Below are 135,246 nucleotides of genomic sequence, written 5' to 3'. Positions count from 1 at the left end.
AATTAGTTTAAACAAATCATGAGGTTAAACTGGCAAAAATAATCATGAAATATGGTGAAAAGAGTATAAAAGTGAAAATAATAGGTCAACATATGCGACATTAGGTGGAAAAGCGGTGGAAAGGGTTTAAAAGTGTTGAACATGTCTTGAAGGTGGAAACAAATGTAGAGAAGGCATTGAAATATGAGAAGTGTCATAAATAGGAGTAATGTAGTAAAAATGCATTAAAAGGAGCAAAAATATGGCAAGAAAAAGTGTTGAAAATAAGTTAAAATATGGCAACTTTGGTGTAGTTGCAGAAAAATAAGCAAAAATGGGCTCAAATTGTTCAAAAACATTTTCTTAAAGGCATCTGGTGATCCTCTCCAAGTGTCTCGTGACCCGAAATGGTGTCCCAACCTCAAGGTTGAGAACCTCTGATGTAAAAGGCAGTGAGAAATAATTAGACCTATGATAAACGTATGGATGACTCATAGAACAGTGGGAAAGAAAGGTATTTATGTTGAATTAAAATAAATCAAAGTGTATGAGGAGGACTAAAGTGTTTTATTTCTTTATCTAAAAATCCTGTGTTTGATTCTTACTGGTGACCATTAATTCAAGCAAAAACTCAGTTCCTTCCCTTATTGCTCAACATTTCTAATATTAGGACTTTAATCTCTAAACATTACGACTTTAATAAAATTACGACGTTGTCCACGTGAAATTACAACTTTATTCTCAAAATATTACAACTTTAATCTAATAAAATGACTTTAATCTCTAAATATTACAACTTTAATCTAATAAAATGACTTTAATCTCTAAATATTACAACTTTAATCTAATAAAATGACTTTAATCTCTAAATATTACAACTTTAATCTAATAAAATGACTTTAATCTCTAAATATTACAACTTTAATCTAATAAAATGACTTTAATCTCTAAATATTACAACTTTAATCTAATAAAATGACTTTAATCTCTAAATATTACAATTTTAATCTAATAAAATGACTTTAATCTCTAAATATTACAACTTTAATCGAATAAAAAAAATATTACAACTTCAATCTTGAAATTTTATGACTTTAATCTAATGAGATTACAAATTTATTTTCATAAGATTACGACTTTATTCTCAAAAAATTACGACTTTAACCTCGTACAATTACAAATTTATTCACAAAAAATTACGACTCGGTTTCTTTTTACTTAAATGTGGCCCTAATAAGCTGTTGTAGTTTAAATGGGACATTTAAACTACAACAATTAAAAAAAGTCCAGAAAGCATTTGATACTATACTATGATTTATTTATTAATTTATTTTTATTTTAGTTCTCTTCCTGTTGATGCAGATATAAAACGTAGTTAAAAGTCAGGTGACATGCAAAAGATTCCTGAGATTTTAATGTTTTGATATTTTTATGCAATGTATCTTCATATCTTTTTAAAATTAGTGAGTGACTGAAATATTACATCCTTGATTTAAATGTTAAATCTAATTTAAAATTTTGAATGAAAATATGAATGTTAAATCGAAATCTTAATGTTAACTTGGCTGCCAAGTGTAAAGCTTATTGTTTAGAAAATATGGAAAGTGGGCAGGCCAATCACAAGGTGTAAATGTTAGAATTAATCTAAATGTTAAAACTAAATCTAAATATGAATGTTAAATCTAAATATGAATGTTAAATCTAAATCTAAATGTTAAATCTAAATATGAAAGGTAAAGCTAAATCTAAATGTTAAATCTAAATATGAATGTTAAAACTAAATCTAAATGTTAAATCTAAATCTAAATGTTAAATCTAAATGTTAAATCGAAATCTAAATGTTAAATCTAAATATGAATGTTAAAGCTAAATCTAAATATTAAATCTAAATATGAATGTTAACTCTAAATCTAAATGTTAAATCTAAATATGAATGTTAACTCTAAATATGAATGTTAAAATGAAATCTAAATGTTAAATCTAAATATGAATGTTAAATCTAAATCTAAATGTTAAATCTAAATCTAAATGTTAAATCTAAATCTAAATCTAAATCTAAATGTTAAATCTAAATATGAATGTGAACTCTAAATCTAAATGTTAAATATAAATATGAATGTTAAATCTAAATCTAAATGTCAAATTTAAATCTAAATATAATTATGCAAAGTGGGCAGGTCAGGGCCTGTCGATCACGAGGCCCCGCCCATGGACATGAGCATGGACAACCAATATGGCAGCATGTCTCATGTCTCTTAAGTAGGGATGTAACAATTCACTCAACTCCCGATACGATTCGATTCACGATACTGGGTTCACGATACGATTTTCTCACGATTTATTTTACAAAATGGGAATGTTGACAAATGACTGAAAAATATCCCTTTATTTTTTTGGGGAAAATACTGTATTATTTTCCTTTTATTTTTCATTGTCAAAAGAATCCCTTGATAAACTATGCAAAATGATGCAATTTAACTAAAAATAAATCTTGAATGAAATACATAAAGAAAAAATACAAATGAAAAAGGAACCTATTAATTTAAATTCTGGTTCTATAGTAAACAATTCAAAACTGCATAATAGTTCTTTTTCTTTTTAAAAGTGCAACTGAAAATGTATTTTGTGCCTTAACAATTGGACTTTAAAAAAAAAAAAAAAAAAAAAACAGTCATTTTACTGTATTTACGTCAAATATTTGTTTAGACCAGCAGAGGTAACCCAGTGGTCGGTTGGCATGCAGTTATTCAACCAGTGAAGAAGAGAAGCTATGCTAGCAGACAGAGCTAATAGAAAAACGTTACTTTTACAGATATTCACGTAATATTACAAATATTCTTTCGGTGCTAAAGGAGTAAAGAATCATTTATGAGCATGTTTAACAGTAAATGGCGGCAAGAAAGAAAATAGTAGCAGATTTCCGCCCGTCACGTCCGCTTCTGGAAGGATTATTATATAGCGCCCTCTGATGTTTAAAAAAAGTACTGCGATTCAATTTTCAGAGCATCGATGTGAACCGTGGTACCTATGAATCGATTTTTAACTGCCTTACGATTAATCGTTACATCCCTACTCTAAAGTGTTTGTCTATGTTTTATTATTTTTAAAATATTCCATAGTTCTTTGACAGGATCTTTTTGTCTTTTATCCTATTTAAACATGGCAGTCGGTTATATTTAATTTGTGGACAGTGCATATTGGATTTTAAGGTCTGCAATGGAACCACAGGCCTGATCCTGCTACTGTGAGTTCCATTCTACTGCTGCAGCTAAGATTCATGACAGTGCCATTCCCACTCAGGTCTGTAATCCTCATTACTTCATCATTACCTGTTGTGGATGCTGGTGAAAGTTCTTGCTTTTATTTGCTTATTGGCCTTATGGGATCTAACTACAAACTGTTGTCTCTGCGCACACTGGAAAGACACTGACAATCACCTCAATGTGAAAAGTGTTTTATTCAAAAGCACATGCCCTATAGCTTCTCTTTATCCAGGGCAACCACCTGTACAATTGGAAAGTGATATAAACGTGTCTCCAGCCCTGCCCAGAGACCTACCTAAACTCAAGTGTATATTTTCTTTGTATAACTATCTTACCAATCCATTAACTGGAGGGGCTTCAACATATCAAAGAACTGAAAGTAAATCTATTGCTAAGCAGAGGTTGTTGATTGCTTTGCTTCTACTTTTGTCCGGAAATGTGCAACCAAATCCTGGACCTGAGCTTCTCTGCTCCCAGACACCCGCTGATTTTAAATCATTGCCCTCAAATATGTTCATCTTAATGTACGGAGCTTACTACCAAAGATGGACATGGTCAGAATTTGGGTGAAATCAACAGGTGCAGATGTTGTTATGATCTCGGAAACTTGGCTTACTAAGTCAACTACAAATGAAGACATTAACATTGTTGGGTTCAATGTTTACCGCACCGATAGGCCCAAAAAAGGTGGGGGTGTGGCTATTTATGTTAAATCCAGATTTAATGCTTCAATTGTTCTTTCCCAGTCAATCAGTAAACAAATGGAATTTTTGGCCTTAGATTTAGAAATAGTTAAATCGCTACATATTACTGTGGTTGGGTGTTACAGACCTCCATCTGCTCCAAAGGAGGCGCTAGATTCACTAAAACTGCTTTTGAATCAGATAAATTACACTGAATTACTTATGGCAGGTGATTTCAACTGGGACTGGTTCAATGCAACTTCTGATGAGTTTAAAAGGTTTTGTGATTCTGTTAATCTCACCCAGTTAGTCAACTTTCCCACAAGGCCTAATCGCAGAAGTCCTGATAAATCTACTTTGATTGATTTATTTTTAACTAATGTGCCTCATAAGTTCTCTTCCTTGGTGTCTTCTGTAATGATTTAAGTGATCATTGTGTTGTTGCTGCTTGTAGAAACACTAGGATTCCAAAGTGCAAACCCCGTATTGTTTGTAGAAGGAATCTTAAACATTTGAATGAACAAGCCTTTCATCATGATTTGTCGATGGTGAACTGGGAATATATAAATCTAATCCCTGATGTAGAGCTAGCGTGGACTTTTTTCAAAGACACTTTCATGCAAATGATAAATAAACCTCTGAAGAAATACAGGGTGAAGGGGCGAGAAAATCATTGGTTTTCTCCAGAACTGGCCGACAGCCTTCATGAGCGTAATAAGGCCTGGGACAAGGCAAGACAAAGTATTTCTGCCACTGATTGGTTTTTTTTCAGACAGCTTCCAAATAAATGCACTTCACTTATCAAAAAGGCCAAATCAGGATACTTTTTGTCGGTCACTCAGTCCCAGTTTATGATAGAACTGAAGTCTTGAACTGCTTTAACCAGCATTTTTTATCATCTGGTTCTATTTGATTCAAAAGGAATAACGACTGGGAATTCTTGCACACAATCTTCCATGTGTTCTGGTGATCCTTTTAATTTTAATCCTTTTACTTGTCACGAAGTGCACAAAGCTCTAAAAACATTAGACCACAGAAAGCCCCCTGGACCTGACTTGATTCAGCCTTACTTTTTAAAGCTGGCAGATGATTTTATAGCAGAGCCACTTTCAATTCTTTTTAATCTTTCAATTAGAAACAAAGATATTCCATCTGTTTGGAAATCAGCTTTTGTGCTCCCTTTATTAAAAGGAGGTGACTCAGCAGTTCTTACCAATTATCGGCCAATTTCAAATTTATGTGTTTTATCAAAAATCCTGGAGTCGCTTGTTTGTGATCAGTTGAAAGAGTTTCTTTATTCTAATGAAATCCTCTCTAAATTGCAATCAGGCTTCAGAAAAAAGCACAGCACTATCACTGCTACTATGAAGGTGATAAATGACATTATTGATAAAAACAGTACTGTGCTTCACTCTTTATTGATCTCTCTAAAGCTTTTGACACTGTAGACCATGCTATTTTAAAACGCAGGCTACATCTCATTGGACTGTCAGAGCACACTGTCGCTTGGTTTTCAAATTATTTAGAAAACAGGACCCAGTGTATTAAATACGAGGGCCATTGTTCTGAATTTGTTACTGTTCACAAGGGGGTGCCGCAGGGATCTGTTTTGGGGCCCCTCTTATTTATCTTGTACATTAATAATGTCGAACAAAATGTTTCTGATGCTAATATGCATTTTTATGCCGATGATACAATTATTTATTGCTTCGGATCATCTCTTGAACAGGCTGTTAATTCCCTGCAGAAAGCCTTTGTTTCTGTCCAGCATTCGCTGATTAATCTAAAACTGGTTCTCAATGCTGAGAAGACAAAGCTAATGTTGTTCTCTAATCATAAGAAGGTGCCTCAAGCTCCCCCGGTCGTGTCCACTCTTGAAGGAAATGTCATAGAAGTGGTACATGAATATAAATACCTTGGTGTCGTAATTGATGATTCCCTCACTTTTAAACTTTTCATTGACAAACTTGTGAGGAAATTAAAACTTAAATTTCTTCTTCTGCAACAAGACATGTTTTTCTTTTGGTGTAAAGAAGCGCCTTGTCTCTGCCACATTCTTATCTGTGTTAGATTATGGTGACCTTTTTTATATGAATGCTTCTTGTACATGTCTTCTGATGGTGGACTCTGTTTATCATTCTGCTCTGAGGTTCATCACAAACTGTAGAGCCAAGACACATCACTGTGAGCTGTACTCTAGGGTGGGATGGCCATCCCTGTACACTAGGAGGCAGTGTCATTGGTTTACTTTTATCTATAAGGCTCTTCTTGGATTACTGCCCTCTTACATCTGTACATTACTTACAAAGAGAAGCACGAACACTTATGCACTGAGATCCAATGATCAGCTGTTGCTCACAGTTCCTTTTGCCCACACAGAGCTGGGAAAAAAGCCTTTGCACATGCAGCTCCTTGTGTTTGGAACACACTGCAAAGAGACTGGAAGTTGACTGAATTGTTATCCTTGAATGCTTTTAAAATGAAACTGAGAGAATTTGAGACTGCCTCAGTTGTCTGTAATTGTTTTATTTGATTCTTATGTTATCCTGTCATTTTAATGTAATGTAAATGTATTTCTGTTCAGTGTTGTAACTTTGCTGCCTCTTGGCCAGGACTCCCTTGAAAAAGAGGTTTTTAATCTCAACGGGAATTTTTTTCCCTGGTTAAATAAAGAATAAATAAATAAATAAATAAAAAAACACCACTGACTGCGCTCAGTGAGTGAGGAGAGGGGAAGAAACTGACAAACTGTAAAGAGCGGTAATGACTGGTGTATGGGCTGCACATCAGCCGAGGGAATGTGAACACACACACACACACACACACACACACACACACACACACACACACACACACACACACACACACACACACACACACACACACACACACAGTCTGTGGACTGGATTTTTACTAATTGCAGAGGTTGTAAATGAACTGATTGGTGCGCTAGCGCCCCCTCACATTGAGGTCTAAAGCTGAATAGGTTTGATTTGTGGTAAACATGACCATGGGGCCATGCACAAGCTGTTCATAAAGGTCGAACAGACACTGCACCAGGGAGAAATGTGTTACACAGACAGACAGACAGACCTTGATTTAATAGATAGATGAGATCCAGGTTTATTCACGGACTGTTCCAACCAACATCGTCATATAAAGAGGTTCAAACTCACAGTTCCACATTATTATCAAATACAACAGGTGTAGAAAGGTGTAGAAAAGAGACCAATCCTCCCCATCACACCAGTGAACCCAGCAGATTGAAGGTGGAAACCAGTGGATGAGAGTCTGATCCAGACTGGGAGACGTTAGAAGGAATGGAAGAAGAGCTCAACTTTCAGAGAGAGACAATTCCAACGCTGTCTGCAGCGCCGCCTCCTCATCTATGTTGTAGTCCTGAGAAAACAACACATTACAGTCATTTTAAAACGTTACACTCAAGATAATTTAGCACTTTGTCCAACGCAGACACGGTCAACGGGGGGCCCGGGGCCCACAGGCTGCCCGCAGTCTAAAGATGTGTGGCCCCCGATGTAAAAATACACAAGATAACTATAAATCTAGAGTAGAATATAAGAAATATACACAAAACAGAACAAAAATACACAAAAGTAATTGTAACACACAAAACAACAACAATGCACAGAATGTACAAAGAAAATATACAAAACGACAACAATAATATGCAAAATGACCCCCAAAATACACAAAACAACAACAAAAGTACACACAAATGACTCCAAAAATACACAAAATTACTCATGACACACAAAACAACAAAAGTATACAGAATGACAAAGAAATATACAAAAGGACAACAAAAATACATAAAATGACGTCAGAAACACACAAAATTAAAGAAAAGTGAAGAAAAGGACAACAAAAATAAACACAAAGGACAATCAAGATGTATTAAACAACTACAAATATCAACAAAAGAAAAGAAAAATACACAAAACAAGAACAATGATACACAAAGGGGGTGTACTATGAAGCTAGATTACCTCTTATCACACTAACTTCCTGGATTTAATCAGTGTGTGCTGGACTACGAAGCTCGCTAACGTCTTACGGAGCTAAATCACCATGGTAACGTAGGCTGAAGGATTAACCTGGTTGGGACCAGGTTTTGTTATGGCTAGGACCTTAGTGAGTGCTAAAGCCCCGCCTCCTGACTAATCAGATCTCTTAGAAAATGACCTGCCCATTGTTGGAAGATCCTGGTTGGTGCAAATCTGACAGCTGAGTTTAGAAAATAAAGATTATTAATGGATGAATTAATCCTTTAATTTACTGATGTCATCCTTTAGAAAATATATAGATTTATATCTATTAGACTGATCTATACTTAGCTGATGGAGCCTGTGTGTCCGTATGCGAGGATGGGTGAAGTCATTCATTAATTCATTCATACGCTATAGTGAGGCTGATCGCATCAGCAGGAACATACTACAGTGAAACATTGTGCTGTGATCCCAGTGCGTGTGTGATAAATAGATCTACCTGAATAGAAACGTGTGTGCTGTAATAAAGTTTAACTGATCAGAGCGCTGTCCGTTTATCATCCATTGGATTAATATCATAAATAATCTCACGCTTTTACGCATTCACAGAGTTGGCTAATCGCTGCCAGCACTGTTGCTCTCGCTGTCATCATGGTTTTGAATTCATTATATTTGTGTAAGTTTATAAGCTGTTCCATTATTAAAAAGGTCGCTCTGCCAAGTTTCTCCATTGTAATGATTGGTCAGACTCTGCAATCTCCACCCCTTTTATGGGAGTGTGCACGTAGCAGGCTGAAATCACTTGGCTTAAACTAGCGTGTTGTTATCAACCTTCGTAGGACAGCTTCTCTCTGACAGGGACAGTTTGGTTGGGTGAAGACTGTTAATGGAGATAAATCCAGGATATAATTATCTAGCTTCATAGTTCAGCCCTAAAGACTCCAATAATACAACAAACAATTAAAACAAAAAAGAGTAAAAAAACACACAAAATGACGAGAACAATAAAAATAAACAAGAACACCCAAATCAGGGTACATCTGTGTTCAACTAGTTAACTAGTAAAGTGTTTTGGTTGCTCAGCATGTAAACATGGTAAATTATAGCATACAACTGGTTAACTAGTCAAAAGCAGATGTACGCTAGTATGCTGTTTTGTCCACAACTAGTTTACTAGTGTCACACAAAGTCTTCCACTAGTTTACTACTGAGACCAAAAACACTCCTGCTAGTTTAACTAGTGGACATTGAAGCACTACTAGTTTATTTGTAAACTGTAAGCCTGGGACTTTACTAGTAAACTAGTACAGTAAAAACTGTTCTCACTAGTGTGACTAGTTAACATTTTAGCATTTAGTAGTTAAGTAGTAACTAGTAGGGTTTGAAATACTCCAACTACTGTGACTAGGTGACACAGTTTCTCTTACTAGTTGCCTAGAACACTAAAATAATTATTCACTAGTATAACTAGTTGACATTATGAGTTGAACTAGTTAACTAGTAATCATTTGTGTCTTACTAGTTAACTAGTAAGATAGGGATGTAACGATTAATTGTAAGGCGGTTAAAAATCGATTCATAGGGATCACGGTTGATATCGATTTTCTGAAAATTGAATCGCAGTACTTTTTTTAACCAGCAGAGGGCAAGTGTACAAATGTAGGCGGCGGGCGGAGTCTGCTAATACTTTCTTTCTGGCTGCCTTCTACTCTTAAATATGTTAATAAATGATTCATTGCCCCTTTAGCACCGAAAGAATATCTGTAATATTACTTGAGTATCTGTAAAAGTCACGTTTTTCTATTAGCTCTGTCTGCTAGCATAGCTTCTCTTCTTCACTGCAACAATTTCTGCATGCCAACCGACCACTGTGTTACCAGCGCCCTCTGCTGGTCCAAACAAATATGACGTAAATCAGTGTAATCACGTTTTTTTTAAAAGTCCAATTGTTAAGGCACAAAATACATTTTCAGTTGCACTTTTAAAAAGAAAAAGAACTATTATGCAGCTTTGCATTGTTTATTATAGAACCAGAATTTAAATTAATAGGCTTCATTTTCATTTGTATTATTCCTTTATTTATTTCATTCAAGATTTATTTTTAGTTAAATTGCATTGTTTTGAATAGTTTATCAAGGGATTCTTTTGACAATGTAATATAAAAGGAAAATAATACAGTATTTTCTAGTGTTTTCCCAAAAAAAAAATTGTCTACATTCCCATTTTGTAAAATAAATCGTGAGAGAATCGTATCGTGAACCCAGTATCGTGAATCGAATCGTATCGGGAGTTGAGTGAATCGTTACATCCCGATAGTAAGATGAAGACATATTAACTAGTTTACTTGTTTAATTCCTTTAAACAAACTAGTTGACTCGTGTGCAATATGTAAATGAGGTGGGTGGGGTTATAACAAAATCCTGGGTTCTGATTTGATGTAATTTTTTATTCTTATTATGAGAACCTATTGGAAACCTCAATCTACACTTATTCTCCACCTCCTCATTATCATGTTGTGCAATAAGTGTTACTAGTGACATTTTAGATCTAACTAGTTAACTAGTAAAACATTTAAGTCTCACTAGTTAACTAGTATGACTCGTAAAAACAATGCAAGTGCAACTGTGGATATATGATCTCTAACTAGTTAACTAGGGGACATTTAGAGCCTCACTAGTATGACTCATAAAGACATCTCTAGTTAACTAGTACATGTTTCAGTGTTCTACTAGTAAACAAAGACCTGACTGAGCTTTGATATCAAAGATATCTAATATATGATCAATCAGTTTTCCATAGTATTGAGTTTCCTAATATGTTTTTTTTTTATCGTGGTTAGACGTCCTATATAAGAAGCATAACAATAAAAACATAGGGTCCTACTGGTGCTAATAACTAAGTCACTAATAACTCCAAAAACACAAAAAATGACTCATAACATACAAAACCATGAAAATGAATGACAAAAACGCACAAGACGAGAGAATAAACTTTTTTTTTTGTTTAATAAAAACAAACATGTTGTGTCCTGTGTTAATGCTCTGATTGGTCATTATTCTAATGCTGACATGAATGTTGACCCTTGGATCAGATACAGTTACATGTTTGTGGCCCCGCCTACTGTGATACTATCTCTGCTCTAATAACAGACAGTACGTGACACACATACATTAGTAGTGATGACAGACTCACAACGAAGGTGTCGTAGGAGAACTTGTGTCTATGGAGGAGATGCTGCAGGAAGTTGGAGCTCTTATAGTTTGGGTCTCCCCACGGCATCGCTGAGCACACTGGACACACCTTAGAGCAAACACACACACACACACACACACACACACACACACACACACACACACACACACACACACACACACACACACACACACACACACACACACACACACACACACACACACACACACACACACACACACACACACATAACGTTTCAACACAATCCAATTTTTAATCCTATCCAGGTGTGTGTCACCCGTGGGGGATGATGGGGATGCAACGCCTGTACCTACATAAAAACAAAAATTCATTACCTCACTTTTTACAAAGGGGTACAAAACATATTGGTCCGGTTAGATTGATTGAATGGTGATCAGCCAATCACAGCCAGACTTTTGAGAAAGCCAAGAAGGTAAACAAAGAGTTAACAGAGATGAGAAAATCAGTAACAGGTGACAAAAACGGTCCAAACGTGTCAAAAAACAGTGAAAAGTGACTAAAAAGTGCCAAAAACAGTCAAAAGTTACAAAACAAAAAAAGAAGGAAACAGGTGGTTTGTAATGGCTAAAGGTAGCTTAAATGAACAAAATGTGGCAAACAGTGAAAAAGGAGAAAAATGTGGAACAAAAAGAGACAAAATGTAGGAAAAAATTGAACAAGTGTTATTTATTAAACAAATGTAGTTTATTTGGATGAAAAGTGGCAAAAAATGGTTAAAGAATTATCAAAATTAAATAAATGTGTTAAAAAGAACTTAACAAAATTAGGGGAAAAGAATATTTATTGATAAAAGGAGCTAAAATATGAAAAAAAAAAGTATGAATTGTTTTGGAAAAGTGGCAAAAATGGGACAAATTAAGTTGCAAAATGGAAAAAGGAAAAGGTAAAAATGGGTTAAAAAGTTTCCTCCTTTTAAGGTTTTTTTAAGAATTACTATTGCAACAACACATCATCAGCAGGGTAAAAATAACCTGTCTCACGACGGTCTTATGTCTTAATTAAAATTAAGACATAAGAGCCACATGTTGAGAATCACTGACTTAACAGCTTCATCATGATTTTGATAAATTAATTTAATAAACTACATTAAGAAGTGAACGGTTGCCCTGAGAACACCCTCACTATTAAAATAGCTGCTTTACCCCTAGTTACACCACATTAAAGAGCATTAACATAGAAAACAACAAAAGGCTTTTTGGAGTCATTTAGTGTATTTCAGTTTTTAGTTTGTATATTTTTCTCATATTTTATGTGCACTTGTCTTTGTTTTATGTTAATTTTGTGATTTGTTTTTCTTGTCTTTGTGCTTTGTGTGTTTTTGGAGTCACTTTGAATATTTCATGTCATTTAATGTGTGTTTGTTGTTTAGTGTGTGTTTTTGCAGACATGTTGTGCATTTTTCTAGTCATTTTGTGTGTTTTGATAATAATTTTACGTAATTATCTTGTCATATTTTGTTTTTGGGGGTCATTTTTGTTGTGGCTTTGCAAATTATTTTGTCATTTTGTGTATTTTTCTTGTCATAATGTTTATATTTGCTGCTGTTTAACATATTTTTCTGTCATTTTGTGTGTTTATTAGTGTTGATTGTTTGATCCGTCAAGTGACAGCATGGCGGGTTGCTGCAACGCCAACCAGAAGGTTTAAGAAAAATTAAAAATAAGAACAAAAATATACAAAATTAAGGAAAATATGCAAAATGAGTGCAAAAACACACACAATGACAAGTAATCACATCACAAAATTAATCGTAAAACATAAAACCACAACAAGTGCACACAAAAAGACACAAACATATACAAAATTAAAACTGAAATACACTAAATTAATGTAAATTAACAAAAACCTTTGTTCTTTCCTTTCCTCAACAAAATGTTACTAAAAAGTTGATCCTGGGTCACTTTTTACTAAAAAATAGCTGCACCATTTTTTTCCTCTCCTATATAAGGGACAGCACGTGTGAGTGAGGTCTGTATCATGGCTTTTATTCCAAAACAAATGAGTCACTAAATGCAACAATCAAGAGTGGCGCCTTTTACCAAGGTCAACAAAACAACAATTAAATGTTCTCCTTTACTGTAAATATGTGTGAGCATCTAAAGCAGACGTAGGAAACTGGAGGTCCGGGGGCCACATGTGGCCCTCCATCTGATTTTCTGCAGTCGCCCAAAGTAGATGTAATAAAATCAATTCTCTAAACACATGAAATTACAGAAAAATACACAAAAGGAGAACAAAAATGTACAAAATGACTCCAAAAAGATACAAAACAACAACAAAAACGACATTATACAAAAACTACTCCAATAACACACAAAACTACATTAGAAATGCACAACACAACTAAAAAAAAAAAAACACAAAACGGCTACAAAAACAAACAAAATGACAGTAAAACAAAATACATTAAATAACAATAATCCACTCATTCATCTTTTTTCAGGGTCACAGGGGTCTGGTGGTTTCCATCTCTCATTGGGAGTTAAAAATGACAAAAAAAGTGACTCCAAAAACACACTAAACAACAGAAAAATACTAAAATGGCTCCAATCGCACACAAAACTCCAACACAGACAAATTTACATACAAAACCACAAAATGACTTCAATAACACTCAGAATTCCTCTAAAAAAAATCACTCCAAAAACACATACATCAATAGAAAAACATTAAAATGGCTCCAAAAACTCACTAAACTACATTAATAATACACAAAATTACACTAGAAATACACAAAACAACTCCAAAAATCACAAATGGCTACAAAAACAAACAAAATGAAGGGTTGGGGGGGTCTGATGGGCTTTAAAAACAAAAATAATAAAGCACAAAATTGTTATAAAAACACAAAATGATGGAAAAATACACAAAATGAGAATAAAAATGCACATAATCGCTCAAAAAACACACAAAACAATACAAAAATACAAAAATGGCTCCAATCACACACAAAACTACAATACAAATAGACAAATTTACATACAAAACCACAAAATTACTTCAATAACACAAGGAATGACTCAAAAAAGATAGAAAAAATACACAAAATCATTCCAAAACTACACAAAATAACAATGAAAATGCACAAAATGACAATAAAAATGCACAAAAGGATTCCAAAAAAACGTATACAAAACAACAACAAAATCACACACCACCTGCGTTAATGCTCGTTATTCTAATGCTTACATGAATATTGATCATGTGACCCTGGGATCAGATATGGTCACGTTTGTGGCCCCGCCCCCTGTGATAAAGGTCACTATAGTTGTGGGTGTGATCTAAAAGTGTTCTCACCACTTTGTTGGGGTCGTTCCGATGGTTCTCCATGCAATGCTTCAGCAGCTCATGTTGGTCCAGGTTTCTGGCTCCACAAAACGGACACGCAAATGTTGAACGATTAGGAATAAAGCTGAAGTGAAGAGACAGAGCATCACAGATAGAAAACTCATGTTCATTACTACATTAAACACTAGCGGCCTGTACTAAGAAGCTAGATCTTATCGCGCTAACTTCAGGGATTTAATCAGTGTGTGCTATACCATGTAGCTGGCTAACGTCTTACGGAGCTAAATCACCATGGTAACTTAGGCTGAACGACTAACCAGGTCGGGACCAGGTTTTGTTCGGATCTAAGCGAGTACTAAAGTCCCGCCTCCTGACCAATCAGATCTCTGAGAAAAAGAGCTGTCCAATGAAAGGAGTATCATTGTGAACACGTCTCTGTGTGGATCTGACGTGACGCTGACAGGACAGAGAATATTTAGACATCGTTGTAGTCTTTTTATTTACTGATGACATCCTATAGTAAATATATAGATTTATATCTGATGGACTGATAATAAAATAATTAAAATAAGTCAGCTGATAAAGCGTGCGTGCATCGGATGCTTTCAGACCAATAAATAAATAAATAAAAAATTCATTAAATCATGTATTCTGTGGTGACGCTGAGAGCCTCAGTCCTGTAGATAATATAAATATAAATATATTTCACCTTATGATGTAAACTGATCTGTATGAACACAGCATCAGAGACACAGACAAGTTAAAAGAGAAAATGAAACTGATCAGAGTGTCTGTTTATTCTCTGTTTATAATCTCACTAATTTAATCATTAACACTCATCATTTACTGCATTAATTACTTTCTGCTTTTACTGCAGCAACAGTGTTGTTTTTGGTCTGAATTATGGATGAATGAATTCTTCATATTTGTAAAGAATTATTCCTCAATTATTGTGATGTAAATTGCTCTCCAGTTTTTCAGTGATTGCGATTGGTCTGACGCTGTAATCTCCTCCTCTGCCACTAGAGCGCGCACGTAGCCAGGCTGAAATCAACATCATCAGCTTTGATTTAGTTCATGTTTTACTGGTGCAATTTTCGCTTTTCTCTGTTGGCTGTTGATAAAAAATGTGTCTATGACAAATCCAGAGTCCAAGCTTCTTGTTCTCCTTTGTTAGGAACACTGACCTGTTTATTGTTGTGTTTAGAACACATACATTTAACTGCGTTCTCACACGATTATATAAATATCGTGAGAACTCCTCTGTCTCGTGATGTCACAGTCATTCAACCAGAGCGCACTGTGGTGCACTCAAAACGCAACCGGTGGGGATTACCGGATGTCGGACAGCGGTAAAAAACCGGATTGGTGCTGTGGCGCAGTGCAGACGTATCCAGTGGAAACCCCCAGTTAGCATGTTGTAATCTAGATTCATAGGACAGCTTCTGTCTGACAGACAATGTTTGGTTAGGTGAAGCTAACGGAGATAAATCCATGATATAATTATCTAACTTCATAGTACAGCCCCAAAACGTACAAACAGTTTGTTTTTCATCTCTTTAGTGAGTTTGGCTTGAAAAAAAAAATGCCACGGTGATATTATGATTATGTTGTGAATGTCACAGTTTTTTCCCCAGATTTTTCAAACCTTTTTGAAACCTAACAAATATTTTTGAAATAAATATAATATGCTGATATTTACTGCAAGTACATAAAACAAACATCTTTACTCTCCCTTAAACAGTGAGCTGACACGCTCTGGTGGCTGAAGTTAGCGAATAAATTACAGACTGTTGAAGACACACAAACCCTGAGGATAGAAGGACTTTAGGGTGGGAGTCATTCAACAGTCTGTGATTTACTCGCTAACTTCATCCACCAGAGTGTGTCAGCGCACTGTTTAAGGGAAAGTAAAGGTCCCTTAGGAGAGCTCTTCTTCTCTGCTTCATTGTCTACTACCAAACCGCAGAGTTTGAACTTGTTTTATCCTCTTTCTGTAAAAAAAGAGGTTTAAATTGACATCTTTACCTTTTTCTGATTATTTAGACCTTTCCACAGTCCCGTATCCCTTCACACATTTAACCTGAACTCATCTTCCCCCTACTCCTGCACACAAACATAATAATGTTACATCATATATGAACATATACGTATGTAGCTCTACAGTGAAATTTGTCTCTTAATTTGATCTATTATCCAACCTGCATTTTCAGTTAGAAAAAAAAAAAAACATCTTTTTTTTTGGTAAAATGTATCAATCAAACATTAGTTGATTGAACATATACTGTATCAGTAATACAACATATCCATCACCCTGAAAATATGAAATACAACTCACTACAACTTTAATGAGAAGATGAACAGAACTCTGCAATGTTTAAACGAATTTCATATTTGTGCTTTTCTGGTGAGATTATTTCTCTGTGTGAGGCTGCGTGAGGGGGCTCTGCTCTGCTCTGACTCCTCTCTGCTGTCCATGGCCATGCTAGTCGCTCTGCTATCCACGCGTAGCGCTGCTAGCATCTTGGTCCACCGTACACCTTGAATATTGTGTGTTGATGTCTCTGCAGGTGATGTTTTGACTGTAGCTGACTAATGGTAGCAGTACAATCAGCCTTTTCACACTCTGGAACTGCGCATGTGCCACCTGGGGGGGTGGGGTCATAGGTCAGAGGTATAAAAAAGTAAACAAGCTCGTTCACTCGATATTTCCAACCTATTAATATTTCACATATTCAGGCTTGAGGCAGGAGCATCATTTTCCGCTGATGTCACTTTTGGCCGATCTGAGCACTTTTACAAACCGATGGAAGCAGCTCAGTGGCAGTATATAAGCTAGGGCGGTCCTCTGGCTTCCACACAGGTGGCCCTTGGTGCACGAAAACACCGACTACCTGGTTCTCCAGCAGGTGGAATTCAGACTCTACCTGGGAATGATGCACATGTCTGAGCACTTTGTAAAACCAATGAGAAGCAGTATCAAAGCGACAGACCTCCTCTGTTTCCACACTCCTTCTCACAAGCGTTTAACTTGTGATTGTTATGTTTTTTTTCTGTATTTACCTTTATTATTGTTAGTTTATTTTTTGGATTTGTGTAGTTGTTTTAACAACTGCAAAGTGTCTGAGTTCTTGAAAAGCGCTTATAAAATGTATTATTATTATTGATGGGACGTGCAAACGACAGTATGAGTTCTCACTTTGAAAAGGTAAATTTACCATTCACTATTTTTATTAAAGGGAGGGTAGGTAATTTTTGAAAACTAGCATGATTTTGAATGTAGCATCCTCCAAGTGCTGCGCTTTTACCCCCCTCTCCCCTCTGGGCTCCTTCTAAAGCCACGCCCCTCACTCACATGCACAAGCGGACCTCAGCTCATTGTTTGTATTGTGTAGAAACTATGTTGTGTCATGTCTCATTCAGCAGTAAGTAAAGAATAAACTTTATCATTATATACTGTTCGCTAAAAAAACATGACTAAAAACTCAAACGTCAGCTTTCAGTGTGAGCTCGTGCACGTGAGGGGTCGAGAACGAGCAGGGAGACGTGATTGGTTAAAAAAAACAAACCGTCTTTTTTCATTGGTCGAAGTTATTACATATTTACAGCAGCTACAGTTAATGGATTTTCTTTGTTCCTTTTTCAGAGCACATATGATCTTAATTTCTGTCAGGACATAAACATAATTTCAACCAAAAACTTAAAAAAGTGTATCTGGAGAAAATTACCTACCCTAGCTTTAAGCTATTATTTTAATTCAATTTATACATTTGAAGGAAGTGGACAAGATGGACACTAAACATGTTGATAAGTGAAACCCCACTGATCAGCTGATTGGTCACTGATTGAAAAGTCAGCTTGTGTGCAGCATTAGCTTCAGCAGCATTAGCTTCAGCAGCTAACTCAGCATTTCTGCCTTGGAGACCAATACCACGTTTCCACAAAAAATCTTTGAAGGAATCAATGCTTCAATGGGAAAAATAATAATAAATCTCTGTCAGACTCACTGTGTGCACCGTCAGCCATGGAGAGTTTATCCCTCGTCACCTTTGACCTTTGACCTCATGCGTGAGAACTGAGAGAGTGAGATTTCCTAGAGTGTAAAAAGGCTTCATGGAAGGATATTTATCTTAATTTCATGTGTTAGCTGCACACGATGGATTGATTGACAGTCAGTCACAGGTTTAGATCAATCAGTGAGATTCACATACGTCTATGGTAGAGCAGAACAACTGGAGGTCTAGTCTTACATGGTCCAATGTGTTATTTGTGGCAATGCATGGAGGCTCCTGACTGCTGCTCTATTTATAGTACAGTATCTATCAGGGGTCTGCAACCTGTGGCTCTGGAGCCTCATGTGGCTTTTTGACTCTTTCGCAATGGCTCCCTATAGCTTTAAAATAATTAAAAATAATGAATAGTTATTTCTTAGAGTGGGTATTCTTGATTAATGACATTGACACCAAATAAAATTACTGTATGATAAAACAATTTGCCAGCCTAAAAATAAATCACATTGTGCAATAACTCTGCCACCTTCCAACTTCACCTCCTGCAACATCTACAGACCATCAAGTCAGACATAGAGCTTCCAGGGGCCACATCTGGCCCGCGGGCCGCTGATTGGTGTTAAATACATTAGATACTATTGCTATGATCAGAATGTACATACCAAGGGATTTTTTGGGAGGATGACAGCACAGGAAGGAATCTGGGACGGTTGGATGTTTGCTCATGGACTTTAGGGCAGGAGACGATGTGAGACCTCATCTTTAACAAAACCACCTGAGAAATTATTATAGATCTACTGTAGATTACACACATAACTCATCTGACTCTAAAGCACAAAAGTAAATACAGAAAGTGCTCAGTCAGAGGCAGAGATATTATCACATCAAGACCGCGAAAATGTGATTAAATCTAAACCGAGGGTCACATTATTAATATTCATGTCAGTATTTGGAATAATGACCAATTTCAGCATAAAATATAGGTTGTGTGCACTTGTTTGTATGTTTGTGGAGACATTGTGGATTTTTGTCATTTTATGTCTTCTTCGGTTACGTTACGTTTGTGGTTGTTTGGTGTATTTTATTTTTGTTATGATTTTGTGTTTTTCTTGTTTCTTTTGTATATTTGTAGTTGTCTTGTGGAATTTTGGAGAAAATGTGTGCATCTGTAATTTTGTATGTTTTTTGCAGTAACTGTTTTTCTTTTGTGCATTTTTGTTGTTCTTTTTTGAATTTTCTATTTCCCCAAAAGACACAAAACAACACACACAAAATAGGAGTTGTTGTTTCCTGTGTTAATTCTCAGATTGTTTTAACGTTGACATAAATGTTGAGCATGTGACCCTCTGATCATATACAATCATATTTTCTGTCATGACTGAACTACTTGATCCCTGAATGAGCCGTTTGTTGCTGTGGTGAGTGGGTGGAATCGTACGTAGTCGTACCTTCTTGCTACAGCCTCTGCACGGTGCTTTGAGGGAGGAAAGCTGCTTTTCTGTACAGGAGGAACGCTGCACTTTTTTAGGGTCAAAGGGCGTGCGACACAGCGGGCAGAGAGGTGAGGTGACCTGGAGACACGGCTGTAGACAGTCACCGCAGAACCTGGAGGAGGAGTCACACATAAGTAGATGATCAGTGATTTTCCATGATCACAGAAAACAGACGGAAAAAAACAGAATTCATGTTTTGACACGGAAAAAAATCTGTGAATCGTTCTTTGAATAATCTGTTTCAAAACCAAATAAAAGAAATAAAACAAACAAATAAATGGTGTAGTTATCTGGTTGTAATGATTTAAAACCAAAATAGAAAAACTGGAAAAAAAAAAAAAACAGATAATGTCAACAAAAACTAGGGCTTTAGTTATTCTTTAAAAGTAGGACAATATATTACAATATTAAAACGTCACAAGATCTACCATCAGTGGTACACAGTAAATTAAGCAGAGTTAAATCAACACTTAAAAACGTTAAATTTAACATTATGTCTGAGTCTTTTTGGTCCTTTTCATAGTTGTAGTTGTTACATTTACTCTTTCCACAGTGTTAACAAATCAGAGTAAAATTAACTCAAAATTGAGGGAAAATGAACACTGGCTAACACTGTGCAGTGTTAATAAAACTTAACTATGGATAATTTAAATATGACTCAGAGCAGTGTTGATCATTTACTCTACTGTGGTAATAAATCAACTCTGACTTAAACACTCTTTCACGCTGCATTGAGTTATAGAAGATTAACACTGGAGGCGGAAATAACTCTATTAAGTGTTAATTGTACACACTAATGCGTAGATGATTAAAACCAACAGAGATGAAGTCAAACCTCAAGGACACCACAAATCAAAATATAGTGTTATTTTAACACTTCTGAGTGTCAAATTGTATCTACCAACAATAGCTCATTATTGCCTTTTAAAATGCATTGTTCAATAACAAAAGTTACCACAAAAATACATAAATAATTTCACTTTTTGTTGTATAAAAGGAAATTTTTCAAGATGCATTTAACTTTTAGTTGTAGTCCAGGGTGGGTGGGGGTGTGAAGCATACCTTTCCATCCCCGCTACATCTGTCCCAAGCTAGTGTAACGTGTCTATATACGACAAAGTCAATGTCCAAAGTTACTGTCCTAAAATGTCAACATGCTAATATGTTGAAAAACATGTGCATATCTTAAATCCTGGGCTGTGTAGAATGTTCTAGTTTGATGTAAAAATCTTGAGATGTAAAGTTCATGCACAGACAGGATTTTTATAAAAAAAACTTTATAAATAAAATGAGATGACAATAATTGGTTTTAATTTTATTTATTTTTTTCTTGTCTGCACATGCTGTCAAAGGTCAACACCACAGGAAGTGCAATCATTATGAGACAGCAATGCATATTTTGTTATTGCAATAAAATACATTGATTTATTTTATTGCTTAATTGTGACCATCACCAGCCCTCCCTAAGGAAGGGTAAGAAATCTTTTATTATAGGGAGGATATAAAAAGGGAGAGCAGTGTTACACCTAAGTGGAGGGGGAGAGGGAAGGGGAGGGGAAAGGGAGCAGGGAGGAGAGACTCAAGGCAGGAAATAGAAAAGGTGGGGAAGAATAGACTGTTCTTTGTATACCAGCATATGTGCAAAAAAAAAAAAAAACGCTACTGCAAGCCCAGGAACTGCCCTGGGCCCGAAGATGCAGCCAGGCCAGCAGAAAGAGCGGAGGCCAGGGAGCCCCAGGCAACCCCCCCGCGGCCGAGCAACCCCCCAGATGCCCCCAAGATCCCAGGCCGAGAGGCAGCCACCGCCCCCCACACACACATCCGAGGAAGCCCCAAGCAGCCGAGCACCCAGCGCATCCCCCCACCGACCCCAACCCCCAACCCCAAGGCCCCCCGCCAGCATCCAGCCCCCCCACCCACCCACACCCAAGCACCCAACCCCCCGAGGGAAGGGCCCAGAGAGCCCCCCGCCCGAGACCCCAGCAGAGGAGCCAAAGCCCCCGCCCAGCAGACGGCCAGAGCCGCGCAGAACGGGCAGCCGGCGGGCGCCCGCCGGTGGGCCCCGAGCCAGCAGGGTCCGGACCCCAGGCCAGAATGACCCGGAACGGAAGCAGCACCGAGAGCAGGCCGCCCCGGACCCACACACCGCGAGGCGCGCCCCCAAGGCAACCAGGAAACGAGACAAGCGCCAAGCCCCACCCGCAGGGAAGGGGCACCCCCATGCCCCACCAGGCCGGCACCGCCCGGAGAGACCCCGCAAATAATTGGTTTTAATTTAACACTAGCATCAATTGTCAGTATTTGTACAGTGACACTTTAAATCAGAATAATTGCTCTTAATGATGTTCTTGTTTATTTTATTTTATTCCTATTGAGTTGAAAAGGTCATACTCAGAGTAAACATGTAAGAATGTCATTTTTCTAACGGCAATTTATTTTGTCCTTTTTTCCCCATGTCTAAAATATCGTATCGTTAACGTGAGCTCATTATCGTCTATGTCAGTGGATCTCAACCTTTGCAGGTCGCAACCCCCACAATAAAGGCCCCAGAAAGTGGGGACCCCCACTATAGCTGAAGGTGGTTGAACACAGACATGAACATTGAAGAACATTCATGTGGAGACAGGACCATCTATAAGGGGGAATAAAGGAGAGAGATTTTTGGGGTCCATCCATAAAGTCAGTAAAATGATGGTCCATTGTTCTATGAATCTGTGATAACCACATTTATTTATTCATCTGAATAATATCCAGTGCTCCTTCTGGGGATTCCCTCGTTCTGCTGGGGGACTTCAACGCTCACGTTGGCAGCGACAGTGAGACCTGGAGGGGCGTGATTGGGAGGAACGGCCCCCCTGATCGGAACCCGAGCGGTGTTTTGTTGTTGGACTTCTGTGCTCATCACAGATTGTCCATAACAAACACCATGTTCAAGCATAAGGGTGTCCATATGTGCACTTGGCACCAGGACACCCTAGGCCGCAGTTCGATGATCGACTTCGTAGTCGTGTCATCGGACTTGCGGCCGCATGTCTTGGACACTCGGGTAAAGAGAGGGGCGGAGATGTCAACTGATCACCACCTGGTGGTGAGTTGGCTCCGATGGTGGGGGAGGATGCCGGTTAGACCTGGCAGACCCAAACGTATAGTGACGGTCTGCTGGGAACGCCTGGCAGAGTCTCCCGTCAGAAGGAGCTTCAACTCCCACCTCCGGGAAAACTTCAACCATGTCTCGGAGGAGGCGGGGGACATTGAGTCCGAGTGGGCCATGTTTCGTGCCTCTGTTGCTGAGGCGGCTGATCGGTGCTGTGGCCGCAAGGTAGTCGGTGCCTGTCGTGGCGGCAATACCCGAACCCGTTGGTGGACACCGGGGATGAGGGATGCCGTCAAGCTGAAGAAGAAGTCCTACCGGGCCTTTTTGGCCTGTGGGACTCCGGAGGCAGCAGACAGGTACCGACGGGCCAAGCGAAGTGCAGCCACGGCGGTCGCCGAGGCAAAAGCCCGGACATGGGAGGAGTTTGGTGAGGCCATGGAGAACGACTTCCGGACGGCTTCGAAGAGATTCTAGACCACTATCCGGCGTCTCAGGAGGGAGAAGCAGTGCACCGTCAACACTATGTATGGTGTGGATGGTGCGCTGCTGACCTCGACTCGAGACGTTGTGGATCGGTGGGGGGAATATTTCGAAGACCTCCTCAATCCCACTGACACGCCTTCCAATCAGGAAGCAGGGCCCAGGGACCCGAGAGTGGGCTCTCCTATCTCTGGGGCTGAGGTTGCCGAGGTGGTTAAAAAGCTCCTCGGTGGCAGGGCGCCGGGGGTGGATGAGATCTGCCCGGAGTTCCTCAAGGCCCTGGATGTTGTGGGGCTGTCATGGCTGACACGACTCTGCAACATCGCGTGGACATCGGGGGCAGTGCCTCTGGATTGGCAGACCGGGGTGGTGGTCCCCCTTTTTAAGAAGGGGGACCGGAGGGTGTGTTCCAATTATAGAGGGATCACACTCCTCAGCCTCCCCGGTAAGGTCTATTTAGGGGTACTGGAGAGGAGGGTCAGCCGGATAGTTGAACCTCGGATTCAGGAGGAGCAATGTGGTTTTCGTCCTGGCCGTGGAACTGTGGACCAGCTCTACAACCTCAGCAGGGTGGGTTGGACTCCGCCAGGGCTGCCCTTTGTCACCGATTCTGTTCATAACTTTTATGGACAGAATTTCTAGGCGCAGTCAGGGCGTTGAGGGGGTCCGGTTCGGGGGCCTCAGTATTGCATCACTGCTTGTTGCAGATGATGTGGTCCTGTTGGCTCCAACATACCGTGACCTTCAACTCGCACTGGATCGGTTCGCAGCCGAGTGTGAAGCGGCCGGAATGAGAATCAGCACCTCCAAATCCGAGTCCATGGTTCTCGACCGGAAAAAGGTGGAGTGCCTTCTCCGGGTTGGAGATTAGGTTCTGCCCCAGGTGGAGGAGTTCAAGTATCTCGGGGTCTTGTTCACGAGTGAGGGAAGGATGGAGCGAGAGATCGACAGGCGGATTGGTGCGGCGTCTGCAGTGATGCGGAGTCTGCACCAGTCCGTCATTGTAAAAAGAGAGCTGAGCCAAAAAGCGAAGCTCTCGATTTACAGGTTGGTCTACGTTCCAACCCTCACCTATGGTCATGAACTTTGGGTCATGACCGAAAGAACAAGATCACGGGTACAAGCGGCCGAAATGAGTTTCCTCCGTAGGGTGGCTGGGCTCTCCCTTAGAGATAGGGTTAGAAGCTCAGTCATTCGGGAGGGGCTCAAAGTAGAGTCGCTGCTCCTCCGCATCGAGAAGAGCCAGATGAGGTGGCTCGGGCACCTAATTAGGATGCCCCCTGAACGCCTCCCTAGTGCCCTGAACGCCTCCCTAGTGAGGCGTTCAGGGCACGTCCCTCCGGAAGGAGGCCCCGGGGAAGACCCAGGACACGCTGGAGAGACTATGTCTCTCAGCTGGCCTGGGAACGTCTCGGGGTCCCCCCGGAAGAGCTGGAGGAAGTGACCGGGGAGAGGGAAGTCTGGGCCTCCCTACTGAGAATGCTGCCCCCGCGACCCGTAAACGGCTAAGCGGGAGAAGATAGATGGATGGATGGATGAATAATATCCACTGTTATCCAGCAACGTTTATTATTATTATAGTCATCTTAAAGATGGAAATCCTAAATAAAATGGTTCAAAGTGACCAAAAATGGTGGAAAAGGTGGTAAAATGGGATTTTAAAAAAAACACAAAAATTGGTTAAAAGTTGCAAAATTAGAGTGGATAAAAACAGACAGAAAAAGTGGGAAAAAGGATTCAAATTTTAAATATTGGAACGGTTAGTTTAAACTGGCAAATAATGGGCATAACAAACCGTCAATGTGGTTAAGTTGTCAAAAAAATAAGCATGAAATATGATGAAAAGAGGTTAAAAGTGACAATGATGGGTCAACATATGTGACATTAGGTGGAAAAGTGGTGGAAAGGGTTTATAAGATTTGAAAATGCTTTAAAAGTGGAAAAAAATGTGCAGAAAAGGCATTGAAATGTGATATAAAAGTGTCAGAAATGGGAGAAATGTAGCAAAAATACACTAAAAGGAGCAGAAATATGGTAAAAAAAAAAAGTGATGAAATTATGTTAAAATATGGAAAGTTTTGGTGTAGTTGTAGAAATAGGGTATAAATAATTAAAAATGGTCTCAAATTGTACAAAAAAAATTAAAAAAAAAAGGCATCTGGCGACCCCCTCCCAGTGTCTCGCGACCCCATATGGTGTCCTGCCCCCCAGGTTGAGAAGCCCTGGTGTATACATTGATAGAAGCAGTACTACTTTACGTGTGAGAGCAGCTGTTGATGCTGACAGGTTTGTGGTAAACCTCCAGGCAGATGGAGCAGGAGAACCGGACCTCCAGGGCCTCCTCCTCCGAGGCTGCAGCGGGAGAACCGGAGCGTGTTCCGGGCTGCAGCTGCTGAGATCCCGCGGAGACAAAGCTCCGGAACACGGCCATGGTGGAGCTGTTAGAGAGGAAGATACTTTATGTCCATTATCAAACTATCCAGGATCACTGAGACATTTCTCTGAGGCTGAATAATGATAAAGAACTGGAGGATAAAGGTCCATGTTCTGGTTCTGGTCCAGAGTCCTCGGTCACAGACATGTTGTTACCACGGGCAGCTCCAAACAAACTAACTGCGCATGCGCGAATTCTGTCTTCTTTTTGGCGTTTTTTAGTGACTAGAAACTTTAACCTTTAAGTGAACCAGCGCCACCAATATCTATATATTTAATAAAAACCTACACAACGATAAATCAAGGATGTATAAAAAAAAGAACACAACGCTATTAAACGGTGGAGAAAATGTAAATAGTACAGTAAAACATATGCTGAATCTGGTTGTTATATTGGGCAGATATAGATAAGATTTTTAAATATAATCTTATGCAGTTCTCATATTTAAAATCTGAACAAATTTGTTCAAATTTCAACCCACCACCCTCCCAAGAAACATTGAGGAAGCCAATAGCCAAAAGATTAAAAAAACAACAAAGAAATGGTAATATTAATGAATAACATATGTACAGTAAATAGATGAGATAGCGATGATACCTGACAATAACAATGATAAGATATATTAATAAATATAAATGGGCTAAAACAAAACCTAAATATATATTATTTCTCATTTAAATAAAACATTACTTTAACATACAAGATAGTAAAAAAAGAAATCTATAAACAAAAGCATAGGCTTTAATGATGCAATGCAAATCAAATGTGGTAACAATGATTTATATTAAAAAAAAAATACTCTAGCTGAGATAATTATATTTTTCTTTATACGTTTTGCATTGTATAATCTCTCATGTTATTGTATATACTAGTGCAGTGCCTGTAGGAGGTTCAGTAGCTTTTTCATGAATGGTTTACATGGGAGCTTTAAGTCTTCTTTATTTTGAAATAAAAGTTAAATCATCTTTAAACTGACCTTGTAAACACTCAATTTTTAATGCAAATTTAATTCTGAATTACACAATTTATTATTACTCACCTTAGGTACAAATATTGCTTACTGAGGACACCTGCTGGTCAATATTTACGTTTTTTTTTTTAGGATATTGGACCCACTTTAGTTGTTTCTAAAAGCCTTTTGTGCAGTGTCTATGCAGCTTTCAATTTATCCTGAGTTACCATGACTACCTGTCAACATTGAGCTTCTGAGCTACATTTAGGACAATTTTAGGAAATAATTTATGAACAGTATCATTGCAATGCTAAAAAAATCCAACGTTGCACACCTTAGAACCAAGCAGCAGCCATGTTGAAAGTCTCAGGACAATCTGATCCTGACCCGCTGAGATAATTGAGACACAGAGGTTCCTTGCTTTATATATAGATATTATGTATGAATCAACACAAAAATAAATAAAATGTGTAAAACTCAAGGCCTGGGGGCCAAATTAGGCTCTAGTGAACCCTGTAAACCACAAGTTCACTCTATGATATAAACACTTCTTTTTTGCTAGTTTAGTAAATCTAAAGATTTTCCAAATGTACTTTTACTTTTTTGACTAAAACAAAAGGATAAAGTTAAATATTATTGTCTTGTCAGATCAAGGTTGTGAGCTTTGAACTAAAGAGTTTGATGTTCCTGCTCCATAGTTGAGTTGAGTTTATTTGTCATTGCACATGTTACAGAGCAACGAAATTACATTTCAGTTTCATCCCGTCCAAGAAAACATGAAAAGACAATCATAACATGGGAGCACAGGAGTGGGAGAACTGTGGTTCACCACAAGGGCGGCGCCCCTTATTCAGATGAGAAATGGGATAACAACAATGGGGAGGAAGAAGAGATAAAAAAAAAAAGGCAAAAACCAAACTTGTCCCTTGTTGAGAGGGGCAGAGTTTGGGATCATGAAAAAAAAAATCTTCGGCAACATTGCGACAGAAACCCACAAACACAACATTCAATTCAATACACCAGCACGTTAGCACAGGGGACTGGTCTTTAGGATGGGTAGTTCACAGGTCAGCCACAGTGTGGTGCTGCCCTTATGGCACGCCTCCTACTTACCAACCGCTGGGAGGGAGGAGGGTTGGAGCCAGAAGAGACAGTGACAAATATAGGATATGTAGTGATGTAGGGTGAGTGAAAGTGTTCGTTGAGATAAGCCTGTTTACTCAGACTCTGCTGCTCCATAAGGAACAATATTATTATTAAAGCTTTTTTTTGGGTCCAAAACATTTAAAAACATGCTATTAATGAAACTTTGCTGGATAAGCCCCTCCCCTCGTTAAGCAACACAATTGACCACACAGGTTAAAAAGTGTTAAAGTAGCATTTATAGTGAAAGAATAAAACATGTCAGATATTAGACTTTTATTGAATCATTTGCTCAACAACACTTTGCTTGTAAAACTAGGACATTTTCGCACACACACAAATATTTACAAAATGACAGAAAGGAGAGCGTTTAGATGTTGTTGATGCTGGCAGCAGGCAGCGTGGACTTGTCCAAGTCATCAAAGTAGGGATGAGTCAAGGCCTCACGTGCAGAGACCCTCTTTGGAGGATTGTAGATCAACATTTTCTGAAGCACAAAGACAAACCATCATGTTGTTTACAACGAGATTAAAAATCATTACTAAAGACTCAATCAGACTCATTCATCAGCATTTAAAATATTTACAGATAAATATTATTTCTCATGGCAAAACCATTGCACCATATCTAGGACAATATGATTTCCATGTTAACGAAATCGACCAACGAAAAACCCAATCCACTGTTGAACACGGACAGTGACTCAATGTGAATAAAACGCTGTCATCGTGAGGCAAAGAACGTTTCTCTGGGGAAATGTTTCCGGGGACCGTTCATTCAGTACGTCGCCCTTATAATTGTAGCTTACACATAGTTTTAAATTACATTTTTATTTTAACAAACATGTTTGTTTCATTTTTTTTAATTACCATTTATTTTGTTTCCTCACAAGAGTTAAAAAATAAATAAATCTGAAAAAAATTATGAAATATTTCTAAAAATGGAATTTTAAAATGGCCAAAAATCTTTGAAATGTACTTATTACATCAATTTCTAACAAAACTCATTATTATGAACCATATTAATTTTATTAACTTTTAAAAATGGGACTATTTTACAGTTTTCGAGCCTGCGTTCCTCCATCTTGAAATCATTGATGATGTCACACGACCCCACTGCCTGTAAACATCCCATTGTTTTCTACTGGAGTGAAACATTCATTTAACAGCTATTTAGATTATTTAACAGCTTCTTCAGTCAAAATAACTTGTGGTGCTTTTGGTTGCTCTAAATATTCTATTCATTTACAGATGTTGATGTAAATCTCTTGTTTACAGAAAGAGGATAAAACAAGTTCCAACTCTGTGGTTTGGTGGTAGACAAATAAGCAGAGAAGAGGAGCTCTCCTCAGGGACCTTTACTCTCCCATAAACAGTGCGCTGACACGCTGTGGTGGCTGAAGTTAGAGAGTAAATCATGGACTGTTGAAGACACAAACCCTGAGGATAGAAGGACTTTTGGGTGGGAGTCCTACTCTAACTCCAGCCACCAGAGTGAGAGTACAACCTGCCGTTTCTCCCTGCCCTGTGTGTGTGTGTGTTGTGTTTGGTGCACACCTGAGATTGGTCCCAGCCTCCTTCAAGACTCCACCCACATGCAAAGCAGATGGTTTCATCTTCTGTTCTGGATTGGTCCTTCTCTTCCACTACTACACCTACTCACCAATCAGCAGCTGCCCTTCACAAACTGGTAATCTGACCAGCCTCCAACCAATCACCTTCAATCAGCCCCAGCAGTTTAAAAGGACCTCATTCACATTCACTAGACGCCACTGACTAGCAGTTTGCTGTAACATTGTGTGTGTTTGATAATTGTTAAAATAATGTTTTTGATTGTTGGAACTTTTATATAGTCCTTTGCACCTTGTGATTTCCTTAGTTGTTACTTTTGTTTGAGTCGCAAGGTGTCGTTTGTAGTTAGGTTTTTGCCACAGCATTTTGTGACTGCACTTGTTTATTTGATTTCAATTGCTCCATTTGTTAAATTATAAATAAATTGTTTGGGTTTTGAACATTTCCAAATGGTTTTGTTACACTCTTTTGCTCCTAGACATAAGAGCTCTTCTTCTCTGCTTCACCGTCTACTACCAAACCACAAAGTTGGAACTGTCCCCTCCTGCAGTCACAGATTTTTCAAGGTCACAAGTGTTTTCATCCTTTTTCTGTAAACAAAAGGTTTACATCGACATCTTTAAAGGTATAGAGGAGGATTTTCCCAAAGTTTAGAAAAGAAACACCCCCTCCACTTTTTTTAAAAAAAAAAAAAAAAAAAAAAAAAAAAAAAAAAATGCACATATGCAACACTCTACTTGCTCCCAAGAGGGAACGCCTACTTAAAGAGAGCGTGCCCAAGCCCAGTTTGTGTTGGCATTGCCCATACAAGCTTACTTACTCAGTGAGAATGGCGAGCTTCAATAAATGGCTGAAACCGTAGCTTACGAGACACATGAACACTTGTAAAGGTGCGTTCACATCAAACGCGACTGTAGCGACTGCAGTCATTTCAATCGCCTGTGATGAGTTGCTTAAACATAATGGTGCTTTTTAGTCACTTCATCGCTCCAGTGATGTGATGCCCAGGGTAAAGTGTGTGTGTGTGTCTGCCGCTCACAGGGGAGAGAGAGGGTTGATCACTTCTTCTCTGGCCGTATCATAGACGACGCCGCTTTTACGGTTTAAACGATCAACTTACGGTGTTACTAAAGGATGAGTTCACGCAGAATGAAGGCTTATTCAAGAAGTTAACCGCTTTAATTTTGCCCCGCTAAATTCAAGAGGTCCTGGCTGCAGACCTCCGCTGGAGCGGGTGGTAGGGGCTTCTGCCTGCTCTACAGACAGTGACGGCTGGGGGAGTTGTAGCTTGAAGTCGCTTAAAAAGTAAAAATTTTTCAACTTTGAGCGACGAGGTCACGCTTGACTAGTTGCTCAAATCACACAAGTCACGTTGTTTGAGGGGAGATAACTTGAGGGTGCATCATTTATATTGATTTGAATGTAATCTAGTCGCTTCAGTCACTCCAGTCGCATTCGGTGTGAACACATGTTTAGTGCAAATGCGCAGCAAGCAAAAACTAGCTGGGGAAGAGCACGTAAGACGGCCTTACGTCAGAATGATTGACAATTAGGACAACCAATAGTCTAGATGATCCAACAGGAATTGGAAGCCAAAAAATGACCTCCACAATACCGTCAACTTTTCCTGATAATTTAGAGCAACCAAAAGCAGCACAAGCCATTGACAAGTCATTTTGACTGAAATAGTTGCCAAATGATCTAAAAAGCTGTTAAATGATCTATAAATCAGGCTGAATGTTTCACTCCAATAGAAAACAATGGGATGTTTACAGGCAGTGGAGCAGTGTGACATCATCAATCACATGATTTCAAGATGGAGGAACACAGGCTCTAAAAATGTGAAGTAGTCACATTTTTAAAAAGGTGACAAAATGGATGCAAAATAATGTGTTTTGTTAGACATTAGGGATGTAACGATTCACTCAACACCCGATACGATTCGATTCACTCACAATTTATTTTACAAAATGGGACTGTACACAAATGACTGAAAATTATACGTTTATTTTTTTTTTGGGAAAATACTGTACTATTTTCCTATTATTTTTCATTGTCAAAAGAATCCATTGATAAACTATTCAAAACAATGCAATTTAACAAAAAAAAATCTTGAATCAAATAAATAAAGGAATAATACAAATGAAGAAGAAGCCTATTAATTTAAATTCTGGTTCTATAGTAAACAATGCAAAACTGCATAATACTTTTTTTTCTTATTAAAAGTGCAACTGAAAATATATTTTGTGCCTTAACAATTAGACTGTATTTACGTCAGATATTTGTTTAGACCAGCAGAGGGCGCTGGTAACCCAGTGGTCAGTTGGAATGCAGATATTCTTGCAGTGAAGAAGAGATGCTATGCTAGCAGACAGAGCTAATAGAAAAACGTGACTCTTACAGATATTCATGTATTATTACAGATATTCTTTTGGTGCTAAATGGGTAAGGAATCATTTATGAACATGTTTAAGAGTAGAAGGCGGCCAGAAAGAAAGTTGTAGCAGATGCCGCCCGCCGCCAACACTTTTCAACAAGAGAAGGATAAATATATGTTATATATATGTTTAAAAAAAGTACTTCAATTTCCAGAATATCGATGTGAACCATGATACCTATGAATTGATTTTTAACTGCCTTAATCGTTACATCCATACATAGATCTACTAATAAATAAAAAGGAAGGCTTTCGGATACATTTTTAAAAACAGTAAAAGATCCCCTTAAAGAGGAACTAAAGCCCACAACTCCTTATTTGGGCTGAAAACAAATGTATTTGGTATGAAATGGTGAATGGTGGCTTCTTCTTGCTTCTCTCGACGAGGTCAGTCGCATTCTCTGTTTCTCCCTCCCTTCCGTCTTATCTCTCTCCTAGCTGCTGCTTTGTCAGGTCTTGTGAAACTAACAAGAGCCTCTCTCTGCAACTCATCCAAAACCGGAATAATGGAACTAATTAGTTGGTCTCTCAGTGCTATCGATCAGATTTTTTCGACGCAAAGAACCAGGGGTGGTGACCCCGCATGTCCAAGCGGGACGTTTGCGGCTGGATACACACTTGACCCTTGGAACAAGTGGCGAGTTGTGTGTCTGTCCATCCTTTCCGTGGAAGACGTGGAGGACATCTACATGATTGGAATAATGATAGTAGGCATGCTGCTGATCGGAACTGGTGGCTTCCTAATCTATCGAAAAGTCCGTACTACGCTGGCGACTGTTTTGGAAAAGCTGCCAGTGATTTCTGAAGGATGTAGCAGGGCTCTGAACACTCAGACTCATGTGTTGATCGATATCAAAAGCAAGCAGGAGCTGCTTTTGGATCGTCTACGCGTTATGGATAACAACTGGGAGAAGTTCGAGACCCGGCTTGGAAGTGGAAACTAGGCCACTCATTGGATTACAGCAGAGAGACCCAGGACAGAAGGCTATTGGAAATTAACATAGCCTGTATCAAATCACATTGCTTATCTCCCTTTCGGCTCCCCAGCTGCCAAGGCTAAAGCCAAGGTTGTCTCAACTCTTATCACCAGGAAGTTTCTGCAGACGGCGGCTCTTACCCCCACTCCCTCCCCCCGCTCCTTCCCTACATTCCTCCTGGAACTGTTGATGCTGAACTTTTCCACACGTCATCTGGTTATCAGTAACGCAGCTACAGGTCTTCAACTTCAAATGCCTCGTCGGCCATCTTTCCCCACCTCCCATCCGCAGCTGCATGGAGGCGTGGTTGCAGCGCCGACTGGCAGCACGCCCATGTCCCCAAACGGCTGGACTCCTGTTGTTCTTCCCACCTGACCCCCTCCCCCAGCCAACCTCCCACCCAACCCTTCCTACATGCCTTGTCTCGAGTTGTTTGACTGTGTCATGCTTACATTTATGTTTGCAGAGGCGGTTTTTTTCCTGGTTTCACACTGCTTTCTCTGTTTAGGGAAATCAGTTTCAAACTGGCAGTTTTTTTTCCCCTCACCCCTCCTCTCCTCCTGTTATTGATCCCTTTTTTCACCTAAATATGTGGGCGCCGCAAATGGCTGCTCCGGTGTGTTGATGTGTCTCCTCTCACTGCAACTACCTAGTCAAATTCCTCGTATTGTTCTAAACTGTACCTGGTCAATAAAGCTGATTCTGATTCTGATTCTGTTGTTGCGTTTCTCACCCCAAGCAGATCCAGGCCTTTCTTATCCAGGTTCTTCACCATAGACGACAGGTTGGCACTCTTCCATTTAGGGAAAGTGTTTTTATAGTCGGGAAGACTTTCCACATCAGGCCATACGTCGTTGTTCGGGGTTCCCAAAGTCCTGCAGAAAGACAATCAACAGTTTTTACAGCCATAGGGAGACTGAGGACATGTTTAGAGCTCTTAAGACGGGGATTTTTTTTCCCATTTTGCTCTGAAAAATCTTGCACATGCTGTCACTGACCACGGTTAATTCGGAACTAGTTATTCTGCTTCGTGTTTACATGGAAATAGTCATTCCCAAACTGAGGTTTACATGGAAAACCGGTTTATTCGGCTTTAGTTATTTCTGCTTTAGGTCTGGGGGTTAAGAAGGCTCTGATTGGACAGGCGGAGAACGTGACCTATGACGTCTATCAGGAAAAACACACAACAAACCTTTCATTTTCAGCTATAACACAGAACACCACACATGAGAACTGTTTTCACTGTTATTTTGATTGTAGTTTAGAAGCAGCAGCTCAACAATAACAAACTGTTTCAGTTTGGACCGTGGAGCAGAAGAGACATAGGAACTAATCACCGGTAAAAAGCCCAGTAAACCTCTGGAAAACAATCACCAGGAATAAATAGTTGCTCCCTGGTAAAGACAGTAGCTCTAACAACTGGTAAAATGATAAACTGATGATATTACAGCCTGTAAATGCAGTACGGGGACGCATTAACTCTACCTCTGGGCCCTAGTGTGTTTTTGTGTGAAAGTCTAGATGTTTATGCCTCTGTCCATCCACTCTTTTCATTATATCCACATCTTTTAAGGCTCTTATTAAATAGTCTTGGCTGGAGTCCGGACTGCCGCCATCTTGGATTATGTCGTCACCAGTGCGCAAAACAATCCGAATGAACTTAAAGCGGAATTTAACCAAGTGTTTACAAGAAAGAGGAATGATCTAATTCAGAATTAAAACTGGAATAAACCAGCCACTTAATTCAGATTTAAGTTTAATTCAGAATTAAATTAGCATTAGGAATTAACGGTTTACCAGGTCAGGTTAAAGAGGAATTAACTTTTATTCCACTTTAAAGAGGAATTAAAGCTCCCATGTACACGTGGCCATTGACCAGGATACAAGCCTCCACTGTGGATGTAGTCACATGAGAAAAATAGAAAAACCGAGGATTTCTACTACGAGTATAACAATTCCTTCTAGCAATGACTCGATTCATTAACACGGTGATTTAACAACTTTAAGCTGTTTGTTTCCTTCTATTACAAACCGGCTACATTTTACTTTATCCTGATCTGCAGCGCTGTCTCTCTCTCTCTCTGACAACATTTCTCAGGGTCGTTGCCCTGATGAGGGTGTGTCCATCAGGATGGACAAAATTAAATGTAAACAGTTTCATTAGTCAACCTGGTCAAATGTGACAGAGCTCAATTTTTTCTTCTTCCTACTTCATTTTTAAACGTGTAAATGCTTCTTTGAAATCTCATTACTTTGCATTTTTGACTTGTTTTGGGACGTTCCTTTTATTTGATATGTATTGTTTATGTTTTCACATGTTCAAAAATAAATCAAATCAAAGAAAGGTCAAAAGCAATCATTATAATATTATATATATTATTTGACACTGTCCCAAATTTAAATCACTGCTTTTGGTTGTGCACGCATCACCCCCATACTTTAATCTAAGTGTAAAACTTTACCTCGTTCTTTGATCAAAAAAGTTTATAATGATCTAGAAATGAATCATTTGCTGTAGCTCCTCGTGAATCCCAAAGGAAATGTGAACATTATGCAGAATAAACAAGTACCTGAAAATCCTGAAGAGTTGGTCTATCTCTGAGTCTCCGTGAAACAGAGGCTTTTTAGTTGCCAGCTCAGCAAAGATGGTTCCGGTGCTCCACACGTCAACGGGGGTAGAATATCGAGGCGAACCCAGGAGAACCTCTGGAGCGCGGTACCACAGAGTGACCACCTGAAAAACCCCTCTTATTAGCAGCTGATATTCTATTGGTTTGTGGGGGCGTGGGGTAGCGTTCTCACCTCGTGAGTGTAAACTCTGACAGGAACGCCGAAGGCTCGCGCCAGCCCAAAGTCGGCCAGTTTAATCACGCCTTTGTTATCAATCAGAAGGTTCTGTGGCTTTAGGTCCCGGTGGAGGACTCGGCGACAGTGGCAGAAGTAGATGCCCTCCAATATCTGGTACAGGTAGCTCTAAAGGGTTGGAAACAACATGGTACAGATCAGACAAGGGCGACTGGAGCCCCAAGTGCAGCTATTCAAGTAAACATACAAAAAATAAAGGGAAAAAACCTACACAAAACAGCAAATATACTAAAACTAAAAAAACATATTACAGAAAACTATACAAAAAAGAACAACAAAGATACACAAAAGGACAACTGATGCATGCAAAAGACAACAATTAAACGAAAAGTCTACAAAAATTACATAGAATTTCAGAAAAATACAAAATGACAGGAAAATTAAAATCGATCAAGAAGGAAGTGAGAAAATATTTGTCTGTTTTAAAGCAATTTCCAGTTGATTATCAGAAGAAGATGTTAAGCAGAACAAGCTGCAAAAAGCAGTAACAAATCAATTGTATGAAAAAGTCTTTAATAGGTACTTTACTACATGTTAAAGAAACAGAATAAACATATTCTCCTCACAGCTCCATCTTTAATATTAAAATGCAAGGACAAAACAGAAATAACCCCTTATTCAACTCAAACAGGAATATTTGTGTAAAACTGGCTACAGAGTTCTGATATGCAACAGTTTTGGTAATTTCAAATTTAGGGTGGAATAACAACAATACTGCAAGTCCCACTTGTGTTTTTTTATTTATTTACATTTCATAAAACGGTGAAACAGAAGCCATTTGTCGACATTAAAAACCCCTAAAGCTCTTCTTAGATAATCTGCTTTACAGCCAGGCCGTCCAATTAGAAAACTAAAAAAAAAAACAAACCTATTGGTGAAATACATGGATCAGTAAATCTAAATAAACATCAGCATGGAGTCTGGCCCCCACATTAAACTGTAATTCATTTTAAACAGGTTGAAGCTGTTGTCTTTAAAAGAAGAGGAGGGAATGAAAACTGACCCCAAATCTTTTATTTTCATTATTCCAAATGAAAAACTAATAACTAATGCTGGCAACATAACAATACAAAGGAGGGTGGCATGTAAACGGTTAATCCTGAACACATTGACGCATTCTTGTCAACTTTAAAAAAACAGTGGTTTTTAGTGACAAAATAAAACTAACAGCACAAATTTGTAAAGCAAGTGCAACACATAAAGCCAAAGAAAAACTCACCCTTGGACTCTACCTAACTCACCCCCTGCAGTAAGTAGAAGAAAGTGAACATTTACACTCTGTAGATGAAATTAATAAAACAGGAAACACCACAACTATAAAAGGCTCAAATATAAATAACTTCATGTGGAGATGGAAACTCATCAAAATACTGTAATTTCCGGGCTATAAAGCTCACCTTTATATGGGTTGCATTCCAATAATTTAGCAATTTTCAAAGAAAAATCTACACAAAGACCACAGCGTAACATAGGACGCACTAATGGCTGATCAGGGTGCCCTTCAGACAACTTGGCCAATCAGAACAGGCAGGTAGGCGAGCTGCTGTATACATGTTAGATTTCAGAGATTTCCGTGTTTCAACTGATGAGTTTTCTTCTCCACATAAACTCATCTCCTCACTGTCCTGCATCAGCATATCAGTCCATTCACAGCTTTTTAGGGTCACTTTTTACTGGATCCAGAATGATACACTGCTCCCTCTGTTATTTCTGTGAACTACCGCGGAGCGATCACGCCGAGTCACTGTTTAAGCTGCAGGGTTCAAAGCGTGGGAAAAAAAGTAGCGGCTTATAGACCCGAAATTACGCTGCACAGAAATCTCCGTTAAACTGAACTATAGTAATAGTAAAAGTATAGCAGCCCGCCTACCTGCTCGTTCTAATTGGCTCAGTCGTTTGGAGAGCACCCTTATCAGCCAATGCATTACTACTACCAATAATAATGACAATAATAATTACAAAATATGACATTCTAATTGCGAACATGAGGCTTAAGGTTTGTCTCCGTCTCCATCTGATCATCAAACTGGTTGTGAATGTGTAACAGGTAAATGTGACTCTGTGTAAAACACTTCGGTATGAAAGCCTCTATGAGTGAAGTCCTTTTACCTACATGTCAATCACCAACAGCACCATATGCCTCCTCCAAATGACCACCCTCATGCACACATCACACACCAGTCGGTAGGGTTGGGTACCAAAACGCGGTACCAGTATGGCACCGGTTCTGCTGTAAACGGTAGTAACCAGACCAAATAAGAACAAACACTTCGATGCCTCATTTCTCAGTGTTCGCTGACTTTCTGTTTAATGTTAAGCTCATAACAAGTCGTGTTTGTAAACAAAATGTTGAACTTAAGCTTTAACACCACATTTAGAAGACACAGTTTTGCATTAACACAGAAATGCAACAGATTAGCTCGCTCAGGGTTTTACTGCAACCTGTGGCTCTTTGACTTTTTTTGCAATGGCTCCCTATAAGTTTTAAAAAATGTTTTAAAATAGATACATTTTTTTTTACAGACTATTAATGATTGACAAATAAATCATAACAATATTAATCTCCAGTACTATATAGTTTCATACAATATTGTTTTATGTGATATTATTTAAATGTTTTTTCTTGACATTATTTCCATATGTTTCTTGTATATATTATTTAAAGTAATATTGTGTTCAATTTGGCCCTGAACAAAGTGTATGCGGTTTCATCTAAAAATTTTTTTTTTTAAAAACTATTGGTTTAAGCACTGAAACCGTTTAAAAAATATCGAGTAGGCAACGGTATCAGATAAAACCCTACCAGCCGGTCGGTGTACCCGCGATCATGGCCATAGGTGAGAGTAGGAACGTAGATTGACCTGTGAATCGAGAGCTTCGCCTTTCGGCTCAACACCCTCTTAACCACAACGAATCACTGCAGACTCTGCACCAATTCTCCTGTCGATCTCTCGCTCCATCCTTCCCTTACTCATGAACAAGACCCCGAGTTACTTGAACTCCTCCACTTGGGGCAGGACCTCATCTCCAACTCGGAGAAGGCACTCCACCTTTTTCTGGTCGAGAACCATGGACTCAGATTTGGAAATGCTGATTTTCATCCCAGCCGCTTCACACTTACAAACCGATCCAGTGAGAGTCGAAGGTAATGGTTTGATGGAGCAAGCAGGACCACATCATCTGCAAAAAGCAGTGATGCAATTCTGAGGCCCCCAAACCGGACCCTCTCAAAGCCCTGACTGCGCCTAGGAATATTGTCCATAAAAGTTGTGAACAGAATCGATGACAAAAGGCAGCCCTAGCAGAGTCCAACCCTCACTGGAAACAAGTTCGACTTACTGCCGGCAATGCTGACCAAACTCTGACTACCTGATACCCTGTACCCCCAGTGGACCCCCCACAGGAATCCCAGATGGACACGCTCGAATGGCTTCTTTAAGTCCACAAAACACATGTGGACTGTTTGGGCAAACTCTCATGAACTGTCAAAAACCCTGCTGAGGGTGTAGAGCTGGTCCACAGTTAAACGACCAGGATGAAAACCACATTGCTCCTCCCAGATCCGAGGTTCCACTATCCGACAGACCCTCCTCTCCAGTACCCCTGGATAGCCCTTATACCAGGAAGGGATACTGGAGGAGGAGGCTGAGGAGTGTGATCCCTCTATAGTTTGAACACACCCCGATCCCCCTTCTTAAAAAGGGGAACCACCACCTTGGTCTGCCAATCCAGGGGCACTGCCCCCAATGTCCACGCAATACTGCAGAGTCATGTCAACCATGACAGCCCCACAACATCAAGGGTCTTGAGGAACTCTGGGTGGAATTTGAAATTCCATTGAATGAAATGATTAATTTGGAACCATGACAGACAGCTGCATAATATACGTCTGTGTTGGTGGAATTACCTTGACTAGCATTGGCTCCATGTATTGACCAGAGGGGATGGAGTCCAAGTACTTCTTCAGATCCATAGACAGGAACTCAAAGATGAGGTAGAGACGAGACTCTTGCATCAGGACATCCAGGAGTCTGTGACGAGACAAAAACAAGATACAGTACAGATGCATTCAAACAATAGGGTCATTTTTAGAACTGCACAGAATTAAATCATGGTGAGGCCTGGGCTGATAATCAATAAACCATTTAACCAGATGATAAATTAAAATTAACTTGATAAGTTTCCCAAATTGCCAAATGCGTGCGTATTTTGTTTTCTTCATCTTTCGCCTCCAAACAGGCTGGATAACTCATGTCAGTCATGTAATCTCTTTGTCTATGTGGTGGGAGGCGGGGCCACTGGCATACACACAGAGCAGTAAGTGAGTCTCATGAGGAGCAACACAAGGTAACGTCAGTGTCTCGGAGACATTTGGTGATTGACAAGCCAAAGGCCACAACATCGGTGTGGGAATATTTCGGTTTTAAACCAAATGACCAATGTGAGCTGATCGACACGGACAAGCCAGTATGCCAACTGTGCTCAAAAGTGGTGGCAGCAAAAAAGGGCAACACAACAAACCAGCACACCCACCTAAAGCATAACCAGTTGTCCCAGCTAGGGAAAAATACAGTACCTAGCGATGCAGAGCCTTCCTCCCAACAGGCAACGCTGACTGAGGCGTCGACAGAGTAAATATAATGGTGTGTGTTTACCGAAAGTCCTGTCTGCTACATTGCAAAAGAGATGTTGCCCTTAAATACAGTCGAAAAGACAGCATTTCAAGTAATGCGACGAACATTTGATCGACAATACAAATTGCCCATAAGAAGAAGAGGTTGTGTGTGGTTTTTTTTCTTAACAGAGACGGGTCTATTTTATTGTTTTTGTTTGTGATATTTATTAAAGTGCATTTTTTTTGCTAACAGAAACTGAGTCTATTTTATTTTAATTGTTTGTTTTATTTGTTTAAGATATTTAAGTTCTTGACATTCAGATTACAATGATAAAAACTACTAAAGAGAAAGTTGATTGTATTTGAAAGGGTGTACTTGCATTATTATGATGTTATCATTACTTTAGTGGTTAATTTGGTCTAAAAAATGTTGACAAAATTATCGTTTATCTGCAATAATTTGTGGGACAATATATCGTCCAGCAAAATGCGATATAGGCACAGGCTTAATCATAGTAAAAAGAGCTGTGAGAATACACTCAACTAATGATTTGATTCCCAATTTTAAATGTTTTTTTTTTTTTTAAAAAAATCAAAGATTCTTTTTTTCTAAATTGGCAGGAATATTTTTTAACTACTGTTTTCTTCTTACAAACTTTTTGAGCTCAAAACAAAAATAAACTGCACATTTCTTCATTTATTACTGGGGAAAGTTAAACAAACTGGAAATAATAAAAACTATAGAAATAAATCTATTCAGGAGCCACAAAATCAGTGTTTTTCTACCTTGGGGTCAAGACCCCATGCAGAATTGCATAAAATTTCTGAAAAATTAAAATTCATTTTTGAAATTTTTAAATTGTTATTATGTTAATCTAATTCAACTAAAACGCAAAAAACAAAATAAAAATAAATAAATTAAAAAAAAACTAGGTCTGAACTCAAACATGATTAAAAACAAATTTTAGAAAAAAAAATGTCTTTGGGGTCGCCAGAAATTCTTGATCTTAAAATTAGGTCACGATCCAAAAAAGGTTGAGAACCACTGAACTAAATACTGTTTCTTTCCACCTATTTAAAAAATGAGATTCTTTAAAATGTTTGTTATCACTCGTTCATTCCATCATTAAGATCTACAGATGTTTTTAAAATAGTTTTCTAAGCAAAATGTTGTAGTCAGACAAAGGGGGGACACCAGCGAGGTGGAGCGAGGAAAGGAGAAAACTTCCTTGTCCTGTTGAGTCTTCCTCCTGTGAATCAGGGTCCGATATGAGCACTACACGCACCGCCATGTCCCCAAACACACAGCTACTGCGTCACCAACACTGGGGACAGACACGGTCCGTGCTGCATTCACGGACACTGGGACAAACACACAGAGCTGCTGCGTCACCAACACTGGCACAAACACACACAGCTGCTGCGTCACCAACACTGGGGACAGACACGGTCCGTGCTGCATTCACGGACACTGGGGACAAACACACACAGCTGCTGCGTCACCAACACTAGGGACAGACACGGTCCGTGCTGCATTCACGGACACTGGGACAAACACACAGTGCTGCTGCGTCACCAACACTGGCACAAACACACACAGCTGCTGCGTCACCAACACTGGGGACAGACACGGTCCGTGCTGCATTCACGGACACTGGGGACAAACACACACAGCTGCTGCGTCACCAACACTAGGGACAGGCGTCCGAGCACATGGAGCAACAAAGCGCATACGAGGCACGACGAGCGGACGTGGCGAGGTAGAGCGTGCTGAGCTCACCAAGCAGGTGACCGAGTACATGTGGGGCGCGTTTATGAAACCTGGGGCGAGGAAGAATGCGCCGAGCGGAATAGAGAGTGTACACACGTAGTGCATACACAATTCCACACCAAAGATGACCTCATCAGAATCATCATGGAGGGACCAGAACTGATGGACTATGATACCAGGCCAAATGTTCAGCTGTGGTTCTTCCAGGGCAGGGGTCTGCAACCTGCGGCTCTGGGGCCTAACGTGGCTCTTATGCAATGGCTCCCTATAGCTTTGTAAAAAAAAAATAACTATTTCAATAGGTTTTTTTCAGAGGCAGTTAATAATTAATGACAAAAAAATCAAGATATAACAATTTCTTAACCTAAAATAAATGACATTGTGCAATGACTCAGCACATTCCTACTTTACCTCCTGCAACATCTACAGACCATGAACTTTCCTGTGACTAACCTTAAGTTTTAAATCCCTGGTAAGATAACTAAACCAACTAAAACACTATTGTGGAAGAAAATAGAGAATTTAATTGTGTGGGAACAGATTCATTTAACCACCAATCTGCAGGTTAAATATGTATGTTTTATGTGTGGCAAGATATTAGTAATTAGCATGTGTTGATCACATGATCATGTGTTATCAAATTCAAGTTACTTTTTGTAGCCTTTCAAATACATTAACTAAAAAAAAAAATCTTCTTTATATAACATTGTGTTCATGTAAACTGAGATGCGTAAGAATTTAAAGATGCAAGATACTGTTTTATCAATTTATTTTATTTTAAACTGTTTTTAAGTTTCCATTTACATGATCAATATGAATCAAATCAAACATTCTATTAAATTTTAACTGTATATAATTTCTATTCATTGGTTAGGAGACCCCACTATCAGAGCTGGACCCTCTGAATTGAATTCCATGGATGCAGATGCTAAGTTGGTTATGCTACTGTTAAGTTAATTCAAGTACAGCCTTTCTGCAAAATAATAATAAAAAAACCTGAATACATGTAACCTGTTGTTATGCTTTGCTGTTATTTAAAACATTTTTGTTACGTCTTCTTTTAAAATTATATTTTAAAAAAAATGACCTGTTATTAGAGCCACTGCTTGTAGCAGAAAAACTTAATATTGACAAACATTTTGCAAATGTCATATCTCGAGTCATTGTCAATCTTTTCTTCAACTACAGTTAAGTCAACTATTCATCAGCATGCATGGCTATACGGTTGCATACATTTTAACCTTCAATATAATATCTACAATATTCTACAATTGAATAAATATAATGTAACATATATCGGAGATTTAAGATGCAGTCCGATAAAATCCGATATTCATTTTCTCGCTGATATCGGACCAATATCAATATCGGATCATGACACCCCTACCCCCGAGGTTGTAATTTTGCTCCCTACGGAGCGATGGCTCCACCTTCAATTTTCAGCAAAGTAGGGAGGATATTCTGTAGTTTATTTCCTTTAAAAAAAAAAAAAAAAAAAAAATCGGTACCATCATCATACATCAGCCGCACCGTCTATTTCACAGGTGATTAGCTCCGTCTTTACCTGAGCACCTTGAGGACCCCTGCAGCCACTTAGCTGCCCCCAATTCTGCCTGAGTGCATCCTACGCTTGGTAATCATAATTACGTCCAATATAAACAGAGCTTCAACCAGACGTAGCGTGTAGCTGCACATGAAACTACTCGTGATGTTCATACTAGTTGAGTCATAAAAAAAGCGGCATCACTTTTAATACTGTCATTAAAAAAAAAAAAGCAAAGCACTTCCCTGTGACTGCACAGGTTAGGCCTGATTAAAGCTCTACTGTGTACATCCTCCGCATGTGTGTGTACATGCGCACGTCCTGTGCGTGTTTGTTCAAATATTACTGCAGATCTCACATAATACTGCATTTAATTTTGAAAAACGCATCTTGAAATCAGACGTTTGAATAAAATTTTATATCTTGTGTTTACAGTTTCTAAGTATTTATTAGTGGATATATATAATTTTCAAACAAAGAAAAAGTGTTCAAATGCAAAAAAATATTGGAGACACAAATACTTGCATTTAAACACTTTTTCTTTGGTTGAAAAGGTTTTTTTTAAATTATTGAATAATAAAGCCACAAATCTACCTCCATTAAATACTCAACCCTAGCTTTATCTCACTAAATTTGGTCTTCTGAGAGTTATACATTTCAAAATGCACACCACGCGATGCCCTTATGCTGTGAAAACCCTGTTTAGAAATATGAGAAATGAGGTACTTGAGCCAAACAAGTTTGAGAACCACTGATCTGGTTGAAACGTGTTAAGACTTCAGGTCTTCTTTTTTGGTCCAAATGTACGGGCTGAACCAAGTAATCTGTTAAGCAGATTATTGAAACATATACTGTGCTGTATCCATTTAAATCTATTCTGATTTGGCGCTACTTTTAGTCGATTTAGGATATATCCTTACATCGCTGATGGTAACTGACTTCACTCTGTGTCAGGAATGATATTACTCAAAGGTTTTTAATCCTGTGGGAAATATTACATTTATTTTAAGTAGAAAGTTAAGATTGAACAATTCCAAAAGTCGAGGCTCACCGGACAACGTTTGGATGCTTCAGCTCCTGGAGTAAAGAAACCTCTCTGACTGCAGTGCTGGGAACTCCTTCTTCTTCGCTTTCCAGACGAATTTTCTTCATCGCCACAACTTGTCCTGTGGTCTTATGTCGGCCTTTGTACACCACCCCATACGTACCTGTGAAACCACTTCACTTTCATTACAATTGTACCAGAAAACAACACAAACTCATAGTTACGAACATACAGCATTATCAAGGGTAATATTTTATAACAAAAGGAGAAGAAAAACATTTCCACATTAGAAAGCATCAGTGATGGAGAATAAGAAAACTTCTCCACAGGATTGATTTTAATTTGACCATAAAATGATCTGTGTTTTAACAGGAAACAAATATTGTACATGAGGAAAACACTCCATCATCTGAGTGTGATGAGACATTCAAACACACACACAAAAGATGCAAAGCTACAGTTTTAACACCATTTCATCTTATAAATTTATTAAAAAAAAAACTTTAAAAAGGAATTTAAAATATGATTGAAGTCTAATTTCATGCTGTTCCTAAAATAAAACTCCAAAAACACAAAATTAGAACAAAAAAACGACAATTATTTAAAAAAGCAAAAACAAAAATATTTTAGGTCTGAGTGTGTGGACAATAAGGAAAAGCTTTTATGCATCAGTAAGTGGAATAAGATTCTGGAACAGTTTGTTAATAGAAATTAAATAGTGTACAAATATCAAGCAATTTAAAAGAAAATATATTTACGTTGTATGACAATTTTCCAAGTGTGTAATATGTTTTTTGTTAATGAAATGCAGGAAAAGGGGCGGAACTAATACGTTTATACTTCCACCCATTCCCTTTCAAACACAAAAAGTGTGTGTATGCACTAATATAATATGTATTTGTTGTTTTGTTTTTCTTTTTTTGGAGGGAAGCCATCTGTATCTTTTTTGTTTATTGTAATATTGTTTTTGGTAATATTGCATTTGTTCAAAATAAACACTATCATCAACACACCAAACGACATTAGAAAAAACAACAACACACAATTAGAAAAACAATTAAACAAAATGACAGCAAAAATACAAAAACAGTTTAATGAAACAACAAAATATGACGACAAAATATACTCGCAAAACATGCAAGATTAGACAGATCAATCGGTGAGGCCGATTTTAGCCATCACCGTTTATTCAACATTGGTCGATACACTGGCTGATTAATCTAACTAATGTAATTAGTAGTAAATGTATTAACTTTGCTGTTACTAAGCAGTGCTTTCTGCATTAAAAAAACTGGGAGAAGTCACCATTTAACATTTTGATTTATCCACATTTAATGTTTGAGATTTGAGCAACTTTATTTTAAATAGCCTTAGTACATTGTATTTAAGGCTGAACGATTAACCTTAATCGCATCGGTTTTAAGGTTTTCACTACTGCGATAACGTAACCTCAGGTGCTGGAGGTTTTTTTTCCCCCGTCTCCATCATTTGAGTGATATATATGTTCACCAGTGTTTGGAATAACAGTGTTTTTTTGTCAGTAACGGGGTAATCTAACTAATTACTTTTTACGCCGTTACAGTTACTGAACGTTAAATGTGGTGCGTTACATGCATTGATTAAATAAACTGTTATCTGAAAGCACCCCTGGCTTCATACACAGCTGTAGTGAGGAGGTGGGTTATGTTTCATGGTAGCCAATCAGAACCAGTGTTTTTACACATGTGCCAGCACATGCGCCACACACACAACCACTACAGATTTGATGAAGCAGCAGAGATGGCGAGTGTGGAGCAGTCCGATGAAGAGTTGTCATTTTTAAGGGGGCTATACATTTATCCTCCTCGTCTTAAAGTGTAGGCAGTGGGCGGAATCTGCAACTACTTTCTTTCTGGCCGCCATCTACTCTTAAACATGTTCATAAATGATTCTTTACCCCTTTAGCACCGAAAGAATATCTGTAATATTACGTGAATATCTGTAAAAGTCACGTTTTTCTATTAGCTCTGTCTGCTAGCATAGAGTTTCTTCTTCACTGCAAGAATATCTGCATGGCAACCGACCATTGGGTTACCAGCGCCCTCTGCTGGTCCAAACAAATATCTAACGTAAATACAGTGCAATGACTGTTTTTTTTTTCCTTTAAAGTCCAATTGTTAAGGCACAAAATACATTTTCAGTTGCACTTTTAAAAAGAAAAAGAACTATTATGCACTTTTGCATTGTTTACTATAGAACGAGAATTTAAATTAAAAGGTATTTGTATTATATCCATTTGTATTATTCCTTTATTTATTTCATTCAAGATTTATTTTTAGTTAAATTGCATTGTTTTGAATAGTTTCTTTTGACAATGAAAAGTAAAAGGAAAATAATACCGTATAGTACAGTTTTTTCCCCCCCCAAAAAATAAAGGAATATTTTTCAGTCATCATTTGTCTACAGTCCCATTTTGTAAAATAAATCGTGAGAGAATTGTATCAGGAGTTGAGTGAATCGTTACATCCCTGATGCAGATGCTAAATTGGTTATGCTATTGTTAAGTTAAATCAAGTACAGCTATGCTGTACACTCCCCCCACCCCCCGGTTCAAAAAAAGGGTGCGACCAAATTCTGTGATGGTGCAACCAACTGAAAAGCTTGGTCACACCTGTGCTACGACTGGAAAAGTTAGTTTCGAGCCCTGCTATACCTATATTATTGTATTGTTTATCTATCTTCATTGCACTATTTTTCAGTGTTGTTTGGGTTTTTCCTGTGTGTTGCTTTCTGTTGTCTTTTTTTACAGCACTTTATCTGATGTGAGCTGCCATGACGGTAAATTTCCCCACTGTGGAATCAATAAAGCTATTAATCTGTCTAAAACAAAAAGAAAAGTTTTCAAAAACACACAAAATGACGAGAAAGGTACACAAAAAGAATCCACAAATACAAGGCTACAGCAAAATATGAAAACAAAAAAAAACCAAACAAAATGACAAAAGTATAGAAAATGACAACGATACTATACTACCAAAAAAAACAAACGCACACATGAAAAGTAGAAATTGTAACATATACATACATAAAAAACTTTGTTCTTTCCTGTATTAATGCTCAGATCTGTGACGTGGACTATTTTAACACTAGATACTGACCTTCACCAATTTTCTCTATTTTCAAGTAGTCTTCCATGATTTCCTGGAGAAAAAAAAACAACAATATAATTATTGATCTTTTTAATGATTGATCATGATGGAGTGAAGATTTCTCTCTGATGGCCTTCAGTCCACACTCACTCTAATTCACAAACCCATTCAGCTCTGATATTATAAAATAGACAGTACACAGCAGGGTTGAGGTCAATTATAATTGCAATTGTGTAATTGATATGTAATTACAATTATGGTATAATCAATTTAAAATTAAAAAAAATTTCAATCTAGGGGTATACTTACTGACACAAAAAAGGCTTAGACGCCCACACCAAAAAAATTAAAACCTGTACTTTCATTGATTATGAAGCCTAACAAGGTAACCAATAGATAGGAAGTACATTAGATGATAGATATTTGTTTGTAGTGTAATTTACAGCTGATTTCCGAGCTGTTATAAGAGACTAATGCAGTGCCCGTAGGAAGTTTGTATTGCTATAGAAAAGTGTGAGGTTCCATATTTAACACCGTAATATAGGCCAGCATACATCTGCGGCTGGCTGACAGAGAGGCGTGTGTGTGTGTAGCTAGTCGACTAAATGAACTGAGAGAGCATAATATAGGCTACATATATATATATAGTAAAAGCCTATTTTTATTTAACTAATTTTTATTTTTATCATCACTTACTTTAGTTACAAACGTTGCTCACTGAGGACACCTGCTGGTCAATATTTAGGGATTAATTTTTTTTTTTTTTTTTAAGGATATTAGACCCACTTTAGTCATTTTTAAAATCCCTTTGTGTAGTCACTCCTGTAGATTCTATGCAGCTTTCAACTTATCCTGAGGTACCATGCATACCTGTCACCATTGAGCTGTTCTGCAAAGCTGAATTTAAGACAATTTTATGAAATACTTCATTAACGGCATCATTGCTGTCCAAACAAATCCGACGTTGCACACCTCTGAACAAAGCAGCAGCCATGTTGAAAGTCTCAGATCAGTCTGATCCTGATTCACAGAGATATTTGAGGAACACAAAACACACAGACACACGCACATGATAGATTGATAGATGCTAACAAAAAGCTAACACTAGAGGAAGGTTGATGTTTATTATTTATTTTAGGCTCAGTAATTGGGATTCATTGTAACTGAACTTTAATAATTGAGGGCGTAATTGTAATTGACTTTGATGATAAAAATAATTGTAATTGGAAAAAATGTGGGTCACTGTATAATTGAACACTGGGCTATAGAAGATATAACCCCCACCCACTGTTCTTAGTGTTAATGAATGAGATTATGAACTTATTAAAAAAACATTGAAATGTGTCAAATACAAACAAGCCTCAACTGTTTACGACAATCTGAATGTATTGATTTCTGACTAGACCTCTGGCTTTCTTTTGAGTTATTTCATTTTTAATATACGTACTGATTCTACATATTCTTTAACTGTTCAGTCCGTAAACATGTTATTTCCCTATGAAAGTCTAAACTTATCATCCTATTATATATATATATATATATATATATATATATATATATATATTGAATTGTAGTTTTATTACAACGTGCAATAAACAGCAACCATTAGATCTGGGGTCACCAACACAGCGTCCGTGGGCCCCAGGTAGCCCACATGGACCATGAGAGGGGCCCTCAGGAGCTCTATTCATCAATGAGGTCCATATAAAATCTTTCCAGGATTCAAACTCACAAAGACAAACACAGATGAAGTTAGTATTTAGTAGTGTTAAATAACGTTTTAGTATTACATTAACCACCTTTAAATGTTTATTTTCACTGAAACATTGTGACAGTGTTGCATATTTTGTGTATGTGTTGTAGTACGTTATATATAATATGATATATATATATATATATATATATTAAAAACACTTTTCAAAAAAAAAAAAGCAAAGTGAATTTTCATTTATTGGTGTATTTACCAAAAGCAGTGTACATTAATATCAACACCGAAATTATACCAGCATTAGGATATTGATCATTTGCAGACCCTGGACAGAATGATTTTAATAAAATAACATTATTGTTACAAATGTTACATGTTTTACGATTAGTTCAAAGTTGCTTGTCATTAGCTAGTAAAATAGATTGTAATTCTCTATGAAAATGAAACAATTGCATAAATTAAGGTTAGGGGAAATGAAGTAATGAAATAAACATTTCCTACCTTTTTAAGTTACTGTTAGCCTTTCTTATTAGCTTTACCTCTGATTGAAGTGAAACCGTGAATATTTGGTGTTTAATAAGTGTTTTTCTAAATGGTAGCTCTTCAGACTATACAGTACCTATGAAGTAGCACGGTTTCAGAAAGGTTGGTGACCTCTGCGTTAGATCTACAACTTGATAGTAACACACCAATCCTATTATTATTACTATATTCAGGAATAACTTTACCTCTAGTAACGTCAAGCTTTGTGAAGGATAATCACTGTGTGTCGCTAGCGTTGACGTTTCCTTTAGCTGTAGGTGTACATTAGCTTAACCGATGCTAAGACAACGGTGTATTTGTTTAACTTCCATGACAACAAACATTAAAACCAGAGAGGATCGTGTTTACTTAAACCACATAAAAGTTCACATCGATGGGGAAAACAGATTACCTGTGGTGGAAAAAGAGCTTTCCGTGGTGGGCTGTCTGCGTCAGTCCGTTTTTGTCTGCTGTGTAATGAATACTAAAGCTACAGTAAAGCTAATACTACTGCTACTACTGCTAGCTGAGCTGAGCTGAGAAGCTTTTGAAAAGACCGGGCAACGCAGCTGCGTTTCAAACTCAACCAATCAGATCACGCCTGGGTTTCAAAATAACCAATAGCTAAACACTCGGATGTGACGACAAACACAAAGAACTCGGTACTGCGCATGTGCAGCGCATCGAGTTATGAAATTGAAAAAACTTTATTAAAATATGTATTTCTTTATATGTTTGTAATTTTTTATAATATAAAAACCAGTTAGACCTACTATACACAACAAAAAAACATGGAAAGGATGTTGTATTTATTCTGGATAAGCCTCTTGTATTTCAACCACACACACACACACATACACACACACACACACACACACACACACACACACACACACACACACACACACACACACATTTAAACTTTTCTTATATACTTATATATATTCATACTTTTTTTTACATATATATGTACAAATCTGAACATATATATTCAGATTTTCCTATATATATTTAAACTTTTCTCATATATATTCAGACTTTTCTTATAAATATTCAAACTTCTTATATACTGTATACTTTATTCAGACATTTTTTTTAAAATAAATATTCAGACTTTTCTTATACTGTATATATTCAAACTTTTCTTATAAATATTCAGACTTTATTTATTTTTTGCAATTTGTGAATTTTGTGCTTTATACATAACCAAGTAACAACAATAACAGTAATGAATAAAGAGAAAAGTAAAACAGTGGGTGACTGGGGGTGTGTTCATGTGGATGGTGGCAGAGGGAAAGAAGCTGTTTTTGTGTCTGGAGGTTCTGGTCCTGATGGACCTAAACCTCCTACCAGAAGGGAGAGATTGAAACAGTTTATGACCGGGGTGGGAGGGGTCACCACAATCTGTCCTGCACGCCTCAAAATCCTGGAGGCGTACAGGTCTTGGAGGGAGGGCAGATTGCAGCCCATGACCTTCTCTGCAGAGTGGATGATACGCTGCAGTCTGGCCTTGTCCTTGGCCGTAGCTGCAGCGTACCAGATGGTGATGGAGGAGCAGAGGATGGACTGGATGATGGAGCTGTAGAAGTTCACCATCATCTTTGTTGGCAGACTGAACTTCTTCTGGTGCCGCAGGAAGTACATCCTCTGCTGAGATTTTTTGATGAGGGAGCTGATGTTCAGCTCCCACTTAAGGTCCTGGGTGATGAAGGTCCCCAGGAAGCAGAAGTTCTCCACAGAGCTCACTGTAGAGTCTCCCAGGGTGAGGGGGTGAGGGGGGCTGGGTTCTTCCTGAAGTCTGCTATCATCTCCACTGTCTTTAAAGCGTTGAGCTCCAGGTTGTTCTGGCTGCACCAGGACACCAGCCGGTCTGTCTCCACCTGTAGTCAGACTCGTCTCCATCAGAGATGAGACGATGATGGTCGTGTCGTCTGCAAACTTCAGGAGTTTGACCGACTGGTGAGAGGAGGTGCAGCTGTTGGTGTACAGGGAGAAGATCAGAGGAGAAAGAACACAGCCCTGAGGAGATCCAGTGCTGATGGTCCTGGAGCAGAGATGGTTTTTCCCAGCTTCACGTGCTGCCTCTGAGTCTCATAGTTATCTTTTCCATCTCATATATTTTCAACATTATTTCCATCCAATTTTGCATTTATTATGTTTTTTTTTTTTCAAATATTTAGTAATTTGTTTCATAAATAGTGGCCTTACTATTAAAAACAGGTGATAATTTTTTTCCATCATATTATCCGGAATCTTTCCAAGTAGTTAATGGGTCACTGTCAATTTTAACATTGAACATCTTTGTTAATTTTCTAATACTTTTTTTTTTACCAATATTGTTTTTTTTATTATTATTTTACATGACCAGAAAACATGATTATGTTCTGCCTGTTGTTCTCCTCAGTTTCGCCAACAATCAGATGTTGCATTCTTATTTTTCTTTTGCATATTACGTGTTTTAAAGTATTGATTTACAATATTCCCTCCAGTAGTTAGAGTGTGTTGATTTGTTAATGTTTTTACATATTGGTTTATGCTTATTGAAAATTCCTTTTCCTATTTACTTTTTATTTATAAACAATATCTGGATTTTTTTCGAATGAGTTTGACAATCTTTGTTAAGAATTTTCTTTCTACATCTATGTCATGTGTTCTGATCATGTGTCTGACAAATGGATTAATATCTTCTACTTTTCTATTTTTTAGAGCCTCCTGGATATAGCTATAAATCTGCATTTATCTAAATACATGAGAATTTGAGATTTCATACTGTTGGGCAATTCTTTCAAAAGTTTATATTTCTACATCCCACAATAATTGTCCAAATATAAGCAATCATTTGTTATTCCATCTATTTTATTTGGTTTGAAATCTGGATCTAACCTAGCCTGGCAAAGCCACACCCACTTGTAATACATGGAGATTAGGATGGATTCCAGACTAGATCTAACCTCATTTGTCTTTAAAAAAAATGAAATCACTTACATTTTTTTTATTCATGACATATTTGTCTCCACACTTTAAGCGTTTCTTTAACCATCTATTTTCTATTTCTTCCGTCACTACTTTTTACATTCAACAAAAGGCAAAATGTAGAGTGGAATATGTTTATCATACAGTATTTCTCTATTTCTCTCCATTTGGTTTTCATCCACTCTACAATGTTTCTGGTTTTTGCTGCTTGGTAATAGATTTAAAATTCTGAAATCCCAAACCTCATATTTATTTTGGTAATTTTAGATAATTTTGTGAGATTCTTGCTTGTTTATGTTTCCACATAAATTTTATGAACATTGAATCCCTGTTTAAATGTAGTGAGGGGAATATACTGTAAATAGGCAGAGCTGTGAACAAAAATGAGAATCTTGGGAGCACATTCTTTTGTATAATTTAGATTTTTCCCCCCCACAGTGAAAAGGGTATCAGTACGAACCACCGATTCAATTATTGTCATAACAGTTATCAATTCTCCAAAGTTTTTGTTATACAAATCATCCAAGTCTTCTATTATGTTAACGCCCAGGTATTTTATAATGAAAAGGCTAATATTTTTTTTACTTCTTCCTTAACAGAACATCCAATTAGCATAATCTCTGATTTATTCACATTTAGAGTATACCTGGAAATTCTTCCAATTTCTTGGATAATTTCCATCATTGGAGCTATTGATTACTCAGAATTGTTGAAATAGATGACTATGTCGTCAGCGTATAAGGACAGTTTATGATTTTCTCCAGCGATGCTTAGTTCACTTACATTATTTTCTTGTCTAATTTGTTGCTCTAGTGGCTCTATACATAGGGCAAATAACAGTCCTGATAAGGGATCACCCTGACTTATTCCTTTAAATAATTTAAAATTGCCTGATACAGTATCATTCACTCTGACTGTGGCATTTGGATTTTTATCCAATTAGTGAATGTGTCATGTATTACGCATAGTTTCAAACAGACATGACCATATGACCTTATCGAAGGGCTTCTCTGTATCTAACGTGATAATTACTATATGTTTATTATGCTTCTGGGCCATTTGTACCACATTTAAAGTTCTTCTGACATTATCTGCAAAGTATCTTTGTCCTATAAATCCAGTTTGGTCAGGCTTTACAAGTGATGCTATTATTTTCAATAATCTATTGGCCAATATTGTTGATAAAAGTTTGTGATCGGTGTTTAATAAACTAATTGGTCAATACGAAGCACAATCAGTTGGGTTTTTTCCAAGTTTGTGTAACTGTTATTATACCTGAGTTCCATGTTGTTGTCCAGGTATTATTTTTTAGTGCCCAATTAAAGGCCTTGCATAAAAGAGGAGTCATTTCATGTTTAAAATCTTTATAGAACTCATTTGTAAAGCCGTCACAACCTGGTGACTTATTCATTTTCAATTTACCAATATGAGTTTGAATTTCCATTTCAGAAATGTTCTCCACTAAACTATTATTGGTTCTTCTGCATCTTTTGGAAACAACTTGAGATTTTAGAGGAAGTCCTTTTGTCACTGTCTTTGTCGTTTTATAATTGTTCATAATATTCTGCAAATTCACAATTTCATCTCTATTTCTTATAATTTTACCATCTATATTAATTTGTTCCACCAGTGCTTGATTTGGTTGCTTTATTAATTAATAAGCAATAATCTTTGCCACTCCCTCTTAAGCAGTTTTTTCAATAATGACCAAGTCTCTCTGAACTTCAAGGTTTATATAATCACTATAAACAATGATACCTTTAGTATGTTCAACAATTACTTCAATAATCTTTTCAATTACGTTTGTACCTTCTTCTGGCAGACTATATACAGTATATTCAGTAATGTTAGGTCCTTCTATATGTACATTAACTAATACAAATCTAACTTCTTTATCTATATTGTATTTTCAAACTTAAATGGTATAATTATTATAACTCATCTTCTAGATGAATGTAAAGATGAATGAAACAATTGAGTTTTATGACGCTTAATTAATTCTCCATCCCAGGTATGTGTGGTACTAAGTTTGTAGACATGCTGCTAAACTTTAGAGTCAAACCCATCCTGGTCTTTGATGGACACAATCTGCCTTCAAAACAGTGAAAAAAGCTTGTAGAGAGTGATCATGTTTAAGGATAATCTACTCTCTGCTGTTTGAAAACACATGTTTATCTCCATATTTTTTCTCCAAATGTCAAAATACGTTTTAACTCAATAAAGTCTGACCATGAAGACAATTCTGGATTAAATTTGCTGATGTAAAATGTCACACAGACACATTTATTAACAAACAGCTGATCAATATGTTCCACTTTAGTCTGTTTCTCCTCTAAGTTCTCAAACTTTTTTGGTTCACGTCCCCTTTTTTCTTATTTCTAAATCTAAGTCCCAGGACTAAATTAATTTCCTCGTTATTTAGAATTTTTCAAATTCAATTATCTTAATGATTATATGAGTTTAATGTCATGTAATGTAATATAAGTATAATGGTGCTCTACAGAACACCACAGGAAATCATTCCTGCCTGTGGCAATCAAACTGTATAATGCATCACTGTAGCCTCACAGCTGGATTGTTGTAAATATCTGTATCATATTTGTATATTATTATTATTATTATTATTATTATTTTTTACAACTGTAATGTGTTGTAGGCTCAGTGTTTAAATAATGAGCTTCAGTAAAAAGGAAAAAGTCCACTTTGAACCAGATCCTTGGAAACCTCTTAAAATAAAAAAACTAAAAGCAAACTTAAAATTGATGAATCTATCAAGGTTTTTATTTTTCAGAGTATGAAATATGTCCTTTTAGAAGCATAACTATTTCTTTAATAGTAAATAAGTTAAAAAAAAAAAAAGAGAAATAGTGTAAGAATTAGGGTACGATGTTATTCACAATGTGCATGTCACGATATAATACATTATATGTCCCAATACTAAACCATATGTTATTGATCACAATATCTTTAATTACAAATTTCACCTTTACAAGTACAAAATGGTATGAAATACAATTTATTTCATTTTTTTTAAAACTTGTGAGAACATGTAAATGGTAACTAAAAGTGCAGTCCGGTGGGATGGCGGCCTCGGTGGGCTGGCTGGTCCAGTTTTGGCGGGGGTCTTCTGGTGCAGGTTGCTTGGGCCGTGCCCTTGTATGCCTGCGGCGGGGGGCAGTGCTGAAGTCTGCGACTCTGCCACCTTGGTGCTTTGCATGCCACATACCGTAAACTGGGATGACTGGGGTCCCTGGGGGGGTCCTGATTTTGACAATAGCTTGGGGTGGCCTGGCTGCATCTTTGGGCCCGGGGCGGCACTTGGGTTGGCAGTAGCGGTTCTTGCACATACACTGGTCTACGATGCACTGGACTTGGGCCGTGGGATAAAACTCGTAGTGGGCTTAACTTTAGACACGATCCCAAATACCTGTTCTAGGTATTCCCACAAACTCCTTCCCTCTGTCCACAGCCACCACCATTATACATAAGCTTCACACTTGTCACCAGACTGGCTTGATTACACAACGCAATAAGCACAATATGCACAACTACATCTTTACATCTCACTCTCACTTTAAAATAATCAACTCTTCTCCACCTTTCCATTTTCTACCTTGAGACTCTCCTCCCTGTTCCCTTCCCCCTGCAATAATTACATAATTAATTGAATCACAAAAAAATTACAATACATATAGTGATGACCTTTGACAACATGTGCAGACAAGAAGAAGAAGAAAAAAGATAGATTCTCCTGTTAATGTACTGCTTGTCTCTGTCCCTCAGGCTGACCTGCTAGCATCATGTCTGAGAAGATATCGGCTGGTGAAGCCTGTGGAGGGCCTGAACATGAAGATAAAGAGGATGAAGAAGATGAATGAGGAGAAAATGAAGAGGATGAAGGAGATAAAAGTGAAGAAGAAGATAAAGGAGATGAAGATAAAGAAAATGATTCAGATGAAGAGGATGAAGGAGGTTAAGGAGACATAGATCAAGAGGACAAAGAAGATGGAGATGAAGATGAAGATGATGAATGAGATGAAGATGATGCAGCAGTTTCCAGTAGATGTGACTCTTGATTCTCTTACAGCTCATCCTGAACTCGTCCTGTCTGATCATGGAAAACAAGTGTATCACAGTGATGTGTGGAAGAAACTTCCAGATAATCCAGAGAGATGTTCTGCTTGTGTCGATGTTTTAGGAAAACAGAGTTTCAGTTCAGGCAGATTTTACTCTGAGGTTCAGCTTAAAGGAAAAACTGACTGGACTTTAGGAGTGGTTGAAGAATCCATCAACAGGAAGAGAAACATCGCTATGAGTCCTGGTTACTGGGCTGTGATCCTCAGAGATGAAAATGAGTATGTAGCATGTGATAGTCCTCCAGTCATTCATCATCTGAAGTGTGTTCCTGGGAAGGTGGGTGTGTTTGTGGACTATGAGGGGGGTGTGGTCTCCTTTTATGATGTAGATGCTGCAGCTCTTATCTACTCCTTCACTCACAAACTTCACCCATTCTTTAATCCCTGGCTAAACTGTAGTGGTAAAAACTCAGCACCTCTGATCATCTGTCCTGTCAATCAACGTGAATGATCAGAGTCATGATGAAGTCTCACCAACTATGGATTCAATGGTTCTCTATGAGTTCTCCCACTTTTGGGCTCCAGGATCCTTTTCAGGGAGAACATTTACTGAGGACTTCCTCATGATCCTCACACTGATTCCACAATGTTACACACATCTGTACATGCACATGTTGGAGCGTCACAATAATTAGATTGTAACCATGAGTTGAGGAACAATTTGAAAATGAATCCAACAATCCTGCACATTCCTGATGAATGAATGAATTGATGCAATGATGTGATATTTGGTGATTTTAAAATGGGATTACTGCTGATGCTGAGAACAGAATGGACCAATAAAAGCTTGTTGACCTTTAAACCTTATCGTTGTGTTCATTGCCACACTCAGACTCTTTTCTTTTTAATATGTTAATGTTTCATTTATTAAGACAACTGAAGAAGACTGGCAGTTGAAACATGTCAAGAGATCAAAGTTAATTTCCTGAAGAACAGTCGTCTGAGAAGGCCTTGAGTTAGGGTAGAGTGACCATAGGTTGATTTCTTAAAAAACCTCAGCATACTCAAAAAGTACTCAACATTTACTTCAATATGCTTTGTAACACAAATACACAATACTGTAGATAAGGAAGTAGTTATCCTTTATAAGGTTAGTTCATGTATTTATTTGTTTGTTGTTGTCAACCAGATGATGGGAAACTGTGGAGGCTCAGCTCAAAGTTTTCTGGTAAAATGATTTTGTTCCAATCCCCCAGTGGGATGTGTCCACTCTCCAAGAACTTAAAGAAGAAGAAAGAAACCCAACAAAAGAAGGGGCATGTATTGTCATTTCATCTTCATCACAAAGAAAACTGAAAGTGATTTTGAAGTTTATGTCACTATGGTTAAAATTAACAAGTGAAAATAGTTGCCCCCCATTTTTTTGTATGCCTATGAACACTATATCTGTAAACATACTGTTAGGGTCTAATCTACTACAATATAAAGAAATATAGTTTTTAATTGTTTTATTCACACAAATAACAAGACAAAATGTATACAGTGGTTAAAAGAACTGTGCAGGAGAGAGTGAGAAGACCATTAGAGGTCTTATGAGACCACCTCCCCAAAGTCAGTTTAAACAAAAACAGGCATGAGCAGGAATGTTTTAATATATATTTAAACATTTCATATATATCATGTTTTATATACACATACATACACATAATGAGTGTGTTTTGTTGGGCCAAAGTTCTACAGAAGGGCAGATGGAAATCTCTGCAATGCCTGGTGGAGTAGGCATGAACATCTTTAGTATATGTGAAAAAAATGCTACAAGCTCTGGGCAGAACATTGGACATATGCATATATTTATACATGAAGAGACAAGTGCAATAGATATTAACATTATATATTGTCAAAACACTGTATTTCCTGAAGAGAGGAGCAGATGAGGACAATCTATTTTAAAAATTCACAATTCTTAGATTTTTTTGTATCAATAAAATCTTATTCAGATATGTTTGGCATGTAGCACCCCAAATCATATTACTGTAAGTTATATGTGGATAAATTAAACTATAATTTAGTGTCATACATTTAGGATCTATTACAGACTGAATTCTACTCAAAATACTTATATATTTCATTATTTTTCAACAAACAGGTTAATTTTTGGTCTACAATGACGCAAAAAAATTTAGTTTGCGTCACTTGACTAATTTTGGTTCCATCAATTAATACCTCTGCATCATCTTCATTGACAGTTTATTTTTTGTGCCAAATATCAAAAAGTTATTTTTTTGTATATTTAGAGTTGATTTATTTTAAACTTAATTTGATAATTCTTTATTTGCTTCTCTTATTAAACTATCACAATTTGAATGAGAAAATAAAAGACGTGTCGCCAGAAAACATAAGAGGCAGTACATTATTACAAACATTACTTAAATCATTGACATAAATTATAAATAAAAGAGGTCCCAAGATGGAACCCTGTGGTACCCCGCATCTGAGTTTACCTCTGTTTGAGCTTTGATTGTAAACATAAACAAATTGTTCTCTCTCATCCAAGTTTTGTATCCAATTTAAGGCATCATCTTTAATACCATACTTTTCTAATTTTGTTGAAAGGATATTATAATTAACAATGTCAAACACTTTTGACAAGTTTAAAAATATACCAACAGTGTTATTTTTATCATCTAGATATTTGATGACTTTATCAACAAACTGCAAAACGGCCATTTCTTTAGACATTTTTTCTCTAAAGCCATAATGATGGTCATATCATTTTCTGTCAAGTGTTTAGATATTCTTGTATGAGCTAAGTTTTCAAGTTCAAGAGTAAAACAGAAATTGGTAACAAGATGAGTTGGCCCATCATTTTATCAGTGAAACATATTTTGGCGAGCCAGCCAGGAGGTGGCGCTAGTGAGTCAACACCATCACCAACCTCTTCCCTCTTAAGAGCCGAACCTTCACATGAGAAAGAAAATTGAAGTAGCCTCTGCGTGAACAAGTGAGTGGAGCTTTTGGCAGTTGGAGAGAGAGCTTCTCGTGGACGTCTGCAGGCGACTGAAATGTTTCGGTTAGGACAGTGGAGAGCAGGTTTATGACGATACAGCCACATATAATCACACACTAAACAAAGAAGAGTGCAAATCAGTAGCAAAAACACCATCAAAATAGTCTGTGCCTCACATGTCAATCCAGTAAAGATTACAGATCGTCCACCCAAAACCCAACCAGTAAGAACGCTGCGAGGTAACATTGAAAGGGGAGTTTTAAATCTGTGGGCAGATTGGAGAGAATGGGCAGAAGGAACACACACACACACACACACACACACACACACACACACACACACACACACACACACACACACACACACACACACACACACACACACACACACACACACACACACACACACACAGATTCCTTTCTTTTATTTATTTCCTCATAAAAAAAACTTTCCTTGCCTCATGGTGACAGCATTTCATGCCGATTCTTTTACTCCAATGGAGAGGCACTTCCCCATCCCCTGAGTGAATGTGTGTGTTTAGTGAATGTATGAAGTGCTATTAAAAAAGGTGGATGGAGGGGAGCAGTGCTCCCCATCCAGCCCATGTGTATATATGTGTATGTGGTGCAATAGCTCCGGAGAGTGGAGTTGGTGATCCCACCCTCCGGGGGGTGGTGTGTTGAGGTGTAATTAAAATTGGAGGGAATAGGAGGGCAACCAGAGGTGGGAGTGCCGCCCCCGCGCCACTACTTAGTAGCACAGGCGGCGGCCCCCTTCACCACCAGCCCCACCATCCAGCCCCCCAAGGGTTGGGTATATGTGTGTGGTGCACCAAGTGGGTGAGCCAGACCAGCTGGGAGTGAGTGAAGTGTCCATGTAGGAGGTCTGTTTGGTATGAGCCCGGCCCATCCACATGGTGGACCACCGGAGAGGGTAAATGGTGCAGACGGGCACGCTGCACCGCAGGCCCCAGGGATGAGCCTAGCAGCAAAGCCTGACACCCACCCCGCGGCACCCCCAAAACCATGTCGGCCACATGGAGCACGGTGGGACCCCCCACCCCCCAGGCGTCAGAATGCATTTGTAGATATCTAAAGGGAGTTATGGATAGTCATAATTTAGTTGCAGATATCTACATCTCACATTGCTCTTATCCATAAGTGAATGAAAGATACAGTATATGTAATGACAAACTTCATACACATCAATGGGGAGTCACGTCATTTATCCTGGGAGGAATTACGTTACGTATATATCTGACATTACAATTGTGGATAGGAAGAATGTCATTGTAGATAACTGAAATGTTCATTTTGACTAGGAAGAATTAAATTGCGGATATCTGTATTACAGATCCAGACTAGCTATTAAATGTTAAATGGCTTTCCATAAGGGCAGTCACAATTTTCTCTGTGACTCAGCAATGGGCTGGTCCGGCAGCTAACCCCCCTGCTTTCTATCTACAGGTGTCAAGCTTCCCCTCCTTTCTCAGGAACTAGTTGTCTTCACTGTTAGCAACACTAAAAGTTGCAAACAGCATCAGAATGAGGAAGACCGCAGCCTTCAGCCACGCTCGTCAGCGAAGCTTAATAGGCATTTTTCACACTTCCGCATTTTAAACTAGAAGTGGTGTGTAACAACTTGCTGTGGCTATAGCTTTAGAATTAGACAGTGACAAAAATGCTCAGTCTTGGCGTGGTTGCTCTTGTTCTGTTGCTGGTTGCTCTTGTGGGGCAAGAAAAAAGCAATACCTGTCTTACCATGCTTTTCTGAGGCAGTGGATTTAAGCAGTTAGGAGGAATGAGGGTGCGTAATCTGTATTCTACACAACACCACCGGCACTTTACTCAGTGAATCAGTCACCATCAGCCGCCTTAAAAGTGGAGCTGTTCCATCTTGTTTTCCCTGGAATAATTTTGTCGTACAACCAAATAGAGAGTCTGCCTTCGAGAGGGCTCATAAACGGCAGCTTGTCCTCTCACAGCAAGCTAGCCATGCTGAAGCTGCTACGGCACATTCACCCACAGGTAAAAAAGAAAAACACATCAGAACACCCCCATCACCACTGTGGACTCTTTCGGCTTCCTGGGCACCACCATCACCCAGGACCTCAAGTGGGAACTAACCAACAGCTCTCTCATCAAAAAGGCCCAGCAGAGGATGTACTTCCTGTGGCAGCTTAAGAAAGCCAAGCTGCCCACACAGATGTTGGTGCAGCCATCATCGACTCCATCCTCACCTCCTCCATCACCGTGTGGTACGCTGGGGCCACTGTCAGGGACAAACAGAGACTACAGTGCATTGTGCGCTCTGCAGAGAAGGTGATAGGCCGCAGCCGTGCATCGCCCCAGGACCTGTACGTCACCAGAACCCGAGGGCGTGCAGGTCGGATCACAGCCGACCGCTCTCACCCTGTACATGGACTATTCAAATCCCTCCCCTCGGGCAGGAGGTTACAGTCTATCTGGACCAGAACCTCCCGCCATAAGAACATTTCTTCCCCTCTGCTATTAGACTTATGAACACCATGTAACTCGCTTTTACATTCTCTACAAACGTGACACCTTATAACTGCTATAATCTGGGTCACTTTATAAATCATGTCCTTAATAACCTGCACTGATGACCTGTTTATTGTATATATTATATTTATTTAGCATATATATTATATCTAGGGCTGGGCGATATGGCCTTTTATAAATACCGCGATATTTTTAGGCCATGTCACGATACACGATATATATCTCGATATTTTGCATTACCCTTGAATTAACACTTTGATGCACAAAATCACACCAGTATGATGATTCTATATGTCTACATTAAAACATTCTTGATCATACTGCATTAATATATGCCAATTTTAAACTTTCATGCAAAAAAGGGGATATCACAACTAAGTCAAAGTTGACATAACTGTATTTATTAAACAGTGAGTGGCTCAAACATAAAATTGTCAACAGAAAGTGCACGTTCTGTGCAAAATTGTCACAGAGACATTTCAAAACAAGACATTAGTGCAGGATGCAACTCACATGGCATTTCAAAACACAAAATTAAAGTGCACTTTTTGTACATAATGCCACTACAATATTTTAAAACAAATAGTGCCCTTTTGTGCATGTTGTCATTAAGATGACATTTCAAAACAGCACTAAATTTAAGTGCACCTTTTGTGCATAATGCCACTAAGATATTTAAAAAAAAAAAAAAAAAAAAAGTCCGCGAGTTTAACGGTATGGTCATTTTCAACACCGCACAGACTACAAGCTGCGATATATCGAGTATATTCGATATATCGCCCAGCCCTAATTATATCATTATCAAGAACGTATTATTGCATGCCTTTTTATTTTATTTTAATTTAATCTATTCTATTGTTTGCTATTGCACCTTTTTTAAGCACCTGTAAGCCAAAGCAAATTTGTAGTTGTGGATTCTGTTCATCAACAATGGCAATAAAACATTATGATTCTGATGATCTGAAACATTTAAGTGTGGAAAACATGCAAAAAAGTAAGAAATCAGGAAGGGGGCAAACACTTTTTCACACCACTGTATATCATGTGTGTATCAATGCTTTTATTTCATATACAGGATATTGGCAGATACATCAGATATTGGCACTAAAAATCCCATATTGTAAGAATAAATTTATAATATATATATATATATATATACAGTATATAGACATGTCTGGACACTAAACTTGTTTACAGTGTGTGTGTGCATGTGTACGGAGGGTGAATCTATTCTAAATTCATGCGCACCAGTCTATCGCCCGCCTGCCTAACTTGTACTAAACATACCTAGTTTAAGTAGTTAGGTGTAGTAGCAGGTGTGGCGTGACTGAAGCTGCAGTTATCAGGCGTGCTTCACTATGTAGCACCGTCTGCGCGACATGTAAATACTTAGCTCCAAACATCAGTTTGGGCCCCTGAAGAGATTTTTAGCTTTCCAGCTCCAAATTTTAACATAATTCTCTAGTTCAGCCTAAAATAATTGTTAGGTGTGCAGGCGTACACACGCGTGCAAGTAAGTGTGTGTGTGTAGAGTGTTTAGTCCTGTCCAATGGTAAATGGACTTGTATTATAAAGCACATTATCCCTAGGCTAAAGTAGTCCCAAAGCGCTTTACATATCAGCTCATTCACACTCACAATCATATTTATTATCACATTTCCTCACTCTATCCTCCTGTCTGCTGAAAAGCAACGTTACGCGGCAGGCAGGACAACGCCAACTCCAGGAAAGATGATTTTTTTTAAAAACGCTCACTTCAAAGGGTAAAAAGAAAGCACACAGGTGAGTTGGTACAAAGGAGAGCAGAGGCGTGTTTCCAGGTTCAATCAGTTCCAGTACTTTATTTTCTGTCACACTATAAAAAGAGATTTTCATAATAAGAGTAAAGCTCCCTTCTGCAGCAACTAGGCCTACCATCGATGAGGGACGCCACTGGTGGAGGGGGGTCCAAAGAAATGAAATTAAAAGAAAGTGACACACACAACTATGGGAGGGGAAGTGCTCAAACACCCACACCAGGGGCCTCATTTATAAATGCTGCGTACGTAAAAAAAAAAAAAAAGCGTACGCCACTTATAAGTAACGTTTGGGACTTAAAAAAAGAAAACCTGGCGACATCATGTGCGCACCTCCACGGCCGCTCTGACCCTGCTGTATGCACAAAATCATTAAAAACGAGAAACACCGAAAGAAAGGATGAAATTTAAGATAGCTCTGTGGAATAGATACATTTGTGTGAAATAATCAAATACATTGCACTTTTCACAATACATATTATATATGAAGGATACATTTGCAAAACCGAAGGAGGAAAAAATTATAGTGACGCCCCAGGGAGTGATAGACGTGTGAGTGCCTACAAATACAGTTTTACATTCATAATAATAACTACATGACGACATGAGGTGCCTGGTTTTTAGAGTACACCAGCAGAAGTGTGCTTACCTAGGCACAGTTTTATAAATGAGGTCCCAGGACTGTACAGCACAGTAAGGTAAGCCCCACCCTGGACACACCACCACAGATGGCTGCCAGTAGCTGTTGGAAGAGGAAACAGAGTTAAACTTAAAATACAACTAACTCATTCATCAACACTCATTTAAACACACATTCCACACTGACAGCTTAATATCAAACTAAAGAATCAAATACCTTAAAGGAAAACATTGTTTAGTCCTGTTCCAAACAAAGAAAAAACTAAATAACTCAATTATATCCACATGTCAGGACAGAGATATTAAATACACATTAAACTACAATTCACCAAATACATGTAACTAATAACAGAATCTAGAGCAAAATAACAACAAATAGGAATAATTAAACACACACACTAGACCCTTTAGCATTAGCTTCTTTAGCATTAGCTCCTTTAGCATTAGCGTCTTTAGCATTAGCTCCTTTAGCATGTCCCAGAGGCTGGAGATCTTCCGTCTTTACCCGCTAACGGAGCCTCCGTCCTGCGCTGCTGGTGTTTCAGGATCTCCTTAATACATAGACATGTTAGTACTACAGCTAACCAGCTAACGTTAGCATAGATGTCCGTCTGCCTGCTCTCAGGCGAGAACGCAGCGCATGCGCAGATAGAGGAACGGCCGGAAGTTGCCGTTGTGGTTGCCATGGTTTCTCAACTCGCGTAAACAGTTCAGAAGATAAAAGCAGCTTCTGAAATAGTTCCAAGACTGCAGATAAACTCCATGATGTCTCCTCCCCATCAGAGTGAGTAACTAAAGACGGACAAAAACAACTAAAGTAAGTCTAATATTTGACTTTTACATTTTCTATCACGACCACCAGAGGCTCCCCGTGAGCAATGTGTGAGTTTTTACAGCAGCACACGTTTGATTCCAGGTTAGATTTCTTGAGTTTGATCAGATTAAGTTTGGTTTTAAAACAAAGAATGAATGAAAAGGTTTTTTTTTTGTAAGTCAGATTTAATATTGACAGAATTTTACATTTATAAGTGTAAATATTTAAAGATGAAGCCTTTTTTTTTTTTTTTTTTTTTTTTTTCAATTTCTAAATAATTTTAATTTTAATTGATTAACTGTTCATTTTGTGATATTCATAGTAAGTGCAATGAGCAATTTTTATTAAAAAAAAAAACATTTTTTGGATTTTATTATAGGATTGGGATTTACAGTCTGGATTGTGGTTTTCCATCTCTTAAATATGTTACATTAGGTTTAGTTTGAAAACAATTTTTTTTTTTTGTAGAAATCAGTTTTGATTTTAGCAAAATGTTACATTCATAAGTTTATATATTTTAAAATGAAGTTTCTAAATTAGTTGAAAATAATTTTTTAAAATGTGAAATTTGCCTGATATAAACCTGCTGTAAAAATGTCTCAGTTTATTATAATTTTGTATTTTGAGTGACCTCTGAATTATTTTTGTTTTAATATTTGTTTTCTTCTGATGCAGGTGTTGTATCTGATATTTGTTAAATTCAGAAAGAAAAAGATAAACCTGACAAAAACATAACAATGAATGTTTTCTGCTAATGCAGAGGTTCACAAACAGGGGTACGCAGACCCCTAGAGGTACAGGAGTACATTGCAGGGGTAAAAATACTCAGGAAATGTTCCTAGTTCCTTTTTAGGCTTTTTATTGGACAGATTAATCACAAGCTAACAGTGCTATTGCTCAATAAAATACTATATTTTCTTTTAAATTATTGAAACAAGATTATTTTCTGTTGTAGAGGCCATTGTATAACACACCTCTGATGTAGTTGGTGTTTTATTTTACTAAAACATTTTGACATTTAGTTATTTATTGTATCAAAATAAGGGTCCGGTTTCTAAATGATGCTACCTGGGGGGTAGCTATTGTAATAAAAAATGATTTCTAAATGATGATTTTATTCATGAATGGGGGAAATTCCAAAGCCATCTGAGCCAATGTGAAAAAGTAATTGTCCCCATTGTTAAAATAAGAGCATCCGACATTCCTGTTGTGACTTTGCTGTTGATCGGATTAGGCCTGTAAATCTGATCAAATATGAAGTACTATCAAGTATTAAAATAGTCACAGTGCATATTAAATTGACATACAATAATTAGAACACGAGTTTACACATTTACAGAACAATTCGAAAACAATAATCTTAAAATATCATGTGCAGCTGGCCTTGCTGCTGCAGGTTGCTCAGTCAAAATCTCTTGTATTTCTGGGTGAATGCAGGTCTCGCAGCCTCTTATACTAAACTAAGACCTTGCAATAATAAGGGTATATCAAAAAATAAATACAATTGCCTTTTATAGCTAAATAAATGCATCTTATTTAGAAAATTTAACATATTTTCTTGGCATAAACCATAATATTTTCAACAAAAATCATAATGTCAACGTCTCTTACAGGCATTTTGAGCAGTTTTGAGAAACTGAGGAAAGACTATGGATTAGACAATAATGAACACTATAGATTCCTCCAGGTCCGACACCAATTAAACAGCCTTATTTCTAATGGACAAAAAGTGTTTGAAAATAAAATACTGAAAATTATTGTAAGTGCTTACAGGCAGGGGTGGTTTTTGATATGGGCGACATGGGCAGCCGCCCGAGTGAAGAAGTCGGCTTCAATAGTGACTCTTTACACTCGTGCTTTCCTGTCAATTCTCTATTTCTTATACATGCTTCACTCTTTGAAAATAAACCTTTTTTTATTAGACTTGTACAGTATAATTAACACCTGTGTTAATCCTTCCTGATTATTCATGGATGAATGTGTTTCTCCACACCTGTGAAAGTGTGCTGTGGTATCTGCTGCAGATATTCACTTAAAATCTGCTTTAAACGTTGCTTTAGCGAACAACAGTGTATAAAATGTTGACAGAAAACGGTTAAACAGAGTCAGTAACGATGAGAAGTGGAATGAGGGACATTTCTGAAAGTAGAAAACGTCTCCTTATCTTTTAAGGCTTTTTTTTCTCAGTCTGTGCAGCGTCTGTTTCATATTTCTCCTGAATGCAGTCGTTTCTAGGCCTCTTTCTGGTGACGGATAGGGTTACTTGAATCTCCTTTCGATAAGTTTTATTTACTTTGATAATATGTTCGACTGTCTGCAGTTGCAGGATCGGTGTTATGTTATAGGTGGGGACCATTTTAATTAGTGACCAATGAGTCCCACATGGGTTTAATCAAATTGTCTAATCAAACCCACAAATAAACAAATAGTTTTGTCATTTTCTCCTTTACAGTTTTGCAATAAATATAATTATTTTTGTAATATATTCCACTGAGCTCATTTTTGTAATTGCTTAATTTGTACAGTACGCATTGTGAAACCCCTATTGTCACCTTTTTCATATAGTGTAAAACACCCCGTTTTCTGTTGTGTATGTTCTGCATTTGTGTTTATTCAGTTTACTATAAAAAAAAAAGAAAAGAAAAGGAGGATCACTTCTAACGTCGACATTTTAAGATGAAAGTTTTGTACTTGATCTTCAGTGACTCCAAATAAAGAAAATTACAAATATGAAGTACTATCACTGTGAAACTGAATAATTCATGAAACGTGAAGCTTTATAGGTGAGATTTCTTCACACGTCTGCCAGAAACTAATAATAATTAAAATATGGAGGCCCCACCATTTTCCTGAAACTACTTCCTGTTTGGGAGGGGCTTATGAAATGATAACACCAAATCATGTTATTATAATTATTAGAGACTTCACAATTCAAGTTTTAGGTCTGTATCTAATCAGCATTATGAATGATCCTTATTGTTTGATTAGTAATGTGCATATCATTTGTAGGGTGCTTTTATAGGGATTACCCTACACCTCCTCACACAATACATCAAATATGTGTGTTGTTTGATGTATGCGTGCTTTTATGTTTTGTATCGAGTGTGTAGATGATTGTTTACTGAGCAAAAGTACATAATGTGAATGATCTGTGTCTAAGCCTCATCGGGAAATATATGTGTAGAATCACACTAGTGCACATATTCATGTATGTTAAGTTTAGTCTTTATGTGATTACACATTCAGTATAACCATCCCATTGCCATGTTATTGTAGACTGTTGCAACTAAAAACACATCTCATCTTATAGAAATCATATTTACTAGCTCACTTTACTTATCTACTTGAACCAATCAAGGGGTATATGGCTGTGTGTGGTTATTGCAGTTTCTGTAACAAAAAAGCTTACAAGGTATGGAGTCACACAAACCCCATCACTATGCTAGAGTAGCAGCATTTCTGCTAAAATAAACTGTACAACCCCCGTGGGGACCCGGGGTAGAATAGGTCCTTAGCACGCCCCCTGCTGTTCGTAAGAGGCGACAAACGGGGATTACCTTCTTGGATGTTTCTAGTGTCTTACTGTTTCCTCTACTGTCTGGTCTGGTGTCTGTTTTCTTTCTCTGACTCGTCCAGCATTTGGTATTTGTTAGTTACTCTAATTTCTCAAGCTTTTTTTTTTGGTAAACTGACGATTCCCCTTCCTGATATTTGTTTCCTGCACTGACCGGCCAGCCTCTGATGTAGTAAATGAAATATTTTATTATTCAATTTTGACATTATTTCCTTGTTTAGTGTTTCTTTTTAAAAACACATTTAAATGGTGTTTGTAATATTTGTTTATCTAATCCTTTATTATGGTTCCTGATTCTAAATGATGCTTTCCTTCACCGACTTGTCTGGCTTTTGTTACCTAATGCAATTCCTTGAACGTTCAATCTTGTGTAAACTGACGCTTCCTCCTCCTTATATTCATTCACTGCGCTGACTTCACTCTGCATTTGATACATTTTCTTTTAGGTCGTCTAAAGTTCAATACTTGTTTCCTACACTCTGATGTAGTAGGTATTTCATTATTTTACTCATTTATAGTATTGTTTTTAATGTCTTGTATCTAAATGTGGTTTGTATTCTTCATTGATCTAGTTCTTTATTAAGAGTCCTGTTTCTAGATGATGCTATCTAGGGGGGGTTGTTATTGTAGGAGTAGGAAATGTTCAATTTGAAGAAGATGCAGCTCAGCATCAGTTTTCTTGATCTCTGATAGTGCGTCCGGGAAAGAGTTGCCGGACTGTGGACTCCCTGAGAAGAGACCTGGAGGCAGCTGTGGTAAACACACGTCATCCAGCTCCACCATGCACCAGGTGAAAGGTTTATCTGTGTGTTCGGCTAACTCATCCCGAATAAACTCGTCTTCTAGGTGTTCAAATTTGCACAAACAAGCTAAGCATCGGAGGTCTGTGACGTACTGATGAACGGACTCACTGGGTCTCTGTTGGCGCTGTCTAAAGATGATCCGTTGGACGATGACGTTCTGTGGAGCAGCAAAATGTCCAGACAGCAAGGCAACACAGTCCCGAAACTTATCCACGGGTCCGAGTGTGCGGAAAATATGATGTCCCTTGTTTCCCAGGCAGTGGATGAGCAGGGCCTTTAGCCTAGCGCCGCAAGCATCAGCTAACCCGGCAGCGGCAATAAACGTCTCAAAAAACTCAAACCAACGGGGTCATGGAATCGAAGGCTCGCCGGGCAAAGCGAGGAACAGAGAAAGTGGTGAAACTGGAAAAAACTCCATCCTCGTCGCCAATATTGTGTATGAATCAGGAAGACGGCGACTGTGTGCCTCATGAAAACAGCTTTATTTTCTTTTGCATTTCCCAGAATGCCTCGGGAGCCGGGCTTCCGTTTACCAACAGCAGTAACACTTTACGACAGTCATTCGTCACAGTGTCATGACACACACACATACACAGGTTGCTGTGGTACATAACAGGAGGGTTGTTATTGAATTGTCCAATTTGAAGAAGATGCAGCTCAGCACCAGTTTTCTTGCTGAAACTCGTCTTGCATCGATTATTTTCTTCACTGACTCAAACGTTATTTATTTTGTATACTGACTCTTCCCCTTCCTGATATTTGTTTACTGCGCTGACTCGTCCAGCATTTGATACAATTCATTTCAAGGAGAAATATTTATTTCCTGCTTCAATTTATGAAAATGTTTCCCCTGCACTGACCATCTGCCTCTGATCTAGTAAGTAAGATAATTTATTATTTATAAATAAATATTATATAATATTATTATTTATTATCCTGATATTCATTCACTGCGCTGACTTTACTCTGCATTTGATACATTTTCTTTGATTTAGTCGTCTAAAGTTCAATATTTGTTCCTGCACTGACCATCTAACCTCTGATGTTGACGGTAATACCTTTTTTTTTTTTTTTTTTTTACACATTTCTACATTTATTTACTTACCTATAGTATCTAATTTCATCATTTTGTATCTAAATGTGGTTTGTATTCTTTGTTTATCTAGTTTTTTATTTGTTGACGCTTCCCATTCTCTGTATATGTTTACTGCTCTGACTTGTCTGGAATGTAATACATTTTCTTTCAAGTTTTCTAATGTTCAATACTTGTTTCCGACACTTTGATGTAGTATGTATTTTATTTTAACAAATTTTTACATTATTTTACTCATTTATAGTATTGTTTTTAATGTCTTGTATCTAAATGTGGTTTGTATTCTTCATTGATCTAGTTCTTTATTAAGAGTCCTGTTTCTAGATGATGCTATCTAGGGGGGTTGTTATTGTAGGAGTAGGAAATGTTCAATTTGAAGAAGATGCAGCTCAGCATCAGTTTTCATGCTCGAACTCGTCTTACGTCTATTATTTTCTTCACTGACTCAAACGTTATTTATTTTGTATACTGACTTTTCCCCTTCCTGATATTTGTTTACTGCGCTGACTCGTCCAGCATTTGATACAATTTATTTCAAGGAGAAATATTTATTTCCTGCTTCAATTTATAAATTTTTTTTCCTGCACTGACCGTCTGCCTCTGATCTAGTAAGTAAGATATTTATTCATCATATTTTTAAGTTATTTCATTATTTAGTGTCTTTTTTTAGAGACCACATTTAAATTGTGATTGTATTTTCTGTTGTTTTAGTTTTTTTTAGTAATGGTCCTGTTTCTAGATGAAGCTATCTGAGGGGTTGCTATGATGAATTTATTCATTGAGGGGGGAGAATCCAAATAGATCTGACCCATTGTAAAAAAGTAAATGCCCTCCATTGTTAAAATACGAGTTAACTGTGTCTTTGTAAATCTGAGCACAGTTTCACTGGCCACACCCAGGCTTGATTACTGCTATGATTGTTGAATCAAGAAACATCTTATATAAAACCTGGCAAACTAATTGAAGTAGGCTACAAGATCTTAAAAAGAAATATGATCCAAATAAGTTAAAAAAAAAACAAAACAAATGGAAACCAAAGTCTGGAGAAGTTAACAAAACCTTTTCCAGGGCTTTGTGGCAGAAAGTGAACCATGTTTAAAATCATTATCCACAAATGGAGAAAACTGGGAGCAGTGGTGAACCTTCTTATGAGTCAAAGTCTGGATTTCTCTCCAAAAAAGATGCTGTAATGTGACCATAAACAGGAAGTTCAGGCACAAAATCCCTCCATTCTTCAAAGAAGAATGGGCCAAAACTCCTTCACATTGATTTACATAGGAGAGGGAATTCTCCGACATCAAGAAGATGCAGTTCAGAATCTGTTATCTTACTGGGACTCATCTTGCGTTGATTTTTTTCTTCACCGACTTGTCTGGCATCTATTTTGTTACCTGCTCTAATTTTTTAATCTTATTTAGAAATCATATTTACTAGCTCACTTTACTTATCTACTTGAACCAATCAAGGGGTATATGGCTGTGTGTGGTTGCTGCAGTTTCTGTAACAAAAAAGCTTACAAGGTATGGAGTCACACAAACCCCATCGCTATGCTAGAGTAGCAGCATCTCTGCTAAAATAAACTGTACAACCCCCGTGGGGACCCGGGGTAGAATAGGTCCTCAGCACGCCCCCTGCTGTTTGTAAGAGGCGACAAACGGGGATTACCTTCTTGGATGTTTCTCGTGTCTTACTGTTTCCTCTACTGTCTGGTCTGGTGTCTGTTTTCTTTCTCTGACTCGTCCAGCATTTGGTATTTGTTAGTTACTTAAATTTCTCAAGCATCTTTTTTTGGAAAACTGACGATTCCCCTTCCTGATATTTGTTTACTGCGCTGACTCGTCCAGCATTTGATGCAGTAAGTAATACATTTTATTATTCAATTTTGACATTATTTCCTTATTTAGTTTCTTTTTTTAGAAACACATTTAAATGGTGTTTGTAATATTTGTTTATCAAATCCTTTATTAAGGTTCCTGATTCTAAATGATGTCTGCCATGTGTGCTCTGAGCTCGTTCTTAAGGGTTCTTAAGGCCGTCCTATTGTGTTTTATCCCCCTGCCCTCTGCAAAAGTCGCAAAGTCAGCTGAGACAAACTGAGGCTTGTTATCGGTGGTAATGGCGTGAGGGACACCCCAGCGGGCGAACAAAGAGGAGAGGAAGTTGATGACCACTGCAGTGGCGACAGACCCAGCGGGAAGCACCTCCGGCTATTTGAAGTGGAGATTGTATGCCACCAGGAAGAAGGGCTGATGTTGAGGGGTGCCGTGTAGTTGACCACATTAGTCCACCTGTATGTGACTCGATGGAACCCGAGGCCATGGCACAGGCTATAAGGGTCGAGGTGAGGGAAAGCCAGTTTCTGACAAGATCCTCGATGTCTCTGTCGATACCCGGCCACCAGACCAGGCCCCTGCAGCGTTGCTTGACTCTTACAATGCCCAGGTTGCCGTCGTGCACCATTGCCAGGACCCGTTCCCTCAAAGCGCTTGGGAACACCGTGCACAGCCCTCTTGCCACACGGACTTCATTCCAGCAGGAGAGGTCCCCTCTGACCCGGTGAAATGGTGCTAGTTCCTCAGGAAACCTGGCAGGCCAGCCGTTACGAATGAAGGTGCAGAGCTGAGCAAGAACAGGGTCCTGTGCAGAGGCTGACTGAAGGTCTTTCAGGGAATCAGCTGCCTCGAGGGGCGTGTGGAGCAGGAGGGTCAGTTCTGGTTCCGAAGAGATCTGGTTGGTGTCTGGTGCATAGGTAGGTGTGGCTCTGGAGAGGAGATCCGCCACAAAATTCTCCATGCCTGGAGTAAACTGTGTGGTGAAGTTGTATGTCTGTAGCCTCTCAGACCACCGATAAAGGCGCAGTGATTTATGGCCCAATCCGGTTGTGACCAGGAGAGCCGTGAGGGCCTGGTGGTCGGTCCGTAGAGTAAAATGTCGAACGTAGAGATACATATGCCACCGCTCACATGCCCTGACGCAGGCTAGCGCCTCCCATTCCTCACAGAGTACTTTTGCTCCGTTGGAGTGAGCGCCCGAGACGCAAAAGCCACTGAACGCTCAGTCTCCTGGTGGGATTGAGACAGGACTGCACCGACCGCAGTGTTGGAGGCGTCGCAGGTCACGAATGTGGGACTCTCAAGGTCAAAGTGGGAAAGTAAAGGTGGGGAGGTCAGCTGAGACTTGAGCCGACGGACTGCAGCAGAGCATGCAGGAGACCAGACCCATCTTGCTTCAGGAGGGCACGCAGCGGCGCAGTAGTGTCAGAGTAAAAGGAAAGGAAACAAAAGTAATAAGCAGTCATCCCCAGAAATGATGATAGTTGCGCCGGGCAAGAGGGCTCAGGCAGGCGCAGGACCGCATCGACGTTCGAGTGCAGCAGGCTCAGGCCCTCAGCGGTCAGGCGGAATTCCACAAACTCAATCACCGGAGCTGCAAAGATGCACTTCTCCCCATTCAGCATGAGGTTGTGACCAGTGAGCACATCCAGGACCCTGGAAAGAGACGATCGTCATGCACGAGGGACGTTGCTCCGTGCATCACGATGTCGTCCAGGTACACAACTATGTTGTGGATGCCTGCAAAGATGGTGGCCATAAATTTTCTGGAAGCAGCTGGGAGGTGAGCTGAGTCCAAAGGGCATCCGGGTGTAATGAAAGCCCTCCATGTGAGTCACAAAGGTGGTCAGGTTGCGGCTATTAGGGTGCAGGCGAACCTGCAGGTAGCCGTGGCGAAGGTTGAGCTTTGAGAAGACTGTTGAGCCGTGAAACTGTGAAGAAAGCTCCTCCACTGTGGGTATTGGGTATCTGTCCAGGACCACCGCTTTGCTTACCTGTCTGATGTCAACACAGGGATGGAAGCCGCCGGTCTTCTTCTTTGCCACCACCAGATTGGAGATTCAGGGCGAGGCGTCGACTCGTTCGATGATGCCAGCATCCATCAGTTTCTGCAGCTCGCCAGTGACATCATTACGCAAAATGAGGGGCAGCCTACGCAGAGGTTGGATGACAGTTTTCACGGCTGGGTCGATGAGCGGTTGGTGGTTGAAAGCAATGAGGCAGCCCAGCCCAATGAAAAGAGAAGGCCAGTGCTGCTGCCATGGTGTGGTCACAGTCAGGAAGGTGGAACTCAGGTTGTCAGTGATGGAGAAACCCAGGGCGGCGAACAGGTCAAATCCCAGGAGTTTGACACCATGTCGGGACACCTGGATCGTAAATGCTGGGAGGACCTTGGAGCCGTAGCTGTTCCAATCATGTTAATTTTAGTGTGTCTTTAACCGTGCAGCTCCTCTGCTCCCGCTCTGATAGTGCGTCCGGGAAAGAGGTGGCGGAATGTGGACTCCCTGAGAAGAGACCTGGAGGCAGCTGTGGTAAACACACGTCATCCAGCTCCACCATGCACCAGGGAAAGGTTTATCTGTGTGTTCGGCTAACTGATCCCGAATAAACTTGTCTTCTAGGTGTTCAAATTTGCACAAACAAGCTAAGCATCGGAGGTCTGTGAAGTACTGATGAACGGACTCACTGGGTCTCTGTTGGTGCTGTCTAAAGATGATCCGTTGGACGATGACGCTCTGTGGAGCAGCAAAATGTCCAGCCAGCAAGGCAACACAGTCCCGAAACTTAACCACGGGTCCGAGTGTGCGGAAAATATGTTGTCCCTCGTTTCCCAGGCAGTGAATGAGCAGGGCCTTTAGCCTAGCGCCGCAAGCATCAGCTAACCCGGCAGCGGCAATAAACGTCTCAAAAAACTCAAACCAACGGGGTCATGGAATCGGAGGCTCGCCCGGCAAAGCGAGGAACAGAGAAAGTGGTGAAACTGGAAAAAATTCCATCCTCGTCGCCAATATTGTGTATGAATCAGGAAGACGGCGACTGTGTGCCTCATGAAAACAGCTTTATTTTCTTTTGCGTTTCCCAGAATGCCTCGGTAGCCGGGCTTCCGTTTACCAACAGCAGTAACACTTTACGACAGTCATTCGTCACAGTGTCATGACACACACACATACACAGGTTGCTGTGGTACATAACAGGAGGGTTGTTATTGTAGGAGTAGGAATTGTCCAATTTGAAGAAGATGCAGCTCAGCACCAGTTTTCTTGCTGAAACTCATCTTGCATCGATTATTTTCTTCACTGACTCAAACGTTATTTATTTTGTATACTGACTCTTCCCCTTCCTGATATTTGTTTACTGCGCTGACTCGTCCAGCATTTGATACAATTCATTTCGAGGAGAAATATTTTTTTCCTGCTTCAATTTATGAAAATGTTTCCCCTGCACTGACCGTCTGCCTCTGATCTATTAAGTAAGATAATTTATTATTCAATTTTGAAATTTTTCCTTATTTAGTGTTTCTTTTTAAAAACACATTTAAATGGTGTTTGTAATATTTGTTCATCTCAAGCTTTATTAAAGTTCCTGTTTCTAAATGATGCTGTCTGGAGGGGGGGGGGGACGCTTCCTCCTCCTGATATTCATTCACTGCGCTGACTTCACTCTGCATTTGATACATTTTCTTTGATTTAGTCATCTAAAGTTCAATATTTGTTCCTGCACTGACCATCTAACCTCTGATGTTGACGGTAATACCTTTTTTTTTTTTTTTTACACATTTATACATTTATTTACTTACCTATAGTATCTAATTTCATCATTTTATATCTAAATGTGGTTTGTATTCTTTGTTTATCTCATTCTTTATTTGGTGATGCTTCCCATTCTCTATATATGTTTACTGCTCTGACTTGTCTGGAATGTAATACATTTTCTTTTAGGTCGTCTAAAGTTCAATACTTGTTTCCTACACTCTGATGTAGTAGGTATTTCATTTTTTTACTCATTTATAGTATTGTCTTGAATGTCTTGTATCTAAATGTGGTTTGTATTCTTCATTGATCTAGTTCTTTATTAAGAGTCCTGTTTCTAGATGATGCTATCTAGGGGGGTTGCTATTGTAGGAGTAGGAAATGTTCAATTTGAAGAAGATGCAGCTCAGCATCAGTTTTCTTGCTCGAACTCGTCTTACGTCTATTATTTTCTTCACTGACTCAAACGTTATTTATTTTGTATACTGACTTTTCCCCTTCCTGATATTTGTTTACACCGCTGACTCGTCCAGCATTTGATACAATTTATTTCAACGAGAAATATTTATTTCCTGCTTCAATTTATTAATTTTTTTCCCTGCACTGACCGTCTGCCTCTGATCTAGTAAGTAAGATATTTAATCATCATATTTTTAAGTTATTTCATTATTTAGTGTCTTTTTTTAGAGACCACATTTCAATTGTGATTGTATTTTCTGTTGATCTAGTTTTTTTTTAGTAATGGTCCTGTTTCTAGATGAAGCTATCTGAGGGGTTGCTATGATGAATTTATTCATTGAGGGGGGAGAATCCAAATAGATCAGACCCATTGTAAAAAAAAGTAAATGCCCTCCATTGTTAAAATACGAGTTAACTGTGTCTTTGTAAATCTGAGCACAGTTTCACTGGCCACACCCAGGCTTGATTACTGCTATGATTGTTGAATCAAGAAACATCTTATATAAAACCTGGCAAACTAATTGAAGTAGGCTACAAGATCTTAAAAAGAAATATGATCCAAATAAGTTAAAAAAAAAACAAAACAAATGGAAACCAAAGTCTGGAGAAGTTAACAAAACCTTTTCCAGGGCTTTGTGGCAGAAAGTGAACCATGTTTAAAATCATTATCCACAAATGGAGAAAACTGGGAGCAGTGGTGAACCTTCCAATGAGTCAATGTCTGGATTTCTCTCCAAAAAAGATGCTGTAATGTGACCATAAACAGGAAGTTCAGGCACAAAATCCCTCCATTCTTCAAAGAAGAATGGGCCAAAACTCCTTCACATTGATTTACATAGGAGAGGGAATTCTCCGACATCAAGAAGATGCAGTTCAGAATCTGTTATCTTACTGGGACTCATCTTGCGTTGATTTTTTTCTTCACCGACTTGTCTGGCATCTATTTTGTTACCTGCTCTAATTTTTTAATCTTATTTAGAAATCATATTTACTAGCTCACTTTACTTATCTACTTGAACCAATCAAGGGGTATATGGCTGTGTGTGGTTGTTGCAGTTTCTGTAACAAAAAAGCTTACAAGGTATGGAGTCACACAAACCCCATCGCTATGCTAGAGTAGCAGCATCTCTGCTAAAATAAACTGTACAACCCCCGTGGGGACCCGGGGTAGAATAGGTCCTCAGCACGCCCCCTGCTGTTTGTAAGAGGCGACAAACGGGGATTACCTTCTTGGATGTTTCTAGTGTCTTACCGTTTCCTCTACTGTCTGGTCTGGTGTGTGTTTTCTTTCTCTGACTCGTCCAGCATTTGGTATTTGTTAGTTACTTAAATTTCTCAAGCATCTTTTTTTGGAAAACTGACGATTCCCCTTCCTGATATTTGTTTACTGCGCTGACTCGTCCAGCATTTGATGCAGTAAGTAATACATTTTATTATTCAATTTTGACATTATTTCCTTATTTAGTTTCTCTTTTTAGAAACACATTTAAATGGTGTTTGTAAAATTTGTTTATCAAATCTTTTATTAAGGTTCCTGATTCTAAATAATGTCTGCCATGTGTGCTCTGAGCTCGTTCTTAAGGGTTCTTAAGGCCGTCCTATTGTGTTTTATCCCCCTGCCCTCTGCAAAAGTCGCAAAGTCAGCTGAGACAAACTGAGGCTTGTTATCGGTGGTAATGGCGTGAGGGACACCCCAGCGGGCGAACAAAGAGGAGAGGAAGTTGATGACCACTGCAGTGGTGACAGACCCAGCGGGAAGCACCTCCGGCTATTTGGAGTGGAGATTGTATGCCACCAGGAAGAAGGGCTGATGTTGAGGGGTGCCGTGAAGTTCACCACATATGTCCACCTGGATGTGACTCCATGGAACCCGAGGCCATGGCACAGGCTATAAGGGTGGAGGTGAGGGAAAGCCAGTTTCTGACAAGATCCTCGATGTCTCTGTCGATACCCGGCCACCAGACCAGGCCCCTGCAGCGTTGCTTGACTCTTACAAGCCCAGGTTGCCGTCGTGCACCATTGCCAGGACCCGTTCCCTCAAAGCGCTTGGGAACATCGTGCACAGCCCTCTTGCCACACAGACTTCATTCCAGCAGGAGAGGTCCCCTCTGACCCGGTGAAATGGTGCTAGTTCCTCAGGAAACCTGGCAGGCCAGCCGTTACGAATGAAGGTGCAGAGCTGAGCAAGAACAGGGTCCTGTGCAGAGGCTGACTGAAGGTCTTTCAGGGAATCAGCTGCCTCGAGGGGCGTGTGGAGCAGGAGGATCAGTTCTGGTTCCAAGGAGTCCTGGTTGGTGTCTGGTGCGTAGGTAGGTGTGGCTCTGGAGAGGAGATCCGCCACAAAATTCTCCATGCCTGGAGTAAACTGTGTGGTGAAGTTGTATGTCTGTAGCCTCTCAGACCACCGATAAAGGCGCAGTGATTTATGGCCCGATCTGGTTGTGACCAGGAGAGCCGTGAGGGCCTGGTGGTCGGTCCGTGGATTGAAATGTCAACCGTAGAGATACATATGCCACCGCTCACATGCCCTGACGCAGGCTAGCGCCTCCCTTTCCCCCACAGAGTACTTCTGCTCCGTTGGAGTGAGCGCCCGAGACGCATACTCCACTGAACGCTCAGTCCCCTGGTGGGATTGAGACAGGACTGCACCGACCGCAGTGTTGGAGGCGTCGCAGGTCACGAATGTGGGACTCTCAAGGTCAAAGTGGGCAAGTACAGGTGGGGAGGTCAGCTGAGACTTGAGCCGACGGACTGCAGCAGAGCATGCAGGAGACCAGACCCATCTTGCTTCTGGAGGGCACGCAGTGGCGCAGTAGTGTCAGAGTAGAAGGGAAGGAAACATAAGTAATAAGCAGTCATTCCCAGAAATTATGATAGTTGCGCGGGGCAAGAGGGCTCAGGCAGGCGCAGGACCGCAACGACGTTCGACGGGCTCAGGCCCTCAGCGGTCATGCGGCTCCATGCACCACTCAAAAAAAACTCAAAAACTTTTCCTCTGGCTCGATTTGCATTTCTAGTTTTTTACCTGTTTGAATTCCTCCAGTGTCGTTTTTTTTTTTGCATACTGTATAATCAAAGTCTGGATTTCTATCCAATAAAGATGCTGTAAAGTGACCATAAACAGGCAGTTCAGGCACAAAAACCTCCATTCTGCAAAGAAGAGTGTGCCAAAACTCCTTCATAGCGATGTACATAGGAGAGGAAATTCTCCGACATCAAGAAGATTCAGCTCAGCATCAGTTATCTTGGAATCGGAGGCTCGCCCGGCAAAGCGAGGAACAGAGAAAGTGGTGAAACTGGAAAAAACTCCATCCTCGTCGCCAATATTGTGTATGAATCAGGAAGACGGCGACTGTGTGCCTCATGAAAACAGCTTTATTTTCTTTTGCGTTTCCCAGAATGCCTCGGGAGCCGGGCTTCCGTTTACCAACAGCAGTAACACTTTACGACAGTCATTCGTCACAGTGTCATGACACACACACATACACAGGTTGCTGTGGTACATAACAGGAGGGTTGTTATTGTAGGAGTAGGAATTGTCCAATTTGAAGAAGATGCAGCTCAGCATCAGTTTTCTTGCTGAAACTCGTCTTGCATCGATTATTTTCTTCACTGACTCAAACGTTATTTATTTTGTATACTGACTCTTCCCCTTCCTGATATTTGTTTACTGCGCTGAGTCGTCCAGCATTTGATACAATTCATTTCAAGGAGAAATATTTATTTCCTGCTTCAATTTATGAAAATGTCTCCACTGCACTGACCGTCTGTCTCTGATCTAGTAAGTAAGATATTTTATTTTTCAATTTTGACATTATTTCCTTATTTAGTGTTTCTTTTTAAAAACACATTTAAATGGTGTTTGTAATATTTGTTCATCTCGAGCTTTATTAAAGTTCCTGTTTCTAAATGATGCTGTCTGGGGGGGGGGACGCTTCCTCCTCCTGATATTCATTCACTGCGCTGTCTTTACTCTGCATTTGATACATTTTCTTTGATTTAGTCGTCTAAAGTTCAATATTTGTTCCTGCACTGACCATCTAACCTCTGATGTTGACGATAATACCTTTTTTTTTTTTTTACACATTTCTACATTTATTTACTTACCTATAGTATCTAATTTCATCATTTTGTATCTAAATGTGGTTTGTATTCTTTGTTTATCTAGTTTTTTATTTGTTGACGCTTCCCATTCTCTGTATATGTTTACTGCTCTGACTGGAATGTAATACATTTTCTTTCAAGTTTTCTAAAGTTCAATACTTGTTTCCGACACTTTGATGTAGTAGGTATTTTATTTTGACAAATTTTTACATTATTTTACTCATTTATAGTATTGTTTTTAATGTCTTGTATCTAAATGTGGTTTGTATTCTTCATTGTTCTAGTTCTTTATTAAGAGTCCTGTTTCTAGATGATGCTATCTAGGGGGGTTGTTATTGTAGGAGTAGGAATTGTTCAATTTGAAGAAGATGCAGCTCAGAATCAGTTTTCATGCTCGAACTCGTCTTACGTCGATTATTTTCTGACTCGTCCATCATTTGATACATTTTATTTCAAGGAGAAATATTTATTTCCTGCTTCAATTTATGAATTTTTTTTCCCTGCACTGACTGTCCACCTCTCATCCAGTAAGAAAGATATTTAATCATCATATTTTTATGTTATTTCATTATTTAGTGTCTTTTTTTCGGAAAACACATTTTTAAATTGTGATTGTATTTTCTGTTGATCTAGTTTTTTACTCATGGTCCTGTTTCTAGATGATGCTATCTGGGGGGTTGCTATGATGAATTCATTCATTGAGGGGGGAGAATCCAAATCAATCTGACCCATTGTAAAAAAATAATTGCCCCCCATTGTTAAAATATGAGTTAACTGTCTTTGTAAATCTGAACATAGTTTTACTGCATAAAGTGACAAATCACACTAGTGCACATATTCATGTATGTTAAGTTTAGTCTTTATGTGATTACACATTCAGTATAACCATCCCATTGCCATGTTATTGTAGACTGCTGCAACTAAAAACACATCTCATCTTATAGAAATCATATTTACTAACTCACTTTACTTATCAACTTGAACCAATCAAGTAGTGTTGTGGTAGTCAAGACCGGTCTTGGTCTTGAGACCAAATTTTAAAGGTCTTGGTCTTGTCTCGGACTCGGGATTTTCCGTCAAGACCGTTCGAGACCAGCACTAATTCCTGCTATTTTTAAACTTTTTTAAAATGTGATAATAACACGGAGAAGAACGGAATAAAACAATCCTTTATTCATTATTTAATCCACCCTGTTATAATGACCGCAACCTTCCTTAATGTGACTGAGTGACGTGTGTGACACTCATACGTGTGGCTACGGTGTCAGTTTGGACCGCGGAGCGCAAGGGAGATATGAACTAATCACCTGTAAAAATCCCAGTAAAACTCCAGAAAACAATCACCAGTAATAAATATAATCTCCCTGGTAAAGACAGTAGCTCTAACAACTGGTAAAATGATAAACTGATGATATTACAGCCTGTGAAGGCTGGATAGGGGACGCACTTACTCTGCCTCTGGGTCCTAGTGCCAGCCGAGCGGTGAAGCCTGTTCCGTTTACCGTGTTTACTGAGGTCCGTGTGTGTTTAATAAGTCTGTGTGTGTTTAATAAGTCCGTGTGTGTTTAATAAGTCCGTGTGTGTTTAATAAGTCCGTGTGTGTTTAATTAGTCCGTGTGTGTTTAATAAGTCTGTGTGTGTTTAATAAGTCCGTGTGTGTTTAATAAGTCCGTGTGTGTTTAATTAGTCCGTGTGTGTTTTATAAGTCCGTGTGTGTCCGTTTGAAAGTCTGCATGTTGATGCATCTGTCCATCCACTCTTTTCATTATATCCATGTCTTTTAAGGCTTTATTACATAATGTCGGCTGTAGTCCGGGCCGCCGCCATCTTGGTTTATGTCGTCACCAGCGCGTCATCAACACAGAGTTGCACAAGCCAGAATGACTTAAATAACTGTAAAGAGGTCTTATATTAGTCTATTTTCTTTTTAAAGTGGTGTTTTTTTTGTGTCTTTAGACTCCAATTACATGTATGTATATAATATGTTCCCCACAATATAAACAGGTTCACAATATAATTATTTTTTATAGTTTCGGTTTCCACTGTATCCAGAATAATAATAATTCTCAACAAGAACTATTGATTAATTTGTCACATGACTTTTCCAGGGTTTGAGTTTGTTTTATTTAGTTTCACATCTACCTGTAGCTCTATGTTTTTTACACTGATGACAACTTGTTTGTAGTTTTATTTCAGAAAGTTTCACTTTTACAGTTACAGTTGGAAACCTTTGTTAATTGAATATCCTAGTTATATTACAGCAACCAAATTAAACTATATCAACTAAGTGAATTAATAAAAATAACCTGTGTAAAGGATTTTTCAAACTAAAAAATTATCTTGTGAACTCTGTGACCTGTTGACCTGCACAACTGAAAGAATCAGAATCATTATTTCTTGGCAGAAATGCTTTTAAACACTTGCTGTACATTCAGCTGACATAAAAATATTGTTTTCAAATATAGTTTTAATATTTCAGTAAATTTTTTGCAGGCACCTTTTTTGTCCGTCAAATGTATTTAAAATAAACTAAAATTAAAGAGAGATGTTATTTAACTGTTGAACCTTGCCATAATTTTATTTATTTATATATTTTTTTAAATTGAAAAAAAAATGTTTATGGTCTTGGTCTTGGTCTTGACTCGGTCTCGGCTCCCGAAAGACTTGGTCTTGTCTTGGTCTCGGTGCATTCTGGTCTCGGGCAAGTCTTGGTCTCGGATAGTGCGGTCTTGAACACAACACTACAATCAAGGGGTATATGGCTGTGTGTGGTTGTTGCAGTTTCTGTAACAAAAAAAAAGCTTACAAGGTATGGAGTCACACAAACCCCATCACTATGCTAAAGTAGCAGCATTTCTGCTAAAATAAACTGTACAACCCCCGTGGGGACCCGGGGTAGAATAGGTCCTCAGCACGCCCCCTGCTGTTCGTAAGAGGCGACAAACGGGGATTACCTTCTTGGATGTTTCTAGTGTCTTACTGTTTCCTCTACTGTCTGGTCTGGTGTCTGTTTTCTTTCTCTGACTCGTCCAGCATTTGGTATTTGTTAGTTACTCTAATTTCTCAAGGATCTTTTTTTGGTAAACTGACGATTCCCCTTCCTGATATTTGTTTCCTGCACTGACCGGCCAGCCTCTGATGCAGTAAATAATATATTTTATTATTCAATTTTGACATTATTTCCTTGTTTAGTGTTTCTTTTTAAAAACACATTTAAATGGTGTTTGTAAGATTTGTTTATCTAATACTTTATTAAGGTTCCTATTGTAGGAGAATAAATTCTCCAACATCAAGGAGATGGAAGCTCAGCATCAGTTTTCTTGTTCTGACTCGTCTTGTGTTGAATATTTCCTTCACTGACTTGTCTGGCTTTTATTTTGTTACCTGCTGCAATTCCTTGAACGTTAAATCTTGTGTAAACTGACGCTTCCTCCTCCTGATATTCATTCACTGCGCTGACTTTACTCTGCATTTGATACATTTTCTTTGATTTAGTCGTCTAAAGTTCAATATTTGTTCCTGCACTGACCATCTAACCTCTGATGTTGACGGTAATACCTTTTTTTTTTTCTTTACACATTTCTACATATTTTTACTTACCTATAGTATCTAATTTCATTATTTTGTATCTAAATGTGGTTTGTATTCTTTGTTTATCTAGTTTTTTATTTGTTGATGCTTCCCATTCTCTATATATGTTTACTGCTCTGACTTGTCTGGAATGTAATACATTTTCTTTTAGGTCGTCTAAAGTTAAATACTTGTTTTTTACACTCTGATGTAGTCGGTATTTCATTATTTTACTCATTTATAGTATTGTCTTTAATGTCTTGTATCTAAATGTGGTTTGTATTCTTCATTGATCTAGTTCTTTATTAAGAGTCCTGTTTCTAGATGATGCTATCTAGGGGGGTTGTTATTGTAGGAGTAGGAAATGTTCAATTTGAAGAAGATGCAGCTCAGCATCAGTTTTCTTGCTCGAACTCGTCTATTATTTTCTTCACTGACTCAAACGTTATTTATTTTGTATACTGACTTTTCCACTTCCTGATATTTGTTTACTGCGCTGACTCGTCCAGCACTGACCGTCTGCCTCTGATCTAGTAAGTAAGATATTTAATCAACATATTTTTATGTTATTTCATTATTTAGTGTCTTTTTTTAGAGACACATATTTAAATTGTGATTGTATTTTCTGTTGATCTAGTTTTTTTTAGTAATGGTCCTGTTTCTAGATGAAGCTATCTGAGGGGTTGCTATGATGAATTTATTCATTGAGGGGGGAGAATCCAAAACAATCTGACCCATTGTAAAAAAGTAAATGCCCCCCATTGTTAAAATATGAGTTAACTTTGTCTTTGTAAATCTGAGCACAGTTTCACTGGCCACACCCAGGCTTGATTACTGCTATGATTGTTGACGATCCTCAGTGGTAGGGATGTGTCTCCATTGTTTTGGGTCTGAACTACTATGAATTTTCTGAACGAGGTTGGCCATAAAGGTGTGGAATTGTCTTGCTTTGTTTTTTTATATCCCAGGATCACTTTAGAGTCTGTCCAATAGAACTCCTCGGTGTCAGTTAATCCCAGTTCATCCTTGAGCATGTTGTTTCTTAATGAAAACAACCGCAGCTGTTAGTTCCAATCTTCAGCGGGTGAGTAAGTGCGGGATATGGTGATATTATCCGAATGAGCTAAATCATTTCTCCACTGTTCCCATTTCAGACGTAGCTCGTCAGACAGACGGTCGTCCCAGCCTGTGCCACGTCTACACATCTCCTGGAGGATTCAAGCAGGACAGGTGCCACAAACCTGAGAGGATCATACAGGGACGCTACTGTAGAGAGAATGTATTAGCGTGTAGCAGGTTGTTCCTTGAGGGTGACATTAAGACGAAAGTGGTCGGATTCCACATCCCATTGAATCCCGACAGCTTTCTCAAGTGGGAGATCGTCGAATACGAGGTCCATATCCTTCACATTGTTTGCTTGTTCAGAGAGTGGTATAATCTCTAGGACATCTCTGTCGTTCGACACAAACTTGTGTAGTCTGAGACCGCCCATGGGACAGAGTTCACGCGCTTCCCAGGCTAGTTGAATAGCATCTCCAGTGCTTTTGACGCTTGTCAGGCCGTCGTCTACGTAAAAGTCGCACATGATGTACCTTGAACCTTGGGGATAGACGTCAGCATTTTCTTTAGCGAGATGTTTTAGCCCGTAGTTTGCACATCCGGGAGAGGAGGCTGCGCCAAACAGATGCACCTTCATGCGGAACTCGCAAGGCTTTGCATTCAAGTGTCCTTGCTTCCACCAAAGAAAGCGTAGATATTTGCAATCAACTTAATTCACCTGGAATTGATGGAACATTTTTTCAATGTCACATATTAATGCAACAGGATGCAGACGAAAGTGAATGAGGACTCCATTCAAGTTGTTCAACATGTCAGGCCCAGAGAGGAGATGGTCGTTTAGGCTAGTTCCTTTCTATCTGTCTGAGCAGTCAAATACTACACTGAGTTTATCAGGCTTTTTCTCATGATAAACACCATGATGGGGGATGTACCATCTCTCACCTTTACTCCCACCATCTTCGATCTGCTCTGCATCTCCCCTTTTGATGACCTCTTCCATGAACTTGACGTAATGCTCCTTATATTGTTCATCCCGTTGTAATTTCCTTTTGAGATGATTGAGGCATACGATTGCTGAGTCTCTGTTGTCTCTATCTTCTTTTGAAGGGCAGATAAATTTTATATTGGCCCTGTTTATTTTTTCGTATGCCATCATCCAGCTTATTGAGGAATGAGATGTCATCCTGTGACACTGTTTTGTCGTCTTCACTGCCATCATTAAAGTCTGATTCTAGAATACGGATAACATCTGCTGGAGTGGCTTGAGGTAGCTCTTTAACTGCGATTCTGTGACACAGATTGCTTGTGCTCTGTGAGTCATAGCTTGGTGATACTCCATCCCAAATCTGTCCGTATAGAGCAGCCCTATTCAATAAGCAACCCTCAAGTGGCCCAAAGGCAACTGCTGAATGACTTGGGTCCGAGAAGTATAGAAAAACATATTGTAGAAACATTGACATGTTCTTACAAAAAATTCTACATTATTACAAACATTGAATGCAACACAACCCACAATGCATTGTGTTGTTGTTGAGGCGGAGAAAGCAGTTCTATGCAGGTGAAAATCTCAGTGTCCTTTTCTACCCTGAAACAAAAAATCGAAGAGGAAAACCGTCGGTTTAATCCTTCATGGACAGACGAGTATTTATTTATTTTACCACCAGGTCCGAATGCCAAACCAATGTGTTTACTCTGCAACGAGTGCGTTGCAGAGCTGAAAGACTATGATGTCCGGAGACACCACACTGAAAAACATGCCGTGTTTTGGACAAACTTTCCCGAGGGATCTCATGAGAGGGCGGCTGAATTTCAAAGTTTGACTGCGTCTTAAAACCAGAGCTGTACAACAATGAAGCAGACTTGCACCGCTCAGGAAAGAGCCATAGCAGCTTCCCTTCGTGTATCATGGATCTTGGCAAAGAAAAAGAGGCCGTTTACAGACTCAGAAACTGTCGTGGACGAAGTCTTAACCGACGATAAAGTTAAGAAGAGTGTGACATCTGCTATCAAACAGGTACCCCTGTCTGACACTTCCAACATTCGCAGGGTTGACATTCTCGCCACAGATGTCTTTGAGATGTTGCTAAAAGAGCTCAGAAAAGTGCATCTCATCCACCTTGCAAATCAATGACGTGATGACAGTGATTCGCTAATCTGCACTTTGTTTTTATGTTCACATGCACCTTATCATGTGCTTGTATTGTATTGTATCAAAATGTGTTTTGTTTATGTGTTTGAAATGTAAAATTTAAAGAAACCATATTTCAGCACAGGTTTAGTTAAGCACTGCTCTTCTGTTGTGTTTATGTCCTTTTGGATGTGGCAATACGTTAATAAACATCCAGTGTGTTCGTTATATTTTCTATTTGTGTTTATTTTAAATGGTTAACTTTGCTTACTGTCTGCTAAAAATGTCCGGCCCAGCTCATATCCTTAGTCTGAAAATCCGGCCCGAGTCAATTTTTAATTGAATAGCCCTGGTATAGAGTGAGGTTTTTTATGTCCCCCCAGAATGACTTGCTTCTGTGCCATTGCTCTGGAGCAGTTATAGCCTATGAGGAGATCTACTTCCCAGTCCTTCAGGGGTTGGATTTTGTCTACTATTTTGGCTAGATGACTCCAATTTTTAGCTGTCTCACAAGTAGGGATGTGAGCGCGGTTCAAGGGTATAGAGTCTTTCGTGTAGGCAGCGACTTGAATGGTTAAACTGTATCCCCTTACACGAAGGCCGGAAACCCTTTCAATCGTGAGTATTGTATCTTTTCTGCTTATGGTAGTAAACTTCAGCTTCACTGGATACTTGTCAGCATTAAGACCAATTCTCACTTTTTGTTCAATAAATGCAGTATCGCTTTGAGTATCAAGTAGAACGTAGACAAGTTTCTCTGTCGTTGGATTATTTTTAGATGACACCCACACTGGTATCACCATCGATGTGTTGGATGAGCCTTCATCTGTTACACTGAATGATGTAGCAGCAGCACCTTGACTTGTCCTTGTTTCTGATGAGGACACTTCCCTTATATAGTTGTGGTTAATGGAGGGCTGTAGGATGCTTCCCTTTGCAGGTGTCACCCATAGCAGAGTTTCTTTTCCCTTACGTAGTTCCGTCTATCAACCAACAACATCTCTGTAAACTTGGAGCACGCGTGAAGCTGATGTCTGTTATTTTGACAGAGAATACATTAAGTCTTAATCTTTTTCTGATCTGACCTTAAGCGATCGTTGTCTGCAACTGTTTGAGTGTTGAGAACGATAGCCTTGTTTCGCTTTGGGTCTCTGAAATTTATTTTCTCAGGGCTTGGGTCTGCAGGACGAAGGGCATGAAAGGACGTGATTGGGTTGCACGCAACTTCAGCTTCAGTAGATGTGAATTCAGCGAAGTCCTTGAAACTTGGGAATTCTTGGTTCTCATTGAGACTTTGTGTGACTTGGCGGTTCCAGCGTGAAGTTGCCCAGTCTGGGAGTTTGTGGACTAGCTTCTGGTTCTTTTTACAATCATTTAAAATGCCGAGAACCTTGACATGAGGCATGGCATCGAGACAGGCATTGAAAAAGTCGGAAAAGTTTCTGAGTCCTTCAGCATCCATAGGTTGAATTCTTGGCCAATAGGTGAAATTCTCTCTGAGTGGTGAATTGCTGGCCAAAGCGGTGATTCAGCTGATTCCAGGCATCTTAGTATACTTCTGTAACGGGGCACAGTGTCCGCTTTTAAAAACACAATTTTTCCCTGCACTGACCGTCCGCCTCTAATCTAAAAAGTAAAATATTTAATAATTAGATTTTTTTATATTATTTTGTTCAGTGTCTTTTTTTGGAACACATATTTAAATTGTGATTGTATTTTCTGTTTATCTAGTTTTCTTACTAATGGTCCTGTTTTCTAGATGAAGCTATCTGAGGGGTTGCTATGATAAATTTATTTATTGAGGGGGGAGAATCCAAATAGATCTGACCCATTGTAAAAAAAAGTAATTGCCCCCCATTGTTAAAATATAACTGTGTCTTTGTAAATCTGAGCACAGTTTCACTGGCCACACCCAGGCTTGATTACTGCTATGATTATTGAATCAAGAAACATCTTATAAAACCTGGCAAACTAATTGAAGTAGGCTACAAGATCTTAAAAAGAAACATGATCCAAATAAGTTAAAAAAAACAAAACAAATGGAAACCAAAATCTGGAGAAGGTCACAAAACCTTTTCCAGGGCTTTGTGGCAGAAAGTGAACCATGTTTAAAATCATTATCCACAAATGGAGAAAACTGGGAGCAGTGGTGAACCTTCTTATGAGTCAATGTCTGGATTTCTCTCCTGTGGGGACCCGGGGTAGAATAGGTCCTCAGCACGCCCCCTGCTCACAAACGGGGATTACCTTCTTGGATGTTTCTAGTGTCTTACTGTTTCCTCTACTGTCTGGTCTGGTGTCTGTTTTCTTTCTCTGACTTGTCCAGCATTTGGTATTTGTTAGTTACTCTAATTTCTCAAGCATCTTTTTTTGATAAACTGATGATTCCCCTTCCTGATATTTGTTTACTGCGCTGACCAGCCAGCCTCTGATGTAGTAAATGAAATATTTTATTATTCAATTTTGACATTATTTCCTTGTTTAGTGTTTCTTTTTAAAAACACATTTAAATGGTGTTTGTAATATTTGTTTATCTAATCCTTTATTAAGGTTCCTGATTCTAAATGATGCTTTCCTTCACCGACTTGTCTGGCTTTTGTTACCTAATGCAATTCCTTGAACGTTCAATCTTGTGTAAACTGACGCTTCCTCCTCCTGATATTCATTCACTGCGCTGACTTCACTCTGCATTTGATACATTTTCTCTGATTTAGTCGTCTAAAGTTCAATACTTGTTTCCTACACTCTGATGTAGTAGGTATTTCATTATTTTACTCATTTATAGTATTGTCTTTAATGTCTTGTATCTAAATGTGGTTTGTATTCTTCATTGTTCTAGTTCTTTATTAAGAGTCCTGTTTCTAGATGATGCTATCTAGGGGGGGTTGTTATTGTAGGAGTAGGAATTGTTCAATTTGAAGAAGATGCAGCTCAGAATCAGTTTTCTTGCTCGAACTCGTCTTACGTCGATTATTTTCTGACTCGTCCAGCATTTGATACATTTTATTTCAAGGAGAAATATTTATTTCCTGCTTCAATTTATGAATTTTTTTTCCCTGCACTGACTGTCCACCTCTCATCCAGTAAGAAAGATATTTAATCATCATATTTTTATGTTATTTCATTATTTAGTGTCTTTTTTTCGGAAAACACATTTTTAAATTGTGATTGTATTTTCTGTTGATCTAGTTTTTTACTAATGGTCCTGTTTCTAGATGATGCTATCTGGGGGGTTGCTATGATGAATTCATTCATTGAGGGGGGAGAATCCAAATCAATCTGACAAATTGTAAAAAAGTAATTGCCCCCCATTGTTAAAATATGAGTTAACTGTCTTTGTAAATCTGAACATACAGTAGTTTTACTGTATAAAGTGACAAATCATGCGAGTGCACATATTCATGTTTGTTAAGTTTAGTCTTTATGTGATTACACATTCAGTATAACCATCCCATTGCCATGTTATTGTAGACTGCTGCAACTAAAAACACATCTCATCTTATAGAAATCATATTTACTAACTCACTTTACTTATCAACTTGAACCAATCAAGGGGTATATGGCTGTGTGTGGTTATTGCAGTTTCTGTAACAAAAAAAAGCTTACAAGGTATGGAGTCACACAAACCCCATCGCTATGCTAGAGTAGCAGCATTTCTGCTAAAATAAACTGTACAACCCCCGTGGGGACCCGGGGTAGAATAGGTCCTTAGCACGCCCCCTGCTGTTTGTAAGAGGCGACAAACGGGGATTACCTTCTTGGATGTTTCTAGTGTCTTACTGTTTCCTCTACTGTCTGGTCTGGTGTCTGTTTTCTTTCTCTGACTCGTCCAGCATTTGGTATTTGTTAGTTACTCTAATTTCTCAAGCATCTTTTTTTGGTAAACTGACGATTCCCCTTCCTGATATTTGTTTACTGCGCTGACCAGCCAGCCTCTGATGTAGTAAATGAAATATTTCATAATTCCATTTTGACATTATTTCCTTGTTTAGTGTTTCTTTTTAAAAACATATTTAAATGGTGTTTGTAAGATTTGTTTATCTAATCCTTTATTAAGGTTCCTGATTCTAAATGATGCTATCTGGGGGGGGGGGTTGCTATTGTAGGAGAATAAATTCTCCAACGTCAAGAAAATGGAAGCTCAGCATCAGTTTTCTTGTTCTACTCGTCTTGCGTTGAATATTTCCTTCACTGACTTGTCTGGCTTTTATTTTGTTACCTGCTGCAATTCTTTGAATGTTAAATCTTGTGTAAACTGACGCTTCCTCCTCCTGATATTCATTCACTGCGCTGACTTTACTCTGCATTTGATACATTTTCTTTGATTTAGTCGTCTAAAGTTCAATATTTGTTCCTGCACTGACCATCTAACCTCTGATGTTGACGGTAATACCTTTTTTTTTTTCTTTACATATTTCTACATATTTTTACTTAACTATAGTATCTAATTTCATTATTTTGTATCTAAATGTGGTTTGTATTCTTTGTTTATCTAGTTTTTTATTTGTTGATGCTTCCCATTCTCTATATATGTTTACTGCTCTGACTTGTCTGGATTGTAATACATTTTCTTTTAGGTCGTCTAAAGTTTAATACTTGTTTCCTACACTCTGATATAGTAGGTATTTCATTATTTTACTCATTTATAGTATTGTCTTTAATGTCTTGTATCTAAATGTGGTTTGTATTCTTCATTGATCTAGTTCTTTATTAAGAGTCCTGTTTCTAGATGATGCTATCTAGGGGGGTTGCTATTGTAGGAGTAGGAATTGTTCAATTTGAAGAAGATGCAGCTCAGCATCAGTTTTCTTGCTCGAACTCGTCTTACGTCTATTATTTTCTTCACTGACAAACGTTATTTATTTTGTATACTGACTCTTCCACTTCCTGATATTTGTTTACTGCGCTGACTCGTCCAGCATTTGATACAATTTATTTCAAGGAGAAATATTTATTTCCTGCTTCAATTTGTTAATTTTTTTCCCTGCACTGACCGTCTGCCTCTGATCTAGTAAGTAAGATATTTATTCATCATATTTTTATGTTATTTCATTATTTAGTGTCTTTTTTTCGGGACACATTTAAATTGTGATTGTATTTTCTGTTGATCTAGTTTTTTACTAGAAACACTACCACCTGAGCCACGGTCACCACGGCCAGTGGCCGCAGTATCAAATCTGTTGAAAAACAGATTTAGTTCATTGGCCTGGTCCAAACTACCGTCCAACCCTCTGTTGCTGGCTGACTTAAAGCCAGTGATGGTCCTCATCCCTTTCCAGACCTCTCTGTTGTTATTTTGCTGAAGCTTCTTCTCCAGCTTCCTGCCATACTCCACCTTTGCCTCTCTGATTGTCTTTTTAAGCCCCCCCTGTATTTTTCTCACCTCCTCCCTATTACCATCTCTGAAAGCCCTCTTCTTATTGTTCAGGGTGGCTTTGATGTCCTTTGTTACCCAGGGCTTATTGTTAGGGTAACAGTTCACAGTCTTAGCCGCGACAGTGGTGTCCACACAGAAGTTAATATAATTGGTGATGCACTCTGTGAGGTTATCAATATCCTCTCCATGTGGCTCACAGATTGCATCCCAGTTTGTAGCCTCAAAATATCCTCTTAGTGTCTCAAACACTTCCTCCGACCATCTCCTCACTGTCCTCATGGTCGTAGGCTGGCGTTTCACCAGGGGCAGATAAGAGGGGCTGAGGTGAATGAGGTTGTGATCTGACCGACCCCTCTACTGTCTGGTCTGGTGTCTGTTTTCTTTCTCTGACTCGTCCAGCATTTGGTATTTGTTAGTTACTCTAATTTCTCAAGCATCTTTTTTGTTTATTGTAACTCTACTGTCAGGATGTCCTAGTAACTCACTAAAATGTATCCAGTTAATTCAGAATGCTGCAGCTAGAATACTAACAGTTACAAAGAGGAGAGAACATATTTCTACAGTATTAGCTTCCCTTCATTGGCTTCCTGTAAAATCTAGAACAGAGTTTAAAATCCTCCTGTTTACATACAAAGCTCTGCATGATCAAGTTCCTGTATATCTTAGAGACCTGTTTGTGCCCTATCGTCTGCTAGACGTTTAATATCAATATTACCTATCAACTAAGAATGAGTGTATCATAGTGTATCATGTTTTTTCCTGCAGTCTGTGCCTTCTCCTCGCCCTCCGCTCTTTGTTCTGTTTCAGGTGTCTTGATGTTAGAGCTGGCGTTTCTGATCGATGGTTCTAGAAAAACTGAATGGACTGATCATTGGTTCATGGCTCAACTAGTCTTGTTTTTTTTTTCCCTCTGGCTCGATTTGCATTTCTAGTTTTTTACCTGTTTGAATTCCTCCAGTGTCGTTTTTTTTTTTTTGCATACTGTATAATCAAAGTCTGGATTTCTATCCAATAAAGATGCTGTAATTTGACCATAAACAGGCAGTTCAGGCACAAAAACCTCCATTCTGCAAAGAAGAGTGTGCCAAAACTCCTTCATAGCGATGTACATAGGAGAGGGAATTCTCCGACATCAAGAAGATTCAGCTCAGCATCAGTTATCTTGCTTGAACTTGTTGTGCGTTAAATATTTCCTTCACCGATTCATGTGGTATTTATTTTGTCTTCCTCATTCATTCAGCATTTGATACAATATATTTTAATGCGTCGTATTTGTTTCCTGTTTATTAATTTATGACATTGTTTTCTGCACTGACCGTCCTGCCTCTGATGTAGTAAGTGATGTATTTTATTATTAGATTTTTAAATGTATTTATTTATTTAGTGTCTCTTTTTAAAAATATATATTTAAGTGGTATTTGTATTCTCTATGTTTTTTTTTTATTTAGAGTCCTGTTTCTAGATGATGCTATCTGGGGGAGGGAAATGATGATTTTATTCATTATAGTAGGGAAAAATCCAAATCGATCTGACCCATTGTAAAAAAGTAATTGCCCCCGATTGCTAAAATATAAGTTAACTGTGTCTTTCTAAATCTGAGCACAGTTTAACTGGCCACAACTAGGCTTGATTACTGCTATGATTGTTAAATCAAGGAATCACTTAAATAAATAGATCTCAAAACAGGATCCAAATAAGTTAAAAAAACAAATGAAAGCCAAAGTCTGTTAAAGGTTACAAAACAAATTCCAGGGCTTTTGGGGCAACAGTGAACCATGTTTAAAACCATTATCCAAAAATGGAGAAAACTGGGAGCAGTGGTCGGCCTTCCTAGGAGTGGTCGACCAACCAAAATTACTCCAAGAGTGCAATGACACCTTATCCAGGAGGTCACACGTGTTCCCATAATGACATCCAAAGAACCTCTGTTTAGGTCAGTGTATGACTCAACCATAAAAATGACACTGGTCAACAATGGCCTTCAAGGGAGAGTTCAGAGGTGAAAACCACTACAACTGCATAAAAAAACACAAAGGCTCATCTCACATTAACCATGAAACATCTTTATGATCCCCAAGACTTTTAAAGAAATATTCTGTTGGCCGACGAGTCAAACATTTCATTTGTTGGAAGTTGTGCTTCTCGTTACATCTGGCATAAAAATAACAGCATTTGAGAAAAAGAACATCATACTACCAGTCAAACATGGTGGTGAAAGTGTGATTATCTGGGACTGCTGCACCACTTAGGGACGTGAACAACCTGCTGTGATTGATAAAATGATAAATTGTGCCATCTGCCAGAAAATCCTGAAGGTTAACGTCCAGCCATGAGTTAAATCTATTCTGCAAAGAAGAGTAGGCCAAAGTTCCTTCATAGTAATGTACATCATATAGGAGAATGAATTCTCAGAAGTCAAGAAGATGGCAGCTCAGTATCAGTTTTGTTGTTCGGTTGCTCGGCGTTATTTCTTTTGTAAACTGACGATTCCCCTTCCTGATTTTTGTTTACTGCACTGACACATCCAGCATTTGATTTCATTTATTTTGATGAGTCGTATTTGTTTCCTGTTTTAATTTATGAGATTTGTTTCCTGCACTGACCGTCCAGCCTCTGATGTAGTAAGTATTATATTTTATTATTATATTTTTACATTATTTACATATTTAATTGGAATTTGTAATAGCTGTAATAGATGACAGCATCAGTTTTCTTGCTCCGACTCATCTTGCGTTGTTTATTGTATTCTTTGATTGTATACTGACGCTGCCCCTTCCTGATATTTGTTACTGTGCTGATTTGTGCTGATTTGCTGATTTTATTTTATTGTCATCTAAAGTTCAATATATGTTCTCTGCAATGACCGTCCAGCCTCTGATGTAAGGCAAGGGAAATGTCAGGCAAGTCAACAGTTCAAAATAAATAAAACATTTGAAATCAGCAGTAAAAACATTAAATCAACAATATGATTAAAAATCTGACTCTCAATCATACACAGTAGGGAAAAAAAAGTGCCTTTAATTTGGATTTAAAAATGTTCCATGTGATGCTGACTTCAGCTCTGCTACAGTTTGTTCCACTTCTTTGCAGCATAACAACTAAAAGCAATGTCACCATGTTTGCTGTGAACTCTGGGCTTTACTATCTGACCTGTGTCTATAACCCTGAACAGTACTTCAGTGTGTGTGTGTGTGTGTGCTCCGAGTGCTTATCATATCAGCAGGTTCCAGGTGACCTCTATGCAGCAGCATCCTGAGAACAGACTTCATGCCTCGCTCTTGTACAGGGAGATCAGTGATCGCTAGTTTTGCTATCCACACACTTGTTATAGTTTTCAGCCAAAAAGCTGCTAAGTCACTTTCTTGTCATGCTCACCTCTTCTAACCACAGAATCAGTTCATTTAAGGTGATAATCATTGTTTTGTCCAAGCTCTGCGTTGCATTTTGTCACAAACACATCAGATTATGTTTAAAGCGGATACGAGGTGATATAACAGCTAATAAAAATGAAACTGATTGTGAGCGCTTACACTGCACTTCAGATTATCTGTGGGCGTGTGGCCATTATAATTTATTTTGATTTGTCTTCCGTTTTTTATTTGCATGTGTTATATTGTTTGTCAATTTTATTAGTTTGCCGTGATTTATTGCAGTTCTGTTGCATGTTTTGTTGCTGTGTTTTAGTTGAAATCCTTTTTTTTAGTTAATTAATGTAGGCCAACCCACTACCTTTTGGACAATTGCTGGCATTCTGTGCAACTGTGCAGGACTGGAAGTGACTCACACGAGGGAATAAAAGGAAAACAGGGAGTGTGTGAGAGACGGCAGAGGGACAGGACAGGTGTGGTGGGCAGCGGCCATTGTTGTGCTGTTCAGTAGGGCTGGGTCTACACAGTGACGGAGGGAGCGTGAGCAGCGCCAGGGCCGGAACCAGGTCGGTAGTGTGGAGCAAGGAGACGCGGTGGATGGTGTGATACTAAAGGCCTGTCTACTGTATACTGGGCGGTCAGGATTCGAGCGCCGCCCAGATGTGGTGAGTCTCACACCTGGGGAGGGCACACAGAACCAGAGCCACTTCTTCCCCACTGGCAGATGTGCTGTGTCCACTAGGTCCAGGTCTACGAGGCAGCGGAGCGGGAGGAGCGCAAGGAGGGAGCAGTGGAGCCAGGAATGGAGCATGGAGCAGCGCGGTGGGGGCAGTGGTTGAGCTCCTGCCTAGGCTCAGTTCTCATCCTTCTTTTTATCCTTCGCACTGTAGACTCTTTTTTTTTTTCTTCTTCTCAGAATTAGGTTTATTTTAAGACAACCCTGTATTTACACAATTTGTTATAATAAATCAATCAAACTATTGATCTTGGTTTCACTGCTCACTCCCTTGGTATCGAACCTGTGTTTTGTAAAATCGGGTCTTAGTCCCTCCACTAGGTGGAGTTGTTGGCATTCAACAGTTACAGTCCATTAAACATCAACAAACTTTAATACACCACCCGGCCACATATCTATATGCTAAATTATCTATATACTGTATAATCTATAAAGATACTAGTGGTTTTGATAGAACAGGCTTGTAATTTTAGGGTTACTGGTTCTAATCTCACTGGTCCATCACTGTGGGATGTTGATCAGTCCCTATATTAACCCTAACTGCTCCCTGGGTGCTACACATTGGCTGCCCACTGCTCCTCAGGGAGGGGTTAAATGCAGAGAACATACGTGTATGTAGCTTTACATTTATGGCAATAAAGTATAACGTACAGTATATTCTACATCAGTGGTTCCCAAACTGGGGTACTTGAACATCTCTCAGGAGGTACACAGAAATATTTGTCAGTTTATTCTTTAACATTACAGTTTTTTTTTTTACATGCATACAGACTTTTTTTTTCTCATCCATCAATAATAATTTGTGGCACAACTCTTTAAAATACACCAAAAGGTGAAGTTCAAATTCTAAAACGAGCAAAAGATCAGAAATACATGAATGAAAAGCCCTAAATTTGAGGTTATTGTCTGCATTAACATGCCTGCAGACACAAATGAATAATGTATAACATGAGCTCAGAGGTACTTGTGGTAAATAAAGGCTATGGGGTACATGGGGCAATAAGGTTTGGGAAACACTGCTCTATATTAAACCGCAGGGTTTGTTTTACCTGTGAGGTATAGTTTGAGTGGGAGGAGCTCACATGCTTATAGGATAGGAGGAGCCAGGATTGTCAGGAGGAGGAGTTTCCGTGTTATAACGTCACAACGCGAGAAAACTCCAACTCGCCCGTTTGGAGCTGACTTTCTACAAAATGTGGAATAACAAGGGAAGGAGGAAACAGAACTATTTCAACTTTGTCCCTCTGAATGTGGATAAAATAATGTGTATCACTGTAGCAGAACCAATAGAAATATATAAAGTACATTTTTCACAATAGTGCCCCTTTAAATCACAGTTCTTTACATTTTTCAGGAAAATACTAATAATTGCAATACATTCTTAGTTGTGTGCAGAGATTATGAGAACCAGTGCAATACAATAAAGAAAACAATGGCCATGTGTCATTTTCAAAACAGAAAGTTAATTTTTCATCAAATCGTTCTGCTTTTTTAAAAAATCATCCATTCATTTTCTGACACTCTTACTCCTTACATTCTTTGGTCTCTTAAATAACAACAAAAACATTGTTTTCGTTTTTGTTTTTTGACAAAATGCTGTGGAAAAAGACACATGCTAGCTTATATTGTTAAAAAAGAAAAAGAAAGAACAACAAATTCATCCTAATCAGTATAATAAACATGAGATCCAGACCCTGTCTAGACACATGGAGGTTTACTGAATTTCCCCTTGGAGATTATAAACAATAAATCAATCAATAAACAAAACCAGTGACTACTCCACTAAGGTTTATAACCAACAGGAAGCTAGAAGTAAACAAAAGCTCCAAATATTCTGGGAACGTTAAAGAATTTTTATGTTACTCTAGTCCAGTGTTTCTCAATCTTTTCATCCCGTGACCCCCAAAATAAAGGTTCCATAGCGCAGGGACCCCCACTGTAGCTGAAAGTGGTTGAACACAGACATGAACATTGAAGAACAGTCATGTGGAGACAGGACCATCTATAAGGGGGAATAAAGGGGAGAGATTATTAGGGTCCATCCATAAAGTCAGTAAAATGATGGTTTATTGTTCTATGAATCTGTGATAACCACATTTATTTATTCATCTGAATAATATCCACTGTTATCATAGTATAAAATCCTTCTTTTAATCAGAAAGAAAATGGGTTAAAAGTGACCTACATGGTGGAAAAGGTGGTGAAATGGGATTTTAAAAAAGAAACAGAAATTGGTTAAAAAAAAGTTCCAAATTACAGTTGCCAAAAATAAACAGAAAAGGGGATAAAAACTGGTTCAAAGTGTCAATATTGGTTTTAAAAGGAACAATTAGTTTAAACTGGCAAATAATGATTAGGACAAATCGTAAATGTGGTTAAATCGGCAAAAACACGCCTGATGAGAATAGGTTAAAAGTGACAATAATGATTCAATATATGTGACATCAGATGGAAAAGTGGTGGAAAGGATTTACAAGTGGCAAAAATGTCTTGAAAATGAAAAAATGTCACAAAAGACATTGAAATTTGATAGAAAAGTAGCAGAAATTGGAGGAATGTAGCAAAATGCATTAAAAGGAGCAAAAATATGGAAAGAAAAAGTGATTAAAAATAGGTTAAAATATGGCAAGTTTAATGTGCAGAAAAAAGGTAAAAATAAGTAAAATTAAATAAATAAATCAGATGTGACAAGTAACGAAAAACATATGCTGTGCTACTGTACTTAAGTAGGTTTTTTTTGGAATCTGTACTTTACTTGAGTATTTCTTTTTTTGACCATTTTTTACTTTTACTCCTTACTTTTTAAAACTAAAATCTGGACTTTCTACTCCTTACATTTTAAAAATGAGCTTGTTACTTTTAAGACCTTTGAAGATGACGTCACGACGTAAAAAGACACAAAAAAAATTGGTAGTTTGAGCTTTTTTCTGTTAGACAGGTCCTTTAGTTTTATGGTTAATGTTTTCAACCTTATTAAAAATGTTAAACTCAAAGCTGCTCTGGATTTAATTTTTCTGTAAACATTTTATTTACAAAATGTATCTATAATGAATGCTAAATTCAACCAGGTGTTCAACAAAGGAAACAGATTTAACTTGTGTCCATGTCCCAGTATTCTACAAGTTAAAAAAAAAGGAATTTACTGTTTTAAAAACACTGTCTTATTATTAAATGGACATTTGTACTTTTGACTTACTTATGACTATTTTACTGACGTACTATACTTTTACTTGAGCACTGAAGACTAGTACTTTTGCCACCTCTGAAAAAAAAAAAAAAAAAAAATTATATATATATATATAGTTTCTTAAAGGCATCTGGCGACCACTTCCAGTTTCTCGGAACCCCAATAATCAACAAACGGTATAGAGTAATATTTATCATTAATATAATATCAATTATGGTTAAAAGTTGTTGTTTTTATCAGCGTTTACTAGATATAATTGTAAGATACGGAGAAGGGAAACCAATGTGAGTGTTGTTACATGTGCTTCTCTTGTGCAGCACGAGCACTCTTTGTTAACAGGAGCCAATCACAATCAGCTGTCGTGTCCAAGAGGAGCTACGGCGAGCCGCGAGGGTCGCATTACCTCAGACTGTACTGAGCGCTCACTGAATTTAACATTCTCTGAGGACAGAACTATTTAAAGACTCAAGGTAGGTTTAACTCAGTCATGTATTCACTTTTTACGGAGTCATGAATAATGTTGGTGAAGTTAACGCGTGAAGTGACACTATGTCATTGTAACGCACAAGAGAAAAGAAGCTAAATGCTAGCATTTGTTTTTGTTTGTGTAACATTTGACACGTGTAATAGCTGTGAAATGGCACACATTTATTAAAACTGTGTGTGTGTGTGTGTGTGTGTGTGTGTGTGTGTGTGTGTGTGTGTGTGTGTGTGTGTGTGTGTGTGTGTGTGTGTGTGTGTGTGTGTGCAAACACTAATATAATATAACTAATGGTGTTTGTATTTCAAACATTTTTACAGTTCACACACACACACACACACACACACACACACACACACACACACACACACACACACACTTGTCAGCTCTGTAGAGTAGGGGTTCTCAACCTTGGGGTCAGGACCCCATTTAGGGTCACCAGGTGCCTTCAAGAAATAAAGAGTTTCAGCTCATTTAACCTTTTTTCTTTTTTTTTTTACCCTGTTTCTGAAACTACATTAAACTTTAAATATTTTAACCTATTTCAATGTATTTTTGCTACATTACTCCCATTTCTGACACTTCTACATCAAATTTAAATGCATTTTCTGTGCATTTTTTGTTTATTTTTTTACCATTTTAATTTAATTTAATAATTTAATATAATTTGCAACTTTTCACCACCATTTCTGCCTTTTTTGGTCACTTTTAACGAGGGGTGTCCTGATCCGATATTGATCTGATATCAGCCAGAAAACGAATATCAGATTTTATCGGATTGCATCTAAAACAGTGATTCTCAACTGGTGGTCGCGGGCCTGTACTGGTTGGGTCGTGGACAGCTAGGCAAAAATAAACAAACACTTAATGTTTTTCATGTTGTACTTTTCTTTTATTTTGAAAGAAACTTTTCTTTTGACAGGCATGCTGTGAAATGCATTTTGCACAGGAACATTTATGGATGTATGCTTTAAAAAAGATTCTATATGTGTGTTTTCAACAGCTACAGTATGTTTGAAACACCTAATTTGGTTGGTTGAATTTATTGACCGTGGCAAAATGTGGGTCCCAGGGTGAGACCAGTTGAGGACCCCCGATCTAAAATATCCAATATATATTATTTTATATTTATTCAATTGTAGAATACTGTAGATATTATGTTGAAGGTTAACATTTATGTAACCAGTTAGTTTATAATAAATGAGTCAGTTTTTCTCATTCCTACTGTTGCTGACTATTGTTCTCTGAATAACATCACTTGATCAATTCTTCTCTAACATTCCACACTACAAAATAAGTCATAAAACTATGTATGATTCGTGCTGGTATCTTATCGATATCGGTATTGCCCAACACTCAAGGTTGTAATATCGGTGTTGTATCGGGACATCTCTACTTTGAACTCATTTTATTTGTGATTAAAGCCAGGATTTCCATCTTTAAGATGACTATAATAATAATAATAAACGTTCCTGGATAACAGTGGATATTATTCAGATGAATAAATAAATGTGGTTATCACAGATTCATAGAACAATGGACCATCATTTTACTGACTTTATGGATGGACCCCAAAAATCTCTCCCCTTTATTCCCCCTTATAGATGGTCCTGTCTCCACATGACTGTTCTTCAATGTTCATGTCTGTGTTCAACCACCTTCAGATCACCCTCAGTTCATACTTTCCTGATCTTTGTGAATTTTGTTGAGTTTAATCTGGATGGGATTATAGATTTCATCTTGATACTTTTAAAAAAAGATTTCTATACATAGTGACCTACTCTATGGTTATTAATGGTGATATACATTTCCACCTGGCCTTTAAAGTGTGAATGATCCTGGTATCGTGATCAATGATCTCGATCAGTGTTTCTCAGAGAGAGTTTAGTTAAATAGCACACACCTAGAAATCATACTGTATAATTGCTGAACCTAACTGAACGTTACTACAGCATTCCTGACTATGTCTAAAGCTTCCCAGGCATGGCCAGGGTGAGGTAATAGACCTTTACAAAAAATATGGACCTATTAACAACAATACAAAGGTGCTAAGTGAAATAAATGGGAGGTCTGATTACTCATTTCTAAGGGTGGAGAAAATATCGCTTCACATTACATTACAATTTTTAAAAATGTATTTATTTCTCGGTCTAATTTTATGCAGCCCCCAAAATAAATGTACAAAATGACAGAAAAATACACAAAACTAAATACAAAGAATTACAACATTTCAGGAAAATACAGTAAAAGACAAGATAAAAACAGAAAATACTCTAAAAACACACTAAACTACTACATAAATGAACAAATCGACAAGAGTAATACACAAAATTACTTAGAAAAGTACACAAAAAGACTAGAAAAACACAAAATGACTGCTACAGTACTAACAAAGAAGCAAAATGACAACAGAAATACACGAAATGACTCCAAAAAACACACACATTTACAGGAAAAATACACAAAAAATGCAAGACAAATGAGCAAGACAACAACAAACATACACAGAATGACAGAAAAACACACAATTACTATAAAAACTTTGTTTTTTCCTGTATTTATGCTCAGATAGCTGAGTCATTATTCTAAATGCTGACCTGAATGTTGATCATGTGACCCTCCGATCAAACAAACACTTTTTTTTTTTTGAATCAATATTGTTCCCCACAATGTGTTTGTTTGTTTTGTTTTACATGTATCAATAATGTGGTCATAGGCTGTGGAAACAATTTGAGCCAAAGGATCAATTAATTCTGTTTTTGTTTTGGATCTAGAACTCATTTTGTATTTTTAATGGTTGTTTTTTGTTTAATACTTAAAAAAAAAAAAAAAAAAAAAAAAAAATTCTGTGTATTTCTCTTATTTTGTACTTTTGATCACATTTTGTCTGTTTCTGTTTTTGTTTTGGATGTCTAGACTCTTTTTGTGTATTTTTGTTTTTTGTAGATTTTTATAATGTTGTGTTTTTTGTAGAGGTGGGACTCGATTAAAAAAAAACATTTAATTAGACTGTTTTTTTGTCGTTTTTTGATTTGTTTAATTTTCTGTACATTTTGTGTACTTTTGTTGACATATTGTTTTAGTTTTGGATGTTTAGACTCATTTTGTTTGATTTGTTGTTTTTTGTATATTTCCATGTCTTTTGTTTATTTTTCGCATCAATTTGGGTGTATTTCTCTCATTTTGTTTACTTTTGATGACATCTTGTGTATTTCAGGCAGTTTGAGGGCCACAAGCGACACTCAGACACATTATTGTGGCCTCGAAACTAAACGCACAAAGTGACTACAAAAAATGTACAAAAATTACAGCAAAATACATTAAAAACTACAAAAATGCACAAAATGATAACAAAAAGACTCCAATAACATGCCAAATTAAAAATGAATGCACAAAAGAACACAAAATGACCCCAAAATCACACACAGGACAAACACAGACCTAACCGAATAACACAGTCAATCATACGCACAAAATGATGACAAAAATCTACCAAAGGACTCCAAAAACTCACAAAATTATATTAAAATATACAAAGGAAGAAGAAAAATACACAGATTAAAACACAAAAATACCCAAAAACAACAAACAATTATATTAAAGGAGAAGTAAAATACACAGATTAACACACACAAAAACATGATTTTATATATATATATATATATATATATTAGGGTGGGAAAATTACAAACACTATTGTTCTGTGTTGGGACGTGAGGAAAGCTGTAAAATGCAAAACGGGTCTTGTGACCCCAAGGTTGAGAACCCAGGCTTTAAATGATGTAAGTTGGAATAAGAAGTGATTTAGCCTGTGTAGTGATGGTCGTGACCAAATAATGATGGATTTCCTCTCCTTCCGTTCAGCATGAGCAGCAGCAGGTTCAGTCCCGTGGTTCTGCTGCTCCTGTGCTGCTCTCTGCTCAGTGCTCATCCTGAGGTGAACGACCAGCCTGTGATCGAGGGGGGGGCTCACACCTCCCACCACACCAGACTGGATAAAAACATGGTGCAGGACAAAAAGTGAGTGTCCTCTGTGGATGGGTGCTGTAATGGTGTCAAACCAGGGTTTGGGTGCATTTCATTTTTCAATTACATTCCATCTTTCAATAATCCATGTTCAGTTACTAATACGGTGACCCACATTCTCTCCAATTACAATTGAATTTATTTTCCCCCTGAAAATCAATTACAATTAATCACAATGAATAAATAAATCCTGACCCTAACCCTTTCCTCTCGTGTTAGCATTTTGTTAGCATCTCTAATGCTAACGGGTCAGTTTGACCCATGTCTTAAATCAGCTGTTTTGTCGGCTGGTGGCCTTGGGGGCGGGCCCCGCGGTGTGCGGGCCCGGGGCGGCCTGCCTCGCAGGTTTGGGGGGTGGGTGTGCTGGGGGTGTGCTGGTGTCCTCGCCGGGGTTGGGGCGGGGTTGCTCGGCGCCTCGGAACGATGCTGTTTACTGGGGGGCGGTGCTAGCTGTTCCGGTGGTGGAGGTTGCTGTCGGCCGCCTGGTGGGTTTGTCCTGCCATCTGCGGACTGGTGGGTGGGTCCGGGGCATCTTTGGCTGGGGGCTGCTGTTCCGCACTTGATGTGTGCCATTGGGGTGCCTCCGTCCCCGCGGTGGGGATCGCCGGTTGCTCGCGGGCCGGTGGGGGGCGCTGCTCCGTGGCTGGCGCTGCCTGGGGGGTGGCGGACCCTGGGCTGCTGGCCTTGGGCTGTCCGGGGATGTGCAGTCCTGCTGGGCTGTGGCCGGGTCCTGGGCGGGGGTGGGGGGTGCGTCCCGAGGGGCTTGGGCAAGGCCCGGGGGCTTGCCCTTGGGGGGTCCTGGTCCCGGGGGGTGCTCCTGGGGCCCGGGGTGATTGGCTGGCTGGCCGGGCCGGTCCTGGCGGGGGTCTTTCGGGGTGGGTGCCGTGTGCCGCGCCCTTGCATACCTACTGGTACGGCCCCTGCTTGGGCAGTGCCCCGTGAGGCAGGGTGTCGGGGTAAGAATAGGGGGCCACATCCCGGCAAGGCGGTCTGGCTTGGCCCTTGGAGGGGGCCCTGGCTTTAAAAATCGGTGGCGTGGTGCGCTGGGTCCTTGGCTCCTTGGGGCTTTCTCGGGTGTGTATGGGGGGGGCGATGGTTGCCTCTCGGCTTGGGATCTTGGGGGCGTTCGGGGGGCTGCTTGGCCGTGGGGTGGTCGCCGGGGGCCCCTAGATTGCCCGCTCTTGCTGCTGGCCCGGCTGCTTCTTCGGGCCCGGGGGCGGCTCGTGGGTTTTGCAGTGGCGGTTCTTGGAAATACATTTGTCATGGATGCACTGGCCTTGGGCTGTGGGATAACACTCATACTGGGCTCTACCATAGACACGTTGTTCCCAAATACCTGTTTTATGGAATTTCCACTCACTTCTTCCTCTGTTCACAGCCACCACCATTATTCCTAAGCCGCACACTGGTCACCAAACTGGCTTGATAACACAACAATAAGCACAATATACACAACCACAATTTCACATCGCATCACTTAAAACCTAACAACTATTCCCCACCCATTCCATTTCCTCCACCCCCTCACCTTGGTGTAACACTGCCCTCTCTTTTTTACATCCTCCCTTTAATAAAGTATTTCTTACCCTTCCCTAGGGAGGGCTGGTGATGGTCACAATTATGCAATGAAATAAATACATTTATTTAATTGCAATAACAAAATATGCATTGCTGTTAAAAGATTGCACTTCTTGTAGTGTTAACCTTCAACAGCATGTGCAGACAAAAAAAAAAAAATAAATAAATTAAATCAGCTGTAAAATACACTACAAAATATATGATTTATCATCTAATTAGATTTTCATTACCTTGTTAGGCTTCCTAATCAATGACAATATTGGTTTTAGTATTTTGGTAAATTATTTTAAATGGTAAAATGATCTCAATAAAATGACAGTAGTGGGGAAAATTGATATGAAACATTTTATTAATTATCAACTATGTGTAAGACATAGAACTGTAACATGGTTCCACAGGTTTGTGTTTAATTAAATTGTAATTGACAGTTTTTATATAATTTCTTTGACAATTACAAAGTCAATTATTTGAACTCAATTTTGATTACAACAGCCACAGATTTTTTTTTTTTTTTTCAATTACCATTATAATTACATCATAATTGGAATGTATTATCAATTAAGTAATTTATAATTCTAATTGAGCCCAACCCTGGCTGTAACAGACGTTTCCACTTCCTGTGCCTTCAGCCACATCCTGGAGCACCTGGAGGGGGTGATTGATCAACCAGAGAAGGAGATGTCCCCCCAGGAGCTGCAGCTGCACTACTTCAAGATGCACGACTACGATGGGAACAACCTGCTGGACGGACTGGAGCTGGCTACGGCCATCTCACATGTACACAGAGAGGTCCACAACACACACACACACACACACAAAATGTAATCCGTTACAGATTACGATTATTATGAGGCGAGTACAAAACCATATCTAAACGTACTCTATTTAAAAATGAAGAAAATCACACGTCTCGTCTTTCTTTCATGACGTCGCTGCTATTCACAAAGAGAATCGCTACTGTCAATCATCGTCATATATGACGCCAAATCCCGTATTTCAAACTCAAATAACTTATTTAAAATCACAGAAAAATGAATACTTTAACACAATGTAGGGTGATAATAACTAATGATCACAGCAGAGTATTTTAACTTTACAGTTAATTTATTTTTATGACCTATACTGCAGCCAGCCAGCAGGGGGAGCTCTAAAAATAAAAGCTTCACTCCACAGGGGAGCTTGTCCCATCCATTCTTTTTACAGTCTATGGTCTATTCAACAAACCATGGTGGCACAAATGATTCTCTGCCCTGATATCATCACATCCTTCTTTAACAAGGATGAGAAGCTATCGTTAGCGCAGGCGTCCACTTGCTGCTTATCGAGGTTCTTCGTGGGTTGAAATATAGCCTGAAAGTTCCTAAAACTTTGACACTCTTCAGTGGAAAGTATTTCTATATGGAGCAAGTTTTTTTTCTCATTGCATCCATAAGAGCTCTGTACTGCAGCGACCACTAACAAACACATTCTTTCCAGTTAAGGCTTCACCTCACGTTCAGCGTCTACCTCCTGCTGCTCATCCTACGACTTCATTGAGATTGAGTAAATGACGTAAAAAGTTGGGGGTTTTTTTTGGGCTTCTGGGAAATGTATTATGTTGCCATATAGAGAGTGAAAGAACCTGTGAAACATCTATTGATTTCAACAATGTACCAGTAATTTGATTACCAACTATTTAAATTGTAACTGTAAAAGATAACAGTAATTTATAATCTGATTATGTAATGCCGTTACATGTAATCCGTTACTCACACACACACACACACACATCATCAGTGCCCCTCTGGCCCTGTACTACAAAGCTGGATCAGTATATTCTGATATCTCTCCTTTAGCTTCACCTAACCAAACATTCACTGTCAGACAGCAGCTGTACTATGAAGCAGGATATAAACACGATCACTTACCCAGGTGATTTCAGCCTGGCTACGTGTGCACTCCTGTGACAGGGGGAGATTAGTGTCAGACCAATCAAACTGTGCAGAGCAAAATACGTCACTGTCGAGGAATAATTCTTTAAAAACATGAAGAATTAAAATCCATAATTCAGACCAAAAATCAACACTGTAGCTACAGGAAGGAAGGAGCACAGGCAGATAATTAATGAGTGTTAATTAATGCTTTAATTAGTGAGATTATACAATATTAAATGAATGTCTGGCTCTGTAACAGATGGTCACATGGAGGTGGTGTGATGTAAAATTCCACTGAGTTACAACATTGAAATTATCCTGGAGAATCCGTGTCTCATTCGTTTTTCATTATGTAAAAAAACATGAAAAAAACACTCATTATTTGATATTTGTTTCCAAAACCAAAATGGAAAATGTCTTGTTTTTCAAATTCAAGCTCTTTTGCTTCGGTACAGAAAACAAAAAATGGAGAACGAACATCTTTATTAGTTTTCTCCATCACCGATTGGCCAAAGTACGTGACCCTGAAGTGAAGCGTTACACATTCTGAGATATCGTTAGCTCTGCAACACTTAGGAGTCTCTAAATCCTCCTAAATGTCTGTGAGGAGGTTCTGTGTTCAACACCAGCTAAAGTGAACAGGACACGTTTCCGATGCACAGTTGGAAGCAGCGATCCTGTCATGCCGAACTGCCGTTAGCATAGCCGTTAGCGTCAGATGAGAGTACACTTGGGAATCCTATAGAATGCATGAAGTTACATTTCTGATATTTAAGAAGTGTTTTTACTTCATTCCTACTTTGATTTATTTGTGTTTCTTAGCCAGACGAGGCAGACTATTATTTTTGTTCTGCTTTGTTTACGGCAGTGACGTGCTGTCAGGGAAATGAAAGTTACGCTGTCCACTTCACTGCTCTATATAATTAGTTTTCTGTATGATTTAAACATTTTGTGACTCACAGACAGGTGGAAGTGTTCAGCACTAAGTGACCGGAACTTACACAAAATGACAGCAAAAATACTTAAATCGACAACAAAATCTAACAAAATGACAAGAAAAACACACAAAACGTCAATAAGACAACAAAACTGGAAAAAAAAAATGACAAAAAATAACCAAAAGCAACAAAATGAACAGACAAAATGTCAAATTTTACAAAAGACTCTCAAAAACACACAAAAAAAACAACAAATACACAAAAGACAACAATAATACACAAAACAACAGCAAAAATACTTAAAGCGGCCTTAAAAAAAAAAATCTAACACAATGACAACAAAAACACAAAATGACAATAAAAAACAGTGAAAGTTAAAAAAAAAAAAAAAAAAACGACACCAAAAATACATAAAGCAACAACACGAACGCACAAAATGTCAAAATTAACAAAATGACTCTCAAAAACACATAAAGCAACCGGAAATGACACTGGTCAGCTGTGTCATCAGTGATGAAGTGTGTGGCAGACAGTACAGTGACTCATTTTAGCTGCTTTTTTGTTAAATGCATCTTTTGGTGTTGCTGTGATATGACGTCACTCTCTCTGTGTGTGTGTGTGCGTGTGTGTGTGTGTGCGTGCGTGCGTGCGTGCGTGCGTGCGCGCGCGTTCACTTAGCGCGCCATCTTTCACTGCACAGCTCACTTCCAGTGCGTGCACGTGCTCCCATGGAGTGAAAGTTAGGCAGACACACACACACACACACACACACACACACACACACACTAAACGACAACAAAAATATGAAAATGACTGAAAATACACAAAACTAAATATTTATACAAAAATTACACAAAAGACCACAGAAATGTAAAAAACTACACTAAAAAAAGATACAAAATGACTCCAGAATCAAATACTTAAGGCAACAAAAAACTATAATTATACAAAAAATGCACAAATGATGTAAAACTAAAAACTAAGCAATATTTATACAAGAAGTACACGAAACGACAACAGAAATGCACAAAAATATACAAGAAGGCTCTTACAGAAAAATACACCAAACAACAACAAAAATATGAAAATGACTCAAAATACACTAAACTAAATACTTGTACAAAAAATACACAAAATGACTCCAAAAACATACATTACAGAAAAATACATCAAACAAAAAAATGATGAAAATGAGTATTAAAAACACAACAAACACATTTATCATGTTCATGTCCCATAAAATTGTCTAAACTCACACACGCTATTTTATTTTGCACCCACAAATAAACCCTTTTATAACAGTACAGAGTACGCCTCTTTGTACATCATATTCTCATTTGGCCATAATTGACAACTGTACTTGTGCTCCCACATGAATGCATACTTACGACGGGCACTGTACTAGTGTATTAAAAGTCTAGACAAACTTTTTTTCATTTGTGCTTTTGAAAAATCCCCGATTGAATTTGTTTACGATCCAAAAAGTGACTGAAATAAATACTTAATGAAATGTTTCGTTTATTTCATTAAAGACATTAAAACTAATTTCTTTCTCTTCCACGTTGAAAAAAGAAGAAAAGATGAATGAAAGTCAAACAAAGACCTGCATCGTAGTCACTGTAACAACTCATTCAAAACAACAACAATAGTTACACTTCTGTCTAATACATTTCGCTTCCTTTTTGAACATATTAAGTGATCTTGATAATTTAATGTTATCATTTAGATTGTTCCGTAAAGTCTGACCCCCAGAAACTGAAATGTACCTTTCTTTTGTCACTGTTCGCAATTTGTGTTTTACTAATATCTCTATTCATCACAAGTTCTAATTACTTTTTGTCTTAGTGATTCGTTCTAAGCTCTGCTGTTTGTGTGTTTGTTTACAGGAACAAGGTGAGACCAGTCAGCCAATGAGAGAAGAGGATCTCGTGTCTCTGATCGACGACATTCTGAAGGACGACGACAAAAACAACGACGGATTCATCGACTACGCAGAGTTCGCCAAATCCTTAGAGTAGACGGAGGCGTGTCCTGTTTATCGTACGTTTAACAGAAAGGAGTTACGTTTCTCTTCAACAGGATTCTCAGATCATCTGTGAAACCAGTGATTGTGATTCCCAGGAGGAAAGCAGAAGCTACGCTGAAAACTTCCAAAGGACATTTAGGGTCACGACACCCGAGCCGTTAATTATTTTACATTTGAACTGGGCTTCACGAAGCCACGCCGACGTTTGTTTTTTTCGTTATTTTATTCCTAAAAATCACAGTTGAACCTTAAAGCACTTGAAAAAGAGCCAAAGTACAGCAGGCAGTACCAGAAGTCACCAGCAGAGGGCTCTAAACATCCATGGAGTATGTGAACTGGGACTTTGTGATTGGTGCGACGCTCACTGATGAATAATCCAGGTCCAGCACTGTCTGCTGCATGTGACGAGGACCAATGCATTTCTCATATTGTTTTTTTTATGCTGATCTATGTGATTCTCTTTGTTTCAGTCGGTGTGAACGTTCCGTGTCTCTTTTACGTTGTGCACAAATGTCTCCCTGTCAGTTTGGAACATTTATGTTTTATTTTTCTAAAAAATAATTTACTCAATCCCCAAAGTTTCATAGTTTGTAGTGAAACAGGTGAGATGATGCAGATTTTAATGGACTTTGTTAAAGAGTTTGTGCTTTAATAATGACCTTTGCAGACCACAGAGAATGTAAAGCAGCTCCTGGTTTTACCTGGTTGTTCTGTTGCTTTGTCCATGTGTGTGTATATATATATATATATATATATATATATATACATATATATGTGTATATATATATATATATATACATATGTCTACACACTGACGTCCTCTGGTCTGTCTTCTTTTCTTTTGTTAGATCCCAAACCTGCTGAAGCTGCCTTTAAAGATAAAAGTCAATGCAATGTTTGGTTTTTCTTTCTTCTTCTACTTTTTCTTTTGTTCCCAAATGTCATTTTTTTTCATATGAATGAATTGAAATATTTTGCCATCCAGTATTGACTGTCAAACAATTCAGGTTGTCTCAGAAAACACTAAAAAAACAACCGCGTTGTCTCTGGAATGTAAAGTATTAAAAAATTACTGCTGTAATCAATGTGTAAATGACGTGAGTTATTTATTCTGTGTAAGACGATCACATGGCTTATTTAGGCATTTACAATAATAACAATTTGTCAACAGATTTTAGAATTTAATAAGTTTTGATGCACTGATTTCCACAGGAAAGACTAATTGTTTTTCCTGTAAAATAAAATGTGTTTTTAAGTGTCAGAGATGGCAGCGTCAGACCAGGTTAGGTGTTCAGACTTAGTTACCATGGTGATTTAGTCTGGTAAGAAGTTTGCCAGCGTCGTATCCCAGCACGCCCTGAATAAATCCAGGAAGTTAGCATGATAAGAGGTAATCCAGCTTCATAGTACAGGGCCAAGATGAAAACAAAAATACACCAGAGAGAGAAAAATATGCAATAATTAGTCCAATAACAATATGACAACAATAAATGCACAAAATTCTCCCCAAACAGAAATACAGAAAAACACAAATACAAAATGACAGAAGAATATTCAAATTAACAAAATACAGTAAATACAAAATTACTGGAAAAACAAAAGAACAAGCACGTACCAAATGATGAGAAAAACACACTAATACACGATAATACAGTACATTACTGAAAAAAAAGCAAATCAACAACAAACAGAAATTATGAGTAAACTCTTCGTTTCCTGTGTAAAAGCTCAGGTTGTTCTTTATTCTAAATTCTGACGTGAATGTTGGTCATGTGACCCTTGGATCAGACAAACACTACTTTGTGGATCTGCTGTGATTGTTGAAAGCTGTCCATCTCTGATCTTTTACTAGTTTGTAGAGTAAATATCAAGCAGTTTTGTTTTATAAAGAATATTTATTTGTTAGAAAATCCCTCTACTTTGTAGCTGGATCGAGCCCTTGATGATACAGGTGGATAGTTGTGATTAAAGGGAATAGTCAGAATACTACACACAGGGCCTGTACTATGAAGATTACAACATGCTAAGTTGAACGAGTTGATTCCAGCCTGGCTACGTGTGCGCTCTAGTGGCAGAGGAGGAGATTACAGCGTCAGACCAATCACAATCACTGAAAAACTGGAGAACAATTTACGTCACAATTGAGGAAAAATTTATTAAACATATGAAAAATTTAAATCCATAATTCAGACCAAAAACAACACTGTTGCTGCAGTAAAAGCAGGAAGTAATTAATGCATGAAATGATGAGTGTTAATGTTTAAATTATTGAGATTATTAACGGAGAATTAACAGACACTCTGGTCAGTTTCACTTTCTCTTTTAACTTGTCTGTGTCTCTGATGCTGCGTTCATACAGATCAGTTTACATCATAAGGTGAAATATATTTATATTTATATTATCTACAGGACTGAGGCTCTCAGCGTCACCACAGAATACATTAATGAAGGAATTAATCAATTAATTCAACAGATTGAAAAGGCTGGTAGCATGCTGGTTTGATCAGCTGACTTATTTTAATTATTTTATTATCAGTTCATCAGATATAAATCTATATATTTACTATAGGATGTCATCAGTAAATAAAAGGATTGCAACGATGTCTAAATATTCTCTGTCCTGTCAGCGTCACGTCAGATCCACACAGAGACGTGTTCACAATGATACTCCTTTTATTGTGATTTAGCTCCAAAAGATGTTAATCAGCTTCGTAGTATAGGCCCACTGTGTGTGTGTTTGTGTGTGTGTGCGTGTGTGTGTCATATCTCTCTAACTCCAGTGAGGAGCTGCATCCAGCGGCTGGAGGGGGGCCAAAGAGAACATGGAGGTGTTGAGGTTCCCCCTCAGTGGAGCGTACCATTCCTCATGCTGCGGTGGTGGGCCAGCGGGGCAGGGGTGATGGGAGTAGGGCCGTGAAGGCAGCATGGGGGGGAGCCGGGGGATGTGAGACAGGGTCTGTGGGAAGAACTGCCGAGTCATGCCAGACGACTGCGCGTGCACTCCTGTCAGCAGTGCCCTTGAGCCTGGCATCACACCCACAGGGAGAACCTTCTGCAATCCCCGCTCCTGCTTACGCTGTTTGGCTCTTCGGTTCTGAAACCACACCTGCTGAAACACACATGGAAAAGTGGTGGAAATGATTTATTAGGGCTAAAAATGTCTTGAAAGTTAAAAAAAAAAATGGCAGAAAAGGGAGTAATATAGCAAAATGCTTTAAAAGGAGCAAAAATATGGCAAGAAAAAGTGATGAAAATAGGTAAAAAATATGGATAGTTTGGTGTAGCTGCAGAAAAAGGGTAAAAATAAGCATACATTGGCCCCAAGGTTGAAAACCTCGGCGTTAGAAGATTGAAAATATGTTCTTGTTTCTGGTGTCTGCAACTGAAGAGCAACACCAGAGAAGCACAGGACAGGACCAAGGTGTTCTCTGTTATTCCACTCAGCCAGAGTCACCACCAGAGATGGAAACATTCTGTAACGGCATATGGAACATGGAAGCTAGGAGCTGACCACAGCTACAGTACCTCCAGGAACAAGAACCAGGAACCATCTCAGTGGCAGACATGTAGGGAAGAGTGTCAAAGATGAACATCAGGACAGTCATGATCATAAAGGGAAATGTTCCACCAACCAATTACTTTTTAAATGTGATTCTGAAGTTGAATGGGAGTCAGAGAAGGTGCTGGAGGACGGGGGTGATGTGGTGAAAAGGTGGTTCTGCTGAATTCTGGAAAGGTTGCAGTAAAAACTCTAGTGTGTGACCTTTAACCTGTGATCAGCCTCACCTGTATGCGAGCCTCGTTCAGTCTCGTGGCCCGGGCTAGCTCCTCCCTGTGGAAGATATCTGGGTACTGGTTCTGTCCAAAGGCCCCCTCCAGCTGTTCCAGCTGCTTGGGGCTGAAGGTGGTACGGTGGCGTCTCCTGGCTGTGGAGGGGAACGCCCTGCTGCGTCTGCCCAGGCCAGCATTCACAGGGGCCTCACACATCGGCCCCTTCCTCACTGACTCCACAACATCTGCTCAACAAAGAACAACTTAGTCCAGCTCTGGTTTCTCAGGCAGGTTTGAAAAGAAAAGTCTACGCTACGTGCACCTAAAGGAACTCATTTAGCGATGGATGCCTCTGAACATCACAGGATTACAGCGAGATTCCAGTTCCACCTCCGTCAGCAACCTGAGATCTGCTGAGATTTAGCTGCTCAACTCAAACTCGTGAGAAAAAGGATGGAAGAAAGTCCAGGGATTTGTCTGAGATTATCACCTTAGTCACTGACAAAAGACACAATGACCCCATGCAAAATAATGCTGAAAAGACATCTTTGCCATACGTCTAAACAATGTCGTAGTACTATGCACTCAAAATGATGTGAGTTAATTCATTAATTGATTAAAAGTGTTATATCTTACCATTCCAAAATGTAATACCTAATTGTGGGAACCTTCATAATCAACTTGTACCAGGGTCAGATTTGTATTTCTGGTTTATGTTTGTAGGCTGTTATGTTTGAAGTAGTTACAATATTTTTTCTTCTTATTTTTTGGCTAATTTGTTCAAAACATTTCTTTATTGTTTTTATTCCAAAGGTCGTCCCCTACTATTAGTCCACCTCTACCAACCAGTGTACCATGAACAATCCTGCTATGTTCAATGAGTATATTAATTCATTTGATTTTCATTTTGAAGGGAGGGAAAATACTGATTCCGAGGGGTTAAAACTGACAATTCTGAGAGTTAAACTGACCCAAGACAAGCTCTCAGATTCAGATTCCAATGTGTCTTGCAGAAGAAAGGAAAAATGCCTGAGAAAACATGAATCATTGTGTAAAGTAGGGTCGCAAGACATTTTTGCTTATTTCCACCATTTTTCTAACTACACCAAACCTGCCCTGTTTTAACCTATTTTCACCACTTTTTAAATGCATTTTTGCTACATTACTCCCATTTCTGACACTTCTCCATCATATTTCAATGCCTTTTCAGCACATTTTTCCACTTTCTAGACATGTTCAGCACTTATAAATCCTTTCCACCACTTTTCCACCTAATGTCACATATGTTGACCCATTATTGTCACTTTTAACCTCTTTTCACCATATTTCAGGCATATTTTTGCCAATTTAACCACATTCACCCTTATTTGCCAGTTTAATCTATTTGTTCCAATATTGTCACTTTGAACCTTTTTCACCACTTTTTCTGTCATTTTTTTGTCCACTCTAATTTGCAATTTTTAACCAATTTCTGTGGTTTTTAAAATCCCATTTCGCTGCCTTTGAACCCATTTTATTTCTGATTAAAACAAAGATTTCCATCTTTAAGATGACTATAATAATAATAATAAACGTTCCTGGATAACAGTGGATATTATTCAGATGAATAAATAAATGTGTTTATCACAGATTCATAGAACAATGGACCATCATTTTACTGACTTTATGGATGGACCCCAAAAATCTCTCCCCTTTATTCCCCCTTATAGATGGTCCTGTCTCCACATGACTGTTCTTCAATGTTCATGTCTGTGTTCAACCACCTTCAGCTACAGTGGGGGTCCCCGCTCTCTGGGACCTTTATTTTGGGGGTCTTGGGCTGAAAATATTGAGAACCACTGTGTAAATGACCAAATAATTCAGCTGTAAATACGTATCTCTGTCCCTCCAAATACACTAATTCAATGAAAGTCTGAAATTTTTGCAGAGCTCACAGTTTTCCCATGCGTGTATCACATGATTAAGTCATTTTTAATCTCAAATTGGTCAAATAATGCTCACTTTTTCCAAAATCCTGCAATTTCCTTCTAATTAATCCACAAAAATTCCCCCAAATTGAATAGAAATTCATCTCGAAATCAAGAAATTTTAAGTGAAGATCCTGCAGGGACTGAAATCTGTCACTTATTGCTCAGATATTTTCTGTGCTTTACATACTTTATATATTATTCATATGTGGAAGTGCAAACTAGGACACAATAATAATGAAATTACTTGTTTTCACAATAACAATGTGAGTCCCAGTTGAGATGAAACTGCTCCGTATTCGGCCCCTGAACTAAAAAGAGTTTGACATCCCTGACATAAAGCATTATTCACTATTTTTTCCAGAATTACAGTTCCAAGTTGAGTTTCAATAAGTCTCAAGAAGTTTCCTCGATGTAGAAGTTCTTAAAATAAACACATTCATAAGTGAGGTATTCCCCAGGGTTTAGTGTTGGTACCTTTACTTTTCTTCTTTGCATGAATACACTTTCAAACACTTTCAAAAACACTGAAAATAACATGTTTTTAATGCCTGAAGGAGTAGTTCTATAACATGAAATTAAAATCTTAATCAACAGTGTGATGTAAACATACCAATAATGAGTCAATAATTCATTCATTCACACTTTTCTTTTTAACTTCAGGGAGATTCATTTTATCTTCTTTTTTTAACAGTATGTTAAGTTGAGGTTTTGTATATGCAAGGGCGATCAGCACTCCTCTGAGGAAGACTGGCAGTGGACAGTCAAAATATGTCAGGAGATTAAAAAAAAAATCCTAAATAACCTTGTCTGAATATACGAAACCTGAACTTAACATAATTTTTTTTTGTTTTGGTTTTTGTCGCTAATGTTTGATAGATTCTTCATTCGTCCCACAGTGGAGAAATGTAATGACATGTTAGCTTTGGGAATAATACTTGTATATTACAGTATTTATATCTGAGCTGGGTTTTTGTGCATGTTGTTATCCTCAGAGATTAAAGTCCCATGTACAGTGTGTATAATGTAAAATTAGACAGTTAGCTCGTAATCCAGTAAACCACATTTTGTGACAAAATAATTAGATAAAATAAAATAATATATCTAAGGTTGTTTACAATGAGGTTGTTCAATGACCGTGGTAAACAAATATGTCAAGCTTTGTGTTGTTGTTGTTGTTGTTGTTGTTGTTGTTGTTGTTGTTGTTGTTGTTGTTGTTGTTGTTGTTGTGTGACTCACCTGCAGTGGAGCTGACAGCAGCCATGTCAGAATCAAGGTCCTCACAGCTTTTCACTGCGTCTCCTGCTGCCTTCAGCTGAGCCATCACTGAACATCTGAACATCGGCTCACACACACCCTCACCTGTGTGTGTGTGTGTGTGTGTGTGTAGCGTGGACATCGTCTCTGGTGGTCTGACACATTCCAGCCTCGTCCTGTTGTGCTTGGATTATTGGTTGAACATATAATGATTAGAAAAGACACAGTCTTTGAAAATCCTGGCAAACCTGAGGGCCACATGTATTGCAGCCCCAGTTTAGTGTGGCCCCCAAAAATCAATAAGAAAAATACATTTTAAAAAATAGCAGAATGTAATATTATATTAATTTTGTGGTAAGTTTATTTATTTTTGTTATTGATTTTCTGTATATTTTATATATATACAGAGGTGTAAAGAGTACTGATGTACCCTACTCAAGTAAAAGTACTGTTACTTGATTGAAATTGTACTGAAGTACAAGTACAAGTAAAAAGTTGCTCAATTAAAAAGTGCTCAAAGTAAAAGTTACTAGTTACTTTCACCTCCACATTTATTTTTGGTAATAAATCTTGGTACGGTTCCCGAACATCTCATGTATAAACTAAAAAAGGAAGAGACAATTGGAACTTCATTTATTATCCACAAAGACATCTGTATAAAATAAAAGGTTTGTCAAGAATTACAATTCTTTTTTAAAATAAAATACCACCAATGGATTGAACTAAATAAAAATAGCAACATCTATGAACTGATTGGTCGACTATGATGTGATGCATTTGATTGTGTGTAGAAATGTAATGTATTACTTTGTTTCTTTTAAAGGGGCGGTATAATTTAAAAAAATGACTTTATAATGGTTTTGCTCCTCCCTCTCAAACTACCTCACAGGTAAAACAAACACGGCGGTTTAATACAAAATATACATTATACTTTATTGTCATATACTGTATGTTAAGCAAAATGTCTTTTCTACATTTAACCCCTCCCTGAGGAGCAGTGGGCAGCCACGGTGAAGCACCCAGGGAGCAGTTACAATCAGTTCCATTTTTTGTATCCGTTATATTGCCTCGTTTGGCCTTTGAGATGATCTGACGTGTTTGTGACCCAATGCGAAGCAGTGGTTGCACAAAACAGTGGACTATCACCTTAAATGGACTATTCTATATATAATCAGTAGTAAAGAGGAGGAGAAGAAAGTGGCGTTGCAGATCCTGTGAGTGTTTGAAGCAGCTGACTCAGCTGATTGACTCTACTGCTGCTGCTGCTGCCACACACCCAACCTGAAACAGTGTTTGTCTGACTCACAATCACAATAGCCACTTAAATATCCATGTGTTTTACTGTAATGTGCAATTTTTTGGCTGAAAACAATAACAAGAGTGTGTGGATAGCAAAAGAAAATTGCTAGTGATCAGCTGTTGTGTGGAGTCTGCGTCTACAGACACGCCTACTCATGAATATGCATAAGTTTGCACTTTTTATAGTGTTAACCTTTGACAGCGTATGCAGACAAAGGGAAACAAAAAATGAATATGCATAAAGGCCCGTTTTTAAAACTGCTCAGAAAGTCACTTTTCAGAGGCTAAAACTCCAGAAAACAGGCGAGTTTATATATATATATATATATATATATATATATATATATATATATATATATATACATACACAGTGGGGCAAAAAAGTATTTAGTCAGCCACCAATTGTGCAAGTTCTCCCATTTAAAAAGATGAGAGCTTTGTAATTTTCATCATAGATAAACCTCAACTATGAGAGACAAAATGAGAAAAAAATCCAGAAAATCACATTGTAGGATTTGAATGAATTATTCAGTATTTGGTCACCTACAAACCTACAAGATGTCTGTCTCTCACAGACCTGTAACTTCTTCTTGAAGAGGCTCCTCCTCCACTCGTTACCTGTAATAATGGAACCTGTTTGAACTCATCAGTATAAAAGACACATGTCCACAACCTCAAACAGTACCAATCCAAACTCCACTATGGCCAAGACCAAAGAGCTGTCACAGGACACCAGAAACTAAATAGTAGACCTGCACCAGGCTGGAAGACTGAATCTGCAATAGATAAGCAGCTTGGTGTGAAGAAATCAACTGTTTGTGCAACTTGTCCCACGTAAAAAGATGAGAGCTTTGTAATTTTCATCATAGGTATACCTCAACTGTCAGAGACAAAATATGGAAATAATCCAGGAAATCACATTGTAGAATAATAATAATTGTAAGTTCTTATGTAAAATAAGTATTTGGCATCTACAAACAAGAAATAATGAAGTCTCTCAGAAACCTGTTCCTTCTTTAAGAAGCTCTTCTATCCTCCACTGGTTACCTGTAATAAATGAACCTGTTTAAACTGGTTACATGTAATAAATGAACCTATATATATATATATATATATATATATATATATATATATATATATATATATATATATGCTTCTTTAGTTGCTGTGTTTTTGGACGTTTTTAAAGTCATTTTGTGTATTTTTGTTGACTATTTGTGTGATTTTTGTTGCTTTGTGTGTTTTGAAAATAATGTTGTGCATTTTCTAATCAACCGTTTGGTATGTTTCCTGTAATTATTGCTTTTTTGTATTATTTTGTAAGTTATTAGAGTCATTTTGAGCATTTTTATGACATTTAGAGATTTTTTTTATCTCAATTTGTGCGTTATTGGAGTAATTTTAAGTGGTAGTTTTATGTGTCTTTGTTGTCAGTTTGTGAGTTATCCATCCATCCATCCATCCATTTTCATACCCGCTTATTCCCGTTTATCAGGGTCGCGGGGGTCTGCCGGTGCCAAAATCCGGCTCTCATAGGGCGCTGGGCGGGGGTACACCCTGGACAGGGCGCCAGTGTTTGTGAGTTATTTATGTCTAAAATATTTTTGTGTGTGTTTATTGAATTATTTTATATTCATTCCAGCTTTTTGAATTACGATTTGTTTTGGGGGTTGCTCAGAATTTGACAGAGGGCCACATGTGGCCCCCAGACCGCCTGTTGCCCACCTATGTGATGCAGTGCTCTAGTTGACCACTAGGTGGCCATATAATGTTAAACTCTGTTAGTGATGGCACGTGGGGATGCCTTCAAGAAAATAAGGATATTTTTCAAACAATTTGAGCCCATTTTAGCTTTTTACCTTTTTTCTGCAACTACACCAAACTTTCCATATTTTAACCTATTTTCATCAATTTTTCTTGCCATATTTTTGCTTATTTTAATAAATTTTTGCTACATTGCTCCCATTTCTGACACTTCTCCATCAAAATACAATGACTTTTCTGTAAATGTTTCCACTTTTAAGACATTTTCAGCACTTATAAACCACCTAATGTCACATATGTCGACCCATTATTGTCACTTTTAACCTCTTTTCACCATATTTCATGCTTATTTTTGTCAACTTAACCACATTCATGATTTGTCATGCCCATTATTTGACAGTTTGAACTAATTAGTTCTACTTTTTTAAATTACATTACCCCACATTTCTACCACCATTAAGCCAATAATGAGACTTTGAACAACTTGTTTTTTCAGTTTTTGCCGACTTTAAATTACGACTTTTAACCAATTTCTGTGGTTTTTAAAATCAGATTTCACCACCTTTTCTACCATTTTAGTCACTTTCAACTCACACACACAGTGTTTTTCCTTCATTCTTACTGTTATTTTTTTTTTTTTGTCTTTATTCTGTAGACGAGGAGGACAATGACTGGTTAACTCTATTTGTGGTGTGTGTGTGTGTGTGTGTGTGTGTGTGTCATTTCTTCTCCAGATCAGGAGGACAGTGATTAACTGACTCAATTTTTGTACTAGTTGGTTTCCAGTATTCCCAGTGACATCACCTCAGGCTCACACCAACACACTCTTAACTTCAGATCTTTCCATGTCAACCCCAACATTAACATTCTGCATTGTTTTGCAGCGACTTCCAGTGAAAACAACCACAAATGTGTTGGGAAGTCACTTTGTCAGAGTTTTATGGTCAAACACCAGAAATCACAGAAAGACTGAAGTAAAAACACTTCTATGGATCAGTCTACAGGACTCCACATCCCACAATGCAATGCACCAAACTTTACCAACAATGTCAATAAGAGAGTGTTCACAGTGGAGATCAAAACAAACTTTGGAACAATTTAACATCTTTTTTATAAGCAAACGATCTTCAGCACTTTGTCTTTATCTAATAAATAATTGTCTTCCTGAGCAGCTTTAATATTAGAGTTTCAGGACTGATCTGACCAACTTGTTCTATCATTTGTCTCTGAAGTGTTTTGGGCTTTTGTTTCATCCTGGTGAAGGAAAATAAAATGTAGATTGTATGTGTTTGAGACGGGCTTGTAGTTTTAATAACTGGTATCAATAAATAAAGCTGTGTATCATCTGCTAACAGTAATGTAAAAAGTGTTGGTCCTCAAACAAACTGTGAAGAACTCCACAGTTGGCTTTTCCGAGCTCTGAGGAGAGATTACTGACATGAACAGAGAGACGTGTTTCTGATTAAATTAGTGCTAGTTTACTTCCTTTAATCACAATGACTCATGATGAGCTGAAGGACTGAGACCAAGTCTTTGTCTAAAGATGATTTATTTGACTTTTACTGGAGCCAGTTTTTAAAGGGATCCTCCAATGATTTTACAAGTTTGGCTTAAAACCTTTGACATGTACTTATTAGCAGATCATTGAATAACAAAACACATTATTATGAATCATATTTGTTTTATTTATTTTTACAAATGGGACTAATTTACAGTTTTACAGCCTGTGTTCCTCCATCTTGAAATCACGTGATTGATGATGTCACACGGCCCCACTGTCTGTAAACATCCCATTGTTTTCTATTGGAGTGAAACATTCAGCCTTATTTATAGATCATTTAGTGCTTTTTAGATCATTTTCAGCTTTTTCAGTCAAAATACCAACTTGTGCTGCTTTGGCTGAAGTTATTGAGTAAATCACGGACTGTTGAAGACTCACAAACCCTGAGGACAAAAGTCCTTTTGGGTGGGAGTCCTTCAACAGTCCGTGATTACCCTCTAACTTCAGCCACAAGTGGCCCTCGGTCTAATTTTGTGCGGCCCCCAAAACAAAACTGCAATTCATGAAGTTGGAAGTTACATGAAGCCCAACATAACACAAAAAATGACAGCAAAATGTCAACAAAAGTACACAAAATGATAACAAAGACACACTAAACAATCACTTAAACACAAAATGACTATAAAAACAACACAATATACAAAATGCCAATGAAAATTGCACAAAATGACAGAAAAATGCACTAAAAGACACAACAATAATGCAAAAATACAACAACACAAATGACTCAAAACACACAAAAAGGCAACAAAAATTAGCCATATTGACAAGAACACAGAGAAATGTCTAAAAAGACCAAGAAAACACACACAAAAGGACAACAAAGACAAAACCCTTTATTGTTTCATTAAGGCTCAGATTGATAATTAATCTAAATGCTAACATTAATATTGATAATGTGGCCCTCGGATCAGACAATAACATTTTTGTGGGCCCCGCTCTGATAGAAGTTGTCCATCTCTGATTTATAGCAACCAAAAGCAGCATAAGTTGTCATTTTGACTGAACAAGTTGTTAAATAATCTAAAAAGCTGCTAAATGATCTATAAATCAGGATGAAAAGTGAATCAAACCAATATGGTGCATAATAATGTGTTTTATTAGACATAGATCTACTAATAAGGACATTTGGAAGGTTTTAGGCCAAACTGTAAAAACTGGAGGATCCCTTTAAAGTGTAAGAAGTAGAAAGTAAAGAAGTTTCAGCCCTAAATGTAGGATGTTTAGGTAAAGCTGTGATTAGTAATGAACTGAAAGCCTTTGTGTATGAACTGAGCTCAGTTCTGAGTGGAACAGGAAACGTGTGAGCTGAATATGGGATCCATCAAGGCCTTGGCAGTCATGTGTGGCATTACCCCAACACACAACCAGGATGAAGCTCTTCCAGGAACACAAAGCTTGGCCCTCAGAGACGTCGTGTCACAGGGAATCAACTTAAACTGTGGAGCACTGAGACCCCAGAACCAGGCCAGGGGACCTTCTCCAGGAATTTACATTGCAGTTAGTTCAGCAGTGAAGGTTGTTTGTTCTAAGATTGAAAAATGATTTTCTTTCTTACTTTTTATGTAACAGGCCTATTTCCACTGCAGACCCTTTAAAAGCTGCTTTATATTTACTGTGAGCCACTGAATCAGATCATTTCACATGTTGGGACTTACAATTCATTCCTTAAAGCAGGGGTGCTCAACCTTGGGGTCGGGCCCCATTTGTGGTTGCGACACACTGGGAAGGGGTCGCCAGATTCCTTCAACATGCTTGTTCATGTGGATCTTGTTGGATTCTTTCTTTCTTACTATGGATTCTATATTTTGTTAAGCGCTTTGACATGACTTTGTTGCCATTTGCGTTATATAAATAAAGTTGAATTGAATTGAAAGAAACAAGGAATATTTTTAAACAGTTGGAGTACATTTTTGCTTATTTTTACCCTTTTTTCTGCAACTACACCAAACTCACCATATTTTAACATATTTTCTTTTCTTCACTTTTTCTTGCCATATTTTTGCTCATTTTAATGCATTTTTGCAACATTACTCCCATTTCTGACACTTCTACATCACATTTCAATGCCTTTTCTGCACATTTTGTCCCCACTTTCAAGATATTTTCAGCGCTTATAAACTCTTTTCATTACGTTTCCACCTAATGTCACATACATTACGTTAGCTTTCTGTTAGCAATTCTAATAGTCTTAAATCAGCTGTAAAATACACTTAAAATATTACCCATCATCTAATTTGTTTCTCAACTCTTGGTTACGTTGTTAGGCTATTAATATTTTTGATGTTGGCGTCTGAGTCTTTTTTCTGTCAGTATACCCCTAGATTATCATTTTTTTAAATGTTAAAATGATCCTCAAGAGAACTGACAGGTGGGAAAAGTTGATATTATTACCTACGTATGTGTAAGACATAGAAATGTAACATGGCTCCACAGTTTTGCATTTAATTACATTGTAAATGACAGTTTTTTTAGAATTTTAACATGAATTGCAATTACTAAGTAAATTAGCTGAACTCAATTATAATTCAAATACGATTACAATGGCAGCATATATTTTTTCAATTAATATTACAATTATAATTATGACAAAATTGTAATGAATTACCAAGAACGCTATTCCGGTTATAATTGACCCAAACCCTGCTGTTCAGTGACGAAAGTGTGGTTTGTATACATCGTGAAGCTGGCAGCATTCAGAGAGATGTGAAAGTCTGCAGTACATCAGACAATATGATAGAACACACACACACGTTCACACTGAACACACACAGCCCCACGTCTGCTACGCTTTAAGGGCCCTATTCTCAGGTCCAGGCTTCTGACACGTCCACCGTGGGTAAAGCAACCAAAAGTGCGTAGTCTGTGAATGAAGGAGGTCTGAATCAAAGGAGGCGGGCCATGATGTTATTATTTTGGGGCTGTCTAGAAATCATGGAACATGGAGTTTTCCTAACGCTTGTAAATGTCATTGGAAAGCCTGAACTTCTTACATTCCTGCATTCAGAAATGATAAGCACGCATTAGTCATCATCGTCATCATCTTCATCATCGTCATCAATGTGTTGCATCTAGTGGTGTAGATGGTGATGACAAAAACGTGGTGTAAAAGAAGTCTTCCAGACAACTGAGTTGCAAATAACATGACATTTATTATACAATTAGAGTCCAAACAGGTTAACAGAAATGAGCCCCTGCTGAGAGCTGCTTGTTCAGGAAGACAAACACCTATTGCTTCAAAGGAGTTTCACTTGTTATTTACTCTTGTAGTGGTTCAAACTGTGGCTTTACGTTATACACAGTGTTAAAATCATCAGTCTGAGTGTGTCAGAGTTTCATTTACCGAGCTGCAGCAGCTGACACGTGCACCGCAGCACACAGCTGATCAGCTCCACGACAGACAAGAAGTGGACACATTTTGTTCCATCTAGAACTAGTAAATGTGAACATTTTTAGAAATGCTGATGGTCAGTCCTTTAGCGTGTTTGTGTGACCCCCCCCCCACCCCCGTGACAGCGTGACAGTGTCAGTTTGGATAGATCCATATTTCTAGTGCATTATAATGTTTCACCTTATCGGGGCGCTGCACTTATTCCAGGTTTAGAAGCACATGAGAGGAAAAGAACTTCAGCAGACGGGAGAATACGCACAAAGCCAGATTTGAATGGGAACGCCCACATTTCAGGGTTGCTCCACCCAGAGTGCGTAACTGGGATGAAGGCGAGCAGCAACTGACTTAAGTACAGCGCGCAGCCAAAAACAGCACCATTGTGCGGCTTTTCTGACTTACGCACATGCGAGAATAGAGCCCTAAGAGAATAACATGCATGTCACATTATCCTGGCAGCTCTGTGTCCAGTGTCAAAAGTTCGTACTGGCCCTCACTGCACACTGGCCCTCACTGCACACAGGCCCGGAGCTGCACAGAGCTGCACACTGGCCCAGAGCTGCACACTGGCCCAGAGCTGCACACTGGCCCAGAGCTGCACACTGGCCCAGAGCTGCACACTGGCCCAGAGCTGCACACTGGCCTGGAGTCCAACATGAACACTGAGGAAATTCTTCCCTCCCAATTTCCAGGGACTGAACTGGGAGTGACCTGCTTGGCAGACACACAGGCCCGATGGAAGGAATGTCAGCCATCCACCACCACCACCACCCCCAACGCCGCCCACCCTCACCAGCCCCTCCTCCGTCTCACTGTCAGCCCTCACTGCTACAGCCAGGCCTTAGTGAGGACATGGAGGCACAACAATGTGGCTCCAAACTGCAGTTTTACACATTATTCAAACAACTCCATGCATCCCTGGAATTAATATTTACATATTGGGTCATTCCATATCATTTCACAAATGTCCCACGCGCTTGGGTCTCAAATAAATCTGAATTTTTTACAGAGTCAGGGTACAATGGCCTCATGTAACTCCAGCGAATTAATTTTCTTTTTGAAATAACATGTTATGGTTTCATTTATTCAGTCTTTACAATCAAATGTGACCTTATGAGTTCCCAGAAAGAAGTCATAAGGACACATAAAAGCGATCAGCAGATACCTCTGAGGAAGACTGGCAGTTGACAGTCAAAACATGTCAGGGGCTCAAAGTAAATTTCCTGAAAAAAGTTGTTTGAATAAATGAAACCTTAACATATTATAATGTGTATTTTTAGTTAAAAATAATAATATTACGATGATGAAAATCATCTTGATTAGAACATGAACTGAAAATATAAAGTCCCACACTTGACCGGATATTATAAAAACTATAAAAATAAATCTATTCAGGAAGCACTAAATACTGTTTAATTCCGCTTGTTTACAAAATGAGATTCTTTAAAATGTGTGTTAACACTCATTCATTCCATTATTATGCTGTAAAGTTGTTTTTTTATAGTATTCTGAGCAAAATGTTGTAGTCGGACAAAGGGGGGACTTCAGCCATGAAAAGTTTGAGAACCGCCGCTTTATACTATAAGTTAAAACAGAGATCTCATTTTTTTCTTATTTTCCCACATCTATCCATACATTTTCTTCCACTTATCTGTTGCTGGGTCGCGGGGGCAGCATCCTTAGCAGGGAGGCCCAGACTTCCTTGTCCCTGGCCACTTCATCCAGCTCCACCAGGGGGAGCCCAAGGCATTCCCAAGCCAGCCAAGAGACATAGTCCCTCCAGCGTGTCCTGGGTCTTCCTTGTGGTCTTTCTCCAGAGGGACGTGCCCGGAACGCCTCACTAGGGAGGCCCCTAGTCGGAACTTCTCAACCCTTTACACAAGCTCGGACTACTACCTCGCCAGCTTCTGTAGCCAGGGATCAGATCGTCAAGGCTCCAGCCTTGGACTACTGCCCAATCCACACTGCACCGGCCCCATGCCATCCCTCCTGCGGGTGGTGAGCCTATGAGAGGACGGGCCCACGTCATCTTTTTGGGCTCTGCTCGGCCAGGGCCCGTGGGCAAAGACCCGGCCACCAGGCGCTCACTCTCGAGTCCCAACCCCAGACCTATGCTAAGTTGTTTACTGAGAGCCCAAACACACGCTGACTTTGTGACTATTTAGAAGAGCTGACATGTCCACCAGATATATAGGATGTATAGCAGATCTGTTTCTATTCTGAGAGTGGGTGGAGCTTATTACTATACCATATTTCAGTTTCCTATGTGTTGTCGTTCCTGAGATATTGGAAGATGAAAATGGAAGAAAAATAAGGACGCTAACTAAATTGTTAATGTCTAAAAAAGTTTCCATCCTATCAAACAAAAAATTTGCATTTATATTTGTTGAAATGACCAGAATTGTTAATAAGGAAAAAATAAAGATCTGTAAAAAATGGATTGATCAGAATTTAGGACTCCAAGTTCACCTCAGCCAACGTGAAACATAAAACACTGCCTTACAGTTCGATGAGCTCGGCTCATTCTACGCTTGTGCAAATTGCATCTTCTTATTGCGTTACATGGGTCACATGATCAACATTATGTCAACATTTAGAGAAATGACCAATCGGAGCATTAACAGAGTTTGTGTGTTTGTTGATGGTTTGTTTGTTTTTGGAGTCATTTTTCTGTATTTGTGTTGTGGTTTTATGTACTTTTTCGTCATCTTGTGTGTTTTTGGAGAATTTTTTAATTTTTTTTTCATTTTGTAACATTTTCTTTAATTTTTGTATATTTTAGTCATCTTCTGCAACTTTTGGTTAATTTTGAGTATTTCTGATTGTGTGGTTGTTGTGTTATTTTGTACATTTCATTTTATTTTTAATTATTACATTTTACATTTCAATATTATGTTTTGTGTGTTGTATTCTATGTATTCATAGATATTTGTGTAATTCTATTGTTGATTTGTATGTGGATTATATTTTATATATTTAAACAATTATATACTTCGTGGATTATATTTTATGTATATTTTTGTATTTAGATTTTTTGTGCATCTTTCTTGTGATTTTGTATATTTTCCTTATTTTTGTGTGTATTATGCTTCTATATTTGTAAGTACTGTGATGGACTGGTGGCCCAATTCAGTTCTGTTGTGTTTTTGGAGTCATATTTTGAATTTTTGTTTGCATTTTTGCTGCTGTTTTGTGCATTTCTGTTGTTGTTTTTGTGTCTTTTGTTCTCGATTTGTAGAATTTGTTGTTTCTTTTGATTTGTATTTGTCATTTTTGTGTTTGGAGTCATTTTGTGTATTTTTTTTAATATCAATTCATATATTTTTGTGTTATAGTTGTGTATATTATTTATTTTATAGTCAGTGTGTTTTTGTGTATTTTTGTAAGTTTTTTGGCCTCATGTGGCCCACGTCTGCAATAGATGACTTTCTTTGGTTGAGACAACATTGCTGTTATTTCATCAAAGCCAATGAACTCACACGTCAGCATTAAAATAATGTCTTCAATAAGATTACATAAGACTGGACCAGAACAGCTGGACATGTTGCAGCTCACTTATTTAAAAGTGTTGTGGCTTGTGGGACGATGGTGATTTTGGACTTGTTTTTTGGTCAGCACTGTTGCCACGGTAACAGCTCCAAAACAGTAAAACCAAATGCAGAAATAACAAGAAATATACACAAGATTACTCCAAAAACATACAAAAATATAGGAAGATACACAAAGAACTGCTAAAATACAGAAAAATGCACAACACAGCAAAAATACAAGAAAATACACAAAAAAACATACACAAATCCAGGCAAATACACAAAAACAGCAACACTTCAGTGCTAAACATTGAGGTGCTAGCTGCTACATGTTTAGCATTGAGGTGCTAGCTGAGCTTCACTCACTCACTAACTCTTTCTTACACACAACACAAGAAACACCTGTTTCTTGTGTTGTGGTCTGTGCATCAGTATCATGGGTATGTCGGGAATTCATGAAACAAGAAAGGTTTCGTGCTGTTGGGAGCGCAAAAAAACAAGGAAAAAAAAGCTATTAATGGTGTCATTTTTTGGTGTAATTTTTTGTGTGCATTATTTGTCTGTAATTAATTAATCACAGTTAATGTGTTAAAGTCTGATCCCTGATCATTAACATACGTAAGTATACTATTTATATATACTTATTTTGTGCGGCCAAAAGTGAAGCTTTTACTCCAAAAATATATGAAATGACAAGAAAACGTAAAAACAATTATAAGAAAAATATCCAAAATGACAACAAAAATAATAAAAGGGGGGCAACAAAATACACAAAAATAACAATGAAAAATGAAAAAGAAATGACAACAAAAATAAACAAAAAAAAGAATAATTACATAAAATCAAACAAAAATAGCATACAAAGTAAGAGAGAAATTTACAAACAAACAAAAAAAAAGCTAAAAAGAAGCTGCCGTGTTGCTGCTTTTGCTAAAGCCAAATATGTTTTGTTATACCGCTGGAAACAAGGATTTTAATCACACAGCACTAAATAAATTCCACAAGCTCATGATTGTGTTTTCTTTTACTTATTACGAGCACTTTCCCTTCTGCAATAACTTGCTTTTCATAAGCAGGGCGTGTCAGCCTCTTAGTGGCCGTAGCCATAGCAACGGTAACTGTGCAGCCTCCATGCTGTTTCCACCATGTTATATCACAATCACACACACACACACACACACACACACACACACGCACACACACACACACACACACACACACACACACACACACGCACACACACACACACACACACACACACACACACACACACACACACACACACACACACACACACACACACACACACACACACACACACACACACCATGTAGAGGCTATATTTTCCCTCACACACTTGGATGTGACCCTTTCAACTCCATCTGGCCTTGGCGTGCACACTGTGTGACCTAGGGCAGACATAAGCACTGCCGCCTGGGGGCCACATGCGGCCCTCGGTCTAATTTTGTGCGGCCCCCAGAACAAAACTGTCATTCATGAAGTTGGAAGTTATATGAAGCGCAACATAACAAAAAAAAACTCCAGAAACACAGAAAACGACAGCAAAATGCACGAAATGTCAACAAAAGTAGACTAAATGATAACAAAGACACACTAAACAACCACTTACACACAAAATGAACATATACAAAAGGACATCAAAGACACACAAAATGCCAACGAAATTGCACAATAGACAGAATAATGTACAAAAAGACAACAGTAACGGAAAAAATGTAATAAAACACACATGGTGACTCAAAAATGCACATCAAAGCAACAGAAATTTGTCATATTGACAAGAAAAAAGACAAAATAATTTCAAAAACCCACACAAAAGGACTACAAAGACAAAACCCTTTGTTCTTTCCTGTAGTAATGCTAAATCTGTTATTATTCTAAATGTTAACATGAATGTTGATAATGTGGCCTTCAGATCAGACAATCACATTTTTGTGGGCAATTGTTAATTAGCATTGAACAATTATTTGCATTAATACAGGCAAGGAAAAAAATGTTTTTCTGTTTTTTTCTGTATTTCTGTTGTTTTGTGTGTGTTGGGAGTTCTTTTGTGTATTTTTACCCTTTCATTTTATGTAATTTTGTTGTTGATTTGTAGTTTTTCCATTATTTTTTGTATTTTTCTGTAATTTAGTATGGCTTTTGGAGTCATTTTGTGTATTTTCAATGTGTGCATTTTGGTTAATGTTTTGATATATATATATATATATATATATATATATATATATATATATATATATAGTGTTCTTGTTGTAATTTTGTGTGTTTTTCTGTAATTTTCTACATTTTTGTTGTCGATTTGTGCATTTTGGGAGTTATTTTGTGTATTATGTTGAGCTTTATATTCCTTCCAACATCTTTAGGGATTTGTTTTGGCGGCCACACAAAATTTGATCGAAGGCCACCAGTTGCTCGCGTCTGGTGTAAAGGCTATATTTTCACTCTCAAACTTGGACGTGACACTTTGAACTGCGGCTGGCCTTGGCGTGCACACTCAGTGACCTGTGGCACAGTGTAAAGTTTCTCCTGCTGTTACAGAGCGATTGTCGTCTGGGCTTCAGGTTATTCTTAGACTTGTCCTCCCAGCACTTTTAGTTACCACCAACTTACAATGAAGGGTTAGTACAAGCCTTAGAAAGGGGTGCTGAGAGTTCAGCTTAAAGCTGCTGTTTGGAATAGTATTTGATCAGATAAAGACAAATTGGAGGCTTCATAGATCAATAAATCAAATAAATACAAAAAAGATGTAAAAGTTTGAAACTGCACCCCAAAAGTTTTATCATCTCCACTGTAAACACTCTCTTATTGACATTGTTGGCAAAGTTTGGTGCATTGCATTGTGGGATGTGACAAGTTTTCAACCTTGGGGTCAGGACCCCTTTGTGGTCATGAGGCACAGGGAGAGGGTCGCCAGAAGCCTTCAATAAACTAGGACATGCGACACTGTTCCTATGTATGACACTTCTCCATTACATTTCAATGCATTTGACTCTGAAAACCATTTCCGTCAGGATCACTTTAGTCAAATACAGTAGTCCCTCGTTTATCTCGTGGGTTACGTTCTAAAAATAACCCGCAATAGGCAAAATCCGCGAAATAGTCATCTTTATTTTTTACTATTATTATACATGTTTTAAGGCTGTAAAACCCCTCACCACACACTTTATACACTTTTCTCAGACAGGAATGAACATTTCTCTCTTGTTTAAACACTCTCAAAGTTCAAACCTTCGTAGATTTTAAAACATAAACCTGTTTTCAAACATACAGCACTTCAGAGTCACACTGTGTAGTGGGTTCGATACCAAAAAAATTATATGGCTTAGTCAGACTCGTGTTTGGGTGACTTTATTGAGCAGGTCCGCCCAAAAAGTGCAAAAAGATGGATTTACCAACACCAGGTCCAAGTGCTGTGATGGACTGGCGCCCTGTCCAGGGTGTACCCCCGCCCAGCGCCCTATGAGAGCCGTCTTTTTCCAGGGGTTGGTATCTGCCACGTACTCAGCTCCCCTTCAAGCACACACACCAGTCCTGTAGTGCTGAAGGCCTCTTATATAGCCTGAGGCCCCTCCCCCAACATAATGAAGAAAGGAAACCAACAGTCTCTCTACACACAGAAACCAAATCACAGGATAATTAATTTTAGAAAATTACAAAAAGAACTAACAACAATAATATATTTACTAAAGACTCAAAATTCCCCAAAAGAGAAAATAAAATAATTCTGTACTGAAACTGTAAAGTCACATGACGTCCCGTGATGTCACTCATGTGCGCCCTGCATATGACGCAATATAATGCGGAAGACGCATTCACTCAGGTTGGCTGGGTGAGTGTATGAATGAGTGGTGTATACTGGAGAAATGCAACTCGCAGAAAACTACGGATGGGAAAAGGCTTGAGCAGCGGCTAAGTGTGCACCCATGGCGGCTGCAGTGGCTGAAGGAAAGAAACCTGAAGACAGTGGTAAACGGACGGAGCGGTTAGGGAAAGCTGGTCTGAGTGAGTGTGCGTGTACATGTGTGGCCCCCTCGCACTAGCTGACGGGGCTACTCCGTCACACACTGCCAGGGATCAGACATTGATGCTGAACGCATTCAGAGTCTTTGTTGACGGTGACGTCACATCAACACGGACACTGGTCTGTTCACCCATTCAACCATAGAGTAGAAACTGTGTGTGACCACCTGGAGCTGTAGGACACGCCCTTTATAACCAGGACCAGACTAGGAAGGATTAGGCGTGGAGGAGAATCAGTGAGGAGGTGGTAGTAGCAGGTAAAAGTTCTCTCTGTAGCACTGAGCTAGCATAGCATTAGCAGCTAATCACACTGGCTTTTTTCACTGATGGTTTATGTTCATGAGAGGAGAAAAAGGAGCACAGCTCTTCGCTTCAGCAGGCAGTGAAACTCACCGAGTTGGATGTGTTGCTGGTGGGTTGCTCAGCGTTTGCTGATGAAGCATGCGGAAGTAGGCGTGTTGCATTGGTTTAAATGCAACACTGAGACCAAATCTAACCAATGAGAAGCATAGAAACATGATCAGCTGGATGATTAATGGTACGTTCACACCAAACACGTTTCGAGCGTCAAAACCGAGTCTCACGCCCGTAGTTGGAC

The 135,246-nt window shown here is 38.5% G+C and overlaps 4 protein-coding genes and 2 long non-coding RNA genes across 8 annotated transcripts; 3 read left to right on the top strand and 3 right to left on the bottom strand.

Annotated features, from left to right (window-relative positions):
- Positions 1-7,007: 7,007 nt before the first annotated feature.
- rnf166 (ring finger protein 166) lies at positions 7,008-26,125 on the bottom strand. Of its 2 annotated transcripts, none has more exons than XM_028469140.1 (6): positions 25,790-26,125; positions 19,913-20,069; positions 19,127-19,239; positions 14,464-14,578; positions 11,125-11,232; positions 7,008-7,324 (listed from the first exon to the last, which is right to left on the bottom strand). In XM_028469140.1, exons 1-6 carry the CDS (start codon positions 25,960-25,962, stop codon positions 7,259-7,261), a joined length of 732 nt encoding a protein of 243 aa, XP_028324941.1. In that variant the 5' UTR covers positions 25,963-26,125; the 3' UTR covers positions 7,008-7,258. The 2 variants fall into 2 exon arrangements, with proteins under 2 accessions (XP_028324941.1, XP_028324942.1); XM_028469141.1 differs by having other exon boundaries at positions 19,127-19,224.
- Positions 26,126-28,321: 2,196 nt separating this feature from the next.
- cdk1 (cyclin dependent kinase 1) lies at positions 28,322-50,829 on the bottom strand. Its single transcript, XM_028468375.1, has 8 exons — positions 50,655-50,829; positions 48,022-48,064; positions 44,891-45,047; positions 39,818-39,941; positions 35,848-36,018; positions 35,616-35,779; positions 33,779-33,920; positions 28,322-28,547 (listed from the first exon to the last, which is right to left on the bottom strand). Exons 2-8 carry the CDS (start codon positions 48,056-48,058, stop codon positions 28,431-28,433), a joined length of 912 nt encoding a protein of 303 aa, XP_028324176.1. The 5' UTR covers positions 48,059-48,064; positions 50,655-50,829; the 3' UTR covers positions 28,322-28,430.
- A 15,104-nt stretch (positions 50,830-65,933) lies between these two features.
- On the top strand, positions 65,934-70,786 carry LOC114477028 (uncharacterized). Its single transcript, XR_003675656.1, has 3 exons — positions 65,934-66,072; positions 70,337-70,398; positions 70,490-70,786. It is a non-coding gene; the product is annotated as an uncharacterized LOC114477028 (long non-coding RNA).
- A 14,896-nt stretch (positions 70,787-85,682) lies between these two features.
- On the top strand, positions 85,683-88,266 carry LOC114477027 (uncharacterized). The gene is made up of 3 exons (XR_003675655.1): positions 85,683-85,786; positions 86,222-86,337; positions 86,408-88,266. It is a non-coding gene; the product is annotated as an uncharacterized LOC114477027 (long non-coding RNA).
- Positions 88,267-101,484: 13,218 nt separating this feature from the next.
- Positions 101,485-113,078, top strand: mcfd2 (multiple coagulation factor deficiency 2, ER cargo receptor complex subunit). 2 transcript variants are annotated; one of them, XM_028468737.1, is made up of 4 exons: positions 101,485-101,578; positions 105,454-105,609; positions 107,823-107,970; positions 111,931-113,078. In XM_028468737.1, the coding sequence occupies exons 2-4, from the start codon at positions 105,455-105,457 to the stop codon at positions 112,060-112,062; spliced, it is 435 nt and encodes a 144-aa protein (XP_028324538.1). In that variant the 5' UTR covers positions 101,485-101,578; position 105,454; the 3' UTR covers positions 112,063-113,078. The 2 variants fall into 2 exon arrangements, with proteins under 2 accessions (XP_028324538.1, XP_028324537.1); XM_028468736.1 differs by having other exon boundaries at positions 107,823-107,982; positions 111,931-113,076.
- Positions 113,079-114,840: 1,762 nt separating this feature from the next.
- prop1 (PROP paired-like homeobox 1) lies at positions 114,841-119,132 on the bottom strand. Its single transcript, XM_028469456.1, has 3 exons — positions 119,048-119,132; positions 115,857-116,086; positions 114,841-115,176 (listed from the first exon to the last, which is right to left on the bottom strand). Exons 1-3 carry the CDS (start codon positions 119,130-119,132, stop codon positions 114,841-114,843), a joined length of 651 nt encoding a protein of 216 aa, XP_028325257.1.
- Between the last annotated feature and the right edge of the window lie 16,114 nt (positions 119,133-135,246).

The sequence above is a fragment of the Gouania willdenowi genome, chromosome 15, assembly GCF_900634775.1.
Source record: "Gouania willdenowi chromosome 15, fGouWil2.1, whole genome shotgun sequence".
Classification (NCBI taxonomy): domain Eukaryota; kingdom Metazoa; phylum Chordata; class Actinopteri; order Blenniiformes; family Gobiesocidae; genus Gouania; species Gouania willdenowi.
Note: the sequence above shows the minus strand (reverse complement) of the source record. Positions and strands in the feature narration are given on the sequence as shown.

What these genes read in the sequence shown, in the direction of transcription:
- prop1 (XM_028469456.1), bottom strand. Translation starts at nt 119,132, where the DNA reads ATGGCTCAGCTGAAGGCAGCAGGAGACGCAGTGAAAAGCTGTGAGGAC. An exon ending in TGCTGTCAGCTCCACTGCAG is followed by an intron (nt 116,087 to 119,047) that starts GTGAGTCACACA and finishes TTTGTTGAGCAG; the next exon opens with ATGTTGTGGAGTCAGTGAGG. An exon ending in TGAACGAGGCTCGCATACAG is followed by an intron (nt 115,177 to 115,856) that starts GTGAGGCTGATC and finishes GTGTTTCAGCAG; the next exon opens with GTGTGGTTTCAGAACCGAAG.
- rnf166 (XM_028469140.1), bottom strand. Translation starts at nt 25,962, where the DNA reads ATGGCCGTGTTCCGGAGCTTTGTCTCCGCGGGATCTCAGCAGCTGCAG. An exon ending in GCAGAGGCTGTAGCAAGAAG is followed by an intron (nt 19,240 to 19,912) that starts GTACGACTACGT and finishes ATAATTTCTCAG; the next exon opens with GTGGTTTTGTTAAAGATGAG. An exon ending in GGAACGACCCCAACAAAGTG is followed by an intron (nt 11,233 to 14,463) that starts GTGAGAACACTT and finishes GTTTGCTCTAAG; the next exon opens with GTGTGTCCAGTGTGCTCAGC.
- cdk1 (XM_028468375.1), bottom strand. Translation starts at nt 48,058, where the DNA reads ATGGAAGACTACTTGAAAATAGAGAAAATTGGTGAAG. An exon ending in AAGCATCCAAACGTTGTCCG is followed by an intron (nt 39,942 to 44,890) that starts GTGAGCCTCGAC and finishes GTCTCGTCACAG; the next exon opens with ACTCCTGGATGTCCTGATGC. An exon ending in AAGGCCTGGATCTGCTTGGG is followed by an intron (nt 28,548 to 33,778) that starts GTGAGAAACGCA and finishes TTTGTGCTTCAG; the next exon opens with AAAATGTTGATCTACAATCC.
- mcfd2 (XM_028468736.1), top strand. Translation starts at nt 105,455, where the DNA reads ATGAGCAGCAGCAGGTTCAGTCCCGTGGTTCTGCTGCTCCTGTGCTGC. An exon ending in AACATGGTGCAGGACAAAAA is followed by an intron (nt 105,610 to 107,822) that starts GTGAGTGTCCTC and finishes CTGTGCCTTCAG; the next exon opens with CCACATCCTGGAGCACCTGG. An exon ending in TCTCACATGTACACAGAGAG is followed by an intron (nt 107,983 to 111,930) that starts GTCCACAACACA and finishes GTTTGTTTACAG; the next exon opens with GAACAAGGTGAGACCAGTCA.